This window comes from Amblyraja radiata, chromosome 17, assembly GCF_010909765.2.
Source record: "Amblyraja radiata isolate CabotCenter1 chromosome 17, sAmbRad1.1.pri, whole genome shotgun sequence".
Lineage (NCBI taxonomy): Eukaryota > Metazoa > Chordata > Chondrichthyes > Rajiformes > Rajidae > Amblyraja > Amblyraja radiata.
In genome coordinates, this window is record NC_045972.1 from 22,855,521 (window position 1) to 22,999,699 (window position 144,179).

The 144,179-nt window shown below is 44.1% G+C and overlaps 2 protein-coding genes across 4 annotated transcripts in view; both read right to left on the reverse strand.

Annotated features, from left to right (window-relative positions):
- Nucleotides 1-32,950: 32,950 nt before the first annotated feature.
- vat1l (vesicle amine transport 1 like) lies at nt 32,951-110,156 on the reverse strand. Its single transcript, XM_033035855.1, has 9 exons — nt 109,765-110,156; nt 96,558-96,687; nt 94,924-95,139; nt 81,635-81,777; nt 79,114-79,217; nt 78,929-78,984; nt 71,119-71,313; nt 37,247-37,330; nt 32,951-33,769 (listed from the first exon to the last, which is right to left on the reverse strand). Exons 1-9 carry the CDS (start codon nt 109,971-109,973, stop codon nt 33,671-33,673), a joined length of 1,236 nt encoding a protein of 411 aa, XP_032891746.1. The 5' UTR covers nt 109,974-110,156; the 3' UTR covers nt 32,951-33,670.
- Nucleotides 110,157-139,991: 29,835 nt separating this feature from the next.
- Nucleotides 139,992-144,179, reverse strand: part of nudt7 (nudix hydrolase 7) — a 19,808-nt gene continuing 15,620 nt past the window's right edge. For 2 of the 3 annotated variants that reach the window (XM_033035856.1, XM_033035858.1), the window contains 2 exons: nt 142,915-143,073; nt 139,994-140,725 (listed from right to left, as the gene is read on the reverse strand). In XM_033035856.1, the coding sequence (XP_032891747.1) occupies nt 140,372-140,725; nt 142,915-143,073 (513 nt within the window). In that variant the 3' untranslated portion in view covers nt 139,994-140,371. Of the gene's footprint in view, nt 140,726-142,914; nt 143,074-144,179 lie in introns of all 3 variants that reach the window. The other variant, XM_033035857.1, reaches the window with a different exon arrangement.

Sequence of the window (144,179 nt, forward strand, 5' to 3'; positions counted from 1 at the left end):
TCTGGAGAAAAAGGATGGGTGGGGTTTGTCGGTACCCTTCTTCAGGCTGAAAGTAGAGGAGATGGAACTGGAGGTAATAAAAGGCCAGATCAAGGCAGAACTGGCAACAGATGACCAAGGATGGTTGGAGTCAATAATGGCCCATTGATGGCTGGGGAGGAGGTGATCCGAAGAGATACAAGGATGTGAACAGTGGAACTAGCAGGATGACTAGGGTGAGGGAGAGGAAGAGAGTGGGAATACATGGATTACTTGCAATTAGTAATAGATGGTTCATACCACTGGGTTGTAAGCTGCCAAATCAAAATATGAGGTGCTGTCCCTCCAATTTGCATGTGGCCTCATTCTGACAGTGGAGGAGGTCCAGGACAGAGAGGTCATTCTGTTCTCCAGAGATGCTGCCTGGCCCACTGAGTTACTCCCAACATTTTGTGTCCTTTTGTGTAAACTGGCACCTGCAATTCCTTGTTTCTACATAATAGCGAACCATTCCTTGTGAAATTATCGCCCTGAAAATTGAGAACAAATGTACAACCTTATTCCTACAGCATATGATTACTGTTCATTTTAATGCTCATTTTAAACTTTTCACTTTTTTTTTTACATTGAAAATCTGTGTTTGTATTAGATTTGATATTGAATTCTTCACTCTGACATATCCTGTCTCCACCCGTCTTCAGGCCGATTGATTAAAGAGTGACATGCTTGCTTGCTCTAGTGGTCACCTTTCTCAGATGCATTGTTACAGGAGTAATATTGTTTATACAGTATTGAAAAAGCACGGAAGAGTCCTTGCTCTCTGTTAGTGTTTGTTTCGTACCGGGTTCCTTTGTTACCTCTAGACTTGACTACTCCAGTATATCCCTGAACAGTATCCGAAAAAAAGTATCCATGGACTTGATGGTCAGAAGAGCATTTTTCCAAACACTCAAGATCTATGATAACTATGATCTTAATTTAGACTTTACTTTGTAGATACAATGTGGAAACAGGCACTTCGGCCTACCAAGTCCGCATCGATCAGCGATCACCCCACACACTAGCACTATCCCACTCACTAAAGACTTTTGGATAGGCATCTGGATATGCAGGTAATGGAGGGAAATGGGTTATGTGCAAGTGGGTAAGTGATAGTCTTGGCATCGGGTTCGGCACAGACATGGTGGGCCGAAGGGCCTGATCCTGCGCTGTACTGTTCTACATTCTCTGTCTATGTTCTATGAAATAGGCGACGATTTTCACTCAGTTTGTTTTTCTTTATTACATTAGTTAACTCTAAAAGAGATTTGTCAAGCTCAAATGTTAATCCACAACAAGTTAAACAAACGCCTTATTGTTTTTCTTTAAAATGAAAGAAAAACAAATTATGATTAACCCGCAGGGATCCTGCTAAACTGAAAATTGCAACCCACTGCTTATTTCAGAAAGCAGTTTCCATGGCAGCTGCAAACGTTGGATATCGATGAGACGTGTCAAAACTCAGTCACAAAGGTCAGTGACGACTCTTCATTAAACATAAAATTTATCACGTAATTCAAAACAACTGAATAGTTGGTTAATATTTTAATTGCAGAATGCAAATATCAGACAAGCTTTGTTCCTACGTTTTAAGGATGGGGTTGATATTAAATCAATTCATGTCATCCATGACTCAATGCATTGTGCGTCGACCTCTGAATCAGAAGGAGATGGGTTTGAGTATTATTAGTAGTGAGGAGACATGAGGAACATTTAATGCTGGTTTACAAAATAAGACACAGTGGAAATCTGAAATCATGAGGCTGAAAGTCCACCGGGTGGCGCCAGCAGTGGCTGCCTTGCCAACAATCTGGCTGTTCCTTCCTTCTTTGTTGCTTTAATAGTATGTGTTAAATGTATGTTTTTAGTGTTCTTTAGCTTGTTTTATGTGGGGGGTGGGGGTGTTGGGAGAAACTTTTTTTAATCTCACACCTCGACAAAGATGTGTTTTCCGTGTCTTATCTCCGCCCGCACTGTGGCATCAAGGAGATGGCGGCCTCTGCTGGAGATTGTCTTCGGGAGCTCCAACCGCAGGAACCTGCAGGACTTTAACATCATGGAGCTGGCAATCCCTTTGCCAGGGATCAACCTCAAAGCTCCAACCGCGGGAGCCTGCGGACTTTAACATCATGGAGCTAGAGGTCTCTGGTTAGAAGCCGACTTCGGGAGCTCCAAGCCACAGGAGCTTCGACCGCCCCAATGCGGGAGCTTTGATTGACTTGACGCGGGGGCTTCGATCGCCCCGACGCAGAGGCTTCGACCACCGGTTGCGGGAGCTTCGATCGCCTCGACAGATGGTTCGACTGCCCCGACCGAGAGGGAAGAAGATTAGACTTTATTGCCTTCCATCACAGTGAGGAATGTGGGGAATCTGCGGTGGTGGATGTTTATGTTACCTTTTATGTAGTTGTGTGTCTTGACACTGGTTTTTAGTATGGCTGTATGGTAATTGATATATCACTGTACCTTAATTGATACACGTGACAATAAAAGACCTTTGAACCTTTGAAAGTCACCAATTTAACTGACCGGCTGAGTATTTTATAATTTAAATTCTGCAGGAAGGAACTGCAGAAGCTGGTTTACACCGAAGAGAGACACAAAATACTGGAGTAACTCAACGGGGCAGGTAGTATCTCTGAAGAGAAGGAATGAGAAGAAAGAACGAGTCCGCGCCGACCAGCGATCATCCCGTACACTAGTTCTATCCTACGCATAGGGTCAAATTTACAGATAACAGAAGCCAATTAACCTACAAACCTGCACGTCTTTGGAACATGGGAGGAATCCAGAGCACCCGGAGGAAACCCACGAGGTCACAGGGAGAAAGTACAAACTTCATACAGTCAGCACCCGCAGTCAGGATTGAACCTGGATATCTGGCGTTGTAAAGCAGCAACACTACCTCTGCTCCACAGTGCCACCTATGATCTTGTGTTCGGAAGTTCATAAAATTGATATGGTGATCATTTATTTAATCCAATCCATGTTAGCTCCCAGTTGAGCAATCCTGCCAGACCTCTTCCCTTGCTGTTTCCCCAGTGCTCTGCAAATTATACTTTCTCAAGTGCCTTTCCTACCCCCCTTTGAAGTCAGAATAAGGTTTCCAACCCGAAACATCACATGTCCATTTCATCCCTTCCCAGATGCTGTCTGATGTGCTGAGTTCCTCCTGCACTTTGCATTTTCTCAAGATTCCGAAGTTCCTTGTCTCCCCATTTGAAGTCACTGATTGATTCAAGACTATCTCACCATATTTCCAACTAATAATCACTTCATCTTGACTATCACACTTCATTATTAAATAAATCTGCTTTAGAGATACAGAAGGTGATTGATTGCTTTCATACCTGTATTGAAATTACTTATTTTGAAAAATCTTTGTTTATGATGAAGCGGTGCAGGAAATAATAAGATATATTTTCATATTTTCGCAGAAATTACAAAAACTTTTCAATAAATGTTATACAATCAAGGTGGTAGGAGTGATGGGTTAAAGGTCATCCATCTGGCCAATAATTGGCCCATCAAGAAACCTCCTTGACTGAGATCATCTGTTGCCAGTCTCAATTTGTCCTTTTTTTCCCTCTCACTTCCTGTTCTTCACCCCCCCCCCCCCACCCCCACCCCACCCACTCCCTCCACTATAATCAATCTGAAGGCGGGTCCCCAACCAAAATGTCATAGTCATAGTTATAGAGTTATACAGTGTGGAAACAGGCCCTTCGGCCCAACTTGCCCACACAGAACAACATGCCCTATCTACATTAGTCCCACCTACGTACGTTTGACCCATATACCTCTAAATCTGTCCTATCCATGTATCTGACATCACAGAAACACAGAAACACAGAAAGTAGGTGCGAGAGTAGACCACCATGTCCGTCGAGCCCGCACCGCCACTCGCTCATGGCTGAACACTAAACAGACACACTTACCCACAAACAGTAGACACAAGACACAGAACACAAGACACTACCCTCCCCTTTATACCGCTATCACCCCTCTCCACCCCAAGAACCTCGTGATCTCCTGGGGGAGGCAAAAAACCGGATAAAAACCCAGGTCCAATTCGGGAAAAAAATCCGGGAAATTCCTCTCCGACCCCAATCCAGGCGATCGACACTTGTCCAGGAGATCACTCAGGTCTTACTATACTAACCATACCTAGGTCCATATCCCTGCCCTCTCCCCGTAGCCCCTTATCCCCTTGGCAGCTAAAAAACCATCTATTTTAGTCTTAAATATATAAGCCTGGGCAGATGGTACAATGCAAGTCTCAAGGATAAAGAGCAGGTGGAACAACTAAGGCAAGAAATTGTCAATGGCCTGGAGAACATCAATCAGACCCTACTGCCTGGGAAACTGAAGCTCTGGTGCCTACAGTTTGGACTCCTTCCTCGGACAATGTGGCCACTGACCATTTATGAAGCCCCAATAACAACTGTGGAGAAGATGGAGCGAACCATAACTTCATACGCGAAGAAATGGCTCGGGGTCCCACGATGTCTAACTAACATCGGCCTATATGGCAAAGGGGTCCTGGAACTACCTCTCACTAGTCTAACAGAGGAATACAAGTGTTCTAAAGTAAGACTTCAGATGACACTGAGGGACTCTAGAGACAAGACCATCAGTGCTGTTGCGCCGCCCCTAGTAACTGGCCGGAAGTGGACGCCATCTGATGCATTACAGCAAGCTTCATCAGCCCTGAGATACAAAGACATCGTGGGGCAAGTCCAGCAGGGAAGAGGAGGCTTTGGCCTTACGACAAGTAAACCAACTTGGCGAAAGGCCACAACATCAGAGCGGAGGACATTGGTGGTCGAGGAGGTGCGGCGACAAGAGGAGGCCGCAAGAAGTGCAAAGGCGGTCTCTCTTGCCAAACAGGGGCAATGGATGCAGTGGGAAGGTGTGGAGCGGAGGAAGATCAGCTGGAAAGAACTATGGGAAATGGAAGCAAGCAAGATCAGCTTCATCATCAGAGCGACTTATGACGTGCTTCCATCACCAAAGAACCTCCATCAGTGGTACGGCGAGGATCCAACCTGTGCCCTCTGCCCAACTCCAGCGACCCTCAAACACATCATGGTAGGCTGCAAGACCAGCCTCACGCAAGGGAGATACACGTGGCGGCATAATCAGGTACTAAAAAGCCTGGCATCAGCCCTTGAGAACAGGCGGTGTGCGACCAACTCCTTGCCTCCGAGAGCAAGCAACCCCCTCCCCCTAAGGGCAACAACCTTTGTCCGAGAAGGACAGAAAACATCTAAACATCCTTCCACCAGATCAGAAGAAGGAAACCTATGCAGGGCCCGCGACTGGAGGATGCTGGTGGACATTGGCCGACAACTAGTTTTTCCACCTGAAATTGCTTCCACCAACCTCAGGCCAGACTTGGTGTTCTGGTCCCCTTCACAGAAGACTGCTTACATCATAGAGCTCACAGTTCCATGGGAGAACTCTGTTGAGGAGGCCTATGAGCGTAAGAAGCTGCATTACGCAGAGCTTGCAGCAGAGGCAACGCAGCGTGGCTGGAACACCAAAGTCTATCCAGTTGAAGTGGGATGCAGAGGATTTGTTGCGTCATCTACCATCAGACTGCTGAAGGAGCTTGGAATCCACGGTCAGGCTCTGCGGAAGACCATAAGATCACTCTCAGAGGCGGCTGAAAGAAGCAGCCGGTGGATTTGGCTCAAGCGGAAAGATCCATGCTGGGCCCCAAGTATTTCAGGGTGAATCTTTGGGACGGTTTGACACGGGACACGCGCTGAGGGCTGATCATCCTGCAGCGGGCCGCCCTTGTGGAGGGTGTATAGTGATAAAAGGCCGAAACACCCAGTGATGCAAGGGTACACTACTGATGATGTGTCCTGTGCCCAACTGTCCTAAAGGTTACCCAGGCCAAGATATACGTATCCACTCCCCCACCCCCCGCCCCCCCCCCCCCACAGATGTTGAGCGTCTACCACTCTCAACAATCAACGAATGTCGTGAAATGCTCCCCACCTATTGGCACAAGGGACTTCTTAACATCTTGTCCTGTGTATTTGATTCTAAAGTTTCTGCTTCCACTGCTCCCTGGGGCAGTGAATTCCATAAATTAACCACCCTCTGGGTGAAGAAGTTCTTCCTCATCTCCGTTTTAAAAGAGCCCCCCCTTATTCTGCAACTATGTCCCCTAGTTCTAGTTTCCCCGATCATTGGGAACATCCTCGGTGCATCCACCCGATCAAGGCCCCTCACGATCTTATATGTTTCAATGAGATCGCCTCTCATTCTTCTAAACTCCAAAGAGTAGAGTTCCAGCCTACTTAACCTTTCCTCATATGTCAATCCCCTCATTGCAGGAATTAATCTTGTAAACCTTCGCTGCACTGCCTCCAGGGCTAGTACATCCTTTCTTAAGTATGGACCCCAGAACTGTACACAGTATTCCAAATGTGGTCTCACTAATACTGTGTACAGCTGCAGCAAGACCTCCGTGTTTTTATACTCAATCCCCCTAGCAATAAAGGCCAAAACTCCATTGGCCTTCCTGATTGCTTGCTGCACCTGCATACTAACTTTTAGTGATTCATGTACTAATACCCCTAGATCCCTTTGCGTTGCATTACAACGCAGCTCCTCCTCATTTAGAAAATAACTTGCCCTATCATTTTTTTTCCCAAAGTGAATGACTTCACATTTATTAGTATTAAATTTCATCTGCCAAGTTGTTGCCCACTCACCTAGCTTATCTATATCCTTTTGCAGACTCTTCCTATCCTCCTCATCCCCTACTTTTCCTCCCATTTTTGTATCGTCCGCAAATTTTGATATATTACACTTGGTTCCCTCCTCCAAATCATTTATATAAATTGTGAACAACTGGGGTCCCAGCACCGACCCTTGCGGAACCCCGCTAGTTACCGGTTGCCATCCCGAGTATGAACCATTTATCCCCACTCTCTGCTTCCTATTTGTTAGCCAATCCTCTACCCATGCTAATATATTACCCCCAATCCCATAATTTTTTATTTTTAGCAATAGTCTCTTATGTGGCACCTTGTCAAAAGCCTTTTGGAAGTCCAAGTATACCACATCCACCGGTTCCCCTTTATCCACCCGGGTTGTTACTTCCTCAAAGAATTCGAGCAGATTCGTTAAACAGGACTTCCCCTTCACAAAACCATGCTGGTTCTGTCCGATGAAGTCATGTTTATCCAAGTGCCCCGTTAGTGTTTCTTTAATAATTGTCTCTAACATTTTACCCACCACCGATGTTAGACTAACCGGTCTATAGTTACCCGCCTTCTGTTTACTTCCTTTTTTAAATATAGGTGTTACATTGGCCATTTTCCAATCCACTGGGACCGTTCCTGCCTCCAGGGAGTTTTGGAAAATTATCACCAATGCATCCACAATCCCCACCGCTATCTCCCTCAAGACCCTTGGATGTAATCCATCAGGCCCAGGGGATTTATCCTCCTTCAGTCTCATTAATTTCCCTAATACCACCTCCTTGGTGATCTTAATAGTATTTAGCTCCTCCATTCCTACCGCCCCCTGTTTATCCAGCGTTGGAATATTTTTTGTGTCTTCTATGGTGAAGACTGATACAAAATACTCGTTTAATGCCTTTGCCATTTCCATGTTCCCCACCAACAACTCTCCAGTCTCACCCTCCAATGGACCAACGTTCACCTTAGCCACCCTTTTTCTTTTTATATAGCTATAAAAACTCTTACTATTAGTTTTTATGTTGTTCGCTAAATTCCTTTCATAGTCTATTTTCCCCGTCTTAATTAATCTCTTAGTTATTTTTTGCTGACCTTTAAATGCTTCCCAATCCTCTACCCTCCCACTATCTCTGGCTACCTTATATGCCCTTGCCTTCAGCCGAATACTATCCTTTATAGTTTTACTGAGCCATGGCTGACTGTTCTTACCCTTACCCCTTTTTTTCTTCATAGGAATAAATTTTTCTTGAAGATTATACAGTATACCCTTAAACGTACACCACTGCTCATGTACCGTCTTATTCTTGAGTCTGCTATCCCAGTCAACTTTGATCAGCTCAGTCCTCATACCTTCATAATCCCCCTTATTTAGACTAAGCACCCTAGCCTGAGTTTCAACCTGCTCCCCTTCTATTTGAATATGGAATTCGACCATATTGTGGTCACTTGTTCCCAACGAGTCCCTAACTATGACATTTTTAATTAATCCTGCTTCATTACACAGGACCAGATCCAAGATTGCCTCCCCCCTTGTCGGTTCTGTGACATACTGTTCTAGGAACCCGTCTCTAATACATTCTATAAACTCTTCCTCTAGTCTACCCTGCCCAGTTTGGTTTGCCCAATTAATATGAAAATTGAAGTCCCCCATGATTACAGCAGTTCCCTTTTTACATGCGTCAACTATTTGCAGATTTATGTTCTGACTAACAGCGTCACAGCTATTTGGAGGTCTATAAATTACACCCACTAGTGTTTTTTTCCCCTTATTATTCTCTATCTGTACCCAAGCTGTTTCACTATCCTGATCCTTCAACGCAATATCCTTCCTCTCTATTGCCGTTATTCCCTCCCTTATTAAAAGGGCCACCCCTCCTCCCTTTCTTTCCTGTCTATCTTTCCTAATTGTCGAGTACCCCTCTATATTTAACTCCCAGTCCTGATCCCCTTGCAGCCATGTCTCCGTAATGGCCACGATATCATAACTATATACTTAATTGCACCGTTAATTCATTTATCTTATTACGAATACTCCGTGCATTTAGATAAAGCACTTTCAGATGATTTTTACTACCCTTCCTTTCCATTTTTGCCCCTTTTACATCTAGAGCTTTATCTTCACACATTCTGTCTCCTGTCACATTTTGACTTTCCGCTTCCCCACTGATACCCTGCTCTATTTCCTCTACCCCTGCCGTTATTACCCCCCTTGATACCTCCCCCCCGCTACTTAGTTTAAAGACCTCTCTACTGCCCTAGTTATATGATTTGCCAGGACCCCAGTCCCAGCACCGTTCAGGTGAAGTCCGTCCTTACAGAACAGATCCCCCCTGTCCCAGTACTGGTGCCAGTGGCCCAAGAAACCAAACCCATTATTCCCACACCAGTCTTTGAGCCACGCATTTAGCTTTCTAATTTTACGTACCCTCGCCGATTTGGCCCGTGGCTCAGGTAGCAATCCGGAGATCAGTACCCTCGAGGTTCTGCTTTTTAATTTATTCCCTAACTGCTCAAACTCCTTCAGCAGATCCTCCTTCCTCGTCCTTCCTATGTCATTGGTCCCCACATGGACCACGACCACTGGATCCTCCCCCTCCCACTGCAAATTTCTCTCCAGCATCGCAGAGATATCCTTAACCCTAGCACCGGGTAGGCAACACAGCCTTCGGGACATGTTCTGCTGGCCGCAGAGAACCTTATCTACCCCCCGAATAATACTATCCCCTATCACTACGGCATTTCTTCTAACTCCCCCCTCTTGAATGGCCTCCTGATCCACGGTGCTGCAGCCAGGTTGCTCATCCCTCCCACAGCCCCTGATCCCGTCCTTACATTGAGTAAGAGCCTCGGTCATGCTCGTCAGGGACAAGGGCTGTGGCTCCTGCCGCATCTCCTCCTGGTTCCCCCTACCTGCCTCGCTTATGGCCACACCTTCCTTTCCTTGCTCACTGCCTACTGAATTAGTTAAACTGGTCGGTGTGACCATCCCCTGGCACAAAACATCCAGGTAATACTCCCCCTCCCTGATGTACCGCAGCGTATGAAGTTGGGTCTCCAGCTCATCAATGCGGAGCTGGAGTTCCTCTAGCCTCAAACACTTACTGCAGCTGTAGGGATCTTCTACATCAATGGTGTCGACAAATTCCCACATCTCGCAGTATTGGCACATCTCCTGACCGCCCATCTTATATAAGTAATTAACTGGTCCTATTTAAGAATCCCCTACTGTATTGATACACCCCTTATTTATATAATCCTACCTCCTATAAATGGGAAAGTACTCACCCCAGCCGTAAATTACCTACTGGTTTGGCTGTCTAGTGGTAATTCCTTCCGCTCTTCCTGTCTGGTCCACTGCTCCCTTGCAGTGCGTGGCAAACCTCTTTGCCTCTGTTAGTCTCTGTTAGTCTCTCGAGCCGCGGTGAGTTCCACCTGCCCTTGAATGTGAGCCGAGTGTTCCCGCTCTCAAATCGTTTTCAATGTGCTTTGTCTTGCCTACCTCTTCTCCGCCTGGAAGATGACAGGGCGACTTCTTCACAACAGAATGATTATTAAACATTGTGAGAGTACCTATCCCAACACGCTTCTCTGGCAGCTCGTTCCCTACACCCACCATCCTTTGTGCTCCTCAGGTTCCTATTAAATCTTGTCACCACCCCCCCCCCCCCCCCCCTCGAACCTTAAATTGTTATCTTTTCTCCAGAGATGCTGCCTGACCCGCTGAGTTACTGCAGCATTTTGTGTCTATCTTTGGATTAAAAGTCATGATTAGCTGTAATTTCTGTTGGGTACTTGGAAACAAGTACAGCACCAGGTGGCATGGTGGCGTAGTGGTAAAGTTGGCGCCTTATAGCGCTTGCAGCGCCAGAGACCCGGGTTCGATCCCCACTAGGGGTGCTGTCTGTACGGAGTTTGGGTTTTCTCCGAGATTTCGGTTGCCTCCCACATTCCAAAGACGCACTGGTTTGTAGCTTAATTGGCTTGGTATAAGTGTAATTTGCCCCTAGTGCGTGTAGGATAGTGTCAATGTGCGGGGATCTCTGCACTCGGTGGGCCGAAGAGCCTGCTGTATCTCTAAACTAAAAAACTAAACTAAACCATAGTTTGTTCTGAGAGGCAAGGTTGTAGATTGTTATAAGAAGCCACAAGGTCCCTCAGTCTCACTGATATATTCAAGAAAAAAGAATGCATGACAAATTTATATGGCCAAACTGTAAATGCAGTAAAAAATATTGCAATGTAAATTAATCAAACCTCCAATCCCGGTTTGGAACCACTCTTCGACGGAATGTGACCCATGAATCATGATGCAATGTCAGATTTTATTGTTAACCCGCATTGCCTTTTATATCATCTTCCCACTGGGACTATATGTTAAATTTAGTCTTATTGATTCCATGGGAACAAAATTCCAAATGTTCCAAAAAAATGATTGTGGCTGAGAATTGCATAAGGCTTGTATTTTGACCAAAGTATTGATGGAATTTCTCCATCCTGCTTCAGAAGAAAAATTAAAATTTTGCAAAGATCTACACAAAATGTGGGAGTAACTCAGTGGGTCAGGCAGTATCTATGTATAAAATGAATAGGTGACATTTCGGGCGGGGACTGAAGAAGGATCCCCACCTGAAACGTCATCTATCCATTTTCTCAAGAGATGTTGCCTGACGTACTGAGTTACTCCAGCATTGTGTGTCTGTCTTTGGTATAAACCAGCCTCTGGAGTTCATTTTTAATGTTCATCCTTCTAAACCTGCCCTATGCGTGTACCTGTTTAAATGCTTTTTAAATGATGCCATAGTGCCAGTCTCAACGACCTCCTCCGGCAGCTTGTTCAATACACCCACCATCCTTTGTGTAAAAAAAGTTACCCCTCAGGTTACCATTAAATCTCCCTCTTTCCCCCCCCCCCCCCTCCCCACACCTGAAACCTACGTCTTCTTGTTCTCTGTTCCCTTACTCTGGGCAAAAGATTGTGCATTTATCCGATCCATTCTCTTCTCATGATTTTGTACACTAATGGGGCCTGTGAGAGAAGAAAGAAGCTTTGTATACACCGAGACCCCCACCATCTGGTCTAACGACACCTTCAAGGCTCATCACTTACCACACATTAGTCAGAGTTGAAAGCAGGCTGCTAAGTCAACAGCGAACATATGACAGATCTATATCATTGCTCCCGCTAATTTAGTTGAGTTTAGTTTAGAGATACAGGCCCTTCGCCCGCCAGGGCCGTGGCTACCAACAATCAAATGGTCACTAGTTCTATCATGCACACTAGGGACAATTTCCAGAAGCTTTATAACCTACAACCTGCAAACCTTTGGGATGTAGGAGGAAGCCAGAGCACCCAGAGAATACCCATGCAGTCACAGGGAGAACAAGAAATACAGTGCTGGAACAGGCTCTTTGGCCCACTAAGTCAGTGCCACCCAGCAATCACCCCGTGCACTATCCGACACACACTAGGGACAATGCTGCCACTTACCAAAACCAATTAACCTACAAACCTGCACGTCTTTGGGATGTGGGAGGAAACCAGAGCACCCGGAGGAAACCCATGCGGTCACAGGGAGAACGTACAAACTACGTACAGACAACTTTTATAGTCAGAATCGAACCTGGGAATTGAACAATCTGCTGTTGTTGTAAAGCAGCACCTCTACCACTACGCCACTGTGCTGAATTGACCAGCCTGGAAAAGCATGTAAACAGAGATCTACCCTCATCTTTTCAGTCCTCTCACCTTCAACAGAAGTGACTGATGAAAACTGCACGTCAGGTTGTGTTCAAGCTTACTGGCACGTTCCATGCATTCATCACTGGAAGGGCGTTAGACAGGCTGGATGATTAATGACAGGCACTTGCAGGCGGAACATCTGCTGCAAATACCGAATCTGAAGCCACAGAGGCTTCTCACACTCCCCTTCCCCTCTAGATGTGCAGAGGACCTTCCCCCAGGAGACCTGTAGTCCCCTCGTATCTCATCACACTCTTCAAAAATTTTAAGTTATTTGGCTGGGTTATACCAACTGCACAGACTTATCAGAAGGAAAAAGATAGCAAAGTGCCTGAGAGCTCAAGAGTGTTTTATCGTCATATGTCCTCGACAGGATAATGAATTTCTTACTTGCTGCAGCCCAACAGAATATGTGAATATGTAAACATTGTATATAACGGGAAGAAAAATAAAAAGTTCAATAAATAACAAATATAGTGCAAATAACAAATAATAAAATAGTCCTTTGCAGTTCAGAGCTCATAGCTTATTCGTTGTGTTTAACAGCCTGATGGCTGTGGGGAAGCAGCTGTTCCTGAACCTGGACATTACAGTCTTCAGGCTCCTGTACCTTCTTCCTGATGACAGTGTGTGGCCAGGATGGTGTGGGTCCTTGATGATTTTGGCTGCCTTTTTGAGGCAGCGAGTACAATAGATCCCTTCGACGGTGGGGAGGTCAAAGTTGGTGATGGACTGGGCAGTGGTCACAACTTTTTGTAGTCTTTTTCGCTCCTGGACGATCAAGTTGTGGAAACAGGCCCCAATGCAACCAGTCAGAATGCTCTATACCATGCACCTGTAGAAGTTTAGGCCGAATCCTCTTTAACAAGCCGAATCTCCGTAATCTTCTCAGGAAGTAGAGTCACTGATGTGCCTTCTTTACAATTGCATCACTGTGCTGGGTTCAGGAAAGATCTTCTGATATATGCACTCCCAAGAATTTGAAGTTATTGACCCTCTCCACCATCGTCCCCATTGATATAAACAGGATTGTGGGTCCTCATCCATCCCCTACTAAAGTCCACAATAAGTTCCTTGGTCTTACTGATTTTGAGAGCCAGGTTGTGCTGCTGGCACCATATGGTCAGTCGCTCGATCTCACTTCTATACTCTGACTCGTCCCCACAGTGGTGTCATCGGCAAACTTGATGATGGAATTCGCACTATGACCGGCTACGCAGTCATGGGTATAGAGTGAGTAAAGCAGGGGGCTGAGCAAGCAGCCTTGAGGTGCTCCCGCACTAATTGTTGCTGAGGATGAAGTGGTTCCTCCAATTCTAGCAAATTGTGGTCTGGGAATGAGGAAGTCGAGGATCTTATTGCAGAGGGATGCGCTAAGGCCCAGTTCCGTGAGCTTGGTAACCAGCTTTTTTTTAAATCAAATTTATTCAATTATTAAAAAATAATATTTACACTACAATAAAAGAAGCCAGAACCCACCACCATAAAACAATACAAACATATATCCATAATAAACTACTATACAACTATGATACAATCCTTATTGAGGATACATTCAACCCTGCGGAGCCCAGCAATCCCGGAACTCCCCCAGGGTGCCCGTGGACAGGGCGTATTCCCTTTCTCACCCCATCCGGGCACGGACGTAACCCCAGAAAAGGGGCAGGCAGCCGGTTCGGGTAGTGCCCTCCATCGCCTGCTGCCTTGACTCGCGGATGGCCAGCTTGACCAGGCCCAGGAGCAACCCAACCAAGACATCTTCAGCCCTACCCTCTCCCCTACGCACAGGGTGTCCAAAGATGAGGATGGTGGGTGAAAAATGCAGCCAGAAGGCAAGGAGCAGCCCCTTTAGGTATTCAAACAGGCAACTCACCTTACTCTTCTTGGGCACCGGTATTATTGATGCTCCCTTAAAGCAGGTGGGAACCTCAGACCTCAGAAGTGAGAGGTTGAATATGTCCGTAAAAACTCCATTCAGTTGGTCCACACAGGTTTTTAGAACAGGCCAGGTATACCATCAGGTCTAGGTGCTTTTCAAGGGTTCACCCCCCTGAAGGATCTTCTGACATCGGCCTCTGTGACTATGACTGTAACACTGTCAGGGTGAGTAGGGGCTCGGGAAGGCACATCAACATTCTCCCTATCGAACCGTGTGTAGAACGCATTGAGCTCGTCAGGGAGTGATGCTTCGCTGTCTTTTGAGCCACCTCCTGATTTCGCCTTGTAGGAGGTGATGGCATTCAAGCCCTGCCACAGTTGCCGAACATCCATCTTATCCTCCAGCTTAAAGCAGATGTCGCTTTTGGCCTTTTTGAAGGCTAGCGGTAAAGCTGCTGCCTTACAGTGCCAAAGACCATGGTTCAATCCCAACTATGGGTGCTGTCTGTAGGGTGTGTGTATGCTCTCCCTGTAACCACCTGGGTTTTCTCTGGGTTCTCTGGTTTCCTCCCACATCCCAAAGATGTGCATGTTTGTAGGTTAATTGGTTTTGGTAAGTGGTAAAATTGTCCCTAGTGTGTGTAGGATAGTGCACGGTGTGATCGCTGGTTGGCGCGGGCTCAGTGGGCCAAAGAGCCTTTCTCAGCTAAATATGAGGCGCTCTTCCTCCAAATTGTGTGTGGTTTCACTCTGGCAGTGGAGGAGGCCTAGGACAGAAAGGTCAATGTGAGAATGGGAAGGGGAGTTGATATAGTTGGCAACCAGGAGATCTGGTAGGCCTAGGTGGACCGAGCGTAAGTGTTCCGCAAATGGTCTCTGAGTTGACGTTTGGTCTCACCAATGTACAGGTGCCCACATCAGAATGGCTGAAGTGCCCTTTTCTGTGCTGTAATGTTCTATGTTCTGTCTTCTGTGTTCATGAAGGTATTAAGTCAGGTTGGCTGTATTGATAAAATGGAATGCACAGTGCAAAAATGTTCCTGCTGAATTTGACATGTTCATTGTCCCAGCCTGATATTGCCATCCCCAATTGCAGAATCCTGAACATTTTAAAGAGGAGGTGAGCACTCTAGTGTCCGCTCTTTAGTAGGCACAACCAACTCATCCCACAATCCATGCTCTTCCTACATTGCCTGCAGATCTTCTCCCTGTTCCATGTTCACCACTGCTGATATCTTTAGCTTTAGAGATACAGTGCAGAAACAGGCCTTCGGCCCGCCGAGTCCACGCTGACAAGCGATCACCCCGTACACTAGCACTATCCTGCAATCCACGGACAATTTATAGTTTTACAGAAGCCAATTAACCTACAAACCTATACATCTTTGGTATGTGGGAGGAAACCGGGCCATGCGGGAAAAACCCACGTGGTCACAGGGTGAACGTACAAACTCCGTACAGACAGCATTGGTAGTCAGGATCAAACCCAGGTCTCTGGTGCTGTTAGACAGTAAAGGACCTGTCCCACTTGGGCGTCATTTACGCAACATCCTAAAAATTGTTTGCCGCGTTGTGACGCGCACGTGATGCGCGCATGGCGTGTGGTGAGGCGTAGTGGCGTATGCAGTGACGCGCAGTAATGCGTGGCGCCCCAGGATTGTGTGAGGCTCAAAATGTTTGCGCGCCACCTGCGTGACGTACCCCTTGCACATGCTGACGTACTGATGGCGTACGCTGATGTACTGATGGCGTACGTGTAGAGCGTGGTGACGATTGGTTACGCACGGTGACACACGAACGTTACCTATGCTAATTTATTATGTGTCACCATGCATCAACGTCCGTAACCATACGCCGCCGTACGCCATCGCCGTGACATTTGCGCGTCATTTGAGCACCGCACCACGTGATCACCCGGGTATAAAGCGCGCGTAGCTTTGAAAATCTTTCACCATAGTATCTTTTATTTTCACTGGGAAAATCCTTGCCACGGAGATCGGACTAGGTACGAACGACATTGCAACTGGCTCCCAAAGGGGGCAGAGCCCTCAGGGGCACTTGGTGCGCGACTGTCGTACGGCTAGACGATTTTTGGAGGACAGTGGCGCTACATTCACTACCGGCCTGTCGCATAAATGACACCCAAGTGGGATAGGCCCTTAACTCTACTGCTATGCGATTGTGCCGCCCCTTAAATGATTTCTATTCACTTATTTCTCTCTGCCAAGGTGGATGACTGCAAGAACTCAATCTGGTAAACAATCCAAATCTCCTGAATAAATTCCACGCATTACTGCACTGTTGCTCTGTGATGCTCTTTGATCTTTTTAATGATCATTGGATCGAACATCTCTCAACCCTGAAATTGGCTCTATGCCTTCTGGCACTGATACAGATCACAGTCTGCCCTTGAAGATAATTCGATAGCAGACAAGACCGACACAAAGTTCTGGGGTAACTCAGAGGGTCAAGCAGCATCTCTGGAGAAAGGATGGGCGACGTTTGAGGTCGGAACCCTTCTTCAGCCACTTAATAGCAGAGTCTCTTTCATCCAAATCCCCCCCCTTAATCTCTCTACTCATCCTATCCCCAAACCACCCAGCTTCGTTTTCTCTTTCCTGCATCCCTGTTGTGATTGAATATAAACTTCCCCATTGATTTTACACTTATTTTACATACCTGGACGACATGACCATGTTTCTGATATCACATTAAGTGAATTATCTAAAGACTGGCTCTGTGATGGTAAATGTTGAGAGAGAATATGCCCTGGTCACTTCTGGCTATCTTTATCTTTATTTCGAACGATTAAAAAAAAGAAGAAAAGAAAAGATGAAAATGAATAAATAAAAGGAAAATTATATATATACATATATAAATACATACACACATACATACATATACATGTACATATATACATACATATACACATATACACACATATACATATACATAACATATATGTACATACATAAATTAAAAAATCAAAAGCCAATTTCAACATAATACACATTAGACTCGTTCGAAAAGGGATAGGAAGAAGCCTATGCTTGTCAAGTCCTACCCCCATTCTTCACCATTAACAAATGCAAAATTCAATAAAATAAACTAAACAGACAATTCAAATAAAACTACTCCAATCAAGCTATTAAGAAAAAAAGAACAAAAAAAGAAAGAACAAAAAGAACAAGCACCATTAACATCTGTGAGATTTACATTCTCCTTCCTCATTACTGTACTTTTCAAAGATATATCTTTTGTACATTTGTTTAAATTGTATTATATTCATACTTTGTTTAATCGTTTCGTCAAGACCATTCCACAAAACCACCCCACAAATGGAAATACACATACTTTTTAAATTGGTCCGAGCATAAAAGCAGTTGTGAGTAGCATTTACTTTAGACTTCAAAGATGCAGCGCAGAAGCAGGCCCTTCGGCCCATCGAGTCCACGCCAACAGCGATCACCCAATCCACTAGCACTATACTACAAACTAGGGAGTATTTACAATTTACCGAAACCGAATCACATACAAACCTGAACATCTTTGGAATGTGGGAGGAAACCAGAGCATCTGCAGAAAGCCCACCGGGATAACGTACAAACTCCACACAGACAGCAAGATAGTCAAGATAGAACTCGGGTCTCTGGCGCTGTAAGGCAGCATCTCTGCCACTGTGCCACAGTGCCTCAATCTTGCCTTTACCTCTCAGGAAGCTGACTTTTGTGAAGCTTCCTCGTCTCATCAGCTGTTTCATTTTCTACACTATTCAAGACTTAACGTGGCAGAATTGAGAGCTTTGTTCAGACCTGTCAGTAGTGAGATCACTTAGTTCGGTCAATTGCCTAATCCTGGTGCAGGAGAGCCCATTTGTGGTCATTGTGTTTCAGATTCACCTGGTTTTATCAATGCTTGGTGATATTATAGACCTGCCCTTCTGTACTCTTCATTGAACCAAGGTTTGTCTCAGCATGATAACAGTGATAGAACAAAAAATATGCTGGCTCACGAGGTCGTGTGTTCTTGTGATGTATATTTCTTCTCATGGATCATAGTGCCACAGACCCATTCTGTGTAAATCCCACTCAAGAACAGGAGCTTTCGTAATAAGGTGGATGAGTTGAATGTGCAGATAGCTATTAATGACTATGATATAGTTGGAATCACGGAGACATGGCTCCAGGGTGACCAAGGCTGGGAGCTGAACATCCAGGGATATTCAATATTCAGGAGGGATAGAGAGAAAGGAAAAGGAGGTGGGGTAGCGTTGCTGATTAGAGAGGAGATTAACGCAATGGAAAGGAAGGACATTAGCTTGGAGGATGTGGAATCGGTATGGGTAGAGCTGCGAAACACTAAGGGGCAGAAAACGCTGGTGGGTGTTGTGTACAGGCCACCGAACAGTAGTAGTGAAGTTGGAGATGGCATCAAACAGGAAATTAGAAATGCGTGCAACAAAGGTAAAACAGTTATAATGGGTGACTTCAATCTACATATAGATTGGGTGAATCAAATTGGCAGGGGTGCTGAGGAAGAGGATTTCTTGGAATGTATGCGGGATAGTTTTCTAAACCAACATGTAGAGGAACCAACGAGAGAGCAGGCTATTCTAGACTGGGTATTGAGTAATGAGGAAGGGTTAGTTAGCAGTCTTGTTGTGCGTGCCCCCTTGGGCAAGAGTGACCATAATATGATTGAGTTCTTCATTAGGATGGAGAGTGACATTGTTAATTCAGAAACAATGGTTCTGAACTTAAAGAAAGGTAACTTTGAGGGTATGAGACGTGAATTGGCCAAGATTGACTGGCAATTAATTCTAAAAGGGTTGACGGTGGATATGCAATGGAAGGCATTTAAAGACTGCATGGATGAACTACAAAGATTGTTCATCCCAGTTTGGCAAAATAATAAATCAGGGAAGGTAGTGCATCCATGGAAAACAAGGGAAATCAGGGATAGTATCAAAGCAAAAGATGAAGCGTACAAATTATCCAGAAAAAGCAGCATACCAGAGGACTGGGAGAAATTCAGTGACCAGCAGAGGAGGACAAAGGGCTTAATTAGGAAAGGGAAAATAGATTATGAAAGAAAACTGGCAGGGAACATAAAAACTGACTGCAAAAGTTTTTATAGATATGTGAAGAGAAAGAGATTAGTTAAAACAAATGTAAGTCCTTTGCAGTCAGAAACAGATGAATTGATCATGGAGAACAAGGATATGGCGGACCAATTGAATAACTACTTTGGTTCCGTTTTCACTAAGGAAGACATAAATAATCTGCCGGAAATAGCAGGAGACCGCGGGTCAAAGGAGATGGAGGAACTGAGTGAAATCCAGGTTAGTCGGGAAGTGGTGTTGGGTAAATTGAATGGATTAAAGGCCGATAAATCCCCAGGGCCAAATAGGCTGCATCCCAGAGTACTTAAGGAAGTAGCTCCAGAAATAGTGGATGCATTAGTGATAAGTTTTCAAAACTCTTTAGATTCTGGAGTAGTTCCTGAGGATTGGAGGGTAGCTAACGTAACCCCACTTTTTAAGAAGGGAGGGAGAGAGAAAACGGGGAATTACAGACCAGTTAGTCTAACATCGGTAGTGGGAAAACTGCTAGAGTCAGTTATTAAAGATGGGATAGCAGCACATTTGGAAAGTGGTGAAATCATTGGACAAAGTCAGGATGGATTTACGAAAGGTAAATCATGTCTGACGAATCTTATAGAATTTTTCGAGGATGTAACTAGTAGAGTGGGTAGGGGAGAACCAGTGGATGTGTTGTATTTGGACTTTCAGAAGGCTTTCGACAAGGTCCCACGTAAGAGATTAGTATACAAACTTAAAGCACACGGTATTGGGGGTTCAGTATTGATGTGGATAGAGAACTGGCTGGCAAACAGGAAGCAAAGAGTAGGAGTAAACGGGTCCTTTTCACAATGGCAGGCAGTGACTAGTGGGGTACCGCAAAGCTCAGTGCTGGGACCCCAGCTATTTACAATATATATTAATGATCTGGATGAGGGAATTGAAGGCAACATCTCCAAGTTTGCGGATGACACTAAGCTGGGCGGCAGTGTTAGCTGTGAGGAGGATGCTAGGAGACTGCAAGGTGACTTGGATAGGCTGGGTGAGTGGGCAAATGTTTGGCAGATGCAGTATAATGTGGATAAATGTGAGGTTATCCACTTTGGTGGCAAAAACAGGAAAGCAGACTATTATCTAAATGGTGGCCGATTAGGAAAAGGGGAGATGCAACGAGACCTGGGTGTCATGGTACACCAGTCATTGAAAGTAGGCATGCAGGTGCAGCAGGCAGTGAAGAAAGCGAATGGTATGTTAGCTTTCATAGCAAAAGGATTTGGGTATAGGAGCAGGGAGGTTCTACTGCAGTTGTACAGGGTCTTGGTGAGACCACACCTGGAGTATTGCGTACAGTTTTGGTCTCCAAATCTGAGGAAGGACAGTATTGCCATAGAGGGAGTGCAGAGAAGGTTCACCAGACTGATTCCTGGGATGTCAGGACTTTCATATGAAGAAAGACTGGCTTATACTCGCTAGAATTTAGGAGATTCAGGGGGGATCTTATAGAAACTTACAAAATTCTTAAGGGGTTGGACAGGCTAGATGCAGGAAGATTGTTCCAGATGTTGGGGAAGTCCAGGACAAGGGGTCACAGCTTAAGGATAAGGGGGAAATACTTTTTAAGACCGAGATGAGAAAAACATTTTTCACACAGAGAGTGGTGAATCTCTGGAACTCTCTGCCACAGAGGATAGTTGAGGCCAGTTTATTGGCTATATTTAAGAGGGAGTTAGATGTGGCCCTTGTGGCTAAAGGGATCAGGGGGTATGGAGAGAAGGCAGGTACAGGATACTGAGTTGGATGATCAGCCATGATCATGTTGAATGGCGGTGCAGGCTCGAAGGGCAGAATGGCCTACTCCTGCACCTATTTTCTATGTATCTATGCAACAACTTTTTCCCCTCTGTTATCAGGCAAATGTTTTACACAGAGGGTGATAATCACAATCACAATAATACTTTATTAGCCAAGTATGTTTTGCAACATATGAGAAATTTAATTTGCCAAGTCAGTCATACAAATAAAAAGCAACGGAACACACGAAATACATTTTAACATTAACATCCACCACAGTGACTCCTCCATATTCCTCACTGTGGTGGAAGGTGAAAAAAAAGTTCAATCTCTTGCCTTCATTGCTCTCCCACGGTCTGTGCCCTCGAACCCTCCATTGACAGGATGAAAACTTTACTCCCTTAGCCGGCGGTGTTTAGGCCCTCCGCATCGGGGTTATCAGCTCCTGCATCGGGGGGATGTCAGCTCCCCCACGCCGGGCGATCAATCCCACGTCAGTGTTAATATTGGCCAAATTAAAGACACCATAAAATGGAGGATCCCTGCATTTGTCAGAATTGATTAACCTTTGTCAGTGGAAATTTACAGGCTGTGGTTGGTGCAATCTGTCTGAGCCTTGGAATGATATGCAGGATGGTGAAAGAACCAGCTGTTCTCCTCATTTCCCCTTATTTGATAATATTTATTAAAACTCCGTATATAAAGATAAATGCATTGATGTGATTGGATTGCTGCAAAGGAATTGTAAATAATGTCAATAATGTTGCAAGACTGTTACCCCACTGTTTGTTGATTGGCCAAATTGTTAACCCCCGGCAGGATTGTTTTGAGTTCCAGGGTAAATGTTGCATTATTCAGTTAAGTTAGCTTCCTTCCAGAAGCTTCTGCCAGAAACATTGTACGGAAGACTATGTAATTGGTTTGGGGAGCAGTCAATAATGTATTGATGTAATTAATATGTTTGATTGGACTGTAAAGAGACCATTCCTATGTAGTTCGGCCCCTCAAGGTTCGTGGACCTATAAAAGGTGGCTCCACCTTAGATCGCTGTCGATCTTCTGGAAGTGTGCTTGGGACTGCGTAACCTTTTGGAGTGTGTCTGCTTGCATTAGGCTGAAGGGCTTGGCCAGGCAGAGACAAGGATCGAACCCGGGGTGGTCTAGGTATCATATAGGGGAATTTGCTGTACAATCTAAAAATAAAGTTTAGTTGTTCCAGTGCTTGACTCAGTATTATTGACTGAACTAGACTAGGGGGGTAAGCTTGAGAAGAGCGTATTTACATCAGGGCTGGTCGAGCCTTTGTGTCGTTGGAGCTCCCGACTCGGCCTCACCTGAGACTGCGAGCTCTCGATGTAAAGTCCGCAGGTCGTGGTTGGAGAGATCCCAGGCAAGGGATCGACTCCGATGTTAAGTCCACGCCCCGCGGTGGGCCTCAAAGTTAGTCCGAGGAGGCCTCCAGCTCCATCGATGTTATGCCGCAGAGTGACCGGAGATACGACCCAGAAAACAATCGCATCTCCGGCAAGATAAGAAACTGAAAAAAAGTTTCCCCCGACCCCTACATAAAACAAACCGGAGAACATTTACACAGACTTTTAAAATGCACTAAAAATGTTTTAAAAGACGAAAAAAACAGACAGACTGTTGGCGAGGCTACCAATCGTGCGGCGCCCCTGGTGGTTAAGTGTCTGGAATGCGCTTCCAGGGGTTATGGCTGAGCCAGATACAATCACGGCATTTAAGGGACTTTTGGCTAATGGATATGTAGGGAATGTGAGGGATATGGATTATGTGTAGGTACGTAAGAGTTGGTCTTGGCATCATGTTCGGCACCAGATATTGTGGGCCAACGGGCTTGTGCTTGTGCTGCTCTGTTGTATGCCAGGATCAAACCCAGGTCTCTGGCGCTGTGAGGTAGTGGCTCTACCAGCTGCACCACTGTGCCACCCGCAGCATGAATGTCAACTCTCTTGTAAGGTTGTCTTGGTGGGACAAGACCTAACCAGGGCTTCTGATGGGTTTGTTAGGTTTGTGAGTATTGCTCTTCCAACTTAGAAAGTCCTCCCTGTTATTAATGAAGAGGAGTATACAAGGTCATTTGGGCTAGGAGTAACTTTGACATGTGAGAATTCAGTGCCTAGAACATTATCAGAAAGCCCAATTTTATTGTTTCTCTGTAGCACTAATGGTGTGAATACTTGGTGAAACACATTGAATGATGTGGAGTCTTATATACTGTGAACTAGGAGGACAGATTTCCTCTCCTGATGGACATCAATTAAAATCTCAATCAGCACATTTGTGGTATGTAGTTTTGTATTTTTTTTAATACATTATTTATCTGAATGTGAAACGTCACCCATCATTTTTTTCCAGAGATGCTGCCTGACCCGCTGGATTATTCCAGCACTTTGAGTAGCAATGTTACAAAATTTTGAGATTTAAAAAATCAAGTCTGCAATTTATCCCATCAGATGAAGCATAAAAAGAAGTTTAATTTGACACCTAATTCACTTTCATATCTTCAGTATTAAAACAGTTATGGCCTTGTCCCTATTGCTTTTCCATTGACTTAACTCAAAAGCTGTGATCGAGGACAGTCAAAAGCCCATAACTTTCTTAAAAATTAAGAGAACTGAATGAAATTTTCAGTTATTATAGATTGAAGAATTCTGAAACAAATATGAAACAATCTTGCTTGGATGACCTGAAATTAAAGCATATAATTAGTTAGTTACCTAATTGTAGCTAATTACAAAATTCAATTACTAGATCTAAACGTCTATCCATTTCTTAAGAAAAGCTTAACATTTTTAAATAGCCTAAGTGTCCAAATAACATTCACAGAAGAATTCTCAATATAACATGATTGTTAAATCTCATTGTCATGAATTTATAGGCCAAATGGAAGGAATTTAATGGTTAATTCCCGTAAATTAATGAACATTTTAATCATCATGCGAGTGGGTTTTTGTGGAATGCGATTGATTGGAACGTTGCGGTGTGGTGAATTTGAACCCCTTATCGGCAGGAAAAACACTGTTGGTTCGTATGGGGCCAAAATCACATTATCGCCAAGGAAATTTTGATTAAAGTCATCCGAAGAAGCAAGTTTATATGTAAAATAGACGACTTACATCTTGTTTTGTCCCCTACGTGAGATCCGTCCCATTATAGGCGTTGACGGCGTTAGAAGTAGCTTTTTATTTTACTCCAGGGATTAAATTGTCCCACGATTTTTTTTTTTAAACTTCCGAGAACGGAAGTCGGAACGCTTTTTCTGCAGCAGCTTAACAGCCTGAGAAAGTTTGCCAGGCAGGCGAAAACGGCATTTTAATCCCGCCCCTCCCCCCCTCAAAGGTGCCAAAGTCGTGCACATGGCCAGTGGCATAACTGCAGCACCGCTGAAGGTAAGTATTGTAACATCGCTACTTTGTGTTTAGACTTTAGAGATACAGCACAGAAACGAGCTCATCGAGCCCACGCCAATCAGTGATCATCACTTACACTATCCTACCCACACTAGGGACAATTTTACCACTTACTGAAACCAATTAACCTACAAACATGCACATCTTTGAGATGTGGGAAGAACCGGAGTACCCGGAGAAAACCAACAAAGTCACAGGGCGAATGTGCAAACTCCATCGGGACAGAACCCTTTGTTAGGACTGAACCCGGTTCTCTGATGCTACATGGCAGCAACTCTACCACTGTCTACTACTGCTCTGAATTTGATTTCCATGGGAGTCCCGGGAGGATCTGGATATTATGGGGAGAAGGCAGGAGAATGGGGTTAGAAGGGAGAGATAGATCAGCCATGATTGAATGGCAGAGGAGACTTGATGAGCCGAATGGCTTAGTTCTACTATCACATGATCTTATGATCTGAACTCTAGCTCTGTGGAGCAATGAGCGAAAAACAAACTGCTGAAAGATCTCAGCTTGTCAGATAGCATCTGTACGGGCCAAAGCGCAGTCAATGTTTCGGGTCAAGACTTCTGTATTGAGAGATTAGAGGCCTGTATAAGGAGATGGGGTGGGGTGAGGTGGGAAGGCAAAATGTGGCCCGGGATAGGTCGATTGAGGTGAGGAAGGGTGGATTAGTTGATGGAGTCGGATGGAAGAGGAGAGGTGGAGATAACAACAGAGCCCAGGGTGTCAGTGGTGAAGGTAACCAGGGTAACCAAATTCTGCAAATGATGGACTATGATGGGAAAGGTATATGGAGTAGCCTTCACCCACATACGCTCTCTATGTCTCTTCCCCCTACTGCTCCCATCTGCCCATCCCCCCCTCTCTTATTTTGTCCGACACTCCACCTTCCTTTCCCATTATATTAAGTCATAAGGTCATAAGTGATAGGAGTAGAATTAGGCCATTCGGTCCATCACATCTACCGCCATTCTACCTCTCCCTCCTAACCCCATTCTCCTGCCTTCCCCCCATAACATCTGACATCTATACTAATCAAAAATCTATCCCTCTCTGCCTTAAAAATCTCCAGTGACTGCCTCCACAGCCTTCTGTGGCACAGAATTCCACAGATTCACCACCCTCTGACTAAATAAATGTATCTTCATCTTCTTCCTAAAAGGGACATCTGAGGCCATGACATCTAGTCCTAGACTCTCCCACTAGTAGAAACATCCTCTCCACATCCAGTCTATCCAAGCCTTTCACTATTCTGTGTGTTTCAATGAGGACACCCCTAATTTTCTAAGCTCCAGTGAGTATAGACCCAGTGCTGACAAACGCTCATCATAGGTAAACCTACCCATTCCTGGGATCATTCTTGTAAGTCATCACCTTCCATCATCTGCAGACCCTAGTTACTTCCATCAACTATATTCCAGCTATTGTCACTATTCCCATCCCTCTCTTCCCCACTTAACTCCATCCACCAATCCACTTCTCAAATTCACATATCACGTGCCAGCTCTTACCCCAACCCTCCCCCCTCACCCATTTATACTGTCTATCTCCCCTCCATTTTGTCAGTCCAAGTGAAGGGTCTCGACCTGAAATGTCAACTGTCCGTTTCCCTCCACAGATGCTGCCTGGCCAGCGGAGTTCCTCCAGCAGTTACACTTTGAAGCATCTGCAGTCTCACGTGACTCTGGAATACCAGTCCATTATTTAGCCATTAAAAGAGGAACTGGTGATGATGGAACTTGTAAAGAACATGAAGTGCTGGAGTAACTCAACTGGTCAGACAGCATTTCTGGAGGCCATGGATAGGCGTCATTTCGGGTCGGGTCCCTTCTTCAGACAAACTGAAGTGGGGGGGAGGGGGGTAAGTTAAAAGAGAATGGTGGGTGACACAAAGCCTGGCAAGTGAGTACAGGTTTATAGATTAATTGGTTTAGGTAAAAATTATAAATTGTCCCTAGTGTGTAGGACAGTATTAGTGTACAGGGGTGATTGCTGATCAGCACGGAGTCACGGCCTGTCTCTGTGCTGCATCTCTAAAGTCTAAAGTAAAGTGATAGGTGAGGGGGGTTTATGTTTGGCAGATGGGTTCACTGAGAGGGGAGATGTAAAAGATGAAGTGTTCCAACCTGAAACGCCACCTATCCGTCCCCCAGCTGCCTGACCCACTGAGTTACCCCAGTACTTTGGGTTCTACTATAAGTATGCAGACAGACTGTTCTGAAATCTCCTCATCTCTCTCACATACATGCAATGACTAGATTCTCTCCTTCCTGCCTTAATTTTTAATCTTCCGTTAGATTTCTCAACAATAAGTAGAAAATAACGTTTTAAATTTCTCTTGTTTAGAAGATCAATCAGCCCCCTCTGCTTTATACATCAAACAAGCAACATGGTGGCGACTGCACACAGTAACTTTGAACATTTTTGAAATCTACTTCCATTGAAGTCAACTGAGCCAACTTTCAGAAGGCAAGTTCAACATACTTCTTTGCATATCTATACTTCTTTGCAAATCTACTGTAACTAATAAAGAATGTATTTCTTTCCATTGACATCATTTTACTTTCCCTCTAAAGTAGATTCAACTTATTATAAGATAGTTCTTCTAACTTAAGGACATATTTCTAGTTTCCTTCAAACATTATGGTTCTGGTGCTGGTTGAATTAATATTTGATTGAATGGATTGAAAGATTCAACAAGGAAACAGGCCCTTCACACCATCGAGTCCACGCTGACCATCGATCACTCATTCAAACTCCTTCAATGTTACCCTACTTTTTCATCCACTCAATTTACAGAGGCCAGTTACATACAAACCCGCACGTCTTTCGGGGAGGAAACCGGAGCACCCAGGGGAGACACGCGGTCACAGGGAAAATATGCAAATTCCACGAAGACGGTGCCCAAGGGGTGTGTGTGTGTGTGTGTGTGTGTGTCTCTCCCCCTCTCTCCCCCCTCTCTCTCCCCCCTCTCTCTCCCCCTCTCTCCCCCTCTCCTTCCCTCCACAACTAGATGGGCAATAAATGCCTTACCAACACTCTGAAAGCCTAATTCACGAAAGTGAAGTCCTTCAGTCATGAATCCCTAACCTCTGATGGGTAGAGGAGGTTATAATGGTGATGAGACCAGTAGACGTGGACATGTCCATAGACATGGCAATGAAGGAGATGTCACCCTGCCGCCTGCCTCAGCAAAGTCATCATCTGGGTCTTTCTGAATCATCTCCTCCAAGTTGCTGAAGATCAGGTTGGAGTGTGGATTCTGTCCATATTCTGCACAATCTTCACCTCGTGACCACTCCAGGCAAGATGCAGGGAGCAGCACCAGATGACATACATGGACTTTTTTGACCTCACTAAAACCTTTCACTCTGTGGAACAATATTTTTTAACTAAAGAGAGTGGGTAATATATTTGTATTAAAAAACTGATGATCTAATAGGGCGACAGAGCGGTAAAGTTGCTGCCTTATGGTACAGAACCGAAGATCGATCCAAACTATGGTTGCTGTCTATCTGGAGTTTGTACGTGACCGCGTGGGTTTTCTCCGGGTGCTCCAGTTTCTTCGCACACTCCAAATACATACAGGCTTGTAGGATAATTGCCTTCTGTAATTTGCCCCCAGTGTGTAGGATGGAACGAGTGTACGGATGACCACTGGTCGGTGAGGATCAATGGGCCGCAGGGCCAGTTGTCACGCTGTATCTCTAAAACTAAGAAGTCATGGTCAGTACTTTTGAAACTAGTTCTTAATTCCATATTTTACTTTAAAATTATATTCCCCGGTAGCATCGCAGACTTTGAACCACAGACCATTAATCTAGTAAGTTGCATTTCACGCTCTTCGATGTGATATCCATGCTACCATATTCATAAGTGGGCAGATATAATTCATGCTACACTTGCTTGAAGTATGTTGACATCGATAAATCACAATACTTTTGTTTTTGTATTATTATTCCTTTTTATGATTAATCTCAGATGACAGATGTTGAAATGAAGCCAGCAATGTTGATTGTGGTGACATACGGATAAGTAACACACGGCAGCTTCGGAAGCTGAATGTTAATTTCTTATTCTCCCGGTCTCATTTTGCAAGCAGTAAGTTGTCACCATGGAATCTGCAGTGTTTTCGTGAGTACAGAGCTAACCTGTCTACAGGTCAAGGATCTGAGATTAGATATCATCCTTGTGATATTACATTAATGTTTCCTCATGATCAGTTGATTTATATATCAGTTGATTTATAACAAATCTGCACAATACCCTATGCGAAGACCAGCTCACATTCTGCAGGAGGAACTATTGCGAAACTAAGCATTATGATGTGATTTTACAAATGTTCCAGTTGAGTACCACAAAGCTCGTAAAAGTACATCTCAGAGACTGGTCATTTCCATTTTAATCATTTTTTGCCTCTTTATCCTTGTTGTCATTAAGGCTATCTGTTCCTCTGAAAGAATTGATCTGTTGATACTTGTTCGCTTTAATTCTTAAGGAATATTGCCTTCATTATTAATCGAGCAACAAACTTGCACTCAAGCACACAGAATTATGGTGAAATATGTAATCTTGTCACTTGAGATTTGCTCTAGCCTGAATTGGTTTTAAAATTCTCATCCTTGTTGTTCAATCTTTCCATGGCTTGTTTCTTGTTATCTCTGTAATCTCTTCCAACCCTTGAAGCCCATTATGGTAAACATAAACACAGTAGACTTGCATACACACAACACATATACACACACCACACACATATCCTCTTTTTTTTCTTTCTTTTTTCTTTTTTTTTAAAATTTCTATATGCACTATTACTACGGACTGACGCAAAACTGCATTTTGTTGTACCCATACTTGTATCTGTGCAATGACATTAAAGTTGAATTGAATTGAATTGAATTGAATTGAATACACACGACACACATACAACACGCGCCACACAATGCACATACATGCATGCGCACATACACACACTCACAACACACATACATGCACATGCACACATACACACACACATACACACAGACATACGCACAGGCACACACACATACAATGCACATGCATGCACACAAGCACTCACAACGCACATACGCGCACATGCACACAGACACAGACACACACACACACAAATGCACACAGCCACACACACAGGCACACGCACACACACACACACAAACCCACAAACCCACAAGAATGAGCCCAGCTGCCAAAGTGACCACCAGGAATGAGGACGGGCCGGACAAGGACAGGCAAGGATTGTCGAGAACAAGGGGCAAGGATGGACCCGGTGACCCGAAGACCAGAGAGTCGAGGAGGAACTGTTGGTGGTGATGGATGGGAGGAATGGACCGGTAGCAGAGGGACTGGGGTATTGCCTCCAGTGCCTTCAAGGTCGGCTGCACAAGGTGCCCCCAGGACCCAGGGGAAGTAGGCAGAGGAGAAGGACGCCGGGTCACGGCCTGCCGAATCCCTGGATCCAGGGCGCTCCAGGACTTCCAACATGTGGTCTGGAATTTTGACTTTTTGTGTTTTCTGCTTTTTCTATTTCAAAAGCCGCCAAAACTGTGCATCGGTGATTGTGACTGTGACTGTCAAAGAATTTCACTGTGCTGTCACTGTACCTGGCAATAAAGAACCATTGAACACACACACTGTGGACTGAAGTGTTTAAGAAGGAACTGCAGATGCTGGAAAAATCAAAGGTAGACAAAAATGCTGGAGAAACTCAGCGGGTGAGGCAGCATCTATGGAGCAAAGGAATAGGTGACGTTTCGGGTCGAGACCCTTCTTCAGACTGATGTGGGGGTGGGGGGAGGGGGCGGGAAGAAGAAAGGAAAATGCGGAGACAGTAGGCTGTGGGAGAGCTGGGGAGGGGAAGGGTAGGAGGGAGAAAGCAAGGACTACCTGAAATTGGAGGTCGAAATAAAGTGCACAAGAAGTGGACTAAAGTGCACACACTTAAAAAGATGCTTCAGCTCCACATCCCCTGACCTTACCCATCGCTCCCAACATATTTTGCTCATATAAACCTCCACCTAATAATCCACTTTTTAAAATCCTTTTTGCCCAATGACCAAGCTTTTCCAACGATTCTTTCATGTGACTCAGTTTGTTACCATTCTTGGCAACGCTGGTGTTGAGAACTTTGACATAGGTTTCCACCTATTTCCACATGAGTGCTAGTTGTCAGACTTTAGCATTCCTGTTTGCTTCCAAGAGTTTTAAAAAAAAATTATTGGTCACTCATCCGTATTCTTCCCCAGCGTCCGTCTCAAACAATCCTTTTATTCCAAACAAGGCTTCTTTACCATTCTCCAGCAGTCCATTCCAGCCCTTAGTGATACTAGGCAGTATCTGACTCTCTTAGGAAAAATAATTGGTCAGGTAGTGGAAGAGCTGATGAGGGAACAGTGATCATAATTTGGTAAGTTATTTAATTTATTTTTTTATTGTTTTTTTTAAAAATTTTATTTTTTTAAAGCAAGAAGAAAAAAGAAAGAAAAAAAAGAGAAAAAAGAGAAAACAAAACCCCCTAAACTAAAATAAGCAAAACAAGAAAATAAAATCTGGGTTGCAAAGAATTTCAACAATTTAGATCCCTGTTTGTCATCAAGTCCGTTCCACCATATAAAGGTAAGAGAATTATTATAACGGTTGGAGAGGGAACAATTTATATCATGTGAAAAAATTGAATAAATCTTCCCCGAGTCCTATCAATTTTAACCAAGGGTTCAACAATGTCACTCCTAATTTTTTCTAAATTTAAACATGATATCGTTGTAAGTTATGGAAAAGGAGTAATGGGCCCTCCAGTTAAGGTCTTGAGCTGGGGGTGGGGCAGGAGAGGGGCGTGGGGGGGGGGGGGGGGGGAATGATTTAATGTGTAATAGAGGACATGGCAAAATGAGATTGCGAGAGGCAGCACAGTGACGCTGTGCGGCGGCGCAGTGGTCCATCCGGTAGCATTGCTACAGTGCGAGAGACCTGTGTTCAATCGTGACCTCAGGTACTGTCTATGTGGAGTTTGCACGTTCACCCTGTAACCCTGTGGGGATTTTTCAGGTGCTCCACTTTCCTCATACATTCCAAAGACGTTGGAGTTCGTAGGTTAATTGGTCTCTGTAAAATGAACTCTAGTGTGTAAGGATGGATGCGAGAGAGGGATAACAGAACTACTGTGAATGGGCGATCGATGGTCGGCGTGGTCTCGGTGGCCGAAGGGTCTGTTCAAAGCTGTATATAAAATTATGCGAGGTATGGAAAGGATATACAGCCAGAAGCATTTTCTGATGGAAATATCAATACTAGAAAGCATAGCTTTAAATTCAGAAGGAAAAGTGATAAAGAAATGTCCAAGCCATTTTTTTGTTCACGCAGAATATAGTATGTGTCTGGTTTATGCTGTTGTGGGGTGGTGGTGGAAGCAGGTACAGCGATCAGGATGGTAAAGCAACTGCTTTGACAAGAGCTCAAATAAATTCAGAGTTGTGAACGTAGTCTAGTCCATCATACAAACTAGTCTTTCCCCTTCCATCGACTCCATCTACACTTCACGTGGCATTGTGGAGGCAGCAAACATAATCAAGGATCGCTCACAACGGGACCATTCTTCTCTTCTCCTCTCTCCCATGAGACGGAAGGTACTGCACAGTGGGGGGGGGGGGGGGGGACAAAGAGAGAGGGAATGTAGGGGTTACGTGAAATTAGAGAAATCAACATTCATATCGCTGTCTTGTAAGCTGCCCAAGCAAAATATGAGATGCTGTTCCTCCAATTTGCATGTGGCCTCACGCTGACAGTGGAGGAGGCCCAGGACAGAAAGATCAGTATTGGAATGAAAAAGGGAGTTAAAATGTATGGCAACTGGGAGATCGCAAAAGGGAGCTCCGATTGGGGAAAGATTGGAGAATGAAAGGATAGGTGAAGGGTTAAAATCACCCTTTATGAAATGCATTTGGTGCCCTTGGTGCTGCGGAGATCACATTGTGGATGTAGTATATAAAGTTAAGGGAAGTACTATAAAATTGCTGTTTCTTCCTCTATAGAACTCTCAAGCTTGAGATAAGGACAGAGGAATAACAAGTATAACAGTGGTATCACCTGTCATAGACACAAAACGCTAGAGTAACTTAACGGCTCAGGCAGCATCTCTGGAGAACAGGAATAGGTGGTGTTTTGGGTCGAGAACCATATTTGGACTTCACCTCCCCTGTCCCCTGCCCAACCATTCAAATCCCCTTTGTGGAAAATTAAATAGTCACATGACTAACATTCAATTACTAATCACTTTTTTATTTTTTTGTATTTTTTTATGTAAACAATGTTTGAGTGGCACAATATAACAAACGCACTAATGCAACAAATGCAACAAAATGAACCAACTGTGAACTCCATTCACAATGTTTCGGCTCTGGAGCTGATTAATAGGTCGACACTGTTTTGTTTTCCTTAGTAGAGCTAGTTTAGAAGCAGTTCCCATCACTTGTACTGGTCAAAGATGCATGTCTGGAACACTTAATGCTGACTTTACTGAACGATCTCTGGTCAGTGTATACTGGATTAAATACAGGCACCAACAGGCTAACAGAAAACATGCACAATAAAACTAACAGCATCAAAAGAAATAAAAAGGTAAATCAAGTGAGATATGGAGACGCAAGTAAGACTGGAATAAATTCACAAACAAAGGACAGTTCCCACTTTAAAACAAGGAGAAACATAATACTATGGGCTTCTTGTTCAAAGGATCTTAACATGGGATGTGGTCATTAATACTGCACTGGCAAGGATATGGCACTTTAGTAGTTCAGATCACTCACTACGACTCTTAAACAGCTAGTAGCTTGGCTGACAAACACAAACAAGCACAGTACAATAGCATTGTTCACTAGTGCATCAGGGACACCATCCTCAAGTCATTCCTTCCTCCGGCGACAAAAACTGAAAAGAAAGTAAACATGTCGGGGATCGTTCTGGTTCCACTGCCTCCGGTCTCCGACTGGGGCGGCTACTGGATGAAGGGCATGCGCTCCTTGTTGCCATTGTCGCCCTCGTGATCCTCCTCTTCCTCGCCCGCTTCACTGGTCTCCGTGCTGTCACTTGCCATCTGGAAGTAAGAAGGAGGACATTGGTGCCAGGTACAAGGTAACACACGGTGGTGAGTTGTGGGGAGTGATTCTTTAGACTTTCGAGACAGAGCGTGGATACAGGCTCACCAAGTCAGCGCCAACCATTGCTCACCCTGTCTTTGACATTTCCACCCTGGGAAAAAGCTTCTGACTGTCTATCCTGTCTATGCCTCTGATTGTACTGTTCTGTTCTACTCATTTCTTCTCAGAAGGCATTGACAACACTCTGTGCTCTGAAGACTCAGACACTGAATATATTTGAAGCTACAGTAAACAAAAGGAGAATAAAAGTAGGTCTATGATTCCAGAGGTCTATGATTCCCTCTTTAATCCTTTTCTTTAGTTTAATTAAGAGATACATCTTGAAAAGAAGCACCATGGCCCGCCGAGTCCACGCCGACCATCGATCACCCATCCACACTAGTTCTATCTTATCCCACTTTCTCATCCACTCCCTACCCACTGAGGCAATTTTACAGAGACCAATTAATCCACAAACATGCACATTTTTGTGCTGTGGGAGGAAACCAGAGCACCCGGAAAAAACCCACGTGGTCACAGCAAGGACGTACAAACTCCACACAGACAGCACCCGAGATCAGGATTGAACTCCTGGGTCACTGGTGCTGTGAGGCAGCATTTCTACCACTGCGCCACAACTGCCTCACGTTTGCTTAATAAACCTATATCTTTGACCAAGATCTAGGACCAGACGTCATCGTCTCACAATCAAATTGCGCTATTTTAGAAAGGAGGTGAGGAGGAACTTCTTTAGTCAGAGGGTAGTTAATCTGTGGAACTCATTGCCACGGTGGAGGCTGTCAGTGGATAATTTTAAGGTAGTGATAGACAAATTCTTGATTATAAATGGGTTTCAAGGGCTCTGGGGAGAAGGTAGGAAAATAGGAATAGGAGGCAGAGATCAGCCATGATTGAATGGCACAGTAGGGCTCGATGGGCCGAATGGCCTAATTCTACTCCTATAACTTGTGAACTTGTGAATTTGACTTGATCGCCAACCCCACAATCTCTATGTGTCTTTGTGACAGGTTTTATCCGATTTCACTCACACGAAGCTCCCTTGGGATGTTGCAGTATAAACGTAAGTAGGAAGAGTAAATAGGTTTCAGCCAGCTGATTGTATCATTAAAATGTCTTCTAGATTTACTGCAACATAAATTGCTATCAGCACTGGGCAAGTTAGCTGGCTGATGCCAGTCCCTGTGCTGAGACCCCATCAGAACCACACTTAATGAAATTGATTCAACTATTTATAGCACCATGACCCTGACAGCTTTATAAGAACTGAAGGGCCTGCCCCACTTGGGCGTCATTTGCACGTCACGCAGATGGCTCGCGAAGATTTTGTACATCCCAAAATCCTGGGGCGCCGTGCGCGACCGCGCGTCACTGCCTATGACACCACGCACCATGCACGGGTAATGTGCACCATGCACGCATCATGTGCACGTCACGACGTGCGCGTCGTGCGTCGTGACGCGTAAATGATGTCGCATAAATGACGCACAAATGACGCCCAAATGGGACAGGCCCTTTAGTCTCTAGACACTCTTGTTACCACGCCAATGTTGCTGAGGCAAACCACATTATCTCTATACTTTCTTTCCCCTGCTCTGCGAGGATGTTGGCCCGAAAAAAGGATGGCCTGGTACCCAAGTCTCTGGTGATGTAAAGAAATGCAGCAAATGTAGACAGTGTGGACGGTACTGTTGAATTTCAGGGAGAGGTGGCACAGTGGCGTACCGGGTTTGGTTTGGATTAGTTTATTTTTGTCACGTATGCCAAGCTACAGTGAAAAGCTTTTGTTTGCCTGCTATCCAATCAAAGAAAAGAGGATGTTGCCAGGACTCGAGGGCCTGAGCTATAGAGAGAGGTTGAGCAGGCTAGGACTTTATTCCTTGGAGCGCAGGAGGATGAGGGGTGATCTTATAGAGATGCACAAAATCATGAGAGGAATAGATCGGGTAAACGCACAGTCTCTTGCCCAGGGTATGGGAATCAAGGACGGGAGGACATAGGTTTAAGGTGAGAAGGAATAGATATAATATCAACCTGAGGGGTAACTTTTTTTTACACAAAGGGCGATGGGTGTATGGAACAAGCTCCCGGAGGAGGTAGTTGAGGCAGGTCCTATTGCAATGTTTAAGAAGCATTTAGATAGGTGCATGGTTGAGATAGGATTAGAGGGATATAGGCCGAGCGCAGGCAGGTGGCACTAATATGGATGGGACAAGTTGGTCGGTGTGAACAAACTGGGCCATGGGACCTGTTTCCATGCTGTATGAATCTAAAAGACTGTACATGAAAAGTGAAAAGTGTAGAGTTGCCAGAGACTCGAATTCGATCCTGTCCTTGGGTGCTGTCTGTGTGAAGTCTGCATGTTCCGCCTGTAACTGCATAGATTTCCTCCGGGAGCTCCTTGTTTCTTCCCAAACCTCAAAGACGTGCTGGTTTGTATTTTAATTGGCCTGCAAACCGGCACATCTTTAGAATGTGGGTGGAGACCGGAGCACCCAGAGGAACCATGGAGAACATGCAAACTCCACACAGACAGCAACTGAGGTCGGGATGGAACCTGGGTCTCTGGCGCTGTGAGGCAACAGCTCTACTGTGAGCACCTGTACACTGGTTCTATTCTACACAATTTACAGAGGCCAATTAACCTACAAACCAGCACTTCTTTGAAATATGGGGAAAACCCAGACAAGCTGTGCTACTGAGCTATCCCAGACTCCTTCTTTATAAAAATCCCTCCCCAAGACTGCACCCCAATTCTCTATTACTCGTTTCCATTAATACTTGTTACCTCCTGCTCGAACGAATGGTTCTCTCTGAGGGGATAAAGACCAGTGGCCCCATCGTTCAGTGGGAACATAAAAGACACAAACATAGGCGTGATATACATGTCTTCCCAGTGAAATCAGTAGTATTTGTCACCTAAATCAACCATGAGGATAGACTATAATTATATACATTAACAATAAAAAATCACCTTTGTTCTGGTTATTTTAGATTCATTTCAAACATAGATATAATTACAAAATAACACAAATTTACATTAATGAGAGGAAATGAAAGACTGAAATGCCAGAGGCTCCAGATGAAATTATGTGAAATGAACCTTGCGAGTGATATGAGATGGCACTTTGCAAAGAAAATAACTTCATGCAAGATTAATTCAAAATTAAATTTATCTGCTTTGGCACTTGTTTCTATTTAGTTATTCTGAGGGTGTAGTTATCTTTGAATGTACTTGATGCCCATACCCAATGCTCCTTATTATGAGCAGCGGGTAATGCTGCTTATTGAGTTGCTGCCCATGATTCAGGTTCGATCCTGATGTCTGGTTCTGTCTGTGTGGAGTTTGCACCGACTCTTGCGTATCACAATGTTGGCATGTTTAACGCAAAGTGTTCAGACCAGGAATGACTCACCAGTGGTGTTGGAGTCTTCTCGACGTCCAGGATAAGTTTTCCTATGTTTCCTCTGTCATGGATTCTCTGCATGGCCTCTTTCACCTGCAAACAATGGATGGATTTGAACGTCAGCGGGAGATCCTAAATCCAACATTGGGAATTGCAGACCCTCCATTCATTATCTGACACCTCAAGCCTACAGGCAACAAGCCCGACCATAGTCCAATCTCCAGCAAATTTATATTAGTTTCCATATCAGTCACAGAATAAAAATACTGCATAACAGCTTATAAGACCTTGCATTTATAGAATCCGCTTAACTTCGCTGCTTTCATGAGGGAGTTCTGTACTGTCTATAAGCCGTCAATGAAAAATAATAGTAAACTTAAGAATCCACCTGGTCTCACAGCTGGATATGTCATTCCAAGCTACTACTGAAGAAAAACAAGGGAATTTACCCCAGTGTATGTATCCTTCAGTCAATATGACAATGAATGAATTAATATTAGTGGGATCTCGCTTTGCAAAGGTTATATGCTAAGTTTCTTACACAACAACAGTGACTGCAGTTTTGAAGGCAGTTCATTGTTCAGGTAGAGTTTTGAGGCAAGTTGAGGATGTTGCTTATGGAACAAATTCCCAATCTCACTGAAGAAGGGTCCGAATCCGAAACATCGCCTGTCCATTCCCTCCAGAGATGCTGCCTGAACCTCTAAGATACTCCAGCACATATTTTGTAAACCAGCATCTGCAGTTCCTTGTGTCCCCAATCTTGCATTCATCATTTTTGATTGCAGGTTTCCTCAAAGTGCTCATAAATTTGTGTGTGGACAACATAATTATCAGCAGTGCAACCCAAAACGTTGTCTGTCTGCTTCCCTCCACAGATGTTGCCAGACCTGCTGAGATCCTCCAGTAGTTTGTTTATTGTTCAAAATTCCAACATCTGCAGTGCTTGTGTCTCCATGAAGTCCACTCCTTTATGAATCCAGTTGGAAATAATTTTCCATTCAATGTCATCTCCCTTATTTTCCTCTGCCAAAACTCAGCTCTAATGACAGCTAGCAAGCAACAATATGTGTTGCTCCTTTGTCTAAGGAACACTGTACTGGCACAGTTTGTGGAGAGCCCTTCAAATACTGGCACAGTTCCACAGACCACTTATCCTAACTTCTGATGGATAGTGTCGGCTATACAACGTCATTATTGTTACTTCAGCGTCAAAGAGCTATAGAGGCAGCACAGAATGAAAATTGGAAGCATAACCGTGCCTACAGGGCTTGTATGAATGGATCATTGATTTTGAGATGTGTGTTAGAATCTGGACACACATTTAAAATTAACTTATTACGTAAATCTGGAATTAAGAGTTCGAGCCTGTAATGATGGCCATGAAACTGGGAACTTTAATAAAACTATGCTTGTTTGCCAATCTCTTTCAAATAAATTTACTCCCTCTCATCTAGTTTGGCCAGAGCAATGAGGCTGAATCTTAATTTCCCCTGGTTTGGCCTGACCATCAATTCCCACATCCCACGAATGAAAAACAGTTGGCTCATCACATCCACTCCATCTCGTTGATCGTTTTGTCCTATGAAGTCCCCGATGTCAGATTATATATTCCCCCTTGTGACTATATAAAAGAAAATCACATATATGAAATAGCTATTGCTATATAGTTATTTCAGAAATGGTAACAAATGTTTTATACCAATGTATTTTTATTGTATTTCCTGCTTTTATAATCATCTATGATTATGTGAAAACACCCAAACTCTGTTTTATAATGTCATTGTGGAAATAAAGTGTAGGAAAGAACTGCAGATGCTAGTTTATACTGAAGATGGGCAATAAATGCTGGATAAACTCAGCAGATCAGGCAGCATCTCTGAAGAGAAAGAATAGATGGGGAGAGAGGGGAGAGGAGGAAGGAGTTGCTTGAAAATCAGAGAAATCTACGTTCATGTCACTGGGTTGTAAGCTGACCAAGCGAAATATGAGTTATCTATCAATGAGTTGCGTCTATCAATGAGTTTGTTTCCCCTCCAGTCTATTCATCTTTCCCTGAAGTACATGGTGAGACTTGACCATGAGAAACTTTATTTGACCATGAGAAACATTATTAGAGCATAGAGCATTGTTGCTGCTTCCTCTAGCTGGGAAGTCATGAACAAGGCAGCACGGTGATGACATTGAATGAAAAATTATTTCCAACTGGATTCATAAAGGAGTGGACTTCATGGAGACACAAGTTCCAGAAGAAGTGGTAAAGCAGATACAATAACACCATTTAAAAGAACGCAAGTAACTATCATGTTTAACAAGCAACACTTCCCCAATTTGCCAAGAAACAAAAACTTTCGCATAAGAATCAACTTCAATCACACGAGTAAAGTTTTTTATAGTTCCTGAAATTTGGCTTTTTCCCCCCCAAAAAACTATTTAGAATAAAAAACATATATATAAAACAAATTCTCTACAATAACTCTTTGTAGGTTCTCAGTGTTTGAACATTCAATAGTGTCATACTCACCAGTGTTCGCACCAATCTCTAAACAAAACATTCTTGCCATTCATGTCACCCCCTGAGGTTATATCCCTTCCCGTGTTTGAGGGATATCCCCACTGAACCCTGCCCCTCAATGTCTAGCAGCGGAAGGATCTGTGTGAGAGGACTGAGGTGAAACGGCAACATGTCCTGATGGATATCTCGCTGAAGCGGCTGTTACTTATCATCGCAACCTATCTCCTTCTAATCTGTGGTAGACTAAAATGCTGGAGAAACTCAGAGGGTGAGGCAGCATCTATGGAGCGAAGGAAATAGGCGACATTTCGGGTCGAGACCCTTCTTCAGACAGAAGAAGGGTCTCGACCCGAAACGTTGCCTATTTCCTTCGCTCCATAGATGCTGCCTCACCCGCTGAGTTTCTCCAGCAATTTTGTCTACCTTTGATTTTCCAGCATCTGCAGTTCCTTCTAAAACATCCTTCTAATCTGTGACATTTTTTGTTCATCTTGTGAAATGAGGAATTGGGGAAGAACACCAGTAAATGGGGAATAAGGGAAGAGCGTCAGTAATTGGAGAATTAGGGGAGAGAACCTTAAATGAGCAATTACAAGTGAGCACCAGTAATTGCAGAATTAGGGGAGAGCACTAGTAAATGGTCAATTGGGGGAGAGAACCAGTAAATGGGGAATAAGGGAAGAGCACCAGTAAATGAGGAGTTAGAGGTGTGCATGAATAGGTACATTTATGGTTTAGGTTTATTAATGTCACAAGGAGTTTGTACGCTCACCCTATGACCACGTGTTTGCTCTGGTTGCGCCGGTTTCCTCCCATATTCGGAAGACGTGGGTTTGTAGGTTAATTGGCTTCTGTCAATTGTCCCTTGTTTAGTTTAGTTATACAGCACGGAATCAGACCCGTTGGCCCACTGAGTTCTGACACATTAACACTATCCTACACACACTGGGGACAATTTTACATTTGCACAAAGCCAATTAACCGACAAACCTGTATGTCTTTGGAGTGTGGGAGAAAAAACGAAGATCTCGGAGAAATTCCATGCGATCACGGGGAAAATGTACAAATCCCATACAGATAGCACCCATAGTCATGATCGAACCCGGGTCTCTGGCGCTATAAGGCAGCAACTCTGTGCCACCATGCAGCAGATAACATTAAAGCTATCAGAAAATAGTTCTACGGCAGTGCAGCTGTAGCGAGTGACCCCAGCATTTTTAGCTGGCAAATAACCCAAGAGCAGATCCGTAAAACAATGTGACCCACCATCACTAAGTGTTTAAAGCACCTGAATCGGAGCCTTTCATTTTTTGAGCCAAATTGACTTGAAGCTGACATTAGACAGAGCACTTAAGAGTATTATTATTTGAACCAAATAAATTATTACACTGCTGCTGCAATTTAATTGCTTCTTGGAAAACAATGTGAAAATTAGCTTGGCTGCGTGTTAAGTGAATCTCTCATTCACAGGCACTGCCTTTCCATTTTACTAATCCTATCAACAACTGCAAGCCTCATAAATCCACATTCCTATGCAGGGCACACAGGCAACTGAAATCCGACTGTTGTGTGATTTACTTCAGGCAAAGAGAAAAGAATTACTGGCCTGCATTCAGCAGATTAATCTGTTGTTGGCACCATATGCAATGCCAATTTAGCATTTTAGTTTAGTTTAGTTTAGAGAAACAGCGTGGAAACAGGCCCACCGAGTTAGTTCCGACCAGCGATTCCCTGTACACTAGCACTATCCTACACACTGGGAATAATTTACAATCTTTACCAAAGTTAATTAACCTACAAACATGTATGTCTTTGGAGTGTGGGAGGAAACCGGAGCACCTGGAGAAAACCCACACAGTCACAGGAAGAATGTACAAATTCCGTACGGCCAGCACCTGTAGTCAGGATCGAACCTGGGCCTCTGGCGCTGTAAGGCAGTAACTTACCCGCTGCGCCACTTTGCCACCAGCATGTTTACTTATTGCGCATCTAAGAGTTTTGGCAGTGGGAATTTGATGATTAGAGCATTTGCTATCACTCCCATGAGAAAAAGAGACCTGGGTTCAATCCTGACTACAGGTGCCATCAGTACGGAATTTGTACCTTCTCCCTGTGACTGTGTGGGTTTTCTCCAGGTACCTCGGTTTGTACAAGGATTGCTGGTCGGCACGGACACTGGGCTTAAGATCTGTTTCCAATCTGCATCTCTAAATTTATAACTAAAAATTAAAGTTGCCTCTAAGCTAGTTCCACGTCCCCCCAAACCTTGGAAGGTTTTTACAGAAGATAGACACAAATTGCTGAAGTAATTCAACGGGTCAGGCAGCATCTCTGAAGAAGGGTTTCCGATAACAAAACGCTATCTATTCTTTTAACATAGAAACATAGAAAATAGGTGCAGGAGTAGGCCATTCGGCCCTTCGAGCCTGCACCGCCATTCAATATGATCATGGCTGATCATCCAACTCAGTATCCTGTACCTGCCTTCTCTCCATACCCCCTGATCCCTTTAGCCACAAGGGCCACATCTAACTCCCTCTTAAATATAGCCAATGAACTGGCCTCAACTATACTCTGTGGCAGAGAATTCCAGAGATTCACCACTTTCTGTGTGAAAAGAGACCTGGGTCTCTTTTCCTACAGAGATGCTGCCTGACCCGCTGAATTACTTCAGCACCATGTGTCTGTCTCCCACTAAACCTTTCCTATTAATGTACATGCTTAAGTGGTGTTTAATTTTGTCGGCAGGAACTGCAGATTCTGGTTTACACCGAAGATAGATACAAAATGCAGGAGTAACTCAGCGGGACAGGCAGCATCTCTGGATAGAAGGAATGGGCGATGTTTTGGTTCGAGACCCGTTACCCATTCCTTCTATCCAGAACTGTTGCCTGTCCCGCTGAGTTACTCCTGCATTTGGTGTTTAGTTTTGTCAGGCAAAACATTCGCCAAGGAAGGTTACAGCCTTCTGAGTGTAAAGTGAAATATATGATTACCAGGAAAAGTAATGAAGGGGTTGGGTTGTTATGACTGTTTTATTTTAAGAGTAAATGCATTTAGCTCCAAGCTGTCTGGGGGCTTGCTGTGTATGGCATACTCTGAAATGAAGAAACCCAATAAATCATTACCCTTCTACTAACAGAAGTAACCTTCCCCTGTAATTTTCACATTTACTGCAGTCTTTCCCAGGCACTTTGTATCAAATCTGCCACTCAGTTTAGAGATATAGCATGGAAACAGGCCCTTCAGCCCACCGGGTCAAAGCCGACCATCGATTACCCGTTCACACTAGTTCTATGTTATCCCACTTTCCCATCCACTCCCTACACACGAGGGGCATTTTACAGAGGCCAATTAAGCTGCATGTCTACGGGATGGGGGAGCAAACCGGAGCACCCGACGGAAACCCACGCAGTCACAGGGAGATGGAAATGCCACACAGACAGCACCTGAAATCAGGATCGAACGTGGGTCTCTGGGGCTATGAGGCAGCAGCTCTACCAGTTGGGTCACTGTGCCAGAGACCTGGGTTCGATCCTGACCACGCTGTCTGTGTGGAGTTTCTATCTTCTCACTGTGCCATCGAGTTGTGGAGGCCATTTTGAATTCAAACATTCTCAACACTAAAAAAAAAATGGCGTGATCCAGAAATGATATTTCAGGCAGATACGTGAGTGCCAGGAAGAACAGCAACAAGATTCAGAAGATGGTTGCCATGGGGTTTTGGAAGCTAAAGGCAAGCAGATCCACGGACTATTGAGCAAAACACAAAGCACTGGAAGACTCAGCAGGTCAGGCAGCATCTGTGCAGGGAATGTGACACATGGACCTGCCGATGTTGAAGAAAGCTCCGATCGGAAACATCACTTCTTCTCTCCTTATCTCACTACCTTTTTATCTCTGACCTTTGTCCAACCTTCTGCTAATCAAACCACCTTCACTTGTATCCACCTATCACTTGCTAGGCTCTGTCCCATACCCCACCCCCCCTCTTCTCTTTCAGCTATCTCCTATTACAAACAGTCTGGAGAACTGACCTGACCCGACCTGAAACATTGCCTGTCCACGTTCTCCAGAGATGCTGCCCAACTCCAGCATTTTGTGTCTTTTATTGATTATTTACAAACCGTTTTCTTTAGGAAATTTAAGGTGGCACTGTGGCGCAGCGGTAGAGAGGCTGCCTCACAGGGTCATAGACCCAGGTTCGCTCCTGACTACGAGTACAATCTGCACGATGTTCTCCCTGTGACAGTGTGTGATTTTCTCTGGGTGCTCCAGATTCTTCCCACACTCCAAAGATATGCAAGTTTGTAGATGAATTGGCTTATGTAAATAGCCCCTTGCATGTAGGAGGGTGCCAAGCTATATCCCTAAAAACTAAAAAAAATATTTCAATTGAGTTCCATTTTACAAATTAGCTTAACATTGGTATTGGTTAGCAATAATCTGTTATAGACTGTAACCAATGCCATAGCATTAGTATTGGTCACAGACATTCGTAAGCGTTTGTTCTTTGCTTTATTATACACCTACAGGCAGCGTTGTATTTTTAGTCAGAGCGTAGATAATCTGTGGAACTCATTGACACAGAGGACTATGGCGGCCAAGTCAGTGAATATTTTTAAGGCAGAGACAGACAAATTCTTGATTAGAATGGTTGTCAAGAGTTATGAGGATAAGGCAGGAAAATGGGATTAGGAGACAGAGATCAGCCATGATTGAATGGCGGAGTAGACTCGATGGGTCGAATGGCCTATTCCTATAACTTGTGAACTTGTGTATTAGCCAGTTACTTTTGATAGATCAATCACTCCATTGCACCCTTGGAACGATGCAGGTCAGTGCTGTTACTGACTTGATGACTATGTTGTCTTGAATCAGAGGATGTGAATAAAGGGCTTCTGGTGCTTTGAATGTGAATGATTAAGTGGTGAGCTAAATGAGGTATTTAAGGAGTTGACAGGGTAGATCAGGAGAAGCTATTTTCTAAGTACAGACAAAATGTATACGGATGATTTGGGCTCAGCAATTCATTTGTTGGTGAAAATTTGAATAAAAATAATAACAATAAGAATCCTGTATTCTCTTTTCCTCTCTGCTAAGATGAGACCAATCCATCACACAAACCTGCCACTCTGCCCATTGACTCCATCTAGTTTAGCTTAGAGATACATCATGGAAACAGCTGACCGGGTCCACGCCGACCAAGATCACCCATACACATGTCCTATCCTACACACTGAGGGACAATTTACAGAAGCCAATTAACCTACAAACCTGCATGTCTTTGGAGTGTGGGAGGAAACCAGGGCACCCGCAGAAAACTCATGTGGTTATAGGGAGAATGTACAAACTCTGTACAGGCAGCACCTGTAGTCAAGATTAAACCCAGGTCAATGAAACTGTGAGGCAGCAACTCTATCGCTGCACTACTGTGCCAATCTAGTTTTCGTGCTGCCCCGGGAAAGCAGCCAACACAATCAAGGACTACACACACACCCAGAGTATTCCTTCTTCTCTCCTCTCCCATCGGGCAGAAAACATAAATGCTCAAAGCGTGTACCACCAGACTCAGGAACAGCTTCCTTCCCCCCTTGTTAGCAGACTACTGGATCTCTCATCGGCTAATAATGTGTTTCCGATCTTCCAATCTACCTTGCTGTGCCCCCTGCACTTTTATTATCTGCACTTTCTCTGCAGCTGTAACACTATAATCTGCACTCTGTCTCCTTTCTCTATTTGCACTACCTGTTGTGAACTACCACTCAGCTAACCACGTTGTATAATTTTATACCAGCATCTGCAGGTTCTTGTTTCTACAGGATAGGTTTAGGTTTATTATTGTTACATGTAGCGAGGTACATCGAGGTACAGAGGAAAGCTTTGTTTTGCATGTTAACCAAACAGATCAGATATACCAGTACAATAGATAGAGCAAAGGGGAAGATACAGAGTGCAGAATATAGTTCTCAGCAATATATCTTTACATCGCTCCTGGGCACAGCCCCAGGAGAAACAGGTGGTGTGGACACCACAAAAGCAACTTGAATTTATGTGATGTTGCTAACATATCCAACCTAAAGAAGATGACCAGTACGTCAGAGCAATTTAAAAGACGAGAGTGAGTTGCACAAGCTGAGGGTGTAAAGTTCCAAAATCTGGAGACTGGACTTCTAAAGGCCAGGTGATGGAATTGCCCTGGTGTGTAGACGAGTGGTGCAGTGGTAGACCTGCTGCCTTATAGCGCCAGAGACACGGGTTTGATGCTAACCATGGATGCTGTCTGTGCAGAATATTTTATGTTCTCCCTGTGACCGCCTGGGTTTTCTCCGGGTGCTCTGGTTTCCTCCCACATTCCAAAGATTTGCAGGTTTGTCGGTTAATGGGCTTATGTAAATTGTCCCTAGTGTGTAGGATAGTGCTCGTGTACGGGTGATCGCTGGTCAGCACGGACTTGGTGGGCCGAAGGGTCTGTTTTCACGCTGTATCTCTGAACTAAACTAAACTAAGAGGGCCAATATTGAGGAACAGAGGTTTTCAGGGCTATAACTCACTATTGAGAGGTGAGGGAGATAACTGGACTAGAACGAGCTGTGATGTTTGAGGGGTGTGACATACAGAATGATTACAGAAGTAATGGGACAGAGTCAAGGACAGTCTGCATTTTAATCAATCAATGGGTAATGAAAAAATAATCATTAAGATGCCAATTTTAATTTGCGACGGAGAGAGAGGATCATGTCAGACACGTTGCACCTCCGAGGCTAAATTGCCTGATTTTGTTTGAAAAATTCTGTGCAATGCTTCAAAGAGAAAAACGTCACGCACATCATGAGGTGACGAGAAGTCAGCGCTGATTCACAGACAGACGCAGGCAATGGGTTAGTGCAAGAAAGGCAAACAATGGCCTCCTCGATGAGAGTCGGAGAAGCCTGGGTGCCATGGAAACAGTTGCCATGGAATCACTGATGTTCATGCACTGAGCTCATCTGGATGCTAAACAAGAACGTTTAAAACGGCAGTTTAAAAGGCCCACAACCTGAGATCACCTTGCAAATAAAATAAACAAAAAAATAAGGTATTGGATTTGAATTTGACCATCTGAAATTCCTTCCCTTCACCTCTCCACCTCATTTACCTCCTTTGAGATCGGTTTCTGTACACAGATTTATTGACTATTCCATCCCTGCCCATCCTCCTTCCCCCATTAATATCTTATGCGCTGGCGATTTCTCCCTGATAATACATCTTTTATGGGCTTTGCAGCAGTTTTTTTCAAGGCATTTTCTAGTGTCTGTTATGGATTGGGGTTGTTTGAAGGAGGGAATAAGAGGCAAAACCTATTAAATAAAAACTAGCAACGAAAAATATATATATTTAGTTTAGATATACGTGGAAACAGGGCTATCGGCCTAACGAGTTCACACTGATCACTTTTTTTATAGGCTTGTTTTTGCAGGTTGTTTTTACAGAATTGTCCTCTGTAAATTGCGCTAGTAACGAGGGGAGCATCTATGATGCTTTCATCAACAATAATCTTAAACCAAGGACCTCTCTCCCTGTGGTCTGAATGTATATGAATGTCATTGGTTCTGTTGTATTATTATCAGCTCCCATCTGCCTATTATTGTAGCCACAGTCATTATCAGTTTAGTTTAGCGATACAGCTTGGAAACAGGCCCTTCGGCACACCGAGTCCCCGCTGACCATCGATCAACTTTACACTAGTTCTATGTCCTACACACTGGGGGGAATTTACAGAAGCCAGGAGTGTTGGAGGAAACTGAAGCAGCCGGAGAAACCTATGTGGGTCACAGGGAGAACGTAAAAACTCCGCACAGGCAGCACCCACAGTCCGGATCAAACCCGGGTCTCTGGCGATATGAGACAGCAACTCTACTGCTGCACCACTGTGCCGCTCTAAATCACCATCATTGTGTGCATCAATGATTGCAAAGAATGCTTTCAAGAGAGAGCTAGATAGGGCTCTTAAAGATAGCGGAGTCAGGGGATATGGGGAGACGGCAGGAACGGGATACTGATTGGGGTGATCAGCCATGACCACATTGAATGGCGGTGCTGGCTCGAAGGACCGAATGGCCTACTCCTGCACTTATTGTCTATTGTCTATTGAAACCAGAGCATGCATGTTACAGGAAAAATGTACAACATCCACACAGACAGCTCCCATAGTCAGGATTGAACCTGGGTCTCTGGTGCTGTATGTAATGATGCAACTCTACCACTGTGCCACCGTGCCACCTATGTGGCGAGTAATTAAAGAGTAATTAAGATTCATTACCGTTAAGTCAACTCTGGTCACGTCAAGCCCTCTGTTACATGCACAAGTGCAGTGAGGCACAGATAAAATGAAAATTGGAAGAAAGCCTCTTTTTCTCCATTAATGAGAATGTCATTTTCAGAACATCTGTGCACTCCAAAGATATCATTAGTGAGTCATCAGTTGTAGTGAAACAATAGTTGTTAGCTTGTATTTTATTCTGCAAGGAAACATGTTTGCTTTTAAAAGAAAACCTAAGCTTATTTGAAGAAAGAAAAATTGCCAGGAAGATACAGAATGACAAGCTTTTAGAACTGAAAAATGATATTAAGTGATTTAATGAACAGTGATGTGATGGAAGCGGGGGTCTGGACCAATCACTGACAAGTCCCGCCCCCTGGCAACGTCAAGTTCGTTATTGGACTTTTCTGTTGAGCGGCAGTCGGACCTTTGGCCTGTTGGCGATGCCGCCTATCGGTTATGTGGCGTTTCGACAGAGCGGCCATTCGGTAAATTTGCTTTTTGGCGACGCAGCTTTTCGGTTCCTTGGGGTTTAGGCGTCCTGCCCTGTCGGTTAGTTTGCAGTTAGTCATCCCATCCTTTCGGTTAGTAGGAGTTTCGTCTTCGGACTCTTTTGGTTTATTGTCGTTTCGGCCTCGTTTCCATTCCGTTCTTTGGCTTCGACTTCTTTGCTTTGGCCTCTTGTCCGTCTGCGCCACGTCCGCACACGTCTTAAACGTTGCGATAGTACCTGCTCCAACTACCTCCTCCAGCAGCCCATTCAATACACCCACAAACCCTTTGTGTGAAAAAGTTACCCCTCAGGTTCCTATAAATCTTTCCCCCCCCCCCCCTCACCTTAAACCTATGTCCCCTAGTTCTCGATTCCCCTAATCTGGGCAAAAAAATGTGTCAACCGGATCTACTCCTCTCATGCCTTTGTACACATTAATAAAATACATTCATAGTGGCGCTATAAATTGTGTTGCTGTAAATTGTGTTACAGTTCTTGAATTTTTTATTTTAAGTGAGCCACTGTTTGGGAAAGCTGCAACCAATTACTCAGCACACTCCTAAAAGCAGCCATGTAATATTATCAGATAAAGGCACAAACTGCTGGAGTAACACAGCAGGCACACAGCATTGCGGTTTTGTGTTTTGTTTTGTAAACCAGCATCTGCACTACCTTGTGTCTAACATTATTAGATCATGTTTTAGAGATTAAACGATACCAGATAGACCTTTTCCTGACTTCTTCCAAATCGTGACAGGGGTCTTTTGCATCAACCGGTGAGAGCAGATAATGGTTCAAAGTATCACCTGACAGTTCTGTACTACACTGGAGAATCCACACTATATTTTGTTATTCAGTGACGAGCAGAATCCACAAAATGTTGGCTTGGAGCCAAGGGTGCTGGTAACTGCCACAACTCAGAGATAAGGAAGGTCAGCATGTGAGAGAGAGGGCAAGAGACAGTGAGAGAGGGAGAATAAGAAAGAGAGAGCAAGGGAGAGAGAGGGAGAACGAGAGAGAGGGAGAGGGAGAGAGAGGGAGAGAGAGAGAGAGGGAGAGAGAGGGAGAGGGAGAGAATGAGAGCGTGAGAGAGTGAGCGAATGAGAGAGAGAGAGAGAGAGAGAGAGAGAGAGAGAGAGAGAGAGAGAGAGAGAGAGAGGGAGAGAAGTGTTTAAAGAGTTGACTGATGATCATTTACCTGTGTGACTTCTGCATGAGTCAGTGTGCTGGGAAGTATTTGTCATGCTTTTTTAATGCTGTTCTTTTACATAAGATGTTAAAGGCTACAATATAAAAGCGATGTTTGTATTAGTGGAAATGTGTCAGACTCGATAACAATCAGCACGGGAGCACCTCAAGGCTCAGCCCCCTCTGTATTCACTCGATACTCATGACTGTGTAGCCGGTCATAGTGCGAACGCAATCATCGAGTTCGCTGATGACACCACTGTTGTGGGACGTATCACTGATGGTGATGAGTCAGAGTATAGAAGAGAGATCGAGCAACTGTCCATATGGTGCCAGCACAATAACCTGGCCCTCAACACCAGCAAAACCAAGGAACTGATTGTGGACTTTGGAAGGAGTAGGATGAGGACCCACAGTCCCGTTTATATCAACGGGTTGATGGTTGAAAGGGTCAAGAGCTTCAAATTCCTGGGCATGCACATCTCTGAAGATCTTTCCTGGTCTGAGAACACGGATGCGATTATTAAGTAAGCACATCAGCGCCTCTACTTCCTGAGAAGAATAGGGAGAGTCGGTTTGTCAAGGAGGGCTCTCTCTAACTTCTACAGGTGCACAGTAGAGAGCATGCTGACCGGTTGCATCATGGCTTGGTTCGGCAACTTGAGCGCCCTGGAAAGGAAATTACTACAAAAAGTAGTAAACACTGCCCAGTTCATCATCGGCTCTGACCTCCCTTCCATCGAGGGGATCTATCGCAGTTGGGGCCTCAAAAAGGCTGGCAGTATCATCAAGTACCCACACCATCCTGGCCACACACTCATCTCCCTGCTACCTTCAGGTAGAAGGTACAGGAGCCTGAAGACTGCAATGACCAGGTTCAGGAATAGCTACTTCCCCACAGCCATAAACTTGGCTCGGACAAAATTCTGAACATTAATAGTCCATTATCTGTTATTTGCATGTTATCAGTTTATTTATTCATGTGTGTATATATTTATATAATGGTATATGGACACACTGATCTGTTTTGTAGTCAATGCCTACTATGTTCTGTTGTGCTGAAGCAAAGCAAGAATTTCATTGTCCTATCAGGGACACATGACAATAAACTCATTTGAACTTGAATTTGATGTCAACCTTTCATTCTCTGTGATACTCATGAACCGATGTCTCACAGTTCATGTCAAGCATTGTCCTTTCTAATTAATTCTCTTACAGAGATTCACAAATACTCCCATTATTTTATCTTCTAAATGTTCAAGAGCATTCCAGTTCTGACCAAAAACCAAATCCTACATCAGCATCAGACAGGAGCAGGACTAGCCATTCACTCCCTTTACCCTACCTTACCATTGAATGAGACAATGACTGATATGGCTTTTGGACTCAATTGCACTTCCTCATTTGTTCTCCAGCACCCAAATAATCAATCCATCACAGCCTTGAATAGAATCAATGAGTCACAGCTCTCCAAAGTCTTTTGACTTTAGACACAGGCCCTTCAGCCCACCGAGTGCGATCTGTCCAGCGATCCTCGTAACATTAACACTATCCTACACACTGGGGACAATTTTACCATTTTACCGAAACCAATTAAACTACAAAAACCTACCTTTGAGTGTGGGAAGAAACCAGAACTCCCAGAGAAAACCCAAGCGATCATAGGGAGAATGTACAAACTCCGTACAGGCAGCACCCGTGGTCAGGATCGAACCCGGGTCTCTGGCACTGTAAGAAACCAACCCCACCGCTGCTCCACTGAGCCGCTCAGTCGAGGATTCCAAAGTCCTACTGAAGGAGATAAAGTGTTCCTCAACTTGGTCCTACTTGGCCAACCCCTTGTACTGACCATTTTTCTCCCTCCTCTTCTTCTAGGTTGCCTGACTGGAGATAATCCTCAACACAGTGAACCTGTCATTCACCAAGTGTCTCATGTCTAAATGAGATTGTCTCGTCTTTTGAAATCCAATTATATTAAGGTCTTTGAAGAAGTGCAGCTTCAGAAGTATGTTTGCATATTGTTAATAATAATACCACTGATATTTGCTTCAATATCAGTGGTATTAGTACTAATTTGTTCATTATAAGTATTAATATTTGTTTCAATATCATTAGCAATAATTTGTTTGAGTACTAATATTTGTTTCAATGTCTACAGTGATAGTAATATTAAGTTGGTATATTAATATATTAATATTTGTTTCAATATCAGGGATAGGAGTACTAATTTGTACCTTATAATTAATAATAGTCATAAAGTCATTCATCATGGAAACAGGCCCTTCGGCCCAACTTGCCTATGCTGACCAACATGTCCCATCTACACGAGTAACACTTGGTTGCTTTTGGCATATATCCCTCTAAACCTATCCCATCTTAGCATTCCAGCTGTTATCAAGCAACTGAACCATCCTACCAACAACTAGAGAGTGATCGAGAGCTACTATCTACCTCATTGGAGACCCTTGGACTATCTTTAATTATACCTTACTGGGCTTTATCTTGCACTAAATGTTATTCCCTTTAACATGGATCAGTTCGCTGTGGATGGCACGATTGTAATCATGCAAAGTCTTTCCACTGACTGGTTAGCACACAAGAGCTTTTCACAATAAAATAAACTAAACTAAACATCCATGCACCTGTCTAAATGTTTCTCAAACGTTGCAATAGTACCTGCCTCAACTACCTCCTCCGGCAGCTTCTTCTAGAGTTCCTCCAGAAGTTTGTAGTTTGGACAATTTATTTTCATGTCAGGATGGCGTGTAACCCAGAGGGCAATATGCAAGTTGTGGTGTTCCCAAGTGCCTGGTGTCCTTATCCTTCTTAGTGCTGGAATGTGCAGACTTGGGACTTCTTAAACTGGTGTGAAATGAAGTCTCGATTTTTACAAGTTCAGATTCAAATTCACGATGGACTAATTTTCAGAGATACCCAAACTGCACAGACCAGGCTAAGACAATTGTGTAGGAAGGAACTACAGATGCTGATTTACCCCGAAGATAGACACAATATGCCGCAGTAACTCAGCATGATAGGCAGCATTTCTGGAGAGATGGAATGGGTAACTTTTCAGGTTGAGATCCTTCTTCTGACTGAGAGTCAAGGAACTGGAGATATGGAAGGGTACAACAATCAAGGAAATGTACAATGGTTCATTGATGGCTGAGAGGAAGTTGACAACGAGGCATATAAACAGTAAAATTAATCAGTACAGTGAAACTAGTCGGAGAACTAAGGTGCGGGACGGACAGAGAGAGAGGGAAAGCAAGGGTTACTTGAATGTTGGAGAAATCAATAGCCATACCGAAGATAGACACAAAAAGCTGGAGTAACTCAGCGGGACAGGCAGCATCTCTGGAGAGAAGGAGTGGGTGACATTTTGGGTCGAGACCCTTGTAAGCTGCCCAAGGGAAATATGAGGTTGTGTTCCTCCAATTTGTGTTTGGCCTCTCTCTGACAGTGGCCGTCTACAACAATTGTTCAGAGCTCCAGATCAAACTGCCATGAATAATCTGATCAGTCCCACTGGGTTGGAAACAATGACTGGGATCACAGCCCATGGCACCCTGTCTGCTCGAATGCTTATATAAATCAATATGTACAGAAAAACCAACCATGCATTGAAACTATTACAAAGCTTCATAGCGCAGCAACAGGCCTTTCAGCCAGAATGTCTACGCTGTACTTGCACATCCTGCTAATACTGCCTCTCCCAAACATTTCAGTGTAATCCTCCATTCTTTACTACCTCAGATATGCCCTTTCCTGCTGTAATGCTGCCCATCTCAATTACTACCTGCGTTCCACATGATTAGTGTCCTCTAGGTAAAAAAGTCTACAAACAAACAAAAAAAAGCGGATGCTGAAAATCCAAAGCAAACCCAGGAAGTATTGGAGATACTAATCTGGCCTGGTTGGGCCCGTAGATAGACACAAAGTGCTGGTGGGTTTGGCATCTCTGGAGAAACTGAATAGGTAATGTTTCCGGTCAGGACACTTCTTCAGAGTGAAACGTCACCTATCCATTTTCTCCAGAGATGCTGCCTGACCCGCTGAGTTATTCCAACGTTTGATGTCTATCTTTGATGTAAACCAGCATCTGCAGTTCCTTTTTATTACTGATTTGACAGACTGAACTCAACTCAACATATATGTCCAGGTCAGACGGAAGTCTGAGTATCTCAGATTGAATATCTCAGTCTGAAGAAGGGTCTCGACTCGAAACGTCATCTCTTCCTTTTCTCCAGAGATCATGCCTGACCCGCTGAGTTACTCCCCCTTTTTGTGTCTATCTTCGAAGTAAATCAGCGAATCAATCATTCGGACACTGAAGATAGATGCTGGAGTAACTCAGCGGGCGGGACAGGCAGCATCTCTGAAGAGAAAGAATGGGTGAGACCCTTCTTCAGACTTGGTGACATTTTGGATCGAGACCCTACTTCAGACTGAGGTCTGAAGAAGTTCAAGTTCGTATTTATTGTCGCTTAACATAGAAACATAGAAAATAGGTGCAGGAGTAGGCCATTCGGCCCTTCGAGCCTGCACCGCCATTCAATATAATCATGGCTGATCATCCAACTCAGTGGGACAGGCAGCTTAACCACCTTTGTACCTTAACCAATTAAGGTACAATGAAATTTGAGTTATCAAAGTGAAGAGAACACAATACACACATAAAATAAAATGTAACATAAACATCCACCACAGTGGAATCAACATTCCTCACTGCGATGGAGGGGATCATGACAGAAGCCTCCTCGTGGCGATCCCCAGAAACGATGACACGATGCACTCTGTGACACATCGGGCGACCAATTCTGTCAACATGTTGGACGACGACAGAAGCCAACAGCGAGCTATACATCGTCTCTGACACACGAGCGAACGAACTGTGATGGAAGGTAATAGAGTTCAGTCATCTTCCTCCTACAAGAAGGTGAAGACTGAGGTCTGTCCAGAGACGCTACCTGTCCTGCTGATTTATTCCAGCATTTTGTGTCTCCCTCCTTCATATATATGGGTCCCATCCGTCTGAAAAAAGAGTCCCAAACCAAAAGGCCGTCTGTCCATTTTCTCCCACAGATGCTGCCTGACCTGCCAAGTTCCTGCGGCATTTTGTTTCCAGCCTATAGATTCTTTGCCCATATCACACAAGCAAATGTTTAAAAAATATATATATTTGCTGCATTGCAGTTAATAGATGTTGGTGTTGTTCCAAATTAATTACCTTAACAAGTACTTGCTCTTATTAAAATCTGTTGCATGAAGAAGTTTTAGTGTCAAACTGAGAGCTGATAAGCTTGGCTTGAATTTCAAGAGTAGCAATGTTTCAAGTGAGATATGCTATTTAGTTCATATGGGGTATTTCCATTTTGAGGGTAAAGTATTCTGGGGATGGCACAAGGTGGCACAGCGGTAGAGCTGCCGTCATACAATGCCAAAGAGCTAGGTTCGATGCTGACTAAGGGTGCTGTCTGTATGGAGTTTGTACGTTCTCTCTGTAACCGCGTGGGTTTTCTCTTGGTGCTCTGGTTTCTTCCCACATGCAGAAGGGCCTGTTTCCACGCTGAATTTCAAAACTAATCTAAATTTTAACTTACCCCACTTGACAAATATCAGCTGTGGTTTGTCTGCTTGTGTATAGATGCCCCCCGTTTTCTTCGTGTATGAGTGAGCAGACGTTGAAATACAAGGATAGAGCTTAGCAAGGACTGGCCAGTTTTGGCCAATTTACTGCTTAGAATATATGTCCCTTTAAGTGACTCCACGGTGTTGAGACAGGAAATCTCAGCCTGAGATCCTGCCTCCACTGGACCCTGAGTGGCTGGGTTCTGTGTAATGACCTCTCAACCACTCTATGTTGAATTGATTGATTGAACGATATAGCAAGGAAACAGGCCCTTCAGCCCACTGCGTCGACGATGACCATCGCTCACTCGTCCACACCAGTTCTGTGTTAGCCCACTTTCTCATTCACCCCCTACACACCAGAGGCAATTTACAGAGGGCCAATGAACCTACAAACGCACAAGTCTATGGGATGATGGGGGAAACCGGGGCACCCAGAGAAAACGCACGCGGTCACCGGGAGAATGTACAAACTCCATACAGAGTCAAACCCGGATCTCTGGCACTGTGAGGTAGCAGGTCTACAAGCTACGCCAGTGGGCCATCACAGGTGTATTGTTCAAAGAGGAAACATGAATGATTTTGCTGCTTTGAATGAATATGTATTGGGTCAATAACACAATGAACGTATTAATTTGACAACACAATAAATGGAAATAAGTATGTACCTATTGTATTTGTACATATACTTCGATGAATAAAGTAGGTTTTGAGATTACAAACAAGGTTTGATGTTAATCAAACCATAGATCTTATACTCTTGAAACATTGATATGAGCTGATTTCTCAGTCAGAAAAGGAACAACAGTGTAATATGTCAGCTCAACACTGCACAGCATGATAATTTAAAAATACATTTATCCTGCACTTTCCCCTCTGTGTATGTTTCAATGATGATCCAGTGCTGTAACGCTTCTGCCTCTGAGTCAGATGGTTGTGTGCTCAACTCCCACTGCAGAAACTTGAGCACTCATTCTCTGACATACCATTAGAGATCTGAAGCTGCCAACGTGCCCTCTTCAGAGGAGAGTTTGGCAAGCATTTTTTCTCTTTATTTCAAATTTCTGTCATCCGCTGCTTTTCACGCTCCACTCAGCTATGCTCACCACCTCGGATAAACACAAATGATCCCAAGGCATAGTTCCTTGGTATAAATTGCAGATGCTGTTTTACACCAAAGAAAGACATAAAAATGCTTAATGAAGATAGACACAAAATGTTGGAGTAGCTCAGCGGGTCAGGCAGCATCTTTGGAGAAAAGGAATAGGTGACGTTTTGGGTCGAGACCCTACACCAGAGTAAGTAACTTGTGTGGCACAGCGGTAGAGTTGCTGCCTTACAGCGCCAGTGACCCAGGTTCGATCCTGACTACAGGTGCTGTCTGTACGTTCTCCCTGTAATCGCATGGTTCTCCGGTTTCCTCCCACACTCCAAAGAACTACAGATTTATAGGTTAATTGGCTTCAGTAAGAATTGTAAATTGTCCCGAGTGTGTGGGATAGTGCAAGTGTACAGGCTTCACATGTCCATGCAGACTCGGTGGGTCGAAGGGCCTGTTTCTGCACTACATCTCTAAACTAAACTAAACTCAGCGGGTCAGGCAGCATCTCTGGAGGACATGGATAGGTGATATTTCAGGTCAGGACCCTTCTTCAGACCCTTCTGACGGGAATCAATTTGAAGAAGGTTGCCAACCTGAAATGTCACCTGTTCATGTTCTCCAGAGATGCTTCCTGACCTGCTGAGTTACTCTAGCAATTTGTGTCCTGTTTCTTTGCACAAAACATTGGTGAGACTGCACTTGGTGTATTATGTGGAATGCTGGTCGCCCCCTAATAGGAAGGGTGTCATTACGCAACTAAGGATGCAAAAATCTTCACAAGGATGTTACCAATACCGGCGGGCTTTAGTTATAGGGTGAGGTTAGATAGGCTGGTTTTATTGCCACTGAGAGTAGGAGACTGAAGAGGCATATGAAATTGTGAGGGACATAGATAAGGTGGATAGTGACAGACATTTTTCCAGGGTGGGAGGAGGGCTTACAATAGGTTCAAGATGAGAGGAAAACGACTTAGAGATTCAAAGGGAGCCCAAGGGGCAACTTTGTCATATCGAGGATGATGGGTATGTGGAACTAACTTGCAGAATAAGCTGTAGAGGTGGGTACAATTACAATGTTTAACAGCTATTTGGACAGGTTTGTGGATAGAGAAGGCTTTAGAGAGATATGAGGCAAACATGGCCAAATGGAACTAACTCAGGTAGGCAACTTGGTCGGCATGGACAAATTTGGTGGAACGGTCTACTTCCGCGCAGTATAATTCTGTTACCAAAGTAATCCATTAGTTGTAAAATCCTTATACTTGGCAAATAGTTCTCACTGTGCTTCCCAGTTAAAGAGTCGAGCCAAAATTGCCATGCCATGGACGAGATGCACAAAATTGCCATGCCAAGGGTGAGATGCACAACCCTATACCCTCAGGCTGGTCATGAAGATAAAAGCTGACAAACAACAGTGAATAAAACAAGGCCTTGAGTTGAAATGTGCCAAGGAGCACCAGGCAGTCATTCTGCAAAGTATAAAATCAATGCATTGACAAAATCTGTACAGCAGACATTAGGTGGTCGAACTCACATCCAAGAAGACCATTTCATTGTGTATTCAATGACAGAGGTCAGCCTCAAGTAATCTTTCCTCTTCTATCTCGGAGCTCTGGAATCAATCATCTTTGCTGACACAAACTAACAGCAAGTAAATGAATACAGCAGACAATCTATACCCAGGAGTGAGTTACAAATACCAAAAACCACTGGCACACGGTTTAACTATGACAATGCCATACCTGAAAGGACCTGAAAGAACCTTACCCTTCTTTTATCCATCTTCTCTCTGTAACTGGTGACCCACCCTTTCAAGCGGAAATTCATGAGGATGTTGCCAGGACTGGCCCTTCGGCCCACTGAGACAGTGCCGACCAGTGATCAGCCCGTACACTAACACTAGCCTACACACTGGGGACAATTTTACAATATACAGAAGCCACTTAACCTGCAAACCTGTACATCTTTCAAAGTGTGGGAGGAAACCGGAGCATCCGGAGAACACCCACGCGGTCACAGGGAGAACCTACAAACTTCCTACAGACAGCACTCATAGTCAGGATCGAACCCGGGTCTCTGGCACTGTGTGGCAGCATCTCTATCGCTGTGCCACTGTGGCGCCCTTGATCGAGGAGTTGATCGAGGAATAAATGAGAATACCAGACAGTTATCAGTGCTGCGGGATTCTTCAGAGGGAGCAGAATGATAATTTCGCTTTGTTAAAAGAAATGGTGTAATAATTGATGCAGCTGCAATGATTGTTTCAGTGAAGATGAGCAGTTATGAAATTGGACCTCAAATCCCAGCAGAGCAAACCGTGCAACTGAATTCATTAAAAGTGATAATTTGTGGGCTAAGGCCATGAAATTGAAACATCAACAGACAGATTTGTGCTTAAACGTACAAGCATTCTGGGAAGGAATGCTGCTCTCAAACCTCACTCCTCAATACCCAGTCCAGCCTACAGCTAACTCCAGTTCTATACTCAAAATAGACACAGAATGCTGTAGGAACTCAATGTGTCAGGCAGCGTCTTACGGAACTTTAGACATACTGCGTGGTAACATGTCCTTCGGCCCACCGAGTCCGTGCCGACCAACAATCACTAACACTATACTACTCACTGGGGAAACGTATCATTTTGTTTTACTGAAGCCAATTAACCTACAAGCCTGAACGTCCTTGGAGTGTGCATGTGGTCACCCGGAGAAAATGCATGTGGTCACAAAGAGAACATAGAAACTCTCTACAGACAGCACCCGCAGTCAGAATCAAACCCGGGTCTCTGGGTCCGTGAAGCAGCAACTCTACTGCGTCACCGTGCTGCCCTGGGGAACATGGATAATCATGGAACACATTGGGATCAAGTGTAATCCAGATAACTATGGGAGTTGGTAGGTTTGTGATAGATGTCAGCCGAAAGTCTGTCTACTGTGTTGGAGACAGAGAGCTAGACAATAGACAATAGACAGTAATAATAATAATGGATGGGATTTATATAGCGCCTTTCTAATACTCAAGGCGCAGTAGGTGCAGGAGTAGGCCATTCGGCCCTTCGAGCCAGCACCACCATTCAATGTGTTCATGGCTGATCATCCACAATCAGTACCCCATTCCTGCCTCCTCCCCATTTCCCCTGACTGCTATTTTTAAGAGCCCTAAAAAGCTCTCTTGAAAGTATCCAGAGAACCGGATTCCACCGCCCTCTGAGGCAGAGAATTCCACAGACTCACAACTCTCTGGGTGAAATAGTGTTTCATCATCTCCATTCTAAATGCCTTAGTCCTTATTCTTAGACTGTGGCCCCTGGTTCTGGTCTCCCCGAACATCGGGAACATGTTTCCTGCCTGAAGCGCGTCCAAACCCTTAATAATCTTATATGTATCAATAAGATTCCCTCGCATCCTTCTAAATTCCAGAGTATACAAGCCCAGCCGCTCCATTCTCTCAGCATATGATAGTCCTGCCATCCCCGGAATTAACATTGTGAACCTACGCTGCACTCCTTCAATAGCAAGAATGTCCTTCCTCAAATTTGGGGACCAAAACTGCACATAATACTCCAGGTGTGGTCTCACTAGGGCCCTGTACAACTGCAGAAGGACCTATTTGCTCCTATACTCAACTCCTCTTCTTATGAAGGCCAACATGCCATTCGCTTTCTTCACTGCCTGCTGTACCTGCATGCTTACTTTCATTGACTTATGAACAAGGACCCCCACATCGCGTTGTACTTCCCCTTTTCCCAGAAATAATTGTGGAATAGGGCCAGTATACACCTGAAACTAGGTCTGTTCAACATAACTAACAAAAACAGGCATAGTTGGAGCCATTGTGAGTGCCAATAGCTATACCTTTAACGTTATTACCAGTTTAGTTTAGTTTAGAGATACAGCACGGAAACAGACCCTTCGGCCATGCCGACCAATGATCCCTGCACACGTACACTATCCTACGCACACTAGAGACAATTTACAATTTTACCAAGCTAATTAGCCTGCAAACCTGAAAGTCGTTGGAGTGCGGGAGGTAACAGGAGCGCCCGGAGAAAACCCACGCAGGGCACTGGGAGAATGTACAAATTCTGTACAGACAGTACCAATAATCAGGATTGAACCTGGGTCTTTGGCGCTGTAAGGCAGCAACTCTACCACTGCGCCACCGTGCCATACTCACTGGCCGACTCCTAAAGCCCTCTGATCCATTAGGAACTGGGATTCAATTCTGACTAGAAAACAATTAATAGATATACCGATACTGTGGTGAAATCGCATAAGACAGTTCATCTAGGTCACAAAGCATTCCTTAGACATTCCTTACAAGGATTAATGAAAACCTGCGAGTTTGCAGTTTGTTATGCAGCTGAGATAGTGATTGTATCTTCAATCATGTTTAAGAAAGAACTGCAGATGCTGGGAAAATCGAAGGTAGACAAAAATGCTGGAGAAATTCAGCGGGTGAGGCAGCATACATGATTGTGTATCTTCAATCATGGTAATGCACAAATGATTTACTGACTTTCTGGATCCCCGATACAGTTCCCTTGTCAAAGAGGTGAAAAGATGACCTGTTAGATAATCAATTCATTCGGATATGGTTTGCTTAAATAAACTTGAGTTTCACGTAGACTCTTATTCTCTTCTTATTCCCATGAATTCCCCAGAATCTACCACACACCTACACACCAAGGAGAATTTTACTCCACGGCACACATGTCCAAAACTAGAGGGCATAGGTTTATGAAAGGGGAGGTTTAGAGGGAACCTGAGAAATAATATTTTCACCCAGATTATGGCTGGAATCATTGACCAAGTAGATGGTATGGCAGGTTCAGGGACAGTTTCTTCCATGCTGTTATCAGGCAACTGAACCATCCTCTCACCAACTGGAGAGCAGACCTGATTTCCCATCTACCCCTTAGGAGACTTTAGAGCTATCTTTAATTGGAGTTTACTGGACTTTATCTTGCACCAAACATTATGCCCTCTATCCTATATCTGTGCACTGTGGATGGCTTGATTGTAATTAACCAAAATGTTACCTGGATTAAAGGGTATTAGATATAAGGAGAGGTTGGTCAGATGGATTATTTACACTAGAAGGCCGGAGGTTGAGGGAAGAATTGATTGAAACATATAAAATTACGAGAGGCATAGACAGGGTAGACAGTCAGAACATTTCCCCAGGATGGAAATGTCAAAGACTAGAGGGTATAGCTTTAAGGTGAAAGGGGCAAAGTTAAACGGATATGTGCAAAGTAATTTTTTTTGTTTACACAGAGTGTGGTGAGCGCCAAGGGTGGTGGTGGAGACAGACACAACAGTAGTATTTAAGAGGCTTTTAGATCGGCACATGGATCAGCAGGGTACGGATTATGTGCATGCAGAAGAGATTAGTTTAGCTTGGCATCGTGTTCAACACAGCTATTGTGGGCCAAAGGGCCTGTTTCTGTGCTGTACTTTTCTATTGAGTAGAAACAACAGACTGCAGATGCCAGTTTACAAAAAAAAGACACAAAGTGCTGGAGTAACTCAGCAGGTGAGGCAGCATCTCTGGAGGAGATGGATAGGTGACGTTTTGGCTTACTGGACCCTTCTTCAGGTATTCTATCTCCTATGCTCCTCTTGTATTAGCAGAATATAGATAATATTCATGTTCTTAAGTGGTTAATATACATCAGCTTGCCATATATGATTGCAGACTGAACCTAGGAGCATTGACCCATGCCCTGAAATGAGTTTGCAATCCTTACGGTCTCTTTTAATTCTCTTCTCCAATATAACTGCCAATTTCACTGATCCTTGCTTATTGCTTCACACGCAGAGTACCATCAATTGTCTCCTCCACCAGCCTCAGCGGTTTAATGTAAACAAAATTGCTCAGTGTGAAATCCCTTTTTTAATTAAGTCATTTCTCTTCATTTGCGAAGCGGCAATAGGCCTCGCTTTGAAAGAAATGTGCCAATCGAACTATTTTGTGCAAGGTCTGCAGAAACCCCAGTCCCAGTGCAAACCAACCTCCCTTCCATTGACTCCATCTACACCACGCTGCCTCGCCAAGGTCATCAGCATAGTCAAGAATGAGTCTCACCCCCGTCATTCCCTCTTCTCATCTCTCCCATCAGGCAAGTGGTACATTGGTGTGAAAACGCACATCTCCAGATTCAGGGACAGGTTCTTCTCAGCTATTATCAGGCCACCGAACCATCCTATCAACAATTAGAGAGCGGTCCTGAGCTACTATCTACCTCACTGGCGACCCCTCGGACTTTCTTTAATCAGACTTTACTGGACTGTATCTAACACTAATTTTTTTATTTTTTTTCTATGGATGTACGGAAACTTAATTATTTCTTCTATGTAAAGTACTTTGGTTTCAACAAGAGTTGATTTAAACGTGCTATATAAATAAAATTTACATACTTACTTCATCATTATTACCTTTATCGTGCACCTGTACATTGCGGATGGCTTGATTGTAATCATGCATAATCTTTCCGCTGACTGGTTAGCACCAAACAAAAGCTGCTCACTGTACCTTGGTACATATGACAATGAACTGAACTAAACAATCCTAACATGCTAAAGCACACAGCTCATCATAGTTTATTGTTTTTTAGCAATAATGAATAGCATCCTTCATTGACACGCATACAAACTACCGTATTTCCCAGCAATGACGGTGCACCTGCGTCGAAGTTGAGTTTCTAAATTTTGAAATAAGGCTGGCAAGACATAGCATTTCTCATGCTCAAAAAAATAAAAAATTAAAATTAAAAATAAAGAAAGTAACAATTCAATTTGCCCAAGGCTTCCAGATCTCCTCCATCCTGAATGACTGAATGGGTGGAGGTGGAGGGTGACGGCAAGTGGAGATGGTGGGAAAACCGGGAGCACACCGGGACAAGTTGAATCAGTTGTGATCTTATTGATGACAATACTAGTTCAAGGGACCAATTGGGGGGAGAGTTCCTTTTACAGCGTGTGGGGAGTCTGGCGCGGATCAGCACGAGCTTACTCCTGTGTCAGCGCAATCAAGGGACCAAATGAGGTTACTCGCACTGACACAGGAGTAAGCTCCACCCCCCGCTGTCCTGTTATCCATCGCCCGCTGATCTGCTCCGCTCTATGATCTTTGCTCTTGAGCAGGTCCCCTCACTGTCCCGTCTACATTGAAAGACATGGACTGGGCAGTGAATGCCATGCAGTGTCTCCCAGCGCAGCAGGTGAGGCCATGACATGTTCCCGGCAGCAGTCAGAATTTAAGGATTTGCGGGAAGCGACTGACATGAGCGAGGCCAGCGAGCGGCAGGATAGAGGTGTTCAGACGGAGAGCACTGCCGGAGGTGACGGCCGGTTCTGCTGACCAGTCCCGGCGGCCGCGCGCAGCCACCGGAGCTACTTCCCTCCCTGGCCACAATGCGGTGGCTCCGCGCCCGGAGCGCCGCAGCAGCGGTGAGTGAGTTGCTGGCATGATACCCGACCCCCTCCTTCTCAACGCTCCTGCCTGTGCTGACCCGGGCATGACATGATCCCCGACCCCCCTCCTTCTCAACGCTCCTGCCTGTGCTGACCCGAGCCAGACTTCCCACACGTTGTGAAAGGAACTCTCCCCCCCCCTCCCCAGCGGCGCTATCCTTTTACAGCCACTTCCCACTTTACAACCACTTCCCATCAGCTGCCACCAATGAGGAATAGACTTGGCTATCCCTCAGTACAGCAACATTGTTCTTGATGTTGCTGTAGAGAGGAATTGTGAAGTCTATCTTTCTTGGCTAACAACCTATCCTTCGGCCTCCAAGACGCAGGTAAATTTTCGTGCCTTATTTTTGGGTAAAAATAGCGTCTTCATTGCCGGAAAATATGGTACTTCACGCTCCCATTTTCAGTTGCTCTTCATATCGCAAGCAAAAACAAGTTTTTCAGTTACACTTTCACAATTTCAGGTTACCCCCTTTGCAGAAGATGAAATACTTTCTGATCTGTTTTGGATCTGTCGAGTAGGACCATTCAAAATGTAATAACAAGGAACTACAAATGCTGGTTTATGCGAAAGGTGGACATAAAATGCTGGAGTAACTCAACAGAATGTTTTTGGGTAGAGCCCCTTCATCAGAGCCAAATGGGGGGGAAGGAAAATAGCCAATGTAAAGAGGTCATAAATGAAAGTAGTAGAATTAGGTCATTAACCCAACAAGTCTACACTGCCATTCAATCATGGCTGATCTATCTCTCCTCCTAACCCCATTCTCCTGTTTCTTCCCATAACCACTGACACCCGTACTAATCAAGAATGTATTTATCTCTGCCTTAAAATATCAATTGACTTGGCCTCCACAGCCTCTGTGGCAAAGAATTCCACAGATTCGCCACCCTCTGACTAAATAAATTCATCCTCATCCTCTTCCTAAAGGAACGTCCTTTAATTCTGAGGCTATCACCTCTGGTCCCAGACTCTCCCACTAGTGGAAAAATCCTCTCCACATCCACTCTATCCAAGCCTTTCACTATTCAGTAAGTTTCAATGAGGTCCCCCCTCATTCTTCTAAACTCCAGCAAGTACAGGCCCAGTGCTGTCAGACGCTCATCATATGTTAGGGATGAGGGATTATATATGAGCGGAGAGGGATGAGACAGGGGTCAGTAGATTCCACCACAATGCAAGTCACCCTCCAACAACAACTGCGGTGGAGCTCCCAGTGTTGGTGGTCAGTTTCAGTTTAGTTTATTGTTACGTGTACTGCTGTACAGGTACAGTGAAAGGCTTTTTGTTGCGTGCTAACAGGTCAGCAGAAAGACAATACATGATTACAATCAATCCATTTACATTGTATAGATACATGATAAGGGAACAACATTTTGTGCAAGATAAAGCCAGCAAAGTCCATGGGACATCAAAGAGGTAGATAGTAGTTCAGCACTGCTCTCTGGTTGTGGTAGGATGATTCAGTTCCCTGATAACAACTGGGAAGAAACTGCCCCTGAATCTGGAGGTGTGCGTTTTTTTCAAACTTCTATACCTTTTGCTTGATGGGAGAGGGGAGAAGAGGGAGTGGCCAGGGTACGACCCGTCCTTGATTATGCTGCTGGCCTTGCCGGTCAGAATGAGCAAAGAGAGTAAAGAAAGGCAGCAACAAGTGGTCCGCTGTTCTCAGTTCACCATCCACGGGGGTTTCACCCCAATGGTGATTTACCTGGTTCTCTGACTGTCCTTCAGATTTGTTTTACTATTGTCTGCCTCCTTATCACCTCCCCCCTCCCCACCAGCTAACAATGAACCATTCTACATTTCCTTATCATCATCTGCTTTGATCTGTCGTTTTCGCACCTCACCCTTCCATATCTCTAGACTCCCTCTCCCTTGACTCTCAGTCTGAAGAAGGGTCTCGGCCGGAAACATCTCCCATTGCTTCTCTCCAGAGATGCTGCCTATCCCGCTGAGTTACTTCGGCATTTTGTGTCTATCTTCGGTGTAAACCAGCATCTGCAGTTCCTTCCTACACAACAACAACAACAACAACAACAACAACAACAACAACAACAACAACAACAACAACAACAACAACAACTTGTATTAGAATGACACTGTAAACGTCACAAAGCTGACAGTGAAATATTTCTGGGCAACACTGGGCAATCAACGGCATCACAGAACTAAATAGAAAGGGAGAGACAATCTAATCGTCAAGTCTGTTTGCAATTTCATTTTTTCCTGCCCTTGTTCAAATGATCTCTATTATTGATTTAATTCTCCCACAGCTGAACTGATATCACGGCTATTTATGAATTGTGTCTCCTGCGGTCCTGGCTTCCTTGCCTGCCCTTGTCTCTCTCAATTCCAGTAAAGGACAGCTGTGAACTTTATCATTTGTAATTTATGACGATGGATGGCACCTATGTCTTTTCTCATCAGTGTCTTCCCGAGAGCACCGCTCCTATCAGGCACGCTGTTCCAAACTAAGCCTCAATAAGATAAAAGCAATGGCCGGTTATTCCAAATGAAGGCAGTCAACCGTTTAATTGTTACCAAACAAAGATGGAAAGTGCTGGAGTAACTCAGCAGGTCAGGCAGCATCTCTGGAGCACAAAGATCGGCAAAGTTTCGGGTCGGGACCTTTCTTTAGTATGATTGTAGAGGGGAGGAAAGCTGGATAAGACGTGGAGATGGGATAAAACTAAGCAGGTGATAGGTGGAGATATGAGGAACTGCAGATGGTGGTCGATCAAAAAAAAACAAACAAAGTGTCGGAGTAATTCAGCCGATCAGGCAGCATCTCTGGAGAACATAAATAGACGTTGTTTTAGTATTGTAGTAGGGGAGAGAAAGCTGGAAGAGAGGTTGGAGGGCCAAAGCCTGGCGAGTGATAGGTGGAAACAGATGAGGGAGGTTTTGACTGACAGACGAGTGGACAAAGGGAAGAAGACTAAAAGCTGTGAGATAAGGAGAGAAAGCACGTGAAATGTGAAGGGATATGTGGAAGGGGAGGGGAAAGGAGAAATGGGGACATCAGACCCTGGTTTCATGTTACCCAAGTACTTTCATGATGTGTAGAGGGAGAGGGGTCACCACGGAACTGCTCATGCACAGACATGTTTACCTCCCATCGGATCCAGAAATGGACGGTTCATCATGCCCAGGCCAATGCAAGGTTGCAAAACACAAAGTGTTGGAGTAACTCAGCAGGTCAAGCAGCTTCTCTGGAGGACATGGATAGGCAACATTTTGGGTCATGACCCTTCTTCAGACTCTTATCCCAGGTCTGAAGAAAGGATGAGAGGGCATCTTATAGAAACATATAAAATTATAAAAGGACTGGACAAGCTAGATGCAGGAAAAATGTTGCCAATGTTGGGGGAGTCCAGAACCAGGGGCCACAGTCCAAGAATAAAGGCGAGGCTATTTAAAACTGAGATAAGAAAAAACGTTTTCACCCAGAGAGTTGTGAATTTGTGGAATTCTCAGCCACAGAAGGCAGTAGAGGCCAATTCACTGGATAAATTTAAAAGAGAGTTAGATAGAGCTCTAGGGGCTAGCGGAATCAAGGGATATGCAGAGAAGGCAGGCACAGGTTACTGATTGTGGATGATCAGCCATTATCACAGTGAATGGTAGTGCTGGCTCCCAAATGGCCTCCTCCTGCACCTATTTTCTATGTAAGTTAAAAATCACCTAAAAAACATGCACATGCATACACTTCCTGATCTGGTCCAGAGGGATTCCATTCATCAATGTTGCCCTGAAATCAAATATAAATCCTCATTTTCACAACCTTCTAGCTTCCCATGCAATATTGATCCAGTTTAACACATTTGCCTTGTATTCCATAAGCTTCTTTTATATTTATTCATGTGTGGGATGAATAAGTGGGTAATGCCAAGATTTCATATCCAACACCAATTACCTCTGAATCATGAAGGTAAAAAATGAGCCATCCACAAAGGTGGATCTAGAACCAAACAAGGTACCTTGGCTGATATTCAATTCATTTTATTCCACATTTTATTTCATTATTTGAATTGAAAGTAACGAGATGGCCTTTGTGGGATGGTCTGGGATCAATAGCCTAAAATACAACTAGTTTGTCCCCATCTCTGCCTGAAATTTGCAGAGGATTTTGACAAGGTCAAATGAAAGTTGCAAAGCACAAAGTGTTAGAGTAATTCAAAGAAAGGTTATGAAGGTAAGGATACTCAACAGGAATTCAAAGTAGACAAAAATGCTGGAGAAACTCAGCGGGTGAGGCAGCTTCTATGGAGCGAAGGAAATAGGCATCGTTTCGGGTCAAAACCCTTCTTCAGACTGAAGAAAGGAAGAGGTGGTGCCAGAGGGCTGAGAGAGAGCTGAGAAGGGGAGGAGAAAGTAAGGACAACCTGAAATTAAAGAAATCAATGTTCATACCACTGGGATGCAAACTGCCCAAGCAAAAGAGGTGCTGCTCCTCCAATTTACGGAGGTCCTCACTAGGGCCATGGAGGAGGCCTAGGACAGTAAGGTCAGATTTGGAATGGGAGGGGGAGTTGAAGTGCTGAGCCACCGGGAGATCAGGTTGGTTATTGCAAAGCGAGCGGAGGTGTTCGGCGAAGCGATGGCCAAGCCTACGCTTGGTCTCACCGATGTAGAGCAACTGGCATCTAGAGCAGCGGATGCAATAGATGAGGTTGGAGGAGGTGCAGGTGAACCTCTGCCGCGCCTGGAAAGACTACTTGGGTCCTTGAATGGAGTCAAGGGGGAGTTAAAGCGACAAGTGTAGCATTATTTCCAGTTGCAAGGGAAAGTGCCCGAAGAGGGGGTGGTTCGGAGAGGAAGGGACAAATTGACCAGGGAGTTACGGAGGAAGCTGTCTCTGCGGAAAGCAGACAGGGGAGGAGATGGGAAGACGTAGCAAGTGGTGGAATCACGTTGGAGGTAGTGAAAATGTCGGGAGGATTTTTTGTGTATGTGACGACTGGTAGGTTGGAAGGTGAGGACAAGGGAGACCCTGTGGGGGGATGGGGAGTGAGAGCAGAGTCACGGGGTATAGAAGAGACCCTGGTGAGAGCCTCATCTATGGTAGAAAAGGGGAATCCCCGTTCCCTGAAGAATGAGGACATCTCCGATGCCCTGGTGTGGAACATCTCATCCTGGGTGCCGATGCGGCATAGACGGAGGAATTGTGAGTAGGGGATGGAGTCCTTACAGGAAGCAGGGTGGGAAGAAGTTTAGTCCAGATAGCCATGGGAGTCAGTGGGTTTATAGTGGATGTCGGTCAGTAGTCTATCAACTGCGATGGAGATAGTAAGGTCAAGAAATGGTAGTGAAATGTTGGAAATGGTCCAGGTGTATTTGAGTGCCAGATGGAAGTTAGTGGTGAAATGGATGAAGTCAGTCAGTTGTGTGTGGGTGCAGGAGGTAGCACCAATGCAGACGTTGATGTAGCGAAGGTAGACTTCGGGGATAGGGCCAAGGTAGGCCTCAAACAAGAATTGTTCGACGTACCCTATAAAGAGGCCGGCATAGCTAGGCCCCATGAGCGTGCCCATAGCTACTTGTATTTGGATGAAATGGGAGGAGTCAAACGAAAAGTTATCAAGGGTAAGGACCAGCTCCGCTAGGCGGAGGTGAGTATCAGTAGATGGGGATTGATTGGTTCTCCGGATCTCAGAGTGACGTTAAAACTCATAGTAACTCAAAGAGCACCTAAAGAAGGAGCCAACAAGTTGAAGACAAGGAGTAACCTGACCCTTGAATCAGCAAACACAGATCAGAGAGTATCTGCCTCAAAGCTGTGGATATCAGCAGTGATTCTTTGGACTTTACTTTAGACTTTAGAGAGACAGTGTTGAAACAGGTCCTTCGGCCTACCAAGTCCTCGCCAAGCAGTGATCAACCTGGACACTAGCACTATCCTACACACTAGAGACAATTTACAGAAGCCAATCTACCTACAATAGAGTGTGGGAGGAAACCAGAGCACCGGGAGAAAATCCTCATGGTCACAGGGAGAACATACAAACTCTGTACCCATAGTCAGGATCAAACCCAGGTCTCTGGTGCTTTAAGGCAGCAGCTCTAGCACTACCATGTTGCACAGGACTCTTGTTCTTGTAACCATGCTTTTCTCAAGCAGAAGCAGGCCCCATAGCAGAAACGTTCTCACCGCGGGACTGGAAACTGGAAGTATCCAGAGCTAATTCTGCTACCACCATCATCTATTGCAACAAGTGATGGCTCCCACTGATTGTCGCCGGAAGCTTGCGTCCTTTTCAGGATGGACGATGACAGCGATATCAACATTTGAAACATTGAAGATGGACACAGAAGAAGAAGAAGAAGAAGCAGAGGCAAATTCCAGCCACATCCAAATCACGTTGCCTCGGCAAGGCCAGCAGCATAATCAAGGATGAGTCTCACCCCGGTCACTACCACCTCCTCTCTCCCATCAGGCAAGAGGTACATAAATTTGTACCTAGATTCAGGGACAGTTTCTTCTGACCTGTTATCAGGCAACTGAACCGTCCTCTCACCAACTAGAGAGCAGTCTTGACCTCCTATGTACTTATTGGAGACCTTCAAACCATCTTCAATTGGACTTTAGTGGACTTTGTCTTGCATTAAACATTATACCCTCTATCCTGTAGCTGTACACTGCAGATGGGTTGATCTGAATCTTTTCACCGACTGGATAGCATGCAACAAAAAACGTTTCATTGTACCTTGGTACACATGACAATAATTAACTAAACTAAAACCTCAATGTATAATCAAAATTGTAAGGTTTTGTCATTCACCAAAACACTTAATGTTTTATACACTTTATCCTTATCTGTACACTGGACAACTTGATCGTAATCATGTATAGTCTTTTCGCTGACTGGATAGCATGCAACAAAAAAGCTTTTCACTGTTCCGCAGTACACATGAAATAATAAACTAATAATGAAACATCAATGTACAAGTCAACAATGTAAGGTTTTGTCATTCACCAAAACACTTAATGTTTTATACATTGTATCCAGTATCTGTGCACTGTGGACAGCTTGATTGGAATCAAGTATAGTCTTTTCCCTGACTGGATAGCAACACAAAAACACTTTTCCCTGTACCTCAGTACATGTGACAATAATAAACTAAACTAAATTCCTGGTGCGTTGTAAGTAAGACAATGGTCTTACCTCTTCCAGAGCCCATAGCGAATCCACCAAGGGCTTGATCTTCTTTTGGTTGAACAGCGATATCAGCTTGTCCATCACTGCTTTCACTTTGTCCCCTCGGTTTTGTTTGAAGAGAAGGTTGAGCAAAGAAAATCCAGCAATGACTTTGTTCTCTTCATACAGCTTTATGGGGTTCACCTTTTCAACCTGCCACCACTGGAAAGAGGAGATTTCCATTTTTATTATACCAGTTCGTTCACCAATCTCTGCCCGAATATCTTGAATTACTGATAGAATATGGCTGCAGTCTCAGGTGATACAAGTGCAACATGTCCCCATTTTAATGAGCGCTGTAATGACATAGCTATGTGTTTCTGATATAACATAATCATTATTTAAGTGCCATGGATATGACCCAGTGATAACTTAATGCGTTACAGGTGTACTATAGCTACAACTTAATGATCATGGTGGAACACAGGTATGGCTTAATTTCAATAGGTGCAACAGAGCTACTATTTAACAAATAAGCTACAGCACAGCTACATTTTAATAGGTCATAGGTATAGCAAGGATAGGATGTAATGGGTGTGATGAAGAACAGCAATAATTTAATGAAGCCAGCTGATTTGGCCAAATAAAACAAGCAGCAACTCTTCAATGAATGGATAACACACGATCATTACACAAAGAGCTTCAACACTCAACACTGAGTCAAAGTTTGGGGTTTGAATGATTCTTGAAAGTGAATGAGATAGTAAGCAAAATGAAAGTATGTTATTGTGGACTGCATCACAGTTGGGACATTAAACCAAGTCAGGGTTCAGCTATACCTAGACTTTGAAAGATTCTGAAGAAGGGCCCCGACCCGAATGTCATGTCCATTTCTCTCGACAAACGCTGCCTGTCCAGCACTTTTGGATTTACCCAAATATCACTATGTAGAAGGCACAGCACAAAAACAGACCACTCCGCCCATCTAGTCTATCCTGGTACATACTCTCCACACAACCTCCTCCCCCCCTCCGTACAACACAGGAACATACACTTCAGCCTACAAAATGTCCACCACAAACATGATACCATTAATCTAATCTCCACTTCCTGCAACTAATCTCCCTTCCTGGCAGCATATTTTACTGTTCAATTTACCACCAAGCTTTTTAAATTTCCATATAAATGCAAGATTGCTGCTTGCTTCCACTTAGAACCTTTATAAAATATCATGACCATTTAAAAAAAAAACATTTACACCTACTGCCCGTACATTGAATCTCGCTTCCTGATTCCATGGTTTAGGCAAACTATTCATGCCAACATGTTTCAATGTCCACATTAACAGCACTGCATTTTGTGGTGACTTGTATGCAGTGTTTCCTGTGTTATAACAGTAACAAGAATTCAACAATATTTCATTCGATTGAAGGCACTTTGAGTTGGTGCAAAGCACTATACAAATGTTACTTAGTTCTTTATTTGTTTCCCTCTTTTTCCAAGGGTATAACAGGATATTGATCAGCTGGGAAAGTGGGCAAAGATGTGGCAGATGGAATTTAACTTAAAGATAAAGTGATACATTATTGGGAGCTAAACCAAGGCAAAGAATGGAAGTGTTATTGAACAGTCACCTGGGAGGGTACGTACATAAAAAGACACAGTGCTGGGGTAACTCATCGGGTCAGGTAGCATCTCCAGGTGCTGCTCCGGGTGTAGCTAATGGGTGGCACAGTGTCCTAGTGGTAGAGCTACTGCCTACAGCACCAGAGACCCAGGTTCGATCCTGACCATGAGTGCTCGTCTGCAGGCACGTATTCCCGGTGACATGCGTGGGTTTTCTCCAAGATCTTTGGTTTCCTCCCACACTCCAAAGACATACAGATTTGAATGTTAATTGGCTTGGTATAAATGAAAAATTGCCCTCAGTGTGTGTAGGGTAGTGTTAATGTGCGGGGATCGCTGGTCGGTGCAGACTCGGTGGGCCGAAGGAGAGAGGGTCTCGATCCGAAACATCATCCATTCCTTCTCTCCAGAGATGTTGCCTGACCCGCTGAGTTACTCCAGCATTTCTGAGTTACTCCGAAGGGCCTGTTTCTGCGCTGTATCTCTCAACTGAAAGCATCTCACAGATACGTGACATTTTGGGTCAGGATCTCATAGTTCCCTGAAAATGGTAACACAGGTTGATTTGGGCTGTAAAGAAGAAGCATGGCATGCTTGCCTTTATTGGCAGTGGCACTGAGTACAAGAGTTGGGATGTCATGTTACAGTTGTACAAAATATTGGTTAGACAGCATTTGGAGCATTGTGTGTAGTTTCCACATTATGGGAAGGGTTTGATTAAGTTTGAGGGTGCAGAACGTTCACAAAGATATTGCTGAGACTGGAGGGCTCCATTAGAAGAAGAGATAGGAAGGTTGGACCCATTTTCTGTGGAGGGGATCCCCTATGCAGGTATATAAAATCATGATGGGCAGATAGGGTAGATAGCCATGGTCTTCTTCCCAAAAGAATGAAGGCTAAAGCCAGAGGGCATTGATTTAAGATGGGAAATCTAGAGGGGACCTCAGAAAGCATAGATTTAAGTTGATAATGGATAGATTTAAAGGGAATTTTTCACACAGATGGTGGAAAATGTTTGGACCGAGCTGCCAGGGTACAGTTGCAATGTTTAAAAGACATTTGGATGGGGACACAATGGAAAAGATTTATTGGGATATGGGCCCAAATGCAGGCAAATAGGACTAGCTTACATGGGGCATCTTAGTCGGCATGGATGAGTTGGTCTGAAGAATCTATACTTTTCTCCCTATATTTTTTTCTATAGCTCCATATACTCTCTCTTTTCTAGATTGTTCTATTCTATTCTTCCTTTTCTTTTACATTATTAGCATGTAAACCTGGTGAGGGGATCAAACAGCCATGTGAAAAATTGTATAATTGTCACTAGTGTATAGCATAATGTACAGAGTGACCAATGGTCGGCATGGTCTCGGTGGGCCGAAAGGCCTGTCTCCCAGCTGTATCACTAAGCTCTAACGGCGGCATTTCTGGAGAACGTTTCGGGTCGGGATCTTTCTTCAGTTTGAAACGTCACCTATCCATGCTCTGCAGGGATGCTGCCTGACCCGCCAGTTACTCCAGTATTTTGTGTCTTTCTTTACACTTCCTGGGACATATTCTTCAATGCATCGCTTGTGTAAGGTGCTCATTCACTGATCGGGAATCCTTCACAACGTTGCATCAGTGTTGAGCTGCAAGATGCTACCTATGAGCAGAGGATGGATCAGAGCAGTTATGCAACACAGTAAAGCTCTTGTTTCTGGTTGACAAAACCTTGAGCCATAACAGTACAGCCCAAAAGACCATTCAGCCCATCTAATTCCATGGTTAATCCATTCATCCCCACAAACTAGTTTTCCTTTACATTCAATTCCCTTTTGAAAATTTGAAAGGATAGAGCCATCTGTACTTTCTGAGGAGGCTCCGCTCTTTCAACATCTGCAGTAAGTTGCTGCAGATGTTCTACCAATCAGTGATGGCCAGTGGCATCTTCTTCGCTGTCGTGTGCTGGGGTAGCAGGGAGAAGACCGCGGATACCAACAGAATTAACAAGCTCATCAGGAAGGCTGGCTCCGTCCTGGGGTGGAGTTGGATTCACTGGAGATGGTCTTGGAGGCAAGGATGCTCCTCATACTGCTGAACTTCTTGGACAATACAGCTCACCCCCATGACACACTGGTCAACCTGAGGAGCACCTTCAGCAACAGTCTGATTCCACCAAGATGCAGCACAGTACGCAGCAGAATATCCTTTTTCTCTATTGTTATCAAACTGTACAACTCCTCCCCTCCCCCCTCCCACCCCATCCCCAATCCTGGCCTCTTTTTACTTGTCACTTTAATTTTGTGTTTCATATATCTTGTGTTTTATGACTGTTGGCAGACCAATTTCATATCATATCGTATCGTTAACACCTCTTCCACAGCCAACAAAGCACCATTGTGAGCTCTACCGTTTGAGCTCTGATTTGTTCTGAACCTTTTCATACCTCGTTTCCCTCTCCCCTGACTCAGACTGATGAAAGGTCTCGACCCAAAACATCACCTATTCCTTTTCTCCGGAGGTGCGGCCTGGCCCGCTGAGTTACTCAAGTATTTTTGTGTCTATCACCTGTACTTTCAACCCCTGCTCAGATGGAAGGGAATAAACCTGAAATGATCTCTCTCTTTATTAATGACCGCCATCGTTTTCCCTCGTATTATAGATGCTGGAAGAGTTTCAGTAAACCTCCGCACCGTAAAATTCAAAAAGGGAAATAAAAGGATTTTTATTTGCTCTGATACATCCTCATGCAAAGGCTGAAAATTCTTGCAACCTATGAATGTGACAATGAAGTTCAATAAATAATATTTTTTATTCCACTGCACTTGAAGCACAATGTTATTATTATGTTTGCATCATATTTTGTTCATTAAAAATATCTCCATCTATTTGGCTGTGGCTTCATAAATTGGGCAAGCACTCGTCACACCGTGGGTGAATTTACAAGCAGGTTGAAGCAGCCAGGGAGAACATTCACTTCAGGTATAGTTTAGTTTAGTTTAGTTTAGTTTTGTTTAGAGATACTGTACAGTGCGGAAACAGGCCCTTCGGCCCACCAAGTCCGTGCCGACCAGCGATCCCAGCACACTAACACTATCCTACACACATTAGAGACAATTTTACAATTTTACCAAGCCAATTAACATACAAACCTGCATGTCTTTGGATTGTGGGAGGAAACTCCCGGGAAAAACCCACGCAGTCACGGGGAGAACGTGACAAGTACTGTAAAGACAAGCACCTGTAGTCAGGATCAAACCCGGGTCTCTGCCATTGGAAAGGAGCAACTCAACCGCTGCGTCACCATCTAACAGCCATTCACACCACGAAGATCAATCAGGTCAGCCTTGATCTCGGGTATGCCCAGAGCCAAGTCTGTAAGGTTAACCAAAAACATAATCCGATAGAGGCACTCTTAATGTGGCAACATCGTCATTAGGCTGCAAAGAGTGCAGAGAAGATTTACGAGGATGCTGCCAAGACCCGAGGGCCTGAGCTAAGGTAGAGGTAGAGCAAGCTGGGACTTTTTTACACAATGTGTGGTGGGTGTATGGAACGAGTGCCGGAGGTAGTTGAGGCAGGTACTATTGCAACATTTAAGAAATATTTAGATAGGCACATGGGTAGGATAAGTTTAGAGGGATATGGGCCAAACACAGGCAGGTGGGACTAGTGTAGATGGGGCATGTTGAATGGTGTGGGCAAGTTGTGCCAACGAACCTGTTTCCTTGCTGTATGACTATGACTATCGGATATGCCATACATAGATATAATCAGTTCAAACTCATGTACAATAGATAGCGCAAAGGGGAAGATACAGGGGAAGGGCAACGTATAGTTTTCAGCAATGTAGAGCATCAATTCCATGGACAAAGTCCAATGTTCTCAATGGGATATTGGTGAATCGGACAGAAGCCTAGTTATAGAAGGACCATTAAGAAGCCTGATAAGAGGGGAAGAAGACAAGCAATGGAGAAACTTGGGTTTGAATATCCCCATGTCAGCTAGAAAATTAAAACTCTGGTAATTAAATAAAAATAGATTTTTAAAAAAGTTGATCATAGTAACAAGTAAAAACCTATCTGACTCCCTCCTATCTTTCAGTGAAAGAGATATGCATCCTATATGTGACCAAGAGCCCAGAAATATGTTTGTTTATGTTCATGTGAAACAGGCTGTTCGGCCCATCGTGTCCATGCCAACCATCAATGGTTGACGATTAAATGCTTCCATGCTTATCTGGAGTTGAGGGACAGACAACAAATGTTATCTACATCCACATTCCGTGAATAAATACATTTTTAAAACATTAAAGTAGGATGAGACTTCTGCCGAATATAAATGCCAGTAGAGAACAGATGGGCTGAACAGACTGTCTCTGGGCTGCACAATGTGATGTCATCTTCTGAATCTGCTCATTCGATTTATTTTAAGTCTGTTCTCAGCCCAACAAATGTAATTTCAGAAAGGAACTTTAGACTTCAGAGATACATGCATACAAAACCCAAAGTCAGGAACAAACCCAGGTCTCAGCACTGTAAGGCAGCAGCTCTACCACCCACTCTACCACCCTGCTGCCCGCAATTTTCCCATTTCCAAAGGAAGATATAATGGAAATCAGAGTGCAATCATTTAAATCACAAACGCATTTGCAATCTAATTTTCTTTATATCCAGCTTTGATGCCAGCATTTATATCACTTTTTATTCATGATGCGGCGCAGTGGCACAGGCTGTAAAGCTACTGCCTTACAGCGCCAAAGGCCCGGGTTCGATCCTGACCTCGGATGCTGTCTGTGTGGAGTCTGCCTTTTCTCCCTGTGACTACATGGGTTTTCTCTGGATGCTCCGATTACCTCACACATCCCAAAGACGTACAGGTTTGTAGGTTAATCGGCTTTGGTAAAAATTGTAAATTGTCCCTAGTGTGTAGGATAGCGATAGTATACGTGGGTGATCGCTGGTTGGCGCAGAATCGTTGGGCCGAAGGGCCGGTGTCCACGTTGTATCTCTAAAGTCTAAAATCTAAAACAGTGAATAAAGTTACAATAAAAAATATTAACATGATAGTGGAGAAAAAATGGAATAGCGGTGGGGCCACCTATAATTACACTAGTATAGTAACCTATATTAAATTATTATTGCATTTACTGGGAATTAATATTACAATAGAGTTTTTTGACAGGTTAGTTGCAGTGTTGATATATTCTCTGATAGGGATTTCCAAAACCAGTCACAACATAAGGGGTTGACCATTCATAAGAGCAATGTGAGAACTTTCTTCACCTAATGCAGAATAAGCCTTTGGAATTTTCCTGTAGAAACTCAGTCACTGAATGTATTCAAGGCTGAGATCAATAAATATTTGGATATTAAGAGAATCAGGGGGAAATGGAGTTACAGTTAAAAAATAGTCATAGTCATACAGCATTGAAAAAGGCCCTTCGGCCCTACTTGCTCATACTGACCACCATGCCCCATCTACACTGGTCCCACCTGCTTGCGCTTGGCCCATATCCCACTAAACATTTCATATCCATATACCTGTCCAAATGTCTTTTAACGACTGTGACCTTCAGGCACCAAACCCTAAACTTTAGACGGGTTTAGGAGGGATATGGGACAAGTGGGAATCATGTTTGAAGAGCCTCGAAGTTAGTGAATACGTGTTTGTGATTGCAAGGCTCAAAGAGTCTTTAACATCTTGGTCAGCATAGGCAAGTTGGACCGAAGGGCCTGTTTCTGTGCTGTACGCCTCTATGATTTTATTGAAGATAGGAGATGGAACAAAAAACAAAATGGTTTACTCCTGCTTTTCTTTCTAAGGTAGTGTTCTTGCTTATTGCATTGCATATGATTAATGTTCTTACTATAATGTTAGCAGAAGTTTTTAGAGAAACACTATGTACCAAATGTGCCAATGCCAAAGAGATAGAATCTCCCCAATATCTTTCAGTGCTCCAGACCCAGTCTAGTTCGTTGACGAGCCATCCAACAGATAGTGATCTTTGATGCAAGTAAACTTGTATGTCACATTTCACAGCGCAGTGGAATAAGAAAACGTTGATGGGATGATTTCAAAATGGGTTTATCTATTGTGGTCAAACCACCAAAATACAAGCCACAAATAATAATTACAATGGCACAAAGCAACACAAGGCACAAGACAGATACAGGGGATGCACAGCAAACTAATATCCATCTTACTCTGCAGTGTTCTTTTTACTTACTGATTTTGCAAAGCTGAAGAAACTTTTAGTCTCCCCGGTAACCATATTTGAAGAGCCTAGAAGTTGGTGAATACACTATTGTGATGGTTGCAAGGCTCAATAGTATTTAACATTAACATTAACCATTTAATGTTTAATTGTTTGCTTCTCAAACATGCCTCGTCTTTTGCAGCATTGGAACTTACCGTACAGGATGTAAGTTCCGAGCGGTTTCAAGAGGCCGAGGCCCTTGCCAGTGTTCTCTCCACACAAGCAATCGAGGACAATATCTACTCCTTCAGGAGAGATCCTAGAAATGAACCAGAGATTAACCTTACTCCAAATAAGCAGTTGTACAGGACGTTGGCAAGGCCACACTTGGAGTCTTGTGTTCAGTTTTGCTCACCCTGATATAAGTGGAAAAGATGCCATTAAGCTGGAAAGAGTGTAGAGAAGATTTACAGAAGGGACTGAGTTATAGAAAGAAGTTGGACAGGCTAGAACTCTATTCCTTGGAGACTAGGAGAATGTGATAGATGCACATAAAATCATGAGGGGCATACAAAAGGTGAATGCACAGTCTTGTTCCCTGGATACGGGATCGGAAGAGGGCAAAGTTAAACGTGAGAAGAAAAAGACAAGGAAGAATTTCTTTAATCAGAGGGTGGAGAATCTGGGGAATTTATTGGCACAGGCGGCTGTGGAGGTAAAGTCATTGGGTATTTTAAAGTGGAGACGGATAGGTTCTTGATTAGTAAGGGCATCAAATGTTATGGTGAAAAGGAAAGAAAATTGGATTGAGGGGGAAAAACAGATCAGCCATGAACGAATGGCGGAGTTGACTCAATCGGCCGACTAGCTTAATTTTACTCCTACTTCTTATAGTAGAAGGGTCCCGACTCAAAATGTCACCTATCAATGTTCCCCAGAGACGCTGCCTGACCAGCTGAGTTACTCCAGTACTTTGTGACCTTTTGTTCTCATTCACAAGTTTGTATTTCAGCTTCCGCCTATCGTTATCTCTGTAACTTTATCAAGCCTCATATCTGCCTGAGATGTCTGTTCCTTCAGCTCTGATCTCAGGAGCTGTTCCTTCTCCCCACCACTGCTGGCCAATGTTTAAGCTACCTAGGTCCTAAGGTTTGGCATTCCCTCCCATAATCCCACCTTCTAACCAAACCTTTTTCAGTCACCCCTCTTGCTACGGCCTGTTTGGTTTTAATTACCACCCGAACTACAGTTCTGTGAAGTATCTTGAGATGATCTTCCACATGGATACATTAAATGGATATGTTATGGCTGCTATTATGTGTGATACTCTTGTTGAAACAGGCAGTCCAGCAGAAAATGGATCCCAAGTCAGGAAGTAAGAAATCACAAAAAAAAAATAATTAAATGCTGAGTAGAAACGATTCTGACTTTGCAAGTAAGAATTTCATTCTTCTGTTTGGGGTATATGACTGTAAAACACTCTTGACTCTAAAGCCTCAAATCTGGCAACATCTGATTGAATCTGTGTTACATCCAATGGCAGCACAGCAGAAGAGTTGCTGCCCTACAGCGCCAGAGTTGCGGATTCGATCCAATGGGTGCTGTTTGTACAATCTGCCCGTGACCTGCGTGGGTTTTCTCAAGAGACCTCTGGTTTCCTCCCCCACTCCAAAGACTTAAAGGTTTGTAGGCTAATTGACTTGATATGATTGTAAATTGCCCCGAGTGTGTGTAGGATAGTGTTGGTGTACGTGGATCGCTGGTTGGGACAGACTCGGTGGGCCAAATGGCCTGTTTCCACGGTCTATCTCTAAACTAAACTAAATTAGACTCAAAACTGCCTTCGGAAATTCCTCACAAGCCACTCAATTTGAGAGCAATAAACATTGGCCACAAGAGCAAGCTTCATTTGGAGTATTGCGTGCATTTCTGGTTGCCCAATTACAGGAATGATGTGGAGGTTTTGGGGAGGATGAAGAGGAGGGTTACCAAAATGCTGCCAGGATTAGAGGGTTTCAGCTACAGGCAGAGGTTGAATAAACTTGGATTGTTTTCTCTGGAACAACGGAGGCTGAGGAGAAAGAATAGATGTATATACAGGCTTAGATACGACAGACTGACTGAACCTTTTTTCCCCAAGGTGGAAATGTCCAAGACTAGAGGGCAGAGCTATAAGGTGAAATTGGAAAAATATAATGATGCGCGGGGCAAGTTATTTTTTTACACAATGGGTTGTGGGAGCTTGAAACTTTGCATTGGTGGAAGCAGACACAATAGTGGCATTTAAGAAGCTTTTAAATATTTGCAGGGATTGGAGGGATATGGATCACATGCAGGCAGATTAGATCAGTTTAGTTTGGCATCATGTTCGGCACAAACATTATGGGCCGACGGTCCCATTCCTGGGCTGTACTGCTCCATGTTCTATCGATGTTCACATCCCATGAATGAGTGAAGTAGCATCAAACGTAGACTTCTGAGGATGAGATGACCCGAGCTCTCAGTTAGCTGGTGTCTGGCGTGTAAATCAGTGATTGTTCCCCTTTCAAGACTGTAGCTGCCTCACTGGAACCCCAAGTGGCGTTCCAACCAAGGACAGAAAACACAGCCACAATCCATTCAATGTCAAGCCATTTATCCACAAGCTTAACAAAAGTCCCTGCTCAATAGCTCCAGCCTTGGTAAGGAGCTGGCATTCAGAATTCACTGAAGGCTCCCCTGCCCCCGCTGTCTTACCTTTTCACATCTTGCACATAATCGGCGTTCCTGTCAATGAAATGAGTGATGGTGTCCTTGATGGCTTCGTGCTTGAAAGAGGAGGCCGTTCCAAACACCGTCACATCTGGAATGGTGGAGCACAGCTGGGCCACGGCTTGACCCTGCAGCAAACACATTCACATCATGCTTTAGTTTGGTTACCTGCCAGCGACCTCCCCTATCTACACTAGCACTATCCTACACACTGGGGACAATTTGCAATTTTGTCCAAAGCCAATTAGCCTACAAACCCGCACGTCTTTGGAGCATGGGAGAAAACCGGAGCACCATGTGGTCACAGGGAGTATGTATAAACTCCGTGCCGACAGCACCCGTAGTCAGAAATGAACCTGGGTCTCTGGCGCTGTAAGGCAGCAACTCGACCGCTACGCCACTGTGCCGCCTCCCGAAGCAGCTCTTAAAGCCTCAAACACACAAACTCCAGCACAGTGGCACAGCGGTAGAGTTGCTGCCTTACAGCGCCAGACACCTGGAGTTGATCCTGACTACAGGTGCTGTCTATATGGTGCAGTCACCATAGTTATAGTAAATGGGAAAAACATACAACGGAGGCCCTGCATGCGGAATTTTGTCGGAACATCCTCCGTATCCAAAGGAAAACACCAACAAACGCATGTAGGGCGGAACTAGGCAGATACCCACTGATAATAAATATCCAGAAAAGAGCACTAAATTTTTGGAATCACCTTAAATCTAGCCCCCAGATACCCTCCAGTTTAAAGCCCTTCAAACACAAGAGGGGAGCCCAGAAAAGAGTTCCCTGTGTCAGTTGGTACTGAGACTAACTACCCCTATTCAGTTAAACCCTATCCAGTTAAATCCTGACCAGCCTCAGATCAAAACTGATCCCCATTCACCAGTTAGAGTGAACCAACTTATCAAACAATGTAAAGGAACGTATTTGGAACATTGGGATAAAGAAACCAAAAGCCAAAGCAGATTAGAATGTTACCGTGCCCTAAAAAGAGATTATAAATTGGCAGACTATCTCTCAACTGTTAGAGACATAAAGCAGAGACGGACCCTCACCAAATACAGGTTAAGTGACCACTATTTGGCAGTTGAAAAAGGAAGACAGAAGAGATTCTGGCAACCAAGAGAAAACAGAATATGCGGCCACTTTGACAGATGAGGTTGAAACAGAGGTGCACTTCCTCCTAAAATGCAAAAAATTGGACAAAACAAGGAAAGCATACTTTGACAAACTCAGTGTGGCAACCCCTGATTTTAAAGAACTAGATGATACATCAAAACTAAGAATAATCCTTGGCGAAGGAAATACGGCACATCTTGGTGCACAATACGTAACAGCATGCCATAACCTGAGAGACGGTGAATGACCAACATGCACATATGTACGCACACACTAATTGACATTAACTGACACTAAGAAATTAATATTGAATTGCTAAACTTGCTATTCTGTTGTACTGCTTACAGCTGCAAGAACGTGTAGCAATCAATAAAGGGATATAGGCCCATTGTGAGTATGTACAGGGACATATCTATCCATGCACTGTATACTTGTATATATACTTATGCATTTTAAATATGTATGTCATGTTTTATACTTTGGCAATATAACAATGTATTTTTTATCATGCCAATAAAGTTTTAAATTGAAATTGAATTGAACTGAAATTGAATTGAATTGAGAGAGAGAGAGAGAGACAGAGAGAGAGCTAGAGAGAGAGAGAGAGAGAGAGAGAGAGAGAGAGAGAGAGAGAGAGAGAGAGAGAGAGAGAGAGAGAGAGAGAGACGAATGCAAGAAAGCAGCTATTTAAAAAAAAAAAAAAAGAGAGAGAGAGAGAGAGAGAGAACAGCTGGAAGATGAAGCTGATGAAAGAGAAGGTGGATCAAATCCATGAACATGGAATGAATCAATTCATCAATTTTATTTTTACAATAAAATGAGATCACAGGGGATTCCTGCAGCAGGCATTGTATTGGTGAAGGCATTGCCTTCCTTAGATCAGTGTACCATAATGAGCTGCCTGTGTCATACACAATTCTCTGCAGAACTGACACTGTCGATGACATATCTCATTGCCATCGCACAAAGCGAGGCCTCAATGCTATTCCTTCCACAAGGTCACCATCAGCACAATGGCCAGAGGTGATTTGATGTTAGTTATTGAATTGAACTGAAAGCTACAGCAAGGATACCAGCCATCGGTCAGCCATTCACACTAGTTCTATGTTATCCGCATTCACTCCTGACACACATCTTTGGGATGTGCGACAAAATCACAGCACCCAGAGAAATCCCACCTGTCACAGGGGAGAACCGGATTCCATCCTGACCTCGGTATGGAGTTTGCATGTTTCCCCTGTGTCTGCATTGGTTTCATCTGGGGTGCTCCAGTTTCCTCCCACATCCCAAAGATGTGCGGATGTGTCGGTTTATTGGCTTCTGAAAATTACCCTTAGTGTGCAGGGAATGTGCAGAAATAGTGTGTGAATGGGTGATTGATGCTTGGCTTGGAATCAGCGGGTTGAAGGCCCCGTTTCCGTGCTGTATCTCTAAAGTAAATTACACTAAACGTGAAAACTCCACACAGACTGAACCCAAGGTAGGGGTGAGCCGCAGTGAGGCTGCAACTCTACCAGCTGCGCCATACTTCAGGACTCAGGGTGGCATAGTGGCGTAGCAGTAGAGTCATTGCCTTATAGCGCCAGAGACCTGCATTTGATCCTGACGATGGGTCCTGTCTGTACGGAGTTTGTACGTTCTCCCCGTGACTGTGTGGGTTTTCTCCGGGTGCTCGGGTTTCCTCCCACACTCCAAAGACGTACAGGTTTATACGTTACTTGGCTTCGTTAAGTTGTAAAATTGTCTCTAGTGTGTGTAAGTTAGCTTATCACTGGTTGGCGTGGACTCGGTGGGTCAAAGGGCCTGTTTCAGCGCCGTATCGCTAAAGTCTAAAGTAAGGTCTAAAGTCTAAAGACTCGCGTCATTACAGGATGCAGCTCTCATTAGCTCATCCGTGACCCCTCAGTCTCACCCCCCCCCCCCCCCCATCTACTATTTCTAAGATCACTCTTAGCTTTGCTTGGCTCCTGTTGTTCTGTGTCCCTTGTCCCATCCACTGCCTTGTCTCCGAGCCTAATCTCCCTCACCACCCTCGGTCTCGCTTGGCAAAAACAAATTAAATTGAAAATCACATTTGTTGGATCTGATCTCGAGGCATTCAAAGCAAGGATGTCTACTTCCAGCAGACTATTCAGACATGTGGTGAATAATAACAAGTCCAACGTGACACAGGGCCGAGAGCTGTCTGGCTTCCATGATGAAATTTAATGAGATTATCTTGCTCTTGAATTCTTACCTCCTGGAACATTTTGAGATGTGAGTTTTATTGTCACAGAAGGGTTCTGGATTTATAAAGGATTTTAAAGCCAAATTAATCTCTATTAACGAGCCAATCAGAACATTTTATTCAGTTGTTGGATGGTCACTAACCAAAAATATTAACCTATTTTGTTTTGAGAAACAAGCAACTGCAGATGCTGGTTTACAAAAAAAAAGACACAAAGTGGACAGCATCCCTGCTTCTTTCCCGCCCTTACCTATACAGGGGGAGACTGATTTAGACTTTAGAGATACAGCATGGAAACAGGCCCTTCGGCCCACAGAGTCCACGCCGACCCCCGATCACCTCATACATTGGCATTATACTACACACTAGGGACAATTGACAATTTTTTTTTACAGAAGCCAATTCATCTTTGAAATGTTGGAGGAAACCGGAGCACCCGGAGAAAAACCGTGCGCTCACAGGGAGAACGTACAACCTCTGGTCAGACAGTGCCTGCACAGTCGAGATTGAACCCAAGTCTCTGACCCTGTAAGGCAGCAACCGTACTGCAATGTAGTGGACTGAGCAACACAATGGTTTTTGAAACCTACCACTTGTGAGTGCACGACAGCTTAAGGGCTTTTATAGTTTGAGGCGGCAGGTCCTCGCTGCCTTCCGCTGCGACAAGCAAGGCTCGGTAATCAAGTCTACTCCGCCATTCAGTCATGGCTGATCTATCTTTCCTGCTCAACCCCATTCTCCTGCCTTCTCCCCATAACCCCCGATGGAGTTATGGGGAGAAAGCAGCAACAACCCTTTCTGGCTTAAGTCTTCCCTCCACCACCTCCAGTTTAAATTCTATTTGGAATATTTTGGAGGACCAAGAAACCAAGAAGCCCATACTAATCAAGAATCTTTCAATCTTCACCTTAAAAATATCCATTGACATTTGACATTTCTCATGAATCTTCAGGAGAAAACAGACACGGTCAAATCATTTTTTTCTGAAAGGTACAACCTTTCATGTCTGGGTTTCCATTTGATATCCCAGACCCTTCCTAATGATGAAGCATCTCGACCCGAAACCTCAACTCTGCTTCCCTTCCCACAGATACTGCCAGACCCGTTGAGTGTTTCCAGCACCTCACACTTTGGAGTCTTCCATTTCTGGCACCAGGCTTGCAAATCTGCTCACATTCTTCAGTTCTTCCAGTATAGGTATTGGTTTATTATTGTCACGTGTACAGCGGCACGCTAAAAAGCTTTTGCTTGCATACGATTATATCAAATCTTATAAATACCATACATGAATACAATCTAGCCACACACAAGTACACAGGTAGAATGAAGATAAATATACCAGAGAGCAGAATCAGTCTGAAGAAGGGTCCTGATCAAAAATGTCACCTATCTTTCAGTCATTTATTCTATATCTCTCTACATCGCCATCTACATCTCTCGTTTCCCTTTCCCTGAAGGAAGTCTGAAGAAAGGTCTCGACCCAAACTTCACCTATTCCTTATCTCCAGAGATGCTATCTGACTCACTGAGTTACTCCAGCTTTTTGCATCTATCTTTGGTATAAACTGGCATCTTCAGTTCCTTCCTACACATGTCACCTATCCATCCTCTCTAGAGATGCTGGCCGACCCGCGGTTACTCCAGCATTTTGTGTCTTTCTTTGTAAGCAGGCATCTGCAATTCCTTGTTTCTACAGAATATAGTTTCTCAACATTGTAGCGTAACAGTTCCAGAGAAAGAGTCCAATGTCCACAGTGAGGTAGGCTGGAAAAACAAAACTCAGGACTGTACCCTAACTTATGGAAGGACCTGATAACGGAGGGGAAGAAGCTGGTGGTACGTGCTTTCAACCTTATTTATCCTCTGCCCGACGAGAGTGGGGAGAAGAGGGAATGACCGGGGAGGTAAAGATAATTGAATATTTACTGCCTCTATAATAATCTTTTAAACCTCGACTCCAACAGCAGCATTTCATACTCTAATTATGCTGCTCTTAATATCCTCTCAGATAGAGCAGTCCTGAGCTACTGTCTACCACATTGGGGACCACTTCTCCTTGGCATCAGCTCCATCTACATAAACGATTCCAACTGGTCCAGAACGCAGCCGCCCGACTCATCACCCACACCAAATCCTGGCATCACATCACTTCAGTCCTCAAACAACTTCACTGGCTTCCCATCTCCCACCGGATCACCTACAAAATCCTGGTCCTCACCTACAAAGCCCTCCACCATCTGCCCCTCCCCCCATATCTCACTGACCTCCTCTCCCCCTACCAACCCTCACGGTCCCTCAGATCCACATCAGCCGGTCTCCTCTCCATCCACAAGTCCAACCTCCGCAGTTTTGGGGACAGAGCCTTCTCCAGGGCAGCTCCCAGGCTCTGGAACTCCCTCCCCCAACTGATCCGAAATTCCGTGTCCCTCACCATCTTCCAGTCCCGCCTCAAGACCCGTTCTTCACCTCTGCCTATCCTTAACCCCACGTCCCCCTCCCTTTTCATCTGTGCTTGAATTGCCTCATATTGTTTGAATTGAATTCTGTTTTTAATTTGTGTACTAGTCATGTCTCTACTATTTATTTCATTCCCCTTACATGTTTTTCCTCTACTTGCTAAATTTTTGTAAGGTGTCCTTGAGACTCTTGAAAGGCGCCCATAAATAAAATGTATTATTATTATTATTATCTTTAAATCGGACTTTGCCTTACATTAAATGTTATTCCCTTTATCTAGTGTATCTGTACACTATGGATGGCTCGATTGTAATCAAGTATAATCATTCTGCTGACAGGTTAGCACGCAACAAAAGCTTTTCACTGTACCTCAGTAAACGTGACAATAAATTAAACTGCCTCCATGTAATTTACTATTCTTAACCTCTTGTACTTGAGTATGAGTGTGTCATGTATAGAAATGTTTTTATTGAACTATATGCAAACAAGAAATGTCACTCTACCTAGGTAGACATGACAATAAAGTACCATTGAACCATCGAATGATGAAAAGACTGCCAGTTACCACAAGGTAACATCTTCATTCGATGCCTAGTTATTGATGGGAGAGAGAGAATCTCACAGAATTTGCCCTTGCTCATTCCAAAGTCAATGCACACAAAAGAAACGCCTCCACAAAGTGATTTTGACTTGTTTCCATTTCCAAAAGCAAGAGCAGAATTTTGAAGTAATTTACAAGGGCTGCTCGCAATTATCTCATATTATCCAGAGTAATGAGACACTGGGCAAATGCAATAATATTGCATCTATTATAATTCAGAGAACCTGGCAGCAAGAATACACATCAGCGAGCCTTAGTGATCGGACACAGTCATTCTTGCATCATTCATCTCCATGTACAGCAGACGCAATCACAAAATCACGTGATAGTAGATTTAGGCCATTCCGCCCATCAAGTCTACTCGGCAATTCAATCATGGCTGATCTATCTCTCCCTCCTAACCCCATCCTCCTGCCTTTAAAAAATAAAGTTCCACATTTATGCACAAACTTTCAATCATAGAGCAGGGAAACAGACATAGATCATAGGAAAGTGCAGCATAAGAACAGATCCTTCAGCCCACAATGTCTGTGCCAAACATGATACCCAATACAATACAATACAATACAATACACAATTTGTTGTCATTTGAGCCTCAGTGAGGCTCAAACGAAATTCTGTTTCCACAGCCATACAAACAAAGACAATTTCCTAGACATACACACAATTTAATTCACACAAACATCCATCACAGTGGACCCACTGTGATGGAAGGCAAAGTCTTTTCTCTCCCCTGTTCTCCATGTCTCTCCCGATATCATATAATATAACCATATAACCATATAACAATTACAGCACGGAAACAGGCCATCTCGACCCCTCTAGTCCGTGCCGAACACATAATCTCCCCTAGTCCCATATACCTGCGCTCAGACCATAACCCTCCATTCCTTTCCCATCCATATAACTATCCAATTTATTTTTAAATGATAAAAAAAAAAAAAAAAAAAAAAAAAAAAAAAAAAACCCCAGGTGGGCGATGATAAGTCCCACGGCCATTTTAGGCCGTTCCGGGCGATTTACGGCCCCGCTCCTGGTCTAATACTTAACCTAATCGCTTCACATGCTCCATATCCCTCCATTCCCTGCACATTCATGTACCTATCCCAACCGGCAGAAGATACATAAGCTTGAAAGTGCTCACCACCAGACTTTGGAACATTTTCTTACCCACTGTTATCAGGCTTCTGAATGGTCCTTCCATAAGCCAGGGTACTGCCCGATTCACCTCTACCCAATTATGGACGTTGTTCTTGGTCTATGGAACTGATGCGCTACAATGCAGAGAACTACATTCTGCACTCTTTATCTTCCCTTTTGCTCTAGTTATTGTACTTGAGTTTGACTTGATTATATTTATGTATAGTATTATTTGATCTGATTGGATAGCATGCAAAACACTGTACCTCAGTACACGTGACAATAATAAATCTAAACCTTAACCACACACTGCATTTGTTAAATTTTTAGTTATGAACAGTTCAGGTTGTGAACAGTTCTCAGGGTAGGATGCCTGTCATGACCTGGGGTCACTCCATGGATTCAAGAACCACCTTCAAATGTGAAACTAGTGATGGGCATTAAATCCTAGCCACATCTGGTGAGCAATTAATGATCTTCCTGAACTACTTTACAGCTAAAGTTCAGTAACAGCTGCACTCTGAGAATGAATAATAATTTACTTTTAAGAAGTGACAAGATAAAACACCTCTGCCTCCTGTGAGGTGAGTTCATGATAATGAACTTAGTGGTTTGGGTCTTCCTTCAAACAAGCAGCTTGGCAAAAATGATCCCCCAACTTGGGGGGGGGGGCATAGTGGCGCAGCGGTAGAGCTGCTGCCTTACAGCGGCAAATACCCATGTTCGATCCTGACTATCTGTATGGAGTTTACACATTTTCCCTGGGTGTTCCGGTTTCCTCCCACAATCCAGAGATGTGCAAGTTTGTAGGTTAATTGGCTTCAGTAAAAATGTTCGTGTACAGGGGTGATCGCTGGTCGGCGTGGACACGGTGGGCCGAAGTGCCTGTTTTCATGCTGTATCTCTAAATTCTAAAGTCTAAAACAGTGAACAAAGTTACAACACAAAACATTCTGCAAAATCATCCTCGTGTCTGTCGGATTGAACTTGTGTGAACGGGTGAGCATTGGTCAGAGAGTACTCATTGAGCCGAACGGCCTCTTTCCATGCTGCGTCTCTAAATCTAACAAAGTAAAACTAAACTTAAATAGATTCCTTCAAACTTGTTACCAAGCAAAGCTTTATCTATCCAGGTTTGATGATTCACTTTTAGAACAATTCACTTTTAGGATTTTTGGAAGGAACGAGAATGAGTAAGAGTCCAGAGGATCATCCCAATAGCTGTAGTACAAGCGGAGGTGGAATTGGGGAAGAGTTCCCAGCCATGCGCAGATCTTTAGACTTTAGAGATACAGCGCGGAAACAGGCCCTTCTGCCCACCAAGTCCACGCCGACCAGTGATCACCCGTACACTAGCACCATCCTATACACCAGGGACAATTTACAATTTTACCAAAGCCAATAAACCTACAAACCTGCACGTCTTTGAAGTTTGGAAGTAAACCAGTGCACCCGGATAAAACCCACACGGTCACAGGAAGAGCGTACAAACTCTGTACAGACACAACCCATAGTCAGGATCGAACCTGGGTCTCCTTCGCTGTAAGGCAGCAAATCTACCGCTACACCACTGTGCCACCCCAATGTTCTAAGTATCGTTTTTGTGGGCTGAGCTTTGCGGTTTGAGTCTTCCCTCAAGCAAGTAGCTTGGCAAAAATTGTTTAAGTGGATTTTGATCCTGTACGTACCATGAATGAGGCTGAGGAGTCATCATCTCCTTCTGGCCTTAATCCTAAACTTTGCAATGATGGATGCAAAAGAAAGTCAGTATCAGCACATCACCAAACCATGTACAGAGTTCTCTCAAACAGTCAGCGGGCAGTAAGTATTGTATTTACCTCTAGCTCAATCCCCCAGTAAATGAGTCAACCCCAAGCTAAAAGGAGGCAAAGCTGATTTACTTGGTCATGGATTTTCTTAAAAATAAATTGTTATTCATCCTCAGAGTGTAGGTGTTACTCAATAAGATTGGCGTTATTGACAATGAGTGGGTTGTAAGGGCATTTTGGTGAGCAATCTGTCGTCAACTACAGGAATTGGTATGGTTAGGATAGGAAAGAAAGAAACTGGAGTTACAATCAGATCAAAACAGATCAAATTTGCTTCCTTCCCAATGCCCCAGATGGGGTCCAACTGAGTTAGTTAAATCGGACAACGCAGAGCCCAAACTGTGATCAAAAATGGAAACATAAATCAAAGATAAATGCCTGTTCATTAAATATTTGTGTTCAAAACAAAAATCTATTGGTTGAAGGGCTTGTTTCCACACAGTATGACTCTATGACAATGGCAGCTTAATATATACTGATGGATGGGCAACGTCAGACACAGAATAAGGCTTTTTTCACATGTCAGTAGGAGACTCTGATGATTTTGTATGAGATTTCTATTCCTTTTATCATTTATCCTTCCAGCATGCATCTGTCAATTTATTACTAGTAGATGGCAGCAGCTCAGAACTAATAACATCCCATCCTCAATTCAGATCAGAGCTTCAAAACCAGCAGTGGAAGAATCAAGGTAGCCCATTAGTCTGTTCCAATTTGAACCCTGGGCCCAGTAATGAAAGTACAGCGAGTTAAAACTCAAACCTTTTATCCTGCGTAGACTGAAGAATGAAATATCCTCGTGGTGTTTCATTGCAACAAGGTATTGCATGAAAGCTGCAACATACAATGCTTTGTAATCTGCAGAAATAAGGAACTGTAGATGCCGGATGGCAAACAAAGACACAAAAAGTGTTGGAGTAACTCAGCGAGTCAGGCTGCATTTGTGGAAAACATGATTAGGTGACATTTTGGGTCGGGACCGTTCTTCAGATGCAAACAGAAGCAAGTTGTAATTGGCCCTGTACTTTCAGGGAACATAGAATAGTGCAGGATATAATAGGAACAGGAGCCAAGAGAAATAGATTGGGTTCAACTGAGTTAGTCACCTCGGACAAAGCAGACAGTGATCAAAAATGGAAAGATAAATTTTGTTTGAAAGGGCACAGAGAATATATACAGTAAGAGGATGCTGCCAGGACTCGAGGCCAGAACTCGAGGGTCGAAGCTATAGGGAGAGGTTGAGCAGGCCAGGACTCTATTCCTTGGATGATGAGGGGTGATCTTATAGAGTTGTATAACATCATGAGAGGATTAGATTGGGTAGACACACAAAGTTTCTTGCCCAGAGTAGGGAAATCGAGAACAAAAGGACCTAGGTTTTAGGTGAAAGAGAAAAGATTTAATAGAAACCCGAGGGGTAACTTTTTCATACAAAGGGTGTTGGGTGTGTGGAATGAGTTGCCAGAGGAGGACATTGTGGCAGGGACCATAGCAACGTTTAAGGAACAATTAGACCGGTACATAGATAGGACAGGTTTAGAGGGATATGGGCCAAATGCAGGCAGGTTGGACCAACTTAGATGGGGCATGTTGGTTGGTGTAAGCAAGTTGGGCCAAAGGACCTGTTTCTACACTGTATGATTCTATAAATCAAAGGTAAATCCCTGTTCATAAATGTTTGTGTTCTGGCCTTTGTCCACCCATCTGTCAAACAAAAACGCTCTCACTTTTTCCACCACACACTTGCTGGGCTCTGTCATACTCCCATCTCTCTGTTCCAGCTTTCAGTTCCCGACTATAATCAGTCCAAAGAAAGGTTCCGACCTGAAACCTCACCTATCCATGTTCTCTAGTGATGCTGCCTGAGCCTCTGAGTCACTCCAGCACTTTGTGTCTTTTTTGTAAATCAGCATCTGCAGTTCATTCTCCATCTTTTAGTCACTTTGTTGGAAAGGAATTATCTGAAATTGGTCTAAACCTGTTTTTAAAGAAAAATAAAATGGAATGTTTCAATCTTGTGTCTCCAAGTGTATCCAACCTCTCATTATAGCTAATACCCCCTAACTCAAGGTGCATTCTGGTAAGTGTGTAGGAAAGAACTGCAGGTGCTTTAAATCTAAGGTAGATACAAACTGCTGGCGTAACTCAGCGGGACTAGCAGCATCTCTGGAGAGAAGGAATGGGTGACGTTTCGGGTTGAGACCCTTCTTCAGACATTCAGCATTCTAGTAAACCTCTTCTGCACCCTCTCCAAAGCCTCCACAACCTTCCAGTAGTAGGGTGTCTAAAACTGCATGAATTACTCCAAATGTAGCATAAGCAAAGACTTTATGAACGGCATCACAACTTTTTGAGAAAAACATTTTTCACACAGAGAGTGGTGAATCTCTGGAATTCTCTGCCACAGAAGGTAGATGAGGCCAGTTCATTGGCTATATTTAAGAGGGAGTTAGATGTGGCTCTTGTGGCTAAAGGGATCAGGGGGTATGGAGAGAAGACAGGTACAGGATACTGAGTTGGATGATCAGCCATGATCATATTGAATGGCGGTGCAGGCTCGAAGGGCCGGATGGCCTACTCCTGCACCTATTTTCTATGTTTCCATGTTTCCTGACACTCAGTGCCCCATCCAATGAAGGAAAGTACACCATCTGCATTTTTTACCACTCTGTCAACATCTGTTGTCGCTTCCAGGGAACCCTGGATTTGCCCTGAAGATCCCCCTATACATGAATGCTGTCGAGGGGACGCCATTAATTGTACATTTACCCCCTTACATTTGACTTCCTAAGGAGGCTTTACTTCCTGAGGAGGCTCAAGAAAGCCCACCTGTCCCCCCAGATCCTGACCAACTTCTACAGGTGTACCATCGAGAGCATCCTGACCGCCTGCTTCACGGTATGGTACAGCAGCTGCACTGTTGCGGACAGGAAGGCACTACAACGGGTGGTGAAAACCGCGCAGCACATCATCGGCGCCCCGCTCCCTGCCATGGATGCCCTCCACCGAAAACGGTGTCTGAAACGAGCTGGGAAGATCATTAAAGACCCCTCCCACCCCAATCATGGACTGTTTGCCCTCCTCCCATCAGGGAGGCGGTACAGGAGCCTCAGGTCTCGTACCAGTAGGATGAGGAACAGCTTCTACAATCATACCGTCGCATTGCTGAACTCGGAGTCCCGCCGATAGATTCCTCCGGTCCCTCCGTCCCCATTGTTTAATTATTCTGCATTTTCTATTGTTCTGTATCCTCTTTTTTTTATTTTTTTATTTCTATATTGCACTACTACGGACTGACGCAAAACTGCATTTCGTTGTACCGATACTCAGTGTTTGTGCAATGACATTAAAGTTGAATTGAATTGAATTGAATTGAAAAGTATATCACCTCACACTTGCTTGGATTAAATTCCATCTGCCTTCTTTACCACTCTACATGTGCTGACACATTCAGGGAGCCATGGACTTGGAGCCCAAGATCCCCTTGTATATCAATGCTGTTAAGAGGGATGCCATTAATTGTATATCTTCCATTACCTTTGACTTCCCGAAGTACATCACCGCACACTTGCTCAGAATAAACTGCATCTGATGTCTTTGCCACTCTATCTACTTGTGCTGGCACTTTCAGTGAGCCATGGACCTAGGGTCCAAGATCCTCCTGTACATCAATGCTGTGAAGGGAGATGCCATTATTTTCTCCTTCCATTTGACTTTCCAAAGTACAATACCTCATACTTGCTCGGATTAAACTCCATCTGGCTTCTTTGCCTCTCTCTCTGCACGTGTTGACACTTTCAAGGAGCCATGGGCTTGGAGCCCAAGATCTCTCTGCACATAGACACTGTTAAGGGTCTTGCACAAGACACAAACAAAATGGCAATGCCGGAAGATTATTACCACTCCTCCACCAGCAGAGTGCACCAGCACGGACATTCCTTGCCGAAGATTCGCCACCTCGAACAGCATCATGTAGGCGGTTACAAAGTTCATGGGGAAAGCTGCAGCTTCCGCAAACCCCATGTCGTCCGGCATCGGGTAGACAAACTCCACCGGAGTGCAGACCACCTCTCCCCAGGCGCTGTAATTCACGAAAGCCATCACCCGGTCTCCGATCTGAAACCGGGAAAAGAATCAACAATCAGCAGAGATGGCAGTGACACAAGACCCTGTATTACCCTCCAATATAGCACGCAACAAAAGCTTGGCACTGTACCTCGGTACACGTGACGATAAACCAAGCTAAACTATAACCACAAGCCTGGCCACATCTCTTAATTCCTACAGTGGCGCAGCGGTAGAGTTACTGCCTTACAGTGACTTGGACCCAGGCTCGATTCTGATTATGGGTGCTGTCTGTACAGAGCTTGCACATTCTCCCTGTGATTGTGTGGGTTTTCCTCGGGTACTCCGGTTTCCTCCCACACTCCAAAGATGTGCAAGTTTGTAGGTTAATTGGTTTTGTAAATTGCCCCTAGAGTGTAGGATGGAACTAGTGTACGGGTGATTTTGGTTGTTCTATGTTCTATGTTCTATGTTTTGCATGTTGTTCTATGTTCTATGTTCTGTGTTCTGAAGGGAGAAGGTGGGACCGAGTGGACGAAACAGTGGAGGACACGTTAGATGACGGGGCAGAGTGGGGCTCAGAAGCTGGAAGGACAAAAGGGAGGATCATAAGGGCCAAAGATAAGTGAAATGAGTAAAGAAGGTTCTGGTGAAGAGTCAGTGAGACAAACCATCTCGTCTAAGGGCAGCACAGTGGTGCATCGGAGAGTTGCTGCCTACAGCACCAGAGACCCGGGTTCGATCTTGACTATGGGATCTGTGGGTATGGAGTTTGTACATTCTCTTGTGACTGCGTAGGTTTTCTCTGGGTGATCAGGCTTCCTCCCAAATTCCAAAGACATGGAGGTTTGTAAGTTAATCGGCTTCTGTAAATTGGCTCCAGTGCACAGGTTAGAACCACTGAACAGGATGATCACTGGTCAGTGTGGACTCAGTGGGTCAACGGGCCCGTTTCCATGCTGTATCTATGGGCTAAAGTAAAACTAAAGAAAACTAATGGGGAGATGGCTGTGGAAGGAGAAAGAGGGAGGTTTTGGTGGAGTCAATGGGGGGAAGGATTAAAGAAACGGAATGATGAATATTGGTTAAATATCTTTCTGTCGAGAAAGGAGATGATTTGGGAATTTAGGAAAGCTTCTTAAAGCTTTAACAAAAGGTAACCTACAGACTAACTGAAATACTGCCGATTCTGGTGGTGCAGCGGTAATGCTGCTGCCTCCACCTGGGTTCTATCCTGACTACGGGTGCTGTCTGTACGGAGTTTGTACGATTTCCCTATGACCACAGGGGTTTGCTCCGGGTGCTCCGGTTTCCTCCCACACTCCAAAGATGTACAGGTTGGTAGGTTAATTGACTTTAGTAAAATAGTAAATTGTCCCTAGTGTGTAGGATAATGCTAGTGTACAGGGATCGCTGGTCGACGGACTCGGTGGGCCGAGGGGCCTGTTTCCACACCACACTAAACTAACCTCAAAGCCTTTTGCACCGTCTCCCAAACCCTCCACAATGCCAGAGCATTCGAAGCCAGGAACCAGAGGTGTCTTTGGTGGATTGTCTATGTTGCCTTGGCGAACCATCAAGTCGATGAAATTCAGGCCACTGGAAAGAGAGAAATTGGCAATTTAGAGTGGCAGCGACCTTTGAAATCTGAATTTTGGCCGTGAAGGAACTGGATGCAGGAAAAGTCAGGGATTGATCCAAATCTGATGACGATACCAAGTTAACTGGCAGAGAAAATAAAGCAGAAAGAAATTGGAAGTAGCAGAGGGACATTGACAAAGGGTAATTGGTGAAAATAAGACAGATGGAGTTCAAATGGAAAGCTGGATGAGAGTGCTGTCTGAAGGCTGGGATGGTTTATGCACAGAGAATGAAAAGAATCAAGTTGAAAAATCCCTGAAGACTAATGAGTAGATACAAAAAAACAATTTGAAAGGAAAATTGGCCTTTACCTCAAAATGACTGAATACAAACAGAATTAACTTAAGAGTTGCCCAACAACTCTCTTCAATTTCTGCAGATGCACCGTAGAGAGCATCTTATCGGGATGCATCACAGCATGGTTTGGGAACAGCTCCATCTAGGACCGTTAGAAATAGCAGAGAGCTGTGGAATTAGCCCAGACCATCATGCAAACCAACCTCCCTTCCATTGACTCCATCTACACTTCATGCTGCCTCGGCAAGGCTACCAGCATAATCAAGGACGAATATCATCTCTGTCACTCTCTCTTCTCCCCTCTCCCATTAGGCAATAGGCACAGAAGTGTGAAAATACATACCGAAGATAGACACAAAATGCTGGAGTAACTTCGCGGGACAGGCAGCATCTCTGGAAAGATGGAATGGGTGACGTTTCGGGTCGAGACCATTTTTCAGACCTCTAGATGCAGGGACAGTTTCTTCCCATCTGTTATCAGGCAACTGAACCATCCTATCACCAATGGGGGGAATGGTTCTGACCTCCTATATACCTCATCAGAGACCCTCAAACTGTCTTTAATCAGACTCTACTGGATTTTTTCTTGCACTAAATGTTGTTCCCTTTATCCTGCATCTGTATACTGTGATTAGAATCATGTATACTCTTTACACTGACTGGATGGTACGCTACAAAAAGCTTTTCACTCCAACTTGGTACACATGACAATAATAAATTAAACTTTATGACTGTGTAGAACTAAACCAATTTGGGAAGGATGCTGTTTCTGGGGAGAAGCTACCACGGATTCACTAGAATGATCCTAACACTCCCATCCACATATCAATTTGAACTCAATTTGTCCATTTTAAATTATGCAGGAACCTTTAATAGAATAGGCACAATTTCCTTGAATAAATTATTTTAAAGTATGATCAACGGGTTGGATGAAGAATTTCCTTCGGTGACAAAAACTACCACGGTGCCTAAAGCTTAGGATTAGAGACATATTGTTCATGAATGATATCAGGGAGAACTTAGTTTAGTGATACAGCATGGAAACAGGCCCTTCGGCCTAACGAGTCCATGTCAACCAACAATCACCCATACAATAGTTACAAGGTCATAAGCCATAAGTGATAAGAGCAGAATTAAGCCATTCGGCCCGTCGTCTACTGCGACATTCAATCATGGCTGATCTACCTACCCTTTCTAATCCCAATCTCCTGCCTTCTCCCCATAACCCCTGTTCTACCTTCAATACACTATCCTACACTCTATCCTACACATTAGGGACACTTTACAGAAACCAATTAACCTACAAACCTGAACGTCTTTGGAGGGTGCGAGTCTGGTTTTCACCCAGTGAGTTGTGAATCTGTGGAATTCTCTGCCACAGAATGCAGTGGGGGCCAATTCATTGGATGTATTCAAGAGAGAGTTAGATATAGCTCTTAGGGCTAATGGAATCAAGGGATATGGGGAAAAAGCAGGAATAGTGTACTGATCCTGGATGATAAGCCATGATCATATTGAATGGCGGTGCTGGCTGGAAGGGCCGACTGGCCGACTGGCCTACTCCTGCACCTACTTTCTATGTTTCTATGCAACCGGAGCACCCGTAGAAAACTCATGCGGTCACAGGAAGAAGGTGCAAACTCCATACAGTCAGCACCCGCGGTCAGGATCAAACCCGAGTCTCTGATGTCGTGAAACAGCAGCTCTACCTGCTGGGCCACTGTGCTCAACGAGGTAAATGAAAGTCAGGTGGAGGTGTGACCTTCACCAACACAAGCCATTCTTTTGAGATTGGCAGGGAATTGTCAGGAGCCCCAGTATGAACAGCCGCCAGTGGCTAACTAGCTGGAAGCAAATGCCTCCCGCTTGAACAGAACTGTCAATCCCTTGCTTCATAACAAGACATGGGCATTTGGTTCAAGAATATTAAACCTCCAAAATAATATCGCTGACTCTAATATCTCCTCACAATTTCACTGTGATAGAACCGCTGCCACATAATTTGGTTGGACATAATCACTATTCTCTCTGAGGTAATACTGCGGTATAAATATACTACCTCATAAATAATAAAGTGCATGAACAGTACTGAAGGAAATAAATGTGAGTTGCTGTCTGTTTGATGTGCAGGAAGGAACTGCAGATGCTGTTTTTTAATCGAAGATAAACACAAAGTGCTGGAGTAACTCAGTGGTGGCACAGCAGTAGAGTTGCTGCCTTACAGAGCCAGAGACCCGGGTTGCATCCTGACTACGGATGCTGTCTGTACGGAGTTTGCGCGTTCTCACTGTGACCGACTTACTATGGTTTCCTCCCACGTTCCAAGGATGTAGAGATTTGTAGGTTAATTGGCGTCTGTAAATAATTGTCCCATGTGTGTGTAGGATAGTGCAAATGTATGAGGTGGTTGCTCATCGGCATGGACTCGGTGAGCCGAAGGGCCTGTTTCCATTCTGTATCTATAAAGTCTAAAGTACAAGTTTGTAGGTTAATTGGCTTATGCATATTATCCCTATTGAATAGGATTGAACTAGTGTAGGGGTGACCGTTGGTCAGCACAGAATTTGTGGGCCAGCCAATGGGTGTGTTTCCACATTGTATTTCCTAACTAAACTTTTAATGGTGTTTGAGAGGCTTTTAAAAGTGAATATGAATATGCAGGGTATGGAGGGATATGGATCATGTGTGGACAGATGATAGTAGTTTAATTTAGCATCATGTTCAGCACATTGTGGACCAAAGAGCCAGTTCCTGTGCTATGATCATCAACCACGCGTCTATCTAGTTCATTCATTCATCATAGTTGAAAACATTAGCGATGCAGTGGTGCTGGTTTCCAACAGGAACGGTGACGGATGCACCACACATCTCTGTCCTCCAGTTCCTGCGGACTTCCACCACTGGAGGTATAGGATTGAACCCAGGTTACTGGTACTGAGAGACAACAGCTCTTTAGCTGTACCACTGCACCACCCTAAGTATATATAATGTGAAATTCTGCTCACAAGGATGAGAACAGTGGAACTAGTAAAACAACTAGAGTGGGGAAGAGAGGTGGGGGGGGGAGGGGTGGGGGGAGGGAATGCAAGAGTTACCTGAAAATAGAAAAATCAATGTTCATACCACTGGGTTGTAAGCCGCCCTAGGTGCTATTCCTCCAATTTGCATGTGGCCTCACTCTGACAGTGAGGAGACCCTGGACAGAAATGTTAGGAATCGGAATGGGAAGGGGAGTTAAAGTGTTTGGCGTGGACCAAGGTGGACCGAGCATAAGTGTTTAGCGAAACGATCTCTAAGTCTATGTTGCTAATTGGCATTATTACCAAAAGGACAACGGTTTACAATATTAGACCCTCCAAAACTGGTTGCAATTCCTCATTGTAAATAGATTAGGTGATAGTTGATGTAAAATTAAAATGTTGGAAGGATAGCAATGTAAAGAATCTAATTTGAAAGGTTATGTGAATCATTAATGGTTATTGCTTCTTGATTCTCAACGTGCTCATTTTCCCATTGAATCAATCTTGCTTAATTCTTGTTAAAAAGATTTAAATTATTAAAAATAGAATGTTAACACCTGGAGTTTTACCTGGTCCTAATGAAAGAATTGAACTGTGGAAGTATGGTATATAGTAATATATATATTAGGGCCAATGGGCTGGTAAAAAGGTTGGCTGACGTTTACTGTGTAGGTCCCTTGTTCACGGAAAATTTTGGAAGACCATATATCTGGTCATCTGTGGCCGGCCCTGCTCTGTTCTGGTCTTTTCCTACCTCTGGTTCCCTCCCCTCTACTTTTAGTCTGAAGAATGGTTCCGACCCAAAACGTCACCCAGAGATTTCTCCAGAGATGCTGTCTGACCTGTTAAGTTGCTCCAGCACTTTGTGTCTATCTTCGGTATAAACCAGCATTTCCTTTCTACAGACATCCGTGATGGGAGTAAACTTACATTGACACAATATGCTTCACTCAAGTCAACATGTTGAGATAGGGGAGGGTTGCAGAGGTGATGGAAGGCAAGCACAAATGGGAATAGATCTAAATAGGTTCCTAAATGGAAATAGGTTTGGTTTAGGAACAGGAAGCATGATCCAGCTGTGGCCGACAGGATAAGTTAGAGGATTTTGAGTTTAAGGTAATAGATGGTTGGCACCAAATTAGTGGGTCGAAGGGCCTGATTCTGTGCAGTATCTCTAATCTGACTCTTATCCTCTATACTACTCCTAGTTCCATCTATCACCTAATAACTCCTTATTGAATCCTCCCTCTCACCTCTTCATATAAGACAATAGACAAGAGGTGCAGGAGTAGGTCATTCAGCCTTTCGAGCCAACACCGCCATTCACTGTGATCATGGCTGATCATCCACGATCAGTTCCTGCCTTCTCCCCATATCCCTTAACTCCTCTATCTTTAAGAGTTTTATCCAACTCTCTTGAAAGCATCCAGAGAATTGGCCTCCACTGCCTTCTGAGGCAGAAAATTCCACAGATTCACAACCATCTGGGTGAAAAAGTTTTTCTTCATCTCAGTTCTAAATGGCTTACCCCTTATTCTTAAACTGTGGCCCCTTCCCAACATCGGGAACATGTTTCCTGCCTCTAGCGTGTCCAAACCCTTAATAATCTTATATGTTTCAATAAGATTCCCTCTCATCCTTCTAAATTCCAGATCATACAAGCCCAGCCGCTCCATTCTCTCAGCATATGACAGTCCCGCCACCCCGGCCATTAACCATTACCCTCCACATACACAGCCCTGCTGCAGGGTCTCGACTTGAAACATTGACCATCCCTTGGCCTCTACTTGGCGCTGGTTGCTCAACTAACTGAGCTCTTAAAGTAGTTTGTTTGTTTCCAGGTGAATTTTTGCTGGTTAACTGTGCTGACAAATACAGAATAGTGCTTGGCTTTACAAGAGCTATGGTTGAATGACAGGGCAAACCCGGAGGAGATAACTGTCCCGATCCTTCTCCTGCTACACTGGGATTATTAAATACATTCCAAAATTACAACAGGCAAAATAACAAATGCATCATAGAAAGCATCACAGCTTGGTTTGAGAACAGCTCTGCCCAAGACAGCAAGAAATTGCAGAGGGTTGTAGATGTAACCCAGTCCATCACACAAACCACATCCCCACCATTGGCTCCATCTACACTTCACGCTGCCTCGGGAAAGCACCCAAAATAACCAAAGACTTGCCCCACCCTGATCATCCCTTCCTCTCTCCGCTCCCATCTATCAAAAGGCATAGAAGCTTGAAACTATGCACCACCAGACTCAGGAACAGCTTCTTTCCCCCTGTTATCAGGCTTCTGAATGGTCCTTCCATAAGCAATGGTGCTGTCCAATTCACCTCTACCCCATTACAGACATTGGAGTTTGTCTATGGAACTAACACACTACAATGCTGCAAACTATATTCCGCCTTCTGTATTTCCCCCATTCACTATATCCATCATACTTGAGTTTGAAGTGATTATTTTAATGTATAATATTATGTATAATATTATTAGATCTGATCGGTTAGCATGTCAAACAAAACTTTTCACTGTGTTTCGGTACATGTGACAATAATAAGCCTAAACTTTAACATTCAATCAGTAGTGAAATGTGGAAACTTTATGCTACAGTTAAATGCACAAGAAACTGCTGGTGCTGGAATCTAGAGCAAAAAGAGAGATTTTGAACAAACTCATCCAGTCATGCAGCGTCTGCAGAGGGAAATGGACAGTTGACCTTTTGGATCGAGATCCTTCATTGTCAACTGTCTATTTCCCTCTGCAGATAAATCTCAGGATGGTGCAGTGGTAGAGTTGCTGCCTTACAGCGCCTGAGACCCAGGTTCGATCCTAACTACAGGTGCTGTCTGTATGGAGCTTGCACATCCTCCCTGTGACCATGTGGGTTTTCTACGGGTGCTCCAGTTTCCTCCCACATTCCAAAGATGTGCAGTTTTGTAGTTTAATTGGCTTCTGTAAATTGTCCCGAGGGTGTAGGATAGAATCAGTGAACGGGAGATCGCTGGTCGGCGTGGTCTTGGTGGACCGAAGGGCCTGTTTCCCACACTGTATCGCTAAAACTACAAACAAAATAATGCCTTATCCACCAAGGCTGTTAAAATGGAGATACAACTGTTATGTTCTAACTGAATGCTTGAATAGCCTCAAAGGGCTGAATGGACTCTTGTTCCCATTCTGCTATTGAAGATTTTACAGTACTATAACTGCAGCCAGTCTAACACACGTTTGAGACATGAATAGTGCAGCCTCATTATTACAGCTGTGACTGGCTAAAACCTTGCATTAACTCAGAAGCTAACAGAGGAGTCCATTACTTGTTATCTTCAAACAACCATTTGTCAAACTGATTACAGTGCGATTTTAAATCTAATAGTGTTTTTTGCTTTAAAGAGAAAGAAAAAATATCAGAAAATTGGGAAAACAAAACAGTGTGGCAAATGATTAAATCCATCCCAAGATCAGTGATGGTCTTCTCCTTCCTTGCCCTTGGGCTAATTCATTGCAGCAAGGTGTATTAAAAAAAAAGGTACACCTTTGATTTAATAAATGTGCCACCGTGTTTCTGTTAGAAATAAAGATTATTTTGCACTTCAGTGTTAAGAACGGCGAGCAAAAACTCAATAGAGATGTCCAGACGTATGCAAGGTTAGGACTGGGTAAAGAGCACTAAATTGATTTGACTGGCTCAGGAAAATGTTTCACAGATGACACAGATTTAGGATAATTACAAAAAGAATTAAAGGGAGATTGAAAACTGCATGGTGAATGGTTAAAATGTGCAATTCCCTGCTGCAATCTGCTTCTAAAGGGGCAGCAATAAATTACATTTGGAATGAATTAGATGGTTTTGTACAGGAGGTGAATGTTAAATAAAGGGTGGGGAACTGGGGAATTGGGCGAGAACAAAACATTAGCCAGAATTAATGGGTCAAAGGACATGTTAACATAGAAACATAGAAACATAGAAATTAGGTGCAGGAGTAGGCCATTCGGCACTTCGAGCCTGCACCGCCATTCAATATGATCATGGCTGATCATCCAACTCAGTATCCCGTACCTGCCTTCTCTCCATACCCTCTGATCCCCTTAGCCACAAGGGCCACATCTAACTCCCTCTTAAATATAGCCAATGAACTGGCCTCGACTACCCTCTGTGGCAGAGAGTTCCAGAGATTCACCACTCTCTGGGTGAAAAAAGTTCTTCTCATCTCGGTTTTAAAGGATTTCCCCCTTATCCTTAAGCTGTGACCCCTTGTCCTGGACTTCCCCAACATCGGGAGCAATCTTCCTGCATCTAGCCTGTCCAACCCCTTAAGAATTTTGTAAGTTTCTATAAGATCCCCTCTCAATCTCCTAAATTCTAGAGAGTATAAACCAAGTCTATCCAGTCTTTCTTCATAAGACAGTCCTGACATCCCAGGAATCAGTCTGGTGAACCTTCTCTGTACTCCCTCTATGGCAATAATGTCCTTCCTCAGATTTGGAGACCAAAACTGTACGCAATACTCCAGGTGTGGTCTCACCAAGACCCTGTACAACTGCAGTAGAACCTCCCTGCTCCTATACTCAAATCCTTTTGCTATGAAAGCTAACATACCATTCGCTTTCTTCACTGCCTGCTGCACCTGCATGCCCACTTTCAATGACTGGTGTACCATGACACCCAGGTCTCGCTGCATCTCCCCTTTTCCTAGTCGGTCACCATTTAGATAATAGTCTGCTTTCCTGTTTTTGCCACCAAAATGGATAACCTCACATTTATTAAATGTTGGAACATTCCATGGCTCTCATCTTTTACCCAATTACCAATCCAAAAATCCCCCGATTAACAGGTATAGTTTAGTGAAACTAAGTCCCAATGTTACCGAGACCCTCATCCATACCTTTTCATCTCTTGACTTGGTGGTTCATAAGTTCATAATGTCATTCGGCCCCTCAAGTCTACTCGGCCATTCAACCATGGCTGATCTATCTTTCCCTCTCAACCCCATTCTCCTGCCTTCTCCCCATAACCCCTGACACCCAATACTAATCAAGAATCTGTCAACCTCTGCGTTATTTTTAACCTTTTTCTATGGTTCGTATGGAAACTTATTATCTATTTTATGTAAAGCACTTTGGTGTCAATGCGAGTTGACTTAAAACGTGCTATATAAATAAAACTTACTTACTTACTTATAAATATCCACTGGCTTGCCATCCAGAGCCGTCTGCGGTAAAGAATTCCATAGATTCACCACCCTCTAACTAAAGAAATTCCTCCCCTTCTTTCTGAAGGTATGTCCTTTTATTCTGAGGCTATGTCTTCTGGTCCTCGGCTCTGCCACTAGTGGAAACATTCTCTCCACAATCACTCTACCCAGCCCTTTCACTATTCAATAAGATTCCCCCTCATCTGTCAAAACTCCAGCGAGTGCAGGCCCAGTGCCTTGAAACGCTCATCACTTTTGTGGTTACAAAGTCCACTTCACCAGTCATTCCTCATTTAATTTACATTATTCTTGAGGTCTTCCAACACTTGGTTGCCCTTACCTTCGATTAATCCAGTTCACTTATTGCTTCTTAGTTCGCTGACCTCCAAATCTATGGACTTGTCAAGTTAAAAGTTCTCCACTCTTAATCATCTTCCTGCTCCATCTCAGTAACCTCCTCCAATGTAAGCTTCCAAGATTTCAGCACTACTCCAATCTAGATCTCTGGTTGTTCCCAGTCTTAAATATTTCACCACTGGCAGCCAACACAGTGCCAGAGACCTGGGTTTGATCCTCGGATGCAGCATGGGTGGAGTTTGCACGTTCTCCCTGCAACCTCATGGGTTAGCACATATGAATAGGTTTTTCACTGTACCTCAGTACATGTGGCAATCAACTAAACTGATTCAGTGCCCCAAGCTCTGGAGATTCTCCCGAAATTTCCTCTCCTCTCAGTGCACTATGTTCCTTTGAGGCCTTAGTACATACATTACCAACTTGCATAGGCTTTTGGGCATGCGTTTTAGTAGCAACTCACTGTCCAAAGTCTTGCAGATACTGTCTAGCTTTCACTGGTACCTGCAGTTTTCTGTTAAATGTTTCAGATTTCCAGCACCAATATTTTGCCCTTAACGACCACAGCACAGCTGGCTCACAGTGCCAGAGTCCTGGGTTCGATCCAGACCTCAGGTACTTTATGGGTGTAGTGTGCACTTTCTCCCCATAATCTCATGGGTTTCCACCGCATGCGCCAGTTTCCTCCAACATCCCAAAGACATGCGGGTTTGTAGATTAATGTAAGTTGTAAATTGCCTTCTAGTGTGTAGGGAGTGGATGAAAAAGTAGGATGACATAGCACTAGTGTGAATGGATAATCGATGGTCAGTGTGGACTAGGTGGGCCAAAGGGCCTGTTTCCAAGATGTATCTTTCAATTACGATCTATTACTTTATTTCTTTTTTTTTTTTAAACTGGTGGACTAGTGGCATCTGAAAGAGCAGATTGTGCTTATGGCTTTGTGTTGCATATCTGTGACCTGTGCCATTATCTCACACCTCACAACCTTCACCGTCAAATTAAATACTTCGGGAGTGTGTTTACAGTTGTGGGAGACTGGACAATCTGTCCATGCATAGCAAGCACCCACATGCAGCAAAACATCAAATTGTATGACTTGGTTTCGGTCGGAGAATAAATATTGGCCAAGACACTGGGAGGATTTCACTCACTCCAAAGAATGACTATGCATCTTTATTTCAGCTAGATAAGCAGTAAAGGCCCCAGTTGAATCATACATTCAATAGCAGAAACACCATTGGAAGATAAATACTGATCAGGATAAAGGAGATTTTACAGAATCCTCATTTGCAAAATAATGCTGTGGAATCTTTTGTATCCCATTAGAATAGCAGGCTCGGTTGCTGCGTTACAATGCCAGAGTTCAAGGTGCAAGGCTGACAATGGGTACTGTCTGTACGGAGTTTGTACATTTCCCCCTGTGACTGTGTGGGTTTTCTCTACGTGCTCTGATTTCCTACCACACTCCAAAGATATACAGGTTTGTAGACTAATTGGTTTTGGTAAAAAAGTGTCCCTTGTGTGTGGTAGTACAGTACTAGTATAGCACGGTGTAATCGCTGGTCAGCAGTTACTGTATCTCTAAAGTCTAAAGGTCTGAATTTAATGTATTGTTTCATTGAAGGCCCCTCGGACAGTGTAGCTCTCCCTCAGTAAGGCACCACACTGTCACCTTGATTTTTAGTTTAGTTTAGTTTAGAGATACAGTGCAGAAATAGACTCTTCAGCCCACCAAGTCCTTGCTGACCAGTGTTCCCCATATCAAGCACGAGCCTACACACTAGGAACAATTTACACCAAAGTTAAATTAACCTACAAATCTGTACTTCTTTGGAGTGTAGGAGGAAACTGGAACACCCGTGGGAAATGCAAGTGGTCACAGGAAACCTGAAATCTGACGAAGGGTTTCGACCCGAAACGTCACGCATTCCTTCTCTCCAGAGATGCTACCTATCCCGCAGAGTTACTCCAGCTTTTTGTGTCTATCTTTGGTCACAGGAAAAACATACAAACTCCATACAGACAGCACCCATAGTGAGGATCGAACCCGGGTCTCTGGAGCTGTAAGGCAGCAACTCTACCGCTGCGCCAATCCCTGTCTGGAGTATAAAGGGAACACATTTACACATACATACAACAAATAACTAGACCCATACAGACACAGATACACATGTGCCCATGCAGCACATACACTCTGCAAGCCACACACATTTTTTCCTTTAAACCCCCCCGGACCATAGCCTGCTTTCACACTGGGAGCAATATAGCATAGGCACCTGTCACTTCAACTTGTGTTTCTCTTAACATGCAAACCCATGCACTGTTCTCTCCTCTGAGCTATAGGGAGAGGTTGAGCAGGCTAGGACTATATTCCTTGGAGGGCAGGAGGATGAGGGGTGATCTTATAGATGTGTACAAAATCATGAGAGGAATAGATTGCATAGATGCACAGAGTCTCTTCCCCAGACGAGGAGAAATTGAGAACCAGAGGACATAGGTTTAAGTTGAGGTGGGAAAGATTTAATAGGAATCTGAGAGTAACTTTTTCACACAATGGGTGGTGGGTGTATGGAATGAGCTGCCAGAGGAGGTAGTTTAGGCAGGGACTATGGGCAAGTTAGGCCAAAGGGCCTGTTTGTACGCTATGTGATTCCATTACTCTCCTCCCCCTTTATTCCATTATTGATTCTGAAACAATTTCAGCAGCTTAAAGCTTAAAAAAGCCTAAGCTTAAAAAAAACCCAACTGCGGGCAGATTTCAATTAAATTAACTGGCAACGTTTAAAATAAAAGCTCAAATCTTGCCTGTCAGAAACATTTCTTAAAACAATTTAACCCTGTAACGCCACCAAGTGTATCAACACAAACAATTTCCTGTCTAATTTCCTTCCTCCGAACCCTGATAAGGAAACAAGCTTCCCTCAGGGCCAACGATAATTCCTTGGTAATTTATCCGGACCAGAGGGGTTGCAAATGAATCTTCGGCAGGGTTTAATACAGGACAGTGCATTGATTTGGGATCTGAAATGATCACTCTATTAGTTAACAAGGGCGCAGTTTACAGAAAATAAACACGGGGGGGGGGGGGGGGGGGGGGGGGGGGGGGGGGGGGGGGGGGGAGAGAAATGCTGCAGGAGAATTGATAAAGCATAATGACTGATATACAATTAAAGCAAATGAGTCATTAATATTAACAGGGGTTTAAGCTTGGTAATTTATGCTTATATAAATGAGCATTCTGCAGCCCATCACATTTTACAATTAAAAGTATAATTACGACGACAACAGTTTAGATACCACTTAGCATCGGGCTTGGTTTTCTTGCTTATCCTGGTGTTATAGGATGTGCCTTGTGTTTTAACGGTAATTTAAGATAAGTACGTATATGTTTTGTTCTTATATACAGAGTCATTATGTATACAGTGTACTACTTCACTTAACAGGGTCAGTATAGCAATTGCACATATATAAGGTACATAAGTTAGCAGTTAAGTAAATGTACATGTAGCAGGATACATACAAAACATATCACATTCTAGATGTCTGTAAGCAGATGCGATATATATTGACAATGAATGGATACAAGTACACTGGATATGGATACATGTCTGAATATAAACAAGTACAGCGTTTATCAACAGCAAATATATAAAAAGTTAAAAATATTGCAAGTGTATAGGATTGGTGAAACATAAATCCACATGAACTACAAGCGTCCAATTTGGAGATACAGAATGCATAAGATGGTATATATGAAAGATGTTGCCTGTCAGTATGGATAGTTGGTAAATGTACAGGGAACATGTTGTCTGCAAGAACACACTAGTGGTAAATATATAGGATGTTCCTAAATATAATCTTAGACACACAATCAACGGTTGGATGTTCTCTGCGTGAATGTGCAGACCGAATGTCAATGTATAAGATGCCTCAGTGTACAAGTACAGTCATACAGTCACTATGTAGTGATGGTCAATGTATAGAGTGCTCGCTATCTACAAGTGCACTGTGGCAATCAATGTACTCCGTGATGCTCCGTGTCAATGTAAAGATGCTAACGGTTCAGGGCACATACTATAAGCGCACCAGACACACACACACCAGACACACGCACACAGGACGGAGCGCAGCGACTGCGGGTTAGACTGAACCGGCTACTTAACCAGGCCTTGACTCGGATCTTCAGCTCTCCCTCCAGTGGTTCGGGCATCGCCTTCCTGGCCACCCTGAGCTTGTTCAGCCCCCCGAAGCCGGAGAGGAAGACGGCTCGGATCTCTTTGGTGTCTCCCAGCCCGCTGCCCCGATCTTTGGCCGCATCTTTCTCAATCATGTGGTCCGTCTCCTCGCTCTTGTCCAACCCTTCGCTAGCCATGAGCAGAGAGGAGAGAGGTTGCCCGGGACACAGCAGGGATGGTGTGGAGGGCAGGGCGGGTTGGGTGCAGGCAGAGTGTCTGTCTCTCTCTCTCTCCCTCTCTCTCTACTGCACACGCTGCGAGTCCACCCCTAACTTCAACTGCGATTGAGCGCTAGCGCAGGCAGAGCGGGCGTAATGCAGGGAATACACCACGCGATGAGTTGCTGTAATCCATCTTTATACAGCGTGGCCATGTAAGGGGAGGGGGGAGGGGGGCAAACAGATTCAATAACAAAAACTAAATGCTGTATGTAGCAATCAGATCTCCCCTTTCAGGTGAGAGAGGAGATTGCCAGGACTCGAGGGTCTGAACCGGGAGAGGTCGAGCAAGCTATAAGACTCTTTTCCTTGGAGCGCAGGAGGATGAGAATTGATCTTTTAGAGGTGTGCAAAATCATGAGAGGAATAGATCAGGTAAATGCACAGGATCTCTTGCCCAGAGTATAGGAATCCAGAACCAGAGGACATTGGTTGAAGGTGAGGGGGGGAAATGTAATAGGAACCTGATGGGTAACTTTTTCACACAAAGGGTGGTGGGTTTATGGAACCAGCTGCCAGAGGAAGTAGTTGAGGCAAGTACTATCACGGCATTTAAATGACACTTGGACATGGAAAGGAAAGGTTTAGAAGGATATGGGCTAAATGCAGACAGGTGGGACTAGTGGAGATAGTCTGCCTGGGCAAGTTGGGCCGAAGGGAATGTCTCCATGCTTTCTGTATGAAACGGGGAAAAGGTACAAACTCCGTACAGACAGCACCCATAGTCAGGATTGAACCCGTCTCTGGTGCTGTAAAGGCAGCAATTCTACCGCTGCGCCACTGTGCCGCCCATAGATATGGATCGATTAGATAAGTCTCAGTGCGGGTAAGGGCAAACTGGAAGGGCTGCACAGAATTCTAATTGGATATATACATTTATTTCTGGAGAGGTGAATTTTGGAACAAAGCCATGTACTCCAGAAAGTCGAGGTTTGGATGTTCTTGTTGAATGTTGAGTTAGCTGAGTACAGGTAATAAGAATGACTTATTTGGAATATTTTAAGCAGTTTATGGTCCCATATCTGAGGAAGGAAGGATGTGCTGGTGTTGGAGAGGGTCCAGAGGAAGTTACAAGAATTATCCCAGGAATGTTTGGATTAATATATGATGAGCATTTGACGGCACTGGGCCAGTACTCACTGGAGTTTAGAAGGATGAAGGGGTCCCTCATTGAAACTTACCGAATAGTAAAAGGCCTGGATAGAGTGAATGTGGAGAAGATATTTTCACTAGTGGAAGAGTCTAGGACCAGAGGCCATAGGTTCAGTATAAAAGGATGTACCTTTAGAAAGAAGGAATTTATTTAGTTAGAAGGTGGTGATTCTGTGGAATTCATTTCCACGGATGGCTGTGGAGGCCAAATCATTGGTGGAGTTTGACGGATTCTTGATTAGTAATGGTGTCAGGCGTTATGGGGAGAAGGCAGGAGAATGGGGTTGAGAGGGATAGATCAGCCATGACTGAATGGCGGAATAGACTTGATGGGCCAAATGGCCTCATTCTGCTCCTAGAATTTATGAAGGATTGAAAGGATTTAGTGAGTACTACAGAGCCAATGCTCCTGCCCCGAATATGATTCATCAACACATGCATCATATTAATGACGAAGATGAGAGAGACAGATTTAGCTTCACTGCTTGTTGTAATCAGATTCTAGTTGGAGTACTCACACAGTTTAATGGGTAAGGTGCTAATGCAACGGCGAAGCCAGAGCCTTTGGGAATTGGGGAGGAGAAACTGAGGAACTACAAATTCCCTTTAATAAGATTTGACAGGATTACAGTATAATTTGACTGGATAGCACACAAACAAAGCTTTTCACTGTGTATCTCGGTTCATGTACAGACCAATACCCAATATGCTTTCAAATGGATTTCAGGGATAAATATAAAATAAATGACAAATTTAGGAGTGTATGTTTTGTTCAGTTGCATCTATATTATGTTTAAATCAGATGATTTAAGTTATAATGCTTCTCATTTTATTCCCCTGCATTGGGTTTGCATGAGTTTAATTATTCAGTAGTCTCTTCCCACCAGCAAATCCATGTTGTCATGTCACACCAACAATGTTCAATATAAATATGATACAATGTGGAGTAGGGCAGCAAAATGTTACAATAATGTAATTTTTCAACTAAAGATGCAGAGGTAACAGTGTGCGTGCTTCATGGAAAGACTAATCTTGTTGACTGTACCTCTACTGAATTCATCCGTACCAAACTGCAACTGTACAGTGCAGATACGTATAGCTGTCTCGCTCTCTCTGTGAGCGAGAATGTCAAGTCACAGAGTCATAGAGTCATACAGATTGGAAACAGGACCTCCAGCCCAACTCAACACAAGAAGCCCCATCTAAGTCAGTCCCATTTGCCTACGTTTGGCCCATATCTTTCTAAATCTTTCCTATCCTGAAGGCAAGGGAATCCTACGCTGCAGGTTTCTGTGCTAGCTGGCCAGCTGTTTTTTCACTGTGTCATACTCTGGTACATCTCCCTACAAGTAATGACTTCACTTTCTGAAATCTGCTCCATGATATTCTTCACTGTCTATTTGATGGAAAGTCGCAAAATGCTGGAGTAACTCAGTGGGTCAGGCAGCATCTCTGGACAAAAGGAAAAGGTGCCGTTTCATGTTGACACCCTTCTTCAGACCTATCTGTTTGATAGAATGTCCATTAATAAGGACAGTTCATTCATATCTATAATGACTACATGGCTAGGCTGTGATATGGCAGAACAATAGTTATTGTGTAGAAACATGGAAATGCAAATGCTGGCTTTCAAAAAAAGGACACAAAATACTGGCGTAACTCTGGGTCAGGGTCAGGCAGCATCACTGGAGAACATGGATTGGTGACGATTCAGGTTGGGACCCTTTTTCAGACTGGATAGCAGTTATTATATTGGACCAGTCATCCAGAAGATGAGAATATTAATCATAATTCCATTTATGAATGTTTGAGAACTTAAAATCTATATTCCGAAAAGTCTGATCTTGACCACTTCCTGTTGTCTGTATATTGATTTTGGAAAAAATGCTGCCACTTACGGCTGTGATATTTGGCCATCTTACTCAGAGTCCCTCTCTGCTGTGCAGGACAAGAGGATTTTTCCCATCGATGTAACATAAAAGAGTTATTAGTGTTTAAAAAAATGTATCCTGAAAGCCACCCCCCTTCAGGAGGGACTATAAAACCCAGAAATGTTGAGTGCTTCAGTCAGTCTCTGCAAAATGGGGGAAGCGAGAGGGTCACGTCTCTCAGTCTGAGCTCTGAATAACACTGAACACGTGTCTACTAAACTGTGAGTGGTTTTACTGACCTGTCAGTGCCCTTAATGTGGCTTGAAAATATAGTTTGGAAATGCTAAAGCTGTGTTGCCTTTGGATTGGAAATGCTAAAGCTGTGTTGCCTTTGGTTTGGAAATGTTAAAGTGGCCTTGCCTAAGTAAAGTTGCCTTGCCTAATTAAAGTTGCCTTGCCTTCTATATAATTAAAAGTCTAATCTTGACCACTCCTGTTTGCACTTTATATTAATTTTAGAAAAAACACTACCACATACGGTTGTGATTTTTGGCCATCTTACTCAGAAATATAAAGACATTTATATTTATATTTATTTATAAGGTGATGGCTGGAGGCCCTGCCACAGCCTGGGATTTGCTTAGATTGGGCACTGCTTGTAAGAGCTGCGCAGTCTGGATGTTGAAAATGGCAGCAAACCTGCTGCCTCTCACATGCGGTCTCAGTGGACTATTTATTTTCACTTTGCTAATCGGAGGTTGTGCTTAGGTATGACATTACTTTACTGACCTTCAGATTTTAGACGTACAGTGCGGTAGCAGGTCCTTTGGCCCACCGACTTTGCGCCAACAAGTGATCACCCCATACACTAGCACTATTCTACACACTAGGGACAATTTACAATTGTACCAAAGTCAACCTGGTAGTCTTTCGAGTGGGGGCGGAAACCGGAACACCCGGAGAAAACCCACGTGGTCATAGGGAGAATGTACAAACACCATACAGACAGCACCCGTAGTCAGGATCAAACCTGCGTCTCTGGCGCTGTAATGCAGCAACACCTTCTCTGCTCCACTGTGCCGCCCTGTATGTAAGGAAATAATTTCACTGTGCGTTTGCATATGTGACATTAAAACACCATTGAGCCATTGATGTTGAAAAAACATTGAAAGAAAACCACTTGTGATTCTTGTTTCACAGAAGGAGCATTTAAAACAGAGATTCTACATCACAGATATGAATGATGAATATAATATACTTCCAATCTTCCAATTATCTATCCATCTGCCCATTCACCTCCCTGCCTTTATCTCTAGTGATATGTATGCTTATCTATACTCTTAACTTTAATCTATTTCTATACAAATGTTGCCTACCTTTTTGTTTGCAGCTTATCAGCTGTGGTTCCATTGCCAGCACTTATTTATCTATGTCATACATTTCTGGCTTATAGACCAATGCAGAGACATGTAGATATATGCCAGCACTGACAGCTAGTGTAGTTTGCACTTTCTCCCTGTGACCACGTGGGTCTCCTCTGGGTGCTTCAGTTTCCTCCCTTGCCCCAGTGATGTGGAAGGTGCCGGAAATGCACTGTCAGAGTAAGTTGTGGAAGTAGATATGATAGCAATGCTTAAGACGAATTTACACAGCCATATGAAGGGGCAAGGGGCAATTAGTTTATGTAGAAAAAAAAGAACTGCAGATGCTGATTAATACACAAAAGAACTCAGTAGGTCATGCAGCATTTCTGGAGAACATGGATAGGTGCCTTTTTTTGTGTTGAGATGACAGTCTGAAGAAGAGTCTTGATCTGAAACATTTATCCATGTTCTCCAGAGATGCTGCCTAACCTGCTGTGTTACTCCAGCACTTTGTGTCCATTTGGGATTAGTTTCGATTGGCATTATGGACAGCACAGACTTTGTGGGCTAAAAGGCCTGTTCCAGCACTGTACTATTTTATGTTCTATGCTCAAATGATATCAATGTAGATGTTGAGGCATAAGATTAATAATGATATTTACTCAATAGCAAAGCAGACTCATTGGGGCAAATGCACCATTTCTGCAGCAAATTTCTGCAGCAAATTTCTGCAGCAAATAACAACCCGTTGGAAGAATTTAAGCCTGAATAAGTGGCCTGACCCTAAACGTGTAGAAAGGAATTGCAGAAATTAGTTACACCGAAGCCAGACACAATGTGCTGGAGTATCTCAGCAGGTCAGGCAGCATCTCTGGAGAAAAATGGATGGGTGACGTTTCAGGTCGTGATCCCTCTTCAAACTTAAATTCTTCCAGCGTTTTGTAGCGGTTTGTGGTCCAGCAGTCTGAAGAAAGGTCTTGACTCGAAACATCACCCATCTGTTTTCTCCAAAGATGCTGCCTGACCCGATGAGTTACTCACAGTACTTTGTGTCTATCCTCCTGACCCTAAATGTTACTTATCTATGTTCTGCAGAGATGTTGCCCAACCACAGAGTTACTTCAGCATTTTGTATCTCTTTTTTTGCTGGTAGAACACAGTGGGCTAAGCAGCATCCATGGAAGTAAAGGGATGTTTGACTTTTCAGTCGAGACTCATATTCTAGCATCTGCTATCTCTTGTATCTCTGGGCCATTCCAGCACTGTTTGGAAATGAATAAATCAATTAAAACAATATATTAAAACATCACATGGTGTGTAGGTGCTTTGTGCTGCTCCTAGCTTCATGCTCTTCTAAACTAACAGGTGAAAAAAAAATTATTAGATTTGTCAGATTCCTGAGTGTTGGTCACTAGGAGGCAGACAGTGACCTGGGTTAAATCTTGACTACGGTACAGAGTTTGTATATTCTTCCCGAGACCGCGTGGATTCCCCCGTGTTCTCCAGATTTCTCCCACACTCCAAAGACGTAGGTTAATTGGCTTCGGCAAAAAATATTAAATTGTCCCTAGTGTGTAGGATAGTGCTAGTGTGTGGGGTGATTGCTGGTCAGCATGGACTCAGTGGGTTAAAGGACCCGTTTCCGTGCTGCACCTCGAAACTAAACTCAACGAAATTGAGAAAATAAAACCTAACAGGCTATTGGATGAGGGAATATTAATTATGAAGCAGTTTAGTATCAGAAATTACCTACAAAGTCAAAGCCCCACAAATAAAAGTGTCAAAATGCATAACATTTTTATTCTGAATTATTAATGGTTTTATGTAGAAAAGGATACAGGGTAGAGAAATATAACAAAACTGTGTTATTTATTAAACAACAAGCTGTTTCATTTTCTAAATGGCATAGCCTAAAAATAATCCTAAGGCAACAATTTCCTGACAAATTAATTTGTGCAGGTGGAGATATAAAAAGATGCCATCATTTAAACCGGCAAGGACGTTTGATGAGAAGCAATATTGTTTTGAGGTCTCCATCACCATCAGGAAAACAAAGGTGAGATCATTTCACACCCCTGCTGCAAATAAAAAAGATTCCAATAATTCGAGCCATAAGAATGATCCCTTGCGGTAAATTTTCAAACTGACCCAAGTCTCCAGGACACCATGGAAACACATACGTGGCGCAAAAAAATATTCTCAGATTACTAGGGATAGCTGTTACACACATCTAATTGCACATTAGCTTCACTTACTTAATTTAGATCTTCCATTTTTTAAATGATTGACTATTTTCTGAATCCAGACATGTTTTGTTTTGCATTTGCGATTATGTGGAAATTGACTTAAATCTTTAAAGGTTATTGGATGAACATATTTAACGTATACAAATATAGAATCAAAGACACTTTAAGCGTAGAGCAAGGCTATTCATCCCATCTATCCATCCTAGTCAAATAAGTTCCTGGGTTTGTAAGTTATAGGAGCCAAATTAGGTCATTCGGCCCATCAAGTCTACTTTGCCAATCAAAGGGGGGGGGGGGGGGGTGGGAGAGAGGGGGATTTCTGGAGCACTAGTATGGACATTGTGGGCCGAATGGATTTTTGCGCTGGCGGCTCAGTCACTCAAGCCTGTTGTGCTGGCAGCTCACTCACTCACAGCTGGTGGTCTGGCAGTTGACTCACGGCTATTCCTTGAAATTCTATTTCAAGCAGGGTGCAAGGCCACCAAATTCAAGTGCAGTTTTATACCATTTCAAGCAGGGTGCAAGGCCACTAAAGACAGCGAGTCGTGGGGCACCATTTCTTAGCGCCGCGCGCACACACACACACGAGCGAGCGAGGCTTTGGTGGCTTCGCCGTGGGCCCTGTGGACGGTAACATCGGGATCTGACCTGGTTGGTGACCGACTCCGAACTCCAGCAACAGCAGCTTCGTCCGCCTAGAATCATGGGGCTTCAATCGGCCCGTTCGCAGGGCCTTTCATCGCCTGGCGGGGGCTTCAAAATGGGGAGCCTCGATCGCCTCGACGCAGCAATTTAATCGCGGGGCGGTGGAAGATACCGCAGCTGATTTTAAGCCACGCCAGGCCGGGCGATGAAAGGCCCCGCGAACGGGCTGATTCAAGCTCCGCTCTATGATCTTTGCACCACCAGGATGTCTCCCTCCTCCAATCACCGCGCTCTTTCCTCAGTCCCACCCCCCTACTTCCGCCTCTGACTGACACCTCCTTTCTCCAATCATCTCGCTGAATCATCATGGTCCCCACCCCCCCCCCCCCACCCCTTTCCTGTTGACCAACGTCTCTCTCGTCTAATCGGCGCCCTCAATCATCAGTTCCACCCCCACTGTCTCGCGGAAAGCGGAGATTTTTAATAGATTTTTTTCCATGTTTTAAAATCCGGATTACAAAACATGGAGAAGATTGTCCCCCACCTCTCAAACATGGGGGCGGGGGAGGGGAGACGTGTGACCCCCCCCCATCCCCCCGCCCTGGGATTCCTGCCCATGCCCTGGGGAAAAAGATTTCTGACTCTCTGAGCAATCAATGCTTCTGATCATTTTATATATTTCTGTCAGGTCTCCATTCAACCTTTGGCATTCCAGAGAAACCAGTGCAAGTTTGTCCAACCTCTCCTTAACAAGAGAGAGTCAAGAGTGTTTTAGTGTCATATGTCCTGAAATGTAACAATTAAATTCTTACTTGCAGCAGCATAACAAATATATAAACACAGTACTCTCAAAAGCCCCATAATAAGCAACAACAAGCTATCAGTATATCTCATATTGTCATATTGATTTAAAGTGAAGGGGGAATGATTTAATAGGAACCTGTGAGTGGTAATTTTTTCACACAAAAGGTGGTGGGTGTATGGAACGAGACGCCGGAGGAGGTAGTTGGGACAGTTATTATTGTAACATATAACAAACATTTAGACAGGTTCATGGATAGTTTAGTTTAATTTAGTTTCGAGATACAGCACGGAACCAGACCCTTCAACCCACCGGGTCCACGCCGACCAGCGATCCCCGCACACTAACTCTATCTCTACACACTAGAGACAATTTTTACATTTACCAAGCCAATTAACCTACAAAACTGTACAAACCGAAGATCTCAGAGAAAACCCATGCATGTCATGGGGAGAACGTACAAACTCCGTACAGACAGCACCCATAGTCGGGATCGAACCCAGGTCTCTGGTGCTGCATTCGCTGTAAGGCAGCAGCTCTACCGCTGTGCCACCGTGGCCACCCTAAGGATACGACAAGTTTAGAGGGATAATGGCCTAACACAGGCAGGTGGAACTAGAGTAGATGGGACATGTTGGCTGGTGGGGGTAAGTTGGGCTGAAGGGGCTGTTTCCATGCTGCAGGACGCTGTGACTATATTAAAAAAAACAGCCAAATAAATTGCAAATAGACAATAAGCTGATACCATCTGACCCTAGTAAAGATAGTGGTGATTACGAACGCCTGCTCTCATTGATCTTCTCAAGGCAAGACCCACTTGTGTCAGAGGTGTTGTCAATCAGACCTCATCCCGATAATTGTTACAGTTCTTACTCACCACCTGCCCACTCCCATTTTTAATTTGTCCGCAGAAAGATTTATTGGCTAAATGCTCATATAACAGAACATCCACGACACATCAGAACAATAAATCTGATTATTTTTTTCAAGTGGGCTGCACCAGTTTGTTATGGCTATAATTTGTTTTTAGAAATTAAATGTCAGCTTATCGCTGGCTCCTTATCACCGTTTTTCTGAAGTAATACTGCTACATTAAAAGACCAAAAGTGCTGGGGTAACTCAGTGGGTCATGCAGCATGTGTTTCACCTGTCTTCCCTACGCACGCCCATTTCTCCCTTCCTGTATAGTCTTTCCACTGAGTGGATAACACGCAACAAAAAACTTTTCACTGCACCTCGGTACCAGCGATCACCCCCTACACTAATCTACACACACTGGGACAATTGTACAACCTACAGAAGCCAATTAATTCATTTACAAACCAGCACATTTTTGGGGTGTTGGTGGAAACTATAGCACCCAGAGAAAACCCACACGTTCACAGAGAGAATGTACACACTCTGTGCACCCATAGTCAGGATCAAACCTGGGTCTCTGGCGCTGTTATGCCCCTGTCCCACTTAGGAAACCTGAACGGAAACCTCTGGAGACTTTGCGTCCCACCAAGGTTACCGTGCAGTTCCCGGAGGTTTTTGTCAGTCTCCCTACCTGCTTCCACTACCTGCAACCTCTGGCAACCACCTGCAACCTACGGGAACCTCACGGAAACCTTGGGTGGGGCGCAAAGTCTCCAGAGGTTTCTGTTCAGGTTTCCTAAGTGGGACAGGGGCATAAGGCAGCAACTACACCGCTTCTGTGCTGCCAGACGGTGATGTTGTGTTGCCTCTGTGGTTCAACATTGGCCATTTGTTTAGGGGGCAGCTACCAATAGAACCAATCCCCTCTACCAGTTTGAGACATTGGACCAAGGCACCAGTCTGGTGTTTGTCAAATATAGGGAAGTTTAATATAAATTCAATCTCCTGTACAGAGTTTGTTTCCTCTGCTGTCTATTTGCACACACTGAACATTTTTATACACACTTGGTTCCCTGTAGTTATTGGATTTTTAATTAGCTGCCATGATTCCCACAGGAAATATGAGTTGAAAGAAAAGCGTATTTTATTTATCTGTTTAACGCGAGTATTAAAGTGGAACTTCCAATTATCATTAAATTCCTAGGTATTGTCAATGGGGAATATATTATTGCTTATTGGCTTTAGAAAACCTTTGTTGCCCGCATTTGGAGTCTGTGTGCGGTTCTGATCGCCTCATTACAGGAAGGATGTGGAGGCTTTAGGGAGGGAGCAAAAGAGGTTTACTTACCAGGATGTCGAAACAAGGAACTGCAGATGCTATTTTACCAAGGAAAGACACAAAGTGCTGGAGTAACTCAGCGGATCAGGCAGCACCTCTGGAGAACATTTTGGGAGAAGACCCTTCTTCAGACTGATTCACCTCAGATGATGTAAGGGCGAGATGATAGCTGGAAGAGGGGAGAGGCAGAACAAATCATGGTGGGTATTATCCGGACGCAGGTGAGGAGAGTTTTTGATAGGCAAATAGTTGGAACAAAGGCCGGAGATAAAACCAGAAGGTGTGACAGGATCGAAGTGTTGCAAATTGTGAAGCCAGAGGATAGTTGCAGGGTGGGGGCTGGTGGGGGGGGATGGGGGGGGGTAGAATAGATGGGTCCAGGAGGGGTAGAGAGGAAGAATGAAGGGGGAGATAGGGTGGGAAGGGGGGGGGGCAAGAAAAGGGAGGGTTCTGAGGCAGTTAGTTAGAGGTTACCTGAAATTGTAGCATTCAAAGATCACTGTGTATACCTTCACTGTGGAGGCTACAGCAATTTATAAGAGACTTTAATTGCATTTTCTACTTTCACACTGGTAGGTTAAACGCCCTCCCTTAAACGCCAGGGTATCTGGCAGTATGTAATAAATGAATGTCAGGATAGCCAACCCCATATCCCAAAAAGGAATCAAATTCATACCGTCTTTTTAGCTTAGTTTAGAGATACAGCGCTGAAATAGGCCCTTCGGCCCAGCGAGTCCACGCCGACCAGTAATCCTCGCATACTAACACTATCCTACACACATAGGACAATTTGCAATATTACCAAAGTCAATTTACCTACAAACCTGCAAGTCTTTGGAGTGTGGGAGGAAACCAGGGTTCCCGGAGAAAACCCACACGGTCACAGGGAGATTGTACAAACTCCGTACAGACAATACCCGTAGTCAGGATTGATTCCGGGTCTCCGGCGCTGCAAGGCAGCAACTCTACCGCTGCACCACTGTGCCGGAAAACTTTAATTGCATTTTCTACTTTCACACGCAAGTTAAACTTCCTCCAGGGCAACTGGCAGTATGTAATAAATTCTGGCCTTCACAGCCAACTCCCTATCCCAATAATAAATGAAAATCAAACCATTGTTTTACTCGTTGAACAATCTCTGTTCTTCTCTGCAAAAACGCTATTATCCTACTTTTAATACATTAGAGATAAAATCTGACACACAAGCACCGCAGTATTTAACCGGTATTCATCTCTACACTATCATTGGTTATTACAATAATCATTGGTTCGTCAGTGTGTTTCAACCCATCTGAGGTAACATTATACACTTAGGAACCAAATAATTATTGTAATTTAAAAGGTTCAACTCAATTAAATGGATCCTTTCCAAGATACTGTTCAACAAGGCAGACATGTGTCAAGAGAGGGGGGAATTATTCACTTGACTTTCACAGCGTGAACCTCCGTCGTTCTAATGAATATTCTGGATTGTGTATCTGCCTTTATGTTGCTCAATTCTTTCACTGTCCCCTTCCCTCCCACTTACATGTTTTTAGTTTTAGAGATACAGCATGGAAACTGGCCCTTCAGCCCACCCAGTCCTCAGCGACCAACACTCACTCATACACTAATTCTATCATACACACTAGGGACAATTTACCAAAGTCAATTAACCAACAAACCTGTACGTCTTTGGGGTGTGGGAGGAAACCGGAGCACCTGGAGAAAACCCAAATGGTCACAGGGAGAATGTACAAACTCCGTACAGCCAGCACCCGTAGTCAGGATTGAACCTGGGTCTCTGACGCTGTTATGCAGCAATTCTACTGCTCCGCCACTGAGCCACCCAAGCCTCTTCTGTCAAGAGGCTGCCCAGTGCTGTTCAGCACTGTTATAATCTGGTACCAAAGTTAATCAAAGAACTAGGTAGACAAAAGTGCTGGAGAAACTCAGCGGGTGCGGCAGCATCTATGGAGCGAAGGAAATAGGCAACGTTTCGGGCCAAAACCCTTCTTCAGATGAACTAGAATGCTAAGTCGAAAATTGGGGGTAGTTTTACCTTATATTTATGTCATATTTTTGGCACACATGAAGGCACAAAACAAATAATACTCTGAATAAAGAGTCTCGGAATGGTCTTGATGGGATTGTTCTGCTGGGAGCTAACATGGACCCAATAGACCAAATGGTTAAAACAAAGACAACGTGCTGGAGTGGCTCAGCGGGTCAGGCAGCATCTGTGGATTCCGTGGATTCTGAGCATAGAATGTGGATAGGAGACATACTTCTTCAGCACATTGGTTTCTGATACTTCCTCCCTCACCTCCACCCAGGGACCCCGGCAGTCCTTCCAGGTGGTTCAGAGGTTCACGTGAGTTTAATTTATTGTCATGTCTACTGAGGTACAGTGAAAAGCTTTTTTGTTGTGTTCTATCCAGTCAGCGGAAAGACTATACATGATTACAGTCAAGCCGTTCATAGTGTACAGATACAGGATAATGGGAATAACGTTTAGTGCAAGATGAAGTCCAGTAAATTCCGATTAAAGATAGTCTGAGGATCTCCAATGAGGTAGGTGGTAGGTAGTTGGTGATAAGATGGTTCAGGTGTTTGATAACAGCTGGGAAAAAACTGTCCCTGAATCTGGAAGTGTGCGTTTTCACACTTCTGAACCTCTTGCCTGTTGGGAGAGGGGAGAAAGGAGAATGTGTGGGTTGAGACTGGTCCTTCCTGTGGTCTTGCCGATGCAGTATGAAGTGTAGGTGGAGTCAATGGAAGGGAGGTTGGTTTGTGTGATGGTCTGGGCTGCGTCCACATGCACTTCCTCTAATGTCAAGGTAGACCAAATAGCCTCATCTGTGTCATTCTGAATGAGGAATTTAACGCTTGGCTGATTGAACAACTGCCTGGGAAACTCAGTAATTAACAACTGAGTAATGAAGGCTGGCAAACGCTCTGGCTTCCTACATTTTTAGCAGATTATCAGGGAGACATTTCTAAGGATTTTATTAGCCTGGAAGATATACTTCCAGTAATTAGTTAAACACATGGGTCTAATTTGTGATGGAGTAGATTATATTTGAACTGTGAAATAATTTATCCTGATGACTGCAGATTTACTTTATACTCCAGCTATTTAGCAATTCCAAGTCACGATGCCACCGTGCTGTAGGGCCAGTTTGACTCAGTTGGTGACTCATGTGATAGGCGTTATGTTCCCAGACATGCAGTACATGAAGTAGATAACATGGTATTGAGGGAGCAATGGCCTTCAAGTTGTGGAGACATAGCGTGCCTTAAAATCTAATGTTAGCATTTATTTTGAGAGGAATAGAATATAAAAAGCAGGGACGCCATGCTGAAGCTTTACAAGGCATTGGTCAGTCCACATTTGGAGAATTGTGAGCAGTTTTGGGCCCCATATCTGAGGAAGGATATGCTGGCTTTGGAGATGGTCCAGGGATTTGTGAGAATGATCCCAGGAATGAGCGGGTTTAAAATTTGATATGTTTAACGGGGGACTTCATTGAAACGACTGAATCATGAAAGACCAGGATAGAGTTGATGTGGAGAGGATGTTTCCACTAGTGGGAGAGTGTAGGACCAGAGGCCATAGCCTCAGAATGAAAGGTCATTCTTTTAGAGTGGAGATGAGGTGGTGTATGTGGTGGTTGTATTGTACTGTATTGTATCTGTCTGAGAGCGAACCAAGACACATTCCTATCAACTTGTTGACATGGCAATAAACTTCTTGAATCTTGAATCTTGAGGAGGAATTTCTTCAGTCAGAGGGTGGCGAATCTGTGGAATTCAATATCACAGACGGCTGTGGAGGTCGTCAATGGATATTTTTAAGGTGGAGATTGACAGTTTCTTGATTAGTACAGGTATCAGAGGTTATAGGGAGAAGGCAGGAGAATGGGGTTGAGGACAGTAAGAAGATCAGCCATGATTGAATGGGATGAATGGTCTAATTCTGCCTCTAGAATTTATGAACCTATGAACTAGTCGTGTGAATGCCCGGATCTAATCTTACCCTAGTCTGGTTCAGTCAAAGAAACAGAGGAGAACACTGAAGTCCAAACCCTTCTTTATTTGCATACACTGCAGGAACAGCCTCGGATCCATTCACGCAAGTCCACAGTAACCTCATGCAAATAGAACAGAAGGAAGACAACCGACACCCCCAAACGAATTACATACACTTTTATACCCCTAAATGAAGGCGGGGACACTAAGTACGATGGGGGAGGCCACCCCTACATGCCAATCACTTCTTACAGATATGAAAACACTTACTCTGTTAAATTACAATGTATACAAAAACCTTCTAGCACCTAGATACTAAGTGTAAACAGATAATCTATCCAATCACGTGCTTGGGTTCAGCATCTGTTCAACAGAACCTAGACTCAATGGCATCAGAGAATCCACAAGAACAGAAACCACCTGGAGACTCCAAGTGGTTTCTAATCCTGGAGCTTCAGGTGGTTTCTCTTCCAGGAGCTTCTGCAAAGAGCTAGACTTTGTGACAACAGTTGGGTCACATGGACCTGGTGTTCTTGTCACCTCATCCAGCTTGACCTTGCTCACAGGCACTGTCAGCTATTTTCCAAAGCACCATCAGCCATTTCCCAAAGTACCCATATTCTTACATGTTAACAGTCGAACAGCACAGAAACAGGCCCTTCGGCCTACCACATCCATACCAGCTCCTATACACTAATCCTGTTCACCTGCATTAGAACTGTATCTTTTAATTCCCTATTTATGTCTATATAAATGCCTCTTAAACTTAGTAATTGTATCTGATTTCACCACCTTCTCTGGCAGCGTGTTCGAGGTATCAGACATGTTCTATGAAAAAAACGGACCCCCTCAAATATACTTAGAAGCTTCTTCCTCTCACCTCAAACCTTTATCCCCTTGTTTTTGATACCCACAGCCAGCGTACAAAAAATATTCTTATCTGCTCTATCTCTGCTCTGAAATGCTAAATTGGTTAATTTAGGTATATGTTTGGAAATCTTATGGGAATATTCAGTGATAAGGATAATTTACACTGGTCCACATTTTTCCTGAGTAATCCTACCGAAGTTACTTGGGACAACGTTCTCCCATTGAATCATACCAGCAAATATTACCAAGTACTCCAAAGTTTCTCTTGTTTCCCTGACTCTCAGTCTGAAGAATGGTCTTGACTCGAAACATCACCAATTCCTTTTACCCAAAGATGCTGCCTGACCCGCTGAGTTACTCCAGCTTTTTGTGTCTATCTTTGCTGTAAACCTGCGTCTGTAGTTCCTTCCTACACTCCAAAGCTAACAGTGAGCTTTGGCTATTGAGTGTAGTAAGGTGCGTGCAGCATACCAGAGTTGAGTAGTAGGAGCGTTAGAACAAATGAATGAATGTTCTAGACTCGAGTTTTGCTGATTGTTTTTGTCTATATGGAATTTAGGGTAGTTGGAAGTAAAGTCAATCAGAGTTTGCCAAAAGCCACTGGATAAACTCTTGAGGGAAAATAGTTTGTAGGGTTTTGGGGGAAAAACAAATCCCTGGGAAACTCAAGCAGAGAGAAGCTCTGAGAAAGGGGTTTTGGTGGGACTAGTGAAGAAGGTGTGGTCGGTGTGGGCAAGTTGGGTTGAAGGGCCTGTTTCCATGCTGTAAGATTTGTGACTCTATAACAGGAGATTGGGACTGAAATAGTCTACAGGAAGCTGGCATGGACCAAATGGGTCAAATGGCCTCCATCTAAACTACAATGATTTTGTGATGGTGTTTTATTTTGGGCAGGCCATTTTGCCCTTTGCACCAATCACACTACTCAACAAGATCTCTCTCAACTCCATTTACTCTGAAGAAAAAGTCACCACTGAGGCTGAACCACTGAGTTACTCCAGCAATTTGAGTCTTTTAGTTTGCAAACCAGCATCTGGAGTTCCTTGCTCCTCTATTTTCTCTTATTCCTCCCTTGACAGCAGAGTGAAGTGTTTGCAAATGGGTTCTCAAAGTAACCCAAATGGGACCACGATTATCGTGTGTAATTAGCACGTTATTTTGATGCCGGAAGTACAAAATAAGGTTATGAAATGTGCCTGTTGATAATCCCCATGGGCTGTCTGCCATGAATCACAGGCATCAGAGAGCGCTCCTGAACAAAGGCATGATGAATTGCAAGGTGCAAATGCATGAAGGCAGCAACAAATGTCTCATTCCAGGGAAGATAAGGAGGGAGCTAAATGGAGCCATTGTGCTTTCGTTGATGGGAGGTCAATAACGGTAGATATTTATTGCACGGGGCTGATCATTTTCTGATTGCAGTTACTAATGGACCTCCCTAGGCATAGTAGCTCTGTCTGTACAGCATTGCTAATGCCTTTTCTTTATTGTTTAGCTCCTACATCTCCTTTTTTTAAAATCAATTTATAGTTACAGCATGAAAACAGGCCCTTCGGCCCACCGAACAATCACCCGTTCTATGTTATCCCACTTTCACATTCGAGGCAATTTACAGAGGCCAATAATCCTTCAGACCCATATGTCTTTGTGATGTGGGAGGAAACCGGAGCACCTGTAGGAAAACCCACACGGTCACAGGAAGAATGTGCTACATGCACACAGAGAGCAGGATCGAACTTGGGTCTCTGGTGGTGTGTGAGGCAGCTGCTCTACCAGCTGTGCCACTGTTCTGCTGGTATTTATTGGGATTTATCTGAAAGAGAAGATATAGAAAAGGAATATAACAACCCTGCAGCAAAGTGCCAGAATGAGAGCAAGATGTTCACCATCTAACTGCCTCCATTATGGCAATCTGTAGCATTTCATTATGACGTTGTGTTGGAGCTATGAGAGAAACGTCTTCAATTGATACATAGAAGAAGATGTTCCAGCGAGCCAGATGCGGCAGAAGGTCCCAGTGAGCTGTGGCCATACCCTGGCGGCAGGCCCTCCGCGGTACTGGGAGAGGGAAACCGCCGAGCCCGGCCCCTGCTCCACCCTGAAGACCAGGAACCGGAGGGCAGGGTGGAGGTGGTCTGTGATGGCGGTGGACGCCAGACAAAGGGGTGGTAATGAGAATCAAGGGGTCTTATTTTCCACGCCCTCAAGGTCGGCTGCAGGAAGAGCCCCTGGGGCATGAAGGTTGAAGATGGCCGGACGAGGAGAGGGACGATGGTTCACGGGACGTCCGATGGAGGCAACGGCTGCAACGGGCCTTTATGGCCTTTGTGCAACTGGGGCATTTGAAAACGGCACTAAAACCTGACGACTCTTGCATATTGACTCAGTGGGCTGTTCTTATACATTCGGTACTTAATTGTGGGTTGTAGTTATGTATGGCAATAATCTCACTGATCTGCAGACAAAAAAAATAATGTTGTTGTACCTTGGTACACATGACAATAAAGAACCATTCTTCCGTTGAACCATTGGATCTAGTCTTCTTCTTTCGTGTGGCGTGCACAGCCTAAAGTTGTAGGACAACTTGTTCTATTTGATGTTCTGTTTGTGCACGTCGAGTTGATTGCATTAGTCGAAACAGGGCGGACCACGTGAAGGTTGCAATCTTCCACCCCATTGGATCTAGTGATTCATCGACTGAGGCAGAGTTTTCAAACCTATGATTCTACAATAAGCAGTCTTCGTTCACGACTGAAACTACCACAAATATATCACACTGATTGCAGGATCATTTTCCCTGCAGAAAAACAAGATGTTTGCAAAATACAATTTGTGTGCAGAAAAGCAGTCCTGTTTCTGACAGAGGTATGATTTGGTTGTGTAAACCAACTGCTATAGGAACTCAGTGGGCCAGGTAACATCTACGGAGAGAAATAAACAGATGATTCATACCTCTAGATTCTCTCACCCCGACTCTCAGTCCAAAGAACGGTCTTGACCCAAAACGTCACCTAGTCCTTTTCCTCCAGAGATGCTGCCTGACCCGCTGAGTTGCTTCAGCATTTTGTGTCTATCTTCGGTATAAGCCAGCACCTGTAGATCCTTCCTACAGATGGTGTTTCGGGTCAGGATCCTTCTTTACACTGATTGTTGAGGATATTACCAAATTCCACTTGTTGAATCATTGAAAGATACAGCATGGAAACAGGCATTTCGTTCCACTGAGTCCACGCCAACTGTCGATCTCCTGTTCACAACAGTTCTATTTTATCCCACTTTTGCAACTGCTGGGGCCAAGTAACCTATCTTTGGGGTGTGGGAGGAAGCCGGACCACCCAGCGGAAACCCAGGCAATCACAGGGACAACGTGCAAACTCCACACAGACAGCAGCCGAGGTCAGGATATGTTTTGCATCCACTCCCTAAGACTTCACTGTATTTATTCTATCAGTACTGGCGACAATCTGTATTATATTCATCAAGAGAAGAAAGAAAAAATACACTCTAATACCACTGATAACATAATTAAATAGGAAGTTAATAAACTCACTAGTGACAAAATTACGTGTCAGCAAGAGGCATAACTTTCCACAGAAATTGAATTGCATTTCACAGAATCTCCGATACCTAACTTTGAAATAAAGTAGCAGTTAAACCTGAAGAGGTTTTCAATGGTAGAAACAAAGAACTGCAGATGCTGGTTTATACCAAAGGTAGACACAAAGTGCTGGAGTAACTCGGTGGATCAGACAGCATCTCTGGAGAAAAAGGATAAGTGATGTTTCAGGTCGGGACCCTTCTTCAGATTGTTCTTCATTAGTATTGAAGAAGGGTCCCAACTTGAAACATTGCCTACCAATGTCCTCCAGAGTTGCTGCCTGACCCACTGGTAGTAGGGGGAAGAAAGCTGGAAAGAAAGCGTCGGGGTTGGGAAAGCCTGGCGAGTGAAAGGCAAGTGATTAGTAAATGGGTGGAATAAATGACAAAGGAACCAAAGGGTATCAGGTAAGGGGAGAAGATGAGCGAAATATAAAGACTCATCCCGTTCCCGTTTTCCCCTTTATATGGAAGGGGAAAACGGGAAGGGGAGAGAAGTGGGATAAAATGGAAAATGAGACACTCGGGGATGGGAGATGGGTGTACATGGAGGGTAAAGGACCAAGGTGACTGAAAGTGGGGAGAATGGAGGGGAAATGGGTGCGCACCAGGGTGGAGGGAGGGTCACAGGAAAGAGGGAAGAGGTAGAGAAGCATTACTTGAAATTGGGAAATTCAATGTTCGTACCGTTGGGTTGTAAGCCCAAGATTTTCATTGCACCTGGACCTCACTGTACTTGTGCACATGACAATAAACTCGACTTGTAAATTCGCTGGCTGTTCATGCACCCAATATAATTTAATTATAGACACATAAATAAATCTTTAATAAAAATGCTGCTTTTATGAAAATAAATGATTCAAAGGCATTATGGTGCAACGTTGTATTTCAATGCACATCGGGATGATAAACTGCTTTTCCTGTTAGTTTCGGCGTTGGAGATATCGAAACGTCTATGGATGAACAACTATTTTTATGGAGGCAATTTTAAACTTTAGTAGTAATTGATCTTCTGTTCAGAAGATTTAGCCATTTTTTTATGAACATATTTCATGTTCTACAACCACGGGACATGTTCCCAATGACTGATCTGTTTGTTCACTGGAGGATCTGACTCACACATATTACCGGCCATTCGGAAGTCTACAATTTCCTCCCTGTCCATAACCTTACATGATCGCATCTCAGGTTCTGGCCTCTTGCTGCCCGGAATTTCCTTTGTCCTCAACCTTTAGTGGCCTTGTTTCCAAATCCCAGTGATTTCTCACCAAACTTCTGTATTTTCTTCATCTTCCAAATTAATTCCATAAATGTTCTTTGCCAAGTTTTAGTTGCCTGCCTTCTGAAAGATGTTGCAACAGTTGGTGCTACCTGCAACCTGGGCATCCAGAGGCCCATTCCACCGTCCCCTCGCACTCCCGCAGCCATTACTCAGCCTCCGTGCTCGAGGACGCCTCCTGCAGCCGACCTCTGAACCCCCAGAGCATCTCCAAGGGTGCGGGAGGTGAGCCCACTACCAGTTCACTGGCACACATCCTCTGCTCTAGCCGGCGCCATCTTGAAACCATTTTTACCTCATTGCCATCCTCATTACCTCAGTCATTAGTAAATAAATCACAAATCGACAGTCGAGTGATCCTGAGCTACCATCTACCTCATTGGAGACCCTCGGACTATCTTTAATCACACTTTACTGGACTTTATCTTACACTACATGTTATTCCTTTTATCCTGTATCTGTACACTATGGACGGCCTGATTGTAATTATATATAGTCTTTCCACCAACTGGTTAGCATACAACAAAAGCTTTTGCTGTAGCTTGGTACACATGATAATAAACTAAACTAAACCAAACCAACTGGCCTTAGTCAAATGGTATGTAATAGTCAAATGCTCGAATGGTATGTACTGTTTAGACAACCACTGGGGTATCTTACAGCGTCAGAATCGCAGGTTCGATCCTGACCTCATGTGCTGTCTCCTGTCTGTATGGAGTTTGCACGTTCTCCCTGTGACGATGTGGGTTTTCTCCAAGTCCTCTGGTTTCCTCCCACACTCCAAAGTTTATAGGTTAATTAGCTTCTCTAAATTGTCCCTAGTGTGTAGGCCGGCATGGACTTGGTGGGCCGAAGGGATTGTTTCAATGCTCTTTCGATAAAAACTAAACATAAACTAAATCAGGTCAAAACACTTTGGTGGAAGCAATTGAATGGACATGACTGGGGTAAAAATGGTATCACCAATGTCCCCCTTTCCCTTATCTGTATCCCAACCAGCAAGAGGAGTTTGTTTGATTTCCCTGGGGTGGTGTGGCACAGTCTTACTTGGATTCCTGAGACACAACTTGTTGGGGCTTAATTTAAAAACCTTCTGTTGAAGCTATTAAAGAATAGTTTCCTACCATCTTCCTTATCCTGACTAATTTTGTCACTTCCGCAATATCTTCACCGTTATTCGATCATTACAAATTGATATTTTCACGCTATGAATAACAAGTAATCTACCATTCACCGTATTAATAGTGTACAGGGTCTTCAATAAAATAATTGGTGCTTATTAATTGATAAGGGGCACAGTGGCACAGCTGGCCGAGCTGTTGCCTCACAGTGATAGGGACCTGAATTTGATCCTAACCCTGGGTGCTGAGTTTGTAGAGTGAAACGCCACTGTTCAGATTATAACTAAGGCATTCCTAACAGAATTTACGACATGCTGGCATTTTAATCACCTGCTAGAACAAATAAATTTCTAATCTTCAGATCTGACTAACATCAATGGATAACAAAATGGTGTTTTCCAACTGTGTTGTGGATTCAGATTCTGAATATAATTTATTTGGCAGCAGTGTATATTTTGCTTCAGCTTGAAAAGGAAAATCACAACAAATCACAGTCCTGAGCTACTATCTACCACATTGAAGACCCTCGGACTATCTTTGATTGGACTTCACTAGACTTTATCTTGCACTAAACGTTATTCACATTATTCCCTTTTATCATGTATCCGTACACTGTGGGTGGCTCGATCGTAATCACATATAGCCTTCCTTCCTGCTGTGTTTTTAACATGCAACAAAGGCTTTTCACTGTACCTAGGGGCACGTGACAACAAATTAAACTAAACAAAAACTTTAAAAAGCTGACAACTCAGAACCAGTCTGAATGACAACTCTTCCTGTCAGTCTCTCCTTCTCTCTTGCCGTGCTCAGGTGCAGTAAATCCCATGTCATTAATCGCTTAGAACAATTTTAAAGCCTAAGAACTAACGCCATGGCTGCCCCATCATTCAATCCAGTTGTCGCTGTTCTTTAACCTCAGTGCTACCAACCCAACATCCCATCATACAGAGCTGGCACAGTGACACAGCTAGTAGAGCCACTGCCTCACAGCGCCTGACGCGCGGCTTTGATTCTGACCTTGGGTGCTATCTGTGCGGAGTTTGCGCGTTCTCCTTTTGTCCGCGTGGGTTTCCTCTGGATGCTCTGCTGCCGCACCCTGAAGACATGCAGGCTTGTGGATTAATTGGCCCTCTGTAAATTACCTCCAGTGTGTAAGGACTGGATGAGAAAGTGGGATAACATAGAGCCATTCTGAATGGGTGACCAATGGTAGGCATAGACTAGGAGGGCTGAAGGGCCTATTTCCATGCTGTATTTTTCAATGAACATTTTTCAATGAACCATTGGCTCAATGACCAATGATCAATGATAATTCCCTCAAAATCCCAAGTAATCAATAGTTATAGAGCTGGAGCATGAAAGCAGGCCCTTCGGCCCAACTTACCCATGACAAGTTGGCATACTGGGCTAGTCCCATTTGCCTGCATTTACATAGAAACATAGAAACATAAATATTAGGTGCAGGAGTAGGCCATTCGGCCCTTCGAGCCTGCACCGCCATTCAATATGATCATGGCTGATCATCCAACTCAGTATCCCGTACCTGCCTTCTCTCCATACCCTCTGATCCCCTTAGCCACAAGGGCCACATCTAACTCCCTCTTAAATATAGCCAATGAACTGGCCTTGACTACCCTCTGTGGCAGAGAGTTCCAGAGATTCACCACTCTCTGTGTGAAAAAAGTTCTTCTCATCTCGGTTTTAAAGGATTTCCCCCTTATCCTTAAGCTGTGACCCCTTGTCCTGGACTTCCCCAACATCGGGAGCAATCTTCCTGCATCTAGCCAGTCCAACCCCTTAGTCCATATCCCTCAAAACCCTTCCTAACCATATATCTGTTTTTGGTTGTTAATATTGGATATGTGGAGAAGGCAAGACAGAGCACTGAAGGGGATAACAAGCCAATGTCTACTTTGAATGGTGATACAGGTTTGAGGGGCCAAATGGCCTGTTTCTGTTTCTGTTCTGTCCATTTTTATGAATATATTCAGATTGACCCTGCACGACTCTTCACAGCCTTCTTTAATGCTTAATGATGCAGTTTAAAGAGAGTGCAGAATTAATTAATATGTTATAAAGATATTACATTGATGGCAGCTGAAAAAATATTGAGAAGACTTTTTGTAAAGAAAACAGGTCGGATCCTGCAGTCAGGAGGGTGGTGCAGTGGTGCAGCTAGTAGACCCGCTCCTTCACAGTGCCAGAGACCCGGGTTCGATCCTGATATCGGGTGCTGTCTGTATGGAGTTTGCACGTTCTGCCTGTGATCACGTGGGTTTTCACTGAATGCTCCGATTTCCTTCCACATCCCAAAGACGTGCAGGTTTGTAGGTTAATTGGCCTCTTGAAATTGTCCCTAATGTGTAGAGAGTGAATGCAAACTGGAATAAGATAGAACTAATTTAGTTTAGCTTAGAGATACAATGTAGAAACAGACCCTTCGGTCTGACAATTGATCCATAGTGAGGATCAAACCCAAATCTCTGGCGCTGCAAGGCAGTAACTCTATCGCTGTGCCACTGTGCCGCAACTGTGAATGAATGATCGATGGTCGTCATGGATTTGGTGAGCCGAAGGGCCTGTTTCAATGCTGCATTTCGAACACTAAACTAAGGTGGAGAAGCAAGGAAGTTATCCATCCATTCAAATTCCTGGATGAATTGCTGCTGTGTTATTCCTTTTGTGGCCACTACACGTAAAGAAGAATGTCGAGGCTTTGCCGAGGGACTGCTAGGGGAGAAGATGGAGAAGATGAAAGTGGATCCATCACTGGTACTGTGGTGTTTGGATTACCTTTCCCTCAGACCACAGTACGTGCGCCTACAGAACAATGTCTCAAGCACCATCTTGAGCAGCACAGGGGCTCCACAAGGAACTGTGCTGGCTCCATTCCTGTTTACCATCTACACCGCAGATCTCCAATATAACACCAACAGCTGCTTTTTGCAGAAATTTTCGGATGACACAGCTGTTGTCGGCCTCATCAAAGGGGGCAATGAGGAGGAGTATAGAGACATAATAAGCAACTTTGTGGAGTGGAGTGCACACAATAACCTCCATCTTAACACCACAAAAACCAAGGAGATAGTTGTGGACTTCAGGAGGGGGGGGAGGAGGACTCAACCAACACCAATCACCATTAAGGGCACTGAGGTGGAGGTGGTCGCTAACCACAGGTACCTTGGTGTGCAGCTTGACAGTGAGCTGGACTGGAAGGGTCATATGGAGGCGGTGTACAGGAAGGGACAAAGTCGACTGTATTTTTTAAGGAGGCTGAGGTCATTTAACATCTGCCAACCCCTGCTGTGCAGTGTCTACCATTCAGTGGTGGCCAGTGCTCTGTTTTTTGCTGTGGCCTGTTGGGGAGATGGCGCCCGCATAGCGGACAAAAACAGACTGGACAAGCTGATCAGGAAGGCCGGCTCAGTGGTCGGGGCTGAGCAACGAACGGTCCAGCAGGTGGCAGAGGCCAGAACTCTGAACAAACTGGGTTCAATAATGACCAACCCCACTCACCCACTCCATGCCCTGAAGGTGATCAAGAGCAGCATCTTCAGTCAGAGACTGATTGCACCAATGTGCAAAACTGAGAGACATAGGAAGTCTTGTATACCAGCTGCTATAAGGTTATATAATGCGCATAAATAACTGCACTTTTTTTCATTCATTGTATTTTAACTTGTATTTTAACTTGTTAAGTATGGAAGCTATTTGAGGAAATGTGTGGTGTTATGTCTGTCTTGAAGCTGTCGTGGCACTGTAATTTCCTGTAAAGGATTATTAAAGGTATAATCAATCAGATCCACTGGCATTGGCTGAGGGAAGAGGGAATTCAGTTATGTGGACAGACTATGGAAACCCAAAGGGGTCTCCACAGAGCAGAGCTTGACTGCAGGTGAAATGACTTTGACTTAATAACTAGGGGTAAACAAATACCACAGCAGCTGGCTCAGACATTTGCTGGGTTCCATAAGCTTATAAGTCATAGGGACAGAATAGGGGCAGCACAGTGGTGAAGCGGGAGAGCTGCTACCTTGCAGTGTCAGAGACACAATTCTCTGGGGGGGAAAGAAAGCTGGAAAAGAGAGAGGGGGTAGGTGGTACAACGCCTGGCAAGTATTAGGTGGATACAGGTGAGGGGGTTTTGAATGGCAGATGGGTGGAGTAAGTGACAATGGCTTGATTTGAAAAGGAAACATATGGGTGTCAGATCAGCAGAGAAGATGAGCAAAATGTGAACCCAGAGAAAGAATATGGGTGAAAGGGGACAGTGGGGAGTGGAAAGATGGGGAATGTTCCATGTTCATAAGTGATAGGAGTAGAATTTGGCCAGTCGGCCCATCAAGTCTACTCCGCCATTCAATCTTAGCTGATCTATCTTTCCCTCGCAACCCCATTCTCCTCCTTCTCCCATAGCCCCAGACACCTGCACTAATCGATAAAAGGAAATGAGGGGATGGGGGATGAGTGTACGATGGAGTATGAAAGAGGAGCAGGCAATAGATCAGTCCGCTTTTGTGGAGGAAACAACAGAGTTAATGTTTCAGATCAGGAAAGCGCACGAACCACAAACAATTTAATGTTTTTCTTGTAGCAGATACTGCCTGACATGCTGAGCATTGGGTATTTTGTGTTCTACTTTCAAAGAAAAGGCTTTTCATCAAATTCTATTCATGTGTGTTAAGTACTCCATGCCACACCGTTTTGCAAAATATGTGTGGAATAGTTAATGCACATAGAGAGCAAGAAATTCACAGAGCAACTAGCATTTTGGTAATTGGATTGCTTTTGTTACAGCATTTCCAAGAGGTTCTATGCTACTGACAACATCTCAGGACCATAAAACACAGTTGGAACCACAATTAGCAGGCTGAACACAGTCAATTTTGCAGCTGTCAGACGTTTTAGTGGATTTCAAGACAGCAACGCATGAGAAAACCATGAGAGATGCCTCTGCAATATCAAAAGAGCTTGAAGATTTAAAATCCAATGTACTTCACATTGGATAAACCAGGAACTGCTGGTGCTGGTTTGCAGCCTCCTCTGGTGCTGCCTGACCCACTGTTCCTCCAGTAGAAACATGCTGTTTAATACACAAAAGGACACAAAGTGCTGGAGTAGCACAGCGGGTCAGGCAGCATCTCAGGAGCGTGTCGGAAGTAACTGCAGATGCTGGTTTATACTGAAGACAGACACAAAATGCTGAGTAACTCAGTGGGTGAGGCAGCATCTCTGGAGAAGAGAAACAGGTGACGTTTTGGGTCGGGACCCTTCTTCAGACTGATTGTGGTGACGGTGGGGAGAGGGTGGGGGGGGTAGGGTAAGCTGGATGAGAGGAGAGGGAAGGGCGAAGTCTGGTGACTGATAGTTAGATACAAGTAAGGTGGGGGGGGGGGGGGGGGGGGGGGGGCAATAAGCAGACAGTTGGACAAATGCCAGATATGAAAAGACAAAAGGTGTGAGATAAGGATAGAAGTTCAAATTGTGAAGCCAGAGGAAAGAATATAGGTGGAAGGGTAAGGAGTGAAATGGATACGCAGAGAGGTGGGGCACAGGGAACAATTGGTGAGGGGAAGGGGAGAAGTAGTGGGGAGGGGGTTGTAGAGGGGAGAAGATGGAGAAGATGAAGGTGGATCCATTACTGGTACTGTGGTGTTTGGATTACCTTTCCCTCAGACCACAGTACATGCGCCTACAGAACAATGTCTCAAGCACCATCTTGAGCAGCACAGGGGCTCCACAAGGAACTGTGCTGGCTCCATTCCTGTTTACCATCTACACCGCGGATCTCCAATATAACATCAACAGCTGCTTTTTGCAGAAATTTTCGGATGACACAGCTGTTGTCGGCCTCATCAAAAGGGGCATTGAGGAGGAGTATAGAGACATAATAAGCAACTTTGTGGAATGGAGTGCACACAATAACCTCCATCTCAACACCACAAAAACCAAGGAGATAGTTGTGAACTTCAGGAGGGGGAGGAGGAGGACTCAACCAACACCAATCACCATTAAGGGCACTGAGGTGGAGGTGGTCGCTAACCACAGGTACCTTGGTGTGCAGCTTGACAGTGAGCTGGACTGGAAGAGTCATATGGAGGCGGTGTACAGGAAGGGACAAAGCCGACTGTATTTTTTAAGGAGGCTGAGGTCATTTAACATCTGCCAACCCCTGCTGTGCAGTGTCTACCATTCAGTGGTGGCCAGTGCTCTGTTTTTTGCTGTGGCCTGTTGGGGAGAAGGCGCCCGCATAGCGGACAAAAACAGACTGGACAAGCTGATCAGGAAGGCCGGCTCAGTGGTCGGGGCTGAGCAACGAACGGTCCAGCAGGTGGCAGAGGCCAGAACTCTGCACAAACTGGGTTCAATAATGACCAACCCCACTCACCCACTCCATGCCCAGAAGGTGATCAAGAGCAGCATCTTCAGTCAGAGACTGATTGCACCAAAGTGCAAAACTGAGAGACATAGGAAGTCTTGTATACCAGCTGCTATAAGGTTATATAATGCGCATAAATAACTGCACTTTTTTTTTCATTCATTGTATTTTAACTTGTATTTTAATTTGTATTTTAACTTGTTAAGTATGGAAGCTATTTGAGGAAATGTGTGGTGTTATGTCCGTCTTGAAGCTGTCGTGGCACTGTAATTTCCTGTAATGGATTATTAAAGGTATAATCACTAATCATCACTAATGTATTCTTCGGTATTAAAATGCATTGCTATTCATTTGTTGGCAGATTACTCTTTCAGATGCAAAATTGGGTAGGTTTTACTGCTTGTCGCAGGGCAGGACTAATAATAAATGCCATGGCCCTGGGGAACAGAGACCGATGGGTGCAGGTACATTGTCCCATGAAGGTGGTGACATGAGGAAGAACGGCGGGGGGGGGGGGGGGGGGGGGAAGAGAAGGCATTTGACATGCTTGCCTTCATCAGTCAGATATTTATATTTCATGCCTCATTTCCTGCCTTGTGCACTTTTTTCTCCCCTAGCTGTTGTCCATCCATCTACCAATCCAACCCCCCTCAGATGTATTCACCCATCACTTGCCAGACTTTGACCTGCTCCCACTTCTCTTAGTTTAGTTTACTTTAGTTTCGAGATACAGCGCGGAAACAGGCCCTTCGGACGCAACGACCAGCGATCCCTGCACGCCAACACTATCCTGCACACACTAGGTTCAATTTTACATTTATACCAAGCCAATTAACATATAAATTTGTGTGTGTTTGGAGTATGGGAGGAAATCAAAGTTCTCAGAGGAAACCTACGCAGGTCATGGAGAGAACATACAAACTCCTTACAGTCAGGATCTAACCTGGGTCTCTGGCGACATAAGACAGTAGCTCTACCACTACGCCACCGTGCCACCCCTATTCTCTCTTCCAGCTTTCTCCCTCCTACATCAGTCTGAAGAAGGGTCCCAGCCCAAAATGTCACCTATCCATCTCCTCCAAAGATGCTACCTGATGCAGTTACTCCAGCACTTGGTGTTTTTCTTGGTAAACAAGCACCTGCAGTTCCTTGTATCTTCACCTGACAGAATCATGAGTAGCCTTATTTATGAAGTTGAAATAATTTAGTACACCACATAAGTTTGCATCACTTTTAGAGTGGAGAAATGAGGTAAGGAACGTGTTCAAAGTTGTGCAAGGCTCTGACAGAGAAATTTGACTAAAGAGGTGATAACCTTGGGATATGTTGAAGCTTATTAGTAATAAAAAATGGAGGGGAGAACTTTTTATTATGTGCAACAATGTCTTTGATTTGTAATGCACTGCCTGAAAGGGTGGCAGAAGCAGACACAAAGTGGCTTTCAACTAGGAAATGAATAAACATTGCAATGGAAAATAAATCCATCGGTTGGTGAGTAAAGAGGAGCTCAGAAGTAATTGGGCAGGCCTTTCAAAAGTATTGTCACGCAATATCCTGCAGCTATGTTGTGTGATACCAGAGTACCTTGGGAAATCATGGCCACTTCAATACATTTATCCTTTTTTTCTATGTATTAAATATATATTGCCTACTGCCATTTCAGTGTATAAACAGTTCAATAATTCACTGCTGCATAAGACCTGCAGATGATGGATCCTGGAGCAAATATCAACCCACACGACAAACTCAAGTGCTGGAGTAACTCAACAGGAAGCATTTCTGGAAGACATGCTTAGGCGATGTTTCAGGTCGAGACCCTTCTTCAGTCTTAAGTTAATTTCCTCCAGGGATGCTGTCTAACCTGCCGAGTTACTCTTGCGCTTTGTGATTTTTTTTTTGCGAACCACCATCCTTGTGTCTCTGCAAGATCAACTGAAGGGTCTTCGTCGAAACGTCACCCATTCCTTCTCTCCAGGGATGCTGCCTTTCCCAGTTACTTCCAGCATCTTGTACCTATCACCAACTATCTCTGTATCCATCCAAGTATCTTTTAAATGCTGTTATAGTACCTGCCTCAACTACCTCCACTGGCTTGTTCCATATAACCATCGCTCTCTGAGTGAAAATGGTGCTCCTCAGGTTTGTATTAAATCTTTCCCCTTCTCACCTGATCAGATCAACTGAAGGGTCTCGACAGAAACCTCACCCTTTCCTTCTCCCCAGACATACTGCACTGTCCCGCTGAGTTACTCCAGCTTTTTGTGTCTATCTTCAGTGACCTATGTGACTATTGATGGAAGCACTCCTAACATTGCAGCGGCAGTCTCTGTGGTGTGCAGCAGCCAAAGGGCGCACACCCTTAAAAGATATGGTATCCAAGACAAACAAAATAAACACAAAGGCTGTGTGATAGTTTGTTCGAGTATATTTTAAGTAAATAAAATATTTATTTTCATTTTGCTGCATGCCATTCCATTGTGTAACATACATATTTGATTAAACAAGATTTTCCTTGGGGTTCATATCAATATACAGTGTATTATAAAGGATCCTAAACCACTGTGGTAACATCTCCAAATATTCGATTTAATTAGTTGTTGGTTTATAGCACACCACCAACACAGAAAGACACATTTTAAACTAAAAGAAGCAGAAATTGAGATGATAGTACAGAAATGTGATGTTGAATTAAATAATTAGAGTGCCTAGTGATGGGCAACAAAAGAATCTCTTAAAAATATTAACCCACTGAAGTCAGAATAAACGAAACATACCAGAACCGCTCATAGCTTACTAGTGGCATATTTTGTCAATAGACATTTATCCATACTTATGGATGGGTTATCAAGGTCAAAATCAACCTTGAACGAAGGGTTCTGGCCCAGGGCTAAATAGCCGACGATGATACAGATTTGTGCAGTGAGACCCCATACAGTGAATGACTTTAGCGTCTGCCGGTCTTTAAACGTGAAGAAGTGCACCAACATTCCCGTTTCGTAAGGTGTTGAGGTGTGTTCTTCTGACTTTAAGAAGTGGCGCATTGGGACGATAAACACGTCACTCACTTCATTGGCATTGGGACGTGGCTGGAATGTATCTGAGATAAATGCTACCACTGGTGTCACCAAAATGTCATCCTGTGGTGGGGTGAAAAATAGAAGTTTAGGTTTATTGTTGTCACGTTCACCGAGTTATAGTGAAAAGCTTTAATTTGCATGTTATTCAATCAGAACAGATAATACTATTGATCAATACAATCAATTCAAGCTCAAGTACAATAGATAAAGTGCAAGATACAGGTTCTCAGCATTGTAGGGCATCATTTTCATACCCAAAGTCCAATGTCCGCAATGGGGCAGAGGTGGACAGTACCCTAGCTTAAGGAAGGATCATTTATAAGACTAATTACAGAGGGGAAGAAGCTGTTTCTCAGTCTCGTGGTATGCGTTTTCAAGCTTCTGAACCTGTAGGAGCGGGGAGGAGAAGGAATGACCGGGGAGAACAAGTCTTTGCTAATGTTGGCTGTTTTTTAAGACAACATGGAGTTTAGTTGGAGTTAATGGTGGGAAGTCTGGTCTATATTACAATGATGTACAACATCAATGTGGAACATAGGGACAACCCTTCCCTATAACACTGTCCATATTGATGTCATTCCCCAAAAGCTGGCAAAACTTGATCAAACACTATCTAATGACACATGAAATCAGCTGCCATCTTATGACACTCTTGATAGACCCCACATAACTAACACGAATTCAAACACTGTTTGATACAAGGAATATAATCAATGGACATGAAGGCCAAATTGCTCTTGATTAACCCCAACCTAACCCCAATAAATTAGCGGTCCAAAGTAGCCAGGCCTTACACAGTACATTTAGAGCAGAGATGGACAGTGAAACATTTCTGCTTTAGAAGTGGCAATGAATCTGTCAACAAGGAGGCTTCCACTGTTCAAATTTGCAATGCTCATGAGCTTGTGGAAAAACTGAAATACTTTTGAGGACTTTCGATGCCAGCCCCCATGCTAAGCCTCTCTGTAGCTTTATGCTAACCCTCTCTGTAACTGTTTTCGTTTAGTTTCCAAATACAGCATGGAAACAGGCCCTTCGGCCCTCTGAGTCCATGCTGACCATCCATCACCCATTCACACTAGTTCGATGTTGTCCCATTTTCTCATCCACTCCCATCGCACTAGGGGCAATTTACAGATGCCAATTAACCTACAAACCTGTACGTTTTTGGGATGTGGGAGATCAGGGAGGGGAGGGGGAACAGGGAGGGGGAGAGAGAGAGGGAGAGGTGGGGGGGGGGAGAGAGAGAGAGAGAGAGAGAGAGGTGGGGGAAAGAGAGAGGGGGAGAGAGAGAGAGGTGGGGGAGAGAGAGAGGGAGAGAGAGGTGGGGGGAGAGAGAGAGAGAGAGAGAGGATGGGGGAGAGAGAAAGGAGGGGAGAGAGAGGGGGGGATCGCAAGGTTTTTATCAAAGGACTTGCAAGAGGCATGACTGGCAGCACGTTGGGTTTGCAGCGGGAGGGAGGGAGCCCCGCGCGACGATAACGGCCGCCATGTTCTAACATCGGGCGGGGGAGAGGGAGAGGTTTCAGAAGCAAGCCGGTGACAGGCTGTAACCTGCTGTGACCTCCCGATCTGCAAAACGCTCGTTATTTCCAAAGATCCTATAGCCGCTATAGGATGGAGCGGGCGGGCGAGTCCAGCTGCAGGTGGCGTGGCGCGGGCAGCGGGGCCAGGATGCAGGTGGGCCTCGATTGGTGGACATGTGAGCATTGTGACGTCAGCAGCTCAAGCAGCGATTTTATTTTTTTTTAAGTGAGCTTTGTGAACAATTTTATTAAAAATCTGGGGAAATAATTGACTAAGGAGTGGATTTCTGAACTCATAAGATAAATCCCTACCAAAATTGTAAAAATCTCCACGTTTTTGCGTCTAGTTTTCGCGGAGATACGTTTCAAAGGCAAAGGCAAAGGCACCCACACACACACATTTTAAAAAGTATATAGATATAGCGTGGAAACAGGCCCTTCAGCCCAGAATCCGTGCCGACCAGCGATCACCCTGTATACGAGCACTACACCCAGTACACGCTTGGGACAATTTACAATTTTACCGAAGCCAATTAACCTAAAACCTGTAGGTCTTTGGAGTGTGGAAGGAATCCAGAGCACCTGGGGAAGAGCCACGAGGTCACAGGGAGAACATACAAACTCTGTACAGACAGCATCCATAGTCAGGATCGAACCCGGGTCTTTGATGCTAAAAGATAGCAAGTCAATCACTGCGCCACTATGTGACCACTGCGGTGTTACCTTGTTGATTATTGGGACCATCTTGCAGATAACTTCCACCTGAACTGGAGGAAGGCCGATTTCTTCATGAGCCTCGCGGAGGGCTGTATCTATGTCACTTCTGTCTTTCGAATCGTGTTTCCCGCCAGGGAAGCAAACCTCCCCTTGGTTGCTGTGTAACTTTAAGACCAAAACTAAATTAGTGAGGATAATCACTGAGAAGTACTTAAGCATTTTTCTTTTCAGGGCAATGATTTTTACAATCTACCCATCTGCACAATGGCATTTTGTGTAACAGATCACATCTGCGTTCTTCTCATTTATTACCAGTGACATACAAATGCATCATTTCTCGCTGTCACTCATTCCTGAAATTCATTTAATCATACAGGGCATGTAACTGAGCATTCCGACTTAATGTTTGAACCAAGCAGGTGCAACATAACCAAGGCAACATTGTTCATTTAGATTTTACTTTAGATTTCAGAGATACAGCACGGACATAGGTCCTTGGGCCCACCGAGTCCACACTGACCAGCAATCACCCAGTACACTATCCTACACACTAGGGGCAATTTACAATTTTACCGAAGCCTAATGAACCTAGAAATCTGTATGTCTCTGAAGTGCGGGAGGACACCGAAGCACCCAGCGAAAACCCACGCGGTCATGGGGAGAAGGTACAAACTCCATACTGACAGCACTCGCAGTCAGGATTGAACCCGGGTCTCTAGTGCCGTGGGGCAGCAATCCTACTGCTATGCCACTGTGCTGTCCTGTGCCTTCCTCTTCCAATGTTTGTAGCTGTGTATTTTTCTCTCCCTGGAAATGGAGATTAAATGTCCTCCATTGCTGCTTCATGACAACTGATGTATAGTATATCGACCCGAATGGTACTTCATTCCAGACCAACAAATCAGCAGAGGCCAGGAATCAAATTTGGAACATTTTGGGGATCAGTGTGACTTCACTTGACAATGGAGAGAGACATTGTGACTTGAGAGCTGCTGAAGTGGTTTATTAACTCTGCTTTTGTAGAGTTTGGAGCCAAGGATAAACCATCAGGCTTAATTGACCATGAATGATCTCGACCTCAAATGGACTATATATACTGTTTCTCCACATTTGTTTATATGTTAAATCAGTAGAATTCTGGCCTTGACATGAAAGCAACAATTTACTAATATCCAGTTTATTTTAATTTAGAGGGGATGGGGGTAGTTTAGCGAGTTTCAAATGTATGTCTGACTTTAATTTTTAGATTATATTTTGTTATTCTTAACGCC

Bases quoted from the DNA above. Each gene is read 5' to 3' on its own strand.
- vat1l (XM_033035855.1), bottom strand. From the start codon at position 109,973: ATGGCTAGCGAAGGGTTGGACAAGAGCGAGGAGACGGACCACATGATT. The intron at 95,140-96,557 runs GTTAGTTTAGTG...TCCCGGTTTCAG, and splicing joins ACGGTGCAAAAGGCTTTGAG to ATCGGAGACCGGGTGATGGC. The intron at 81,778-94,923 runs GTAATAATCTTC...TGTTTGCTGCAG, and splicing joins ACTCTGCTGGTGGAGGAGTG to GGTCAAGCCGTGGCCCAGCT.